This window comes from Sarcophilus harrisii, chromosome 2, assembly GCF_902635505.1.
Source record: "Sarcophilus harrisii chromosome 2, mSarHar1.11, whole genome shotgun sequence".
In the NCBI taxonomy this organism is placed as follows: Eukaryota; Metazoa; Chordata; class Mammalia; order Dasyuromorphia; family Dasyuridae; genus Sarcophilus; species Sarcophilus harrisii.
In genome coordinates, this window is record NC_045427.1 from 488,057,949 (window position 1) to 488,202,127 (window position 144,179).

Below are 144,179 nucleotides of genomic sequence, written 5' to 3' on the forward strand. Positions count from 1 at the left end.
CTCTCTCCATTCATAACTTATTTACTCTTAATAATCATCTATAGACAAGATTATCTCATAATAAAGGTATTTACTAGTATCAACAAACCACATCCCCCCATTAATCTCATACTCAACTACAAATACACACAACATTCACAGAAAGGATAAGTACATACTTGAATATACTGGTACTATCGCACACACATAGGGAACACATGTGTGAAAAGCAACTCACAAGTTCAGAACTGCAATTCCTCAAAGGCCTTTCTTTCTTAGTAGAGTCTTCACAACATCCCTTCCTTCTCCCTTTAGTTCAGTGTCTCTGCTCTGCTAATTGCTCAGCTGGGGCCCCCATTATCTGCTCCTCTTTGTAGTTCAATTCTCAATTGCTCAAACTAGCTCTTTGAGTCCACAGCATGTTCTCTTCTTTTTTACCAGAGGTCCCACTCCTTGAAGCTGCTTCTGGTCATGTTTGACTGACTTTCTGTATCTGTTTCCATCTGGAGTATACAGCTGACTTGAACTGACAATTTAATTTAACCTTGGGTGACTTAGCTGTGCTGCTGAATGTTATGGACAATGGATAGAGGGGAAGGAAGGGTGTGTGGGGACAGAGAGAGAAAGAGAGGGGGGGGAGGGAGAGAGGGAGGGAAAGGGAGAGAGAGGAAGAGAGGGAGGGAGACAGAGGGGGGGGGGGTTTCCAGACTTGAGTATCAGAACTATTGAAATTCAACTCTAGGGCTTAGCTCTTTAAAGATCTGCAAGATTGTGGTCAATTTTCAGCATAGCACAAGAAAAGTGGCCTCCATCTAACTCAACCAAAGGATCATAAATTTAGAACTAAAAGGGCCATTAAAGACCTATTGAGTCTGATTCTTTCATTTTACAGATGAGGAAACTGACACAGAGAGATGTTAATTGACTTTCTCAGTCAAAAATTAACAAGTTCTTGAGGCAAGAGATTTGAATCCACGTCTTTCTGATACCAAACCCAGGGTCCTTATCTATTATGCCCAAGAGAGATGGTCATACTTTTTTCAAAAATTATTTATTTGCTATATCATTTTCCCAATTACCTGTAAAAACAATTTTCAACATTCACTTTAAAATCTTTGAATTCCAAATTTTTTTCCCACTCCCCCCTCATTGAGAAGACAAGAAATTTGATAGAGGTTATACATTTGTATAGTCACGTGAAATATATTTCCATATATTAGTAATTAGTAAAAGAAAACCTAGATAAAAAGGAAAGTAAAAAAGGTATGTTTCAATCTGTATTCAGATTTCATCAGGTATTCATACTTCTAAAGAATATCAATGACTTCTTACCTTATCAGCAACTCTTTATCTATTGTAATCACATCAACTATGATGGGAGTCAGAAAAATCAAATCTTTTCTTCCCTAAACTTTCAAGATTTACTCAAGTGACCCTTTCTTCAAATGCCTTTCCTTATTCTTCCAGTTAGTTTGTTTTTATCCCTTCCTTCCCTCCCTCCAAATCACTTTAAAATCACAATCAAAGAAACATAGGTATAGAAATTTAGTAGACCTCAGCAATTATCTAGTCTAAACTCATTATACAGCTGAGGAACATGAAATGATTTGCCAAAGAGGTAGTAAGTAGCAATTGGAGAATTTGAACTCAGTTCCTACATTTGGACAGCAACTAAGTGGTACCAATCAGCAGAGTACTAAGCCTGAAGTCAAAAAGAATCATTTTCCTGAGTTCAAGTCTGACTTAGATGCAAATCACTTAACTTTGTTTGCCTCAGTTTCCTTATATGTAAAATGAGCTAGAGAAAGAAACTGCAAACTACTCCAGTATCTCTGTCATTTGCAAATTGGCAAAATGGCAAATTTCAAATGGGATCACACAGAGTTGGGACATGACTGAAAAATAGCAACCTCTTTATGGATATTCAGGGATTTTCCCACTGTATTATATTTCTCCTTATATATTCCATGCTTTCTTATTTGTCTACTGTTTTATTCTCTAGTAGACTACAAGGTCCTTTAAAGTTAGAGCTGTTTTACTTTGGATTTGTATTCTCCATCAGGTAGCAGAGTGCCTCACAAATAGTAGGTGCTTAATATATGTCAATTGATTGACTGATATGTGCCCATGGGGAAATCTAGTAACTAAAAGAGGAAATATGAGAGAGAACATATGGGTGTAGATCAATGGAGACAGAAACAGAAGTGATACTAAACTAAAATATACTACAGACCAATAGGACAAAAAGGGGAAAAAGAGTTCAGAAATGGATTAGAATCCTGGCACAGAAAGATGATAAAGTAGTTGTGGGAAAATGATCTCAATAATAAGGAAATCTGCTGAAGTTCTTAATCTGTAAAAAGCAAAGAAGCTAATAATTTCTTGGATTAATGGCAACTTAATTTTTTTTTTAAATTGGAAGAACTAGCATGAAGAATATTTACTTCAGATATGACTTTTCACCAACAAGAATGAATTACTTTTGTTGTTGTTCAGCCATGGAGTTGCTTATTTGGGTGGAAATGATTGAAAATTTTGGAAGGATAGGACCATTCCATTTAAACTTTCTGATAAAGAATGGGAAAATTGAGAAGCTGTTGACAGTCACTTAAATATTTTGGGAGAATGTATTTCAAAGAGTTCAGCAAAGAGATAGATATCCCATGGACCAAAATTTCACTAGGGAAGGGGTGGGAAACTCAGAAGAATGAAATCATGATAAAACACAATAAGAAACAATTCTAATGAGGAAAGAAAATTTTTTTTTAGAAATCCAAGTGTTTGGAAACACAATAAACTTCTTAACTGGCATTAATTTTAAAAATATGTAAAGAATATAGAAGCAAGGTGACCCAATAGAGGATAAATGCAAAAACATGGCATGGTCTAGTAAGAATTGTTTCAAGAAAGCTAAAATTCAGAATGAACTGAAGTTGACAAGACTCAAGACTCAAGACTCAAGACAAGAGAAAGTAGTATTTAGCTCTTTGGGAAGAAAGAAGAATACAAAATGATGTTGCTATTGTTCAGTGATATCTAGCTTTTTTGACCCCATTTATGGTTTTCTTGGCAAACATAATTGAATGATTTGCCATTTCCTTCTCTAACTCATTTTACAGATAATAAAGGGTTAAAGAATTTGCCCAGGGTAACACAGCTAGTAAGTGTCCAAAACCAGATTTGAACACAGTAAATTGAGTCTTTGTGACTCTTGGCCCAGCACTCCATCCACTGTTATCACTTTGCTATGTTGTCAACTAAAGTCTAATACTGACTTTCATTCTATGCATGGCATGAGGAGAGAAGGGAAAACTTTCTCACTCTTTTTTTTTGTTTTGTTTTCTTTTCTATAAAGAAGAAATTGAAAAGTGCTGGATTGGAAAAAACATAACAAACAGGATTAGTGGAAAGTTGATGCCCAATATAAGAAGACAGTAAGAGAACACTTATCTATCCTTGATGAGTTCAAGTCACCAAGTCCAGATGAACTGCATTCTCTATTCCTTTCCTTTTTGTCTTTCCCTTTCCTTCTAACTTTCCCTCCTTTCCTCCACCTTTTTTTCTTTCCTTTTTTCTTCCATCCCTCCTCTTTGTGTTTTCTTCCTTCCTTCTTTCATTCTTATTTTTAACATCCTGTTCAAAAAAGGATAGAAGGTAATATGGTACAAAAAAATTTGATTTCCTGGGCCTCAGTTTCTCATTTGTAAAATGAGAGAGTTGGACTACATGGACTCTAAATCTATGATCCCATAATGTAAATGGAATTTGAAAAGTATAGACTAATAAACTTGACTTAGATTCCTAGCAGAACTCTATAAAATATCAATAAAGGAAAAACTAGTAAGCATTCAGAAAATGAAGTACAACCCCACAGTCAGGATGCTTTCATTGAGAATGGCCCATGACAACTAACCTTATTTCCTTTTGGGGGGGGGGCAGGGTTACTAAACAAGCAGATAAGAGGAAAAAAACTTTTCCTACTCTATTTATAAAAAAAAAGAAGTTGGAGAAATTGTGGACTAGATGATAGTAAAATGAAATGGACTCAAATTAGTTGAATCACTAGACATAGTTCAAATTTAGAAAGCGAACTTTATTTGGAATATATGCTTGGCACCTTATGTTACTTAAACTTTTTATTAATGGCTGGCTTATTAAGTGGCATGCTCGTCCAATTTGCATATGGCACAAAACTAAGGACAATTTAACACTTTAAATAGCAAAGTCAAAATTCAAAAATATTTGGAAAGATTATAGCATTAGTTTAAATTGAGCAAAATGACATTAATATATAGTTTTACAACAAGGTTCAAAAAATCAACTTCATAAATACAAGATAAAGAAGACATGCCTATTTTTGATTTCCTTCTCAGGTTAATTTTACATTATTTCAAAGTCTGATTTTCTTGTGCAGCAAAATAACTGTATAGATATGTATACATATATTGTATTTAACATATACTTTAACATACTTAACATGTATTGGTCTACCTGCCATCTGAGGGAGGGGGTGGGGAAAGAAGGGGAAAAGTTGGAACAGAAGGTTTTACAAGGGTCAATGCTGAAAATTTACCCATGCATATATCTTGTAAATAAAAAGCTATAATAATAAAAAAAGAAGAAGACATGCCTAGAAAACAGTTTATCTTTTTTAAAAATTCTGAAGTATTTGGCAATAACATCCAAGAAAGTTAATGTGATCTTAGACTGATTAGAGATATTTAGAATCCAGGAATAAGAAGGCAATAATATTACTATAGTCTTCTAGGTTAACACCAAATCTTGAATACTGTATTTAGCTCTGGGTACCACATTTTAGGAATGACACCTATAAGTTCTACATAAAGCTTAGAAAAAGCCTAGAGATATATGATTGCTGACTTCAAATACTTGAAGAACTAAAATATAGTAACATATATAGTCTTTTTTTCCATTCAGTCCAGGTTCAGTCAAGATTAGTTGTCATGGACCATTCTTGATAAAACTATGCTGACTCTTTGGGATCTAAATTTTGGGATCTAAATGCCCACTACCTATTCCTTTAAAATTATTGAATACAGATAACAGAACTTCTAGAAATAGGTAAAAGTTGTAGATAGGCAAATTTAGACATGATATGAAAATCTTTGTATATTTAGAGCTCTCCAAAAGAAGAATGACCTGCTTTTGGAGGTGACAAATTCTAATTCACTTATGATCCAGCAAAGGCTGTTTTACTACTTTTGAGTTATGTTGTAGACAGGATTTTTTTTCAGATATAGGTTAGATTACTTGATCTTTGTGATTCCTTTCAATTCTGAAATTCTGGTTCTTTTCATTTAACTCTCTTTAATCCAAAACTATGAGCCCCTTGAGAAGAGGAATTATTCCAGTCACCTATGTATCCACTACAATACCTAGAAAAAGATCTTGCACATAATAGTTATCAGTACGTATTTGCTAAATTGAGTCAGACAATTTTTGTGAATCTATCCTGCTTTGGGTAGTATTCAGTTTCCAATGTCCCTAAAAATGTTATGAGTGGGACCGAGACAACTCTTGAAGGGGGTGAAGAAAGAGGTGGCATTCCTAATAAAGGGCAATTATGCTAATGGATGGAAGTAATGAATTACTAGATATTCAAAAAGGAGGTAAGAAACTCAGAACACTCCCTGGTCACTGGAGAGGACATATTTCAGCCCAGGCAAATGAATCCCAACTCAAGGAATAACTATATTTTATGTGTTTTATAGAATCCTCAAGGACCCCTGCTGAAAAATATTTCAAGGTCATTGTAAGTGAACTTGCAATTTTTTTTGAAACATTATCGAGTTGAGCCTGTGTTCTTAGCCACAGGTATAAATAACCTCCAATGTGCATTATCCTTAATGCAACATCTTTAGAGCTCACCTGCTACTCCTTAGAAAACAACTGCCCCAGTGGTTCCAGAGTTGTCTCTGAGCTCTGATTTTGTTGGAAGAAGAATTCAACTCTTGAGTTGGAAGCATCCCATTAAGTGCTCAGAGATGGGTAGGTATGGGGGTAAAGCTGGACCCACAAAGTCAAGTTCAATGAGTCATCCCTAGAGCTCTATATTCTGATATTTAATCCTTCACCAATCCATCAAATAATTATCATTATCAATCATCCATTGTGCATCACTAGATAGAACACTAGCATTGGATTCAGGAAGACTGAAGTTTAAAGCCTGCCCTGGACAATTACTAGCTGTGTAACCCCAGGAAAGACACTTAAATTCTTTCAGTGTCAGTTTTACATCTCTAATGGGGATGGAGAGGGGAATGAAAATACTCAGAACATTTGCCTTATAATTATTGTGAAGCTCAAATGAAAATATGGGAAAGATAGGTGACACAATGGATAGAGTATTGGACTTGGAGTCAGGAAGACCAAGTTCAAATCCAGTCTCAGATACTTACTTGCTATATGACCTTAGGCAAGTCATTTAACTAACTGTTTACCTCAATTTCCTTTTCTGTACCATTTCAGTTGTTATTGTTCAGCTGTGTCTGACTATGACTCCATTTGGGATTTTCTTGGTAACGATTCTGATGTGGCTTACCATTTCCTTCTTTACCTCATTTTATAGATGAGGAAACTAAGGCAAACTGGGTTAAATGATTTGTCCTGGGTCACACAGCTAATAAGTGTCTGAGCCTAGATTTGAACTGAAGACAGTCTTCCAATGGGCCACTTGTAGCTGCCCTTGGTGATTATAATAGCATCTACCTTGTGGATTGTTGTGAGGATCAAATGAGATGATATTTATAAAAAAGTACCTGGCATATAGCAGGTACTATGTAAAGATTAGATTTTACATGCACACAAAGTGCTTTGCAAACCTTAAAGTGCTATATAAATGCCAGTCATTTTTACTATCATTCACCAGACATTTAGGAAACTCCTGCTAGTATTTTGTGGTTAAAAGATCATTTACTGAACTGCGGAACAGGAAACCTGGGTGCTAGTCTCAATAACAAAAGTAATTTCTTGTGTGACTTTGGGCCGCCGCTTTCTTCTCCAGCTGTCAGACAGCTACCCTTTAGGTGGTTTTAAGATTAGAGATTACTTTATATATGTGATCTCGTTGGATCCCCTTAGAATTATTAGCTGATTGGACAAGATGTTCTCTCAGGTCTCCATCATCCTTTGTGATGTGACCTACTCTGTCCCAGTCACTTCTAAGAGTATCAATGGTAAGTCGCCTGGGGAAACCGAAGTCTTGCTCCCTAAGTCAGGCCATCTGCAGAGCTGCGGCCCCCACATCACTAAGTCCCCCTGCCTCCAGGGGCCTCTCCCTCGTCCCCAAGCTTCCTGATTTCAGGTAGTGGGAGCCTGACGCTATTTGCCCAGCCGAGTGTTGTCCCTTGTCGCCCTCGGAGTTTCCAGGTTTGGCCCGCAATATACCTGCTCCGACCCGCGGCGAAGACAATGAGGATGCTGGTTTTTCTCTTCCTTCAATGTCTTGCCTTGCTTCGCTGCCTGGATGAGTTGAGTTAAATTTCCCCCTCCTTTCTGATGTCACATCCTGTCTCAGCCTCCATCCCTTCCAGCGGCTACCTCCCGGGTGTGTATGTGTATGTGTGTGCGTGCGTGTGGTGTGGGGGGTGTGTGTGTGTGTTCGCGCGCGCGTGTGCGCGCGCGCTTTGTGTGTGCCCTCCCTGCGCCAGCCCGCCCCCTCCCCCCTTTTCCAAGCAAACTTTTGGCATAGCAGACAGAGCCCATCATTTCGTGCTCCGGTGCATCCCTCTTCGCAAATGCCTCGCGATCAGGGGAGCCATTAGGAGAGGGAAGCAGGGGGGGAAAAGCAGCCAGCCCTAGCTCAGGAGACTGGCGAGGGGAGAAACTGGGGGTATAATAAATATGCAAAGTGGAGGCTTTGCAAAGCAGATTCCCAGTTCTGCCTTCTCCGGGTACTGAAAGGCACAGTACGGGGACTGAGGGAGGAAGAGAGGGAAATCACAGAAAAGCCAGCAACGCCGAGAAGAGCTACTTCACGCAGCCGCCAAAGGACCGGGGATCCGTATGCCCGGAGGTTGGAGCTGGGAGCGAGAGATGCGACCGGCAAGCAAGCTTCTGAGTCTCTTCTTCCTCATCCTGATGGGCACTGAACTCACTCAAGTAGGTCTCTCCAACGCCATTTTCCTGATAGAGCCGCCCGGCCCCTCGGGAAGCCGGAGAAAGTCGGGGAGCAGGTGCCTGCGGGCTACCGATCCCCTGCGCCCCAGTCCATGTCCCCTCCCTTCCCCCTTCCCTGGATCCCGAGCCCGCTTTAGAGGTCAGCCAGCGTGCCGCTTCCTCCTCGAGCCCCAAGCAAGGAGCGAACAGCGGGCGGGGGCTGGGACCCAGGCATTTGAAGACTGAGGGCAGGTTGCCCAGGGCTGATGCCCTGCCCAGGTGGCTAACGGGATTCTCCATTATCCGCTGGGGAGAGCAGGGAGGGGATGCTCATAGCACCCACCTCCCCAATTAAAAGTTCTCATGCCAGGCATAAGGCAGGCAAAGCGAGGAAGAGGGCAGGGCTTTCGCCAGCCCTAGCCTTAGCATTTCCGGAGACACGGAGAACTAACCCTCATCCCCAGCACAAGCACACACACCGCGGCTACCATCCCTTCGCCAACACACTCTTATCCCCTATCTTTTGGCTATGGATTCCATTTCCCTTGTAGTGTATGAATGACTGGGAGGACAAAGGCTGTGGGAAATTGTCTCTGCTTATTAAAACACAAGACTAGAAAGGGCTGCGGATAATGAAGAGAAGGTCTGCTATTGGTACAATGTTCAGGGCTTTGTGTGGATGGGCACACATGCAATATTAAGTATGTGTATATGCTGTGTAATTATCAGTGTGTGTCATTCCAAGTCAACCATTACAATTACTTGAAGATATCTAAATGTATATATCTCTAGTAAATATACTGTGTGCTTTATCTGTTTTTATGTCTCCAATAGGTGCGTGTAATAGATGAGAAAGGGAGGAGTGTGTGTGTTTGTGGGTGTATGTGTGTGTGTGAATATATACCAAGCACGTGTGTGTAAATAAAAGAACCAAAGAACCTTTCATAGTTGTACTGATTTAGGGTGACATTTAAACGTCCTTTAATGCCTCCGTCTGTGCCATGCTGGGAGTAGAAGATTTTATGTCTTGGGCTGCCAAATAGCTCTATTTATGAGTCTGGGGTACAAGGTGAAATATGTTTAAGGAGTTAATATGAAACGTGCAAACACCAGGGGTTATTTTATTTCTACACCATGGACAACTGACTCTCTCTCTCTGTCTCTGTCTCTCTCTGTGTCTCTCTGTCTCTGTCTCTCTCTCTGTTTCTTCCTTTTTCATTTCCTCTCTCACCCTTTTTAACTCATACATAAACCCAGGTTACAAGCAGGGTCAGATTTACAAAGAACTGTCCTGAAAGGAAATGAAAGTGAGCATTAATTAAGTATTTTCACTCCCTGCAGTCACTGAGCAGAGTTGTGCTGCTTCCTCCTTTAGTTTCAGCTTGTTCTGCTCCCAGGTGATGATTGGCTGTGACTTAACCTGAGGAACTAGTTGAGGGGAAACTAGCAGGATAGAATGTGCTGGACTCACTGGGGCCATACTCTGTTATAATGACTTTCTTATCATCATTATCCTCTTCCTCAATGACACTTCTAAATTCTTTTCAAAGATGTTCTCTTTCCTAGGAAAAACTTTAGACTCAACCTTAATTAAGGGCAGTACCTCTGTGATAGCAAATGTGCTTTCTCACCTCTTGAGTCTCACTAAATTTATTAAGACCTCTCCAACCCCACCCCACCACATTTTTCTTTTCCTCACCCTGACCCCAAAATGATTTCTATTGGAATCTAAATTTGAGGTTGTTAGCTAGATGAACCGCTGGATAAGCTACTAAGAGTTCAGGACCATGGTCAGTTCCAAATCCAAAGAGTGGAGTAGTTTCCCTTTGCCCTGCAATTTCAAGTCTGGCACCCAGAACAGTGTTGCCATATACAACTGAATGCTTTACCTTCCTCCCTTCTTTCTAAATTTTACCAAGAAGCTCCCTGGTATCCCCAAACCCTAACCCACAGAAATAAAAAATTGTGTTTTAGGGATTGATATTTGGAAGAAGTATTAGATTTATGAATGGCCCAAGGGGCATAAATGGGGGTGAGGGGGAGAATCAGGTGAAAGTTATAGAAAGATAGGTTTTGGATGGATGTAATTTCATGGCAATGACACATATTGTTAAAGGAAATGGTCCTCATGTCTTTATAGTTTAGTTACAGAATGTTAACTCTGTCAGTCCCACAATCTCTCTATGCAGAAAAAAGTACTGATGGAGCAGTTGACTCTCTATCCTTAAATTCTCCAATTATCTCAGAAGCTTACTCCCTAGAGAAAGATAGACTCAGATATGCCTATCTCCAAGTTGGTTCAGGCGGGCTATATATCCTTGATTGCCACTCCTGAATCTTTCACCTGTTCTAGCTCATTTAGAAGACCTACCTTGAATATTCTCCTAGGGGAAGCTTTCCTTTCTTTTCTCACTCCCAGTATGAGCTTCCCTTATGGACCTCATGTTATATATATATATATATATAGAGAGAGAGAGAGAGAGAGAGAGAGAGAGAGAGAGAGAGAGAGAGAGAGAGAGAGAGAGAGAGGAGGGAGGAAAAAAAAGAAAGCTACTTGCTAGGATTTGGGAAGTGAAGACAAAGCACTACTAATGAATGAGTGAAGGTTTGTCCTTTTGTTTTCTATTCTGTTGTGCTCATTTTTTCCTTTTCCCTCTTCAAGGTAGATCTAAAATTGAGAGATAGCTTAGCATTATGTAGTAGAACTGACCTTGCAGTTAAAAAGACCTGTGTTAAAGATTCCTTTGACACATACTGGCATCATGGCCCTTTGCAGGACACTTGTCTTATTAATACCCCTAGGCATATTTCAAAAACTGTAAGGTATAGAAGAGTTGCTGATCTGTATCAATGAAGAGAATTTCCATAACAGAAGTTCCTACATTAATGGAATTTCAAATTCAGACCAAAAATTTTAATGTGCTTAACAGATAGTGGTTTATTTGCAAAAAAAAAAAAAAGCCATCATATTTAAGATTTTAACAAAGTACAAGATTTGATTATCATAAACTCCCCAAATTGAAAGATACTTCAGAGACCATCTAGTCCAATCTGCACCTGAACAGGAATGACCTCCACAATATCTCTTCAAAATGATCATCCAGCCTTTGTTTGAAGATTATACAATGATAAAGAATTCACTTCTTCCCAACTCAGTCTGTTCCATTTTAAAATACAAATAACTGTTAAGAAGCTTTTTCTTACATTGAACCAAAATGTAGCTTTCTGCAACTTTTACTCATTTGAATGAATTAATGAATAAAGCAAAGTATTGTGGTAAGCACCGAGGAGGCAAATGGAAAGGTAATAGCGTCCCTATCTTCAATGAACTCTCATGCTAATGAGGAGGCTAGACATGTGGAAGGTTTTAGCTGAAAATCAGATGCAAAAGTTCTGTGGTCCTTAAGGCACAGCAGCTAAGCAGATGTCAGTGCCTCTGTTTTAATTTAATATCCCCTCATCAAATTATCAGTTTCAGATGTTGACCCATTTGACTATGCCAAGGACTTTGATGATAAGAACTTTCATTTCTGGTTCTTCATTAGTTGTGGCTACCGCACCTGTGGAAGAAGTTTCGGGGCTGCATCTCCATAGGGATTTCTTTCCACTTTGATGGCTAATAATGCTGAAACCATTGCTATTTCTAAGAGTCTTGGGCTCAGGATTCTAGGCTATCTCCATCAAGATCTGAGGGGAAGTGGTGATCAAGATAATGGTGGTACTTTTATTTGCCTAGTCTATTCTGCCTTCCATCTTTCCCTCGGGATTCCTTGCTGCTTCAGCCAAGGTGGCTTACTTGCCCTGTGAACAGCAATTGTTTGGCAGTCTGGTAAGATTGCTGGCTTCTTCTCCACATGAATTGCCTGCCCATTTCTTCTATTTCTGCCTCCTGGAGCCAAGCAATACAAATTTAATCTCTTTTCCACAGGATAGTACTTCAGATATTTGAAGTAGTGGCCATTACTCCCACAACTCTTTGAACCCCTTGCACACAGGCACAAGTCTTCTTTTCTTTAGGGCATAAACTGCCTGGCCAATATAAAAACAATCCTTTGTTAACATACCAATTTTGTCTTTAATTAATAAATGCTTGCAGTATTCAAGCACTCTTATTGGCTTTATTATCTCTTCTTTGGACAGTGGAAGTTATTCTGAAGAAATCCATTAGTTACTAAGTATTACAAATTACCCACTTTGTGCAATGTCCTGCATATTCCTATAGCAGCAAAAATATTGACTTTGGAGTAAAAAAAATTCTGGGTTCAAATATTGCTCTGCTATTCAGAATAAGAAAACGAAGGATAAAATAATACTTTAAAAACCTGCTCCCTGAGAAGCCATGAGAAAGTCACTTCCTCTAGCAGATTCATGCCGTTCTCAATCATAAAATGGAAATAGTAATTCCACTACTTACCTCACAGAACTATTGTAAGGAGAGTGTTATAAAAATATGAGCCATTATTACCTTTTCCCCTTCTCTATTAAGTAGAACTAGACAACAGTATCCAGAAGAACAGGGACACTAATATTATACATTTTTGTGCTTCTTATAGGGGACCATAGGAAATGTTCATTTCTCCCTTTGCCAGTTTATCTTTCGCATAAAATAGTCTCCTGAACAAAGCAAAAACATGCAAACAAAAAGTATAATTATGATGACTAAGTTTGTCTTAGTTTGAGACAGGAAAAAGCCTTTCCTTTATTTCTTTGCTGAGCTGAGGGATTATCACATGCTGTCAGACTTGATTGATGGATTAGTTTTGTTGTTATACTCTATGCCTCTTTTGAAAACTTTTTTGTTATCCCCAAAAAAATGACTTAGAGAAAGGGAGAAGAAAAGGATAGATTTGGAAATGAAGGTGATTTTTTTTTAAATCCCAAAATTTGTACTGGAATATAGTATTCTCTTTAGCTTTTTGCATAAGAGTCTTCATAATCTGATTCCAATTTACATTTTTGACCTTATGTTAAATTACCACCTCTTTACCTTCCAATCAAATCTGCTGTTCTTCTAACTCAACATGCTATCCCATGTTTATGCCCATTTATATCTGCTGTCTTTCCAAACTTGAAATAGACTTTATTTTTATTTTTGCCCTTAGGAATCTATCTTCTTTAATTGAGGTTCAATTCAGATGCCACCTCCTCCATGAAGTCTTCCATGATTCTCCCAATTAAAAATATTCTTTCCTTCCTCAAAATTTTCTAGAGTTTTTGTTTTTAGATTTCTCTTTTTCCTCCATCATACTCCACCTGTTATGGATATATATTGTAGCTCTCTTTCCCAGTCCACCAAGTATAATGTAAACCCTTTGAATTTAGGATCTTCCACTTTTATCTTTATATCTTAACTTCTTAGCATGGTTCCTTGTACCCAATAGAGTCAGTCTCAGGAAGTATTTATTGAATTGAATTAAGTTGAATAAAATCAACTAAGCCAGAGAATTTCCTATGAACCATGCAGACCACAATCTAAGAGTGCTGCTGTGTGCAGTGAGTGCTCTGTAAATGTGATATCTGAAGCTCATGGTGAAATGAGATATAGTGAATATTTAGAACCAGATAACTCAGAGATCAATTTGAGGTGGGAGGATCTCCATAGCTTAGCCTTTAATATTCATTTTGGTGTCTTTGAACTTAAATAAGCTGTTAATTCTAAAGGTTTAAGGAAGTACTAGTGGCTGGACAGTACTAAGCAGCTGTAGATAGCCCTTAGTGCAAAGCTACAATGACAGTGGGGTATTAAATTGTAAATCTGCAGCATGAGGCAGCTGCTTCATCTCATAAAGCAATTTGTGTCTCATTCCACTAACTTCAGCCTTCACCAATAAAAAGAAAGGTAATTTTCTGCCTTGGGTTGTATTTATTGTTAAAGTTATCAGGCCTTGTAATCAGTATTAACATCACCGTGTAAAGTAATACAAAACTAATTACTAGCTAAACTGAATTAGATCCGTGGCAAATGTAAGCTGCCTTGACAGTCAGAGAAGCCAATTTTCAGCCCTGAATGATGTTCACAACTTTGAAACCACTAACCATGAGGTCATAACAACTGGTGGATTTATTTCCCAACATGAATGTGATTTGGATTGTAGTGGGGGGAAATGGGGATCTAAAAAGAGAGAAGAGAAGATAAAAAATGAAAATGTTCCTTTTTCTATCTGTTATTTTGCCTTTGAGGTATACAGCCTGTGTTTGAAATGCTGTGAAATGAGCAGAAGAGGTCAGAGATGGCAAAAAGGGAAGCAAACAACTTCAGCACACTTAGAAACCAGCCAAAATGAGGCAGCTGATATACACTGAATAAATCTAACCTTTTTAGAAATACTTTTGAGAGCTGTTTTCCTGGGATATCTTGCAGAATGTCCAAATCCTTTCCTTGTAATTGACCTTGAAACTTGATAATAACCCAGTAGCCTGTTATGGTAGAAAGAAAATTGAGGTGGGAATCAGGACACCTGGTTTCTTGCCTAACTCTACCACTTATTAGCTGGGTGACTCTGAAATCTTAGTCTCACAAATGGAGAAATAATGTCACTTCAAAACTGGAAGAGACTTTAAAGATATATACTAACCCTTCATCTCAATAGCAAATTCCTTGACCTTAAATATGAAGTTTATATCTATAGGCCCTTCAGTAGATTGGCCTCTTCTTAGGAGCTTGGGATTTTGGATAAAGCACAGTTTCCCATGACCCCAGGGTAAGAAGCAATGGTTTCTATAATTAAATAGAGCTTCTGTCTCTGTGGCTGCAAACTTTCTGAAATACTCATAATTCCAATTATCTCATTTACTGCATTTGGCATAACATTCAAAACATAACAGTGAAGATAATGAGTCCACTGTTAAAGAAAATTATTTGGCAATGGAATTGTTCTAATTGCCATTCTTAGTGCTTTGTAGTTGAAAGACTTACTTATTTAGTCTTGAAGAGTCATTTGAGGTATCAGAAAGAGGACTGAACTGGGAACCAGGAGAACTCAGTTCTATTCCGTTTTGACCTTAGGGAAGACAAGTTCCTCCCTGAGCCTTAATTGGATCTCATGTGCAAAATAGAAAACAATCCTTGTTTTAGGTTCAGTCACAGACTTGTTTTGAGGCTTTGATGAAAATATATTTTAGTTAGATAGATATAGATAGCTAGGTATACTGGGCTATGTAAATTATAAAATGATATTCAAATGTAAAGATTGTCAAGACCTAACCTAAGCAAGAATTTCTTACAGAATCTATTGTTTGCTTATTCTATGAACATATGAAAATGTCATGATGCATAGGCTCCTGATGCATACTTCGTAGTGACAGTGAGATTTTGTATCAATAGTGTCTCAAAGATAGCACTCCACCAATATGCTTATCTAACAAAAAATATTCACTTGTAACATACTGAAGTGAACATTTGAGCTGTATATTCACAATGGTCTTTTTTATCTTTGTACAAACTGGAAAGTAGGCTGAGAGATTAGAGATTTAAGGAGAGATGAGGGAGAATAGAAAATTCCTTATTGTTTCCAGGCTAAATGGGCTTTCTAGTTAAAAGTTCTGGGGAAAACTTGACCTTAGAGAATATCCTTTGGTACCTGTTCTGTTGGAACTGGATCTAAAAGCATGGTGTACAGGAAAGAATTGGATTCATAGTCCTTTTCCACCAAGTATAATCATAGAAGATTTATTCTGGAAGAGACTTTGTACTAGAAAATAGATTTTCCGAGCTAGAAGGGTCTTTGGAACAGAGAACATCAGAGTTAGAAGAATTTTTTGAACATAGAATGTAAGAGTCAAAAGGGAACTTTTGAAAAGTTGTCTGAGTTGGAACATGGAACCTTAGATAAGGAAGACACTTTAGAGTATGGAATATCAATTGGAGGCTGCCTTTGGAGATCATCTAAACCAACTCTTTCACTTTACAGAAGGAAAAATTGTGATATGAATATGTCATAGAGAAGCAAAAGAAAGAAATAGAACACCTAGAAATATCTTCTGGAAGCAATTCTGGTGCCTGTGATATTCTAGCATGTTTAGAGGATCTAGCATGACTCAGAGGACTCTCCTGGGCAAATGGTTTAGATTAAAGTATTCTGTTTCCAGGATTAGTATTCCTGGAACTGGCTTCTGAGTATTTGACTACACCTGCCCTCTGAAATATAAGATTTGGGTTTCTCTCTCAGAGAGTTGTGGACAAATCTGGCTGAATACTTGGGATGGAGGGGAATGATGAAATTACATCCTGGTGAAGCGCTGATCAACCAATCAACCAAGAAATAATGATTGAATGCCTACTAAAGCATTCTTAATGTTATAGGTGTAGTAAGAGATCTGAAGTTTGAATAGGATCCAATACCCTCCCTTACTCCCAGTTTAGCGTCATGAGGGAATGAAACACAAACACACAAAATATAAAAATAATGCATGGTGAGTAAATGGGGAGGTATAAAGTGTTCCCCTCCAATTCTTAGAATCTGTAGATGTTCAAGGAGCCTTTCCTTCTTCCAGGTCAATTGTTAGTTCCTCTCCCTCCTGAAATAATCACATATTAGTTTGTCTAATTTCTCTTTTGTATCCTGCAGTAGGATGGAAGCTCATGAAAGGGAAAGGCTGCTTTTTGGTTTTGTTTTGTTTTTTTCCTGTGTATCTCCAGCACCCAGCACAATGCTTTGTCCACAGTAGATGCTTAAAAAATATTTGTTCACTTGAATCCTCAACAGAGCAGATCATTAAAGGCTTCATGGAGGTGATATTTGAATTTGCCTCCAAACAGGGTATATTGGAGTTCTAAATAGGTTTGAGGGAAGTAGATTGTTAAATTTTCAGGATGAACATTTACACTTTGAAGATTAGAAATTGCTACAAATCGGGGCTTGATTTATTATCTTGTTGATTTCTAAACTAAATAAATGCTAACAATGCAGAACAAAGTGTATATGAATATATCTTGTAGGGAATTTGCCAGCACAACCCTGTATTTTTCTGTAAACAAAGCTTAAGCTCAACAAGAGTTCAGTAGAAGGTTCTGGGAATTAAATTTTCACCAGAATGGAGGCCTTGTGACCACAGGCTAATAATAACAACGATAACTTCCACTTAAGTAGCTTTAAGGTTTGTAAAGTGCTTTAAATTCATTATCTCATTTGAACCTCAAAACACCCCCCTCTAAAGTACAGGTATAGAACACATGGTCCACAGTGATTTTGAGTGGTATTTAAACCAAATTAATATGTAAATGGCAAATATTAAACAAAAAAAATTAAAATACAATAGAACATAAATAGTGTTAATATGTGATTTTCTAAGTCACTCTCCTCCCCACAGGGATCTTTATGCACAGTTTAGTGGCCCCTCTTTTTAAGTTTGACCCCCTTGCTCTAAAGAATGGGTAGGACTTCAACAGATGAATAGGGAAAGGTGGTCCAGACTTAGCTATCTGTGTGAGTCAAGGCAGGAACGCAGTTTGTTGCAGTTCTTCTTAAAGCAGCAGAACATCTGGGGAGAGAAGGCTGCTGTGGAAGCTTGTCTTTAAAATAGAAACTAATAGAATCTTAAAGCCACAAAGTCCTTTAAAACATTTTTTGGGAAATGTGTGTGCTGTTGTCTTTGTACTCACTCAAGGATCCCCAAAGTTCCTAAGAACACTTGTATTGCTATATTACTGTATATTTACAATATTGTACAATTTGTAATTTGGTTCTAATATGAATCAATTATTTAATTAACCATGCCCCCACACTACCTCTTTAGTGTTGATTTCGACATGCCTCTTTCCATTAATACTAATGTTTCCCCACACCCCTATCCCTCCTCCCTCATTAGCAAAAGACAAAAGGCAATCTGTGTAGCATCCACTAAAAATCAGCATGAGCTAATTCCTAAAAAAAGGAAAAGATTATGCTATTAATGCAGCTTAAGATAATATTAGTGTTCAAATGATGTACAGTTGGTCTTCCTAAATTCTGTGCCCTTCAGATCCCACCTGGAATATTATGTTCTCTTGTTAGAGGTATCATATTATAGGAAGGACACAGACTAGGGTTCAAAATCATGCCATGGGAAGATGAATTGAAGGAATTGCAGATGTTTAGCTTAGAAAAGAAAATATGAGGGACTGAAAAACCGTCATGGTAGGGATGAGGGAAGATATTTTGTCCATATGGCTCCAGACAAAAGTTATAAAGAGATAGATATCAAGTTAATATAAGGAAGATTCTTTAATAATCAGAGCTGTCAAATAGACATGTGTATGTATATATATATATATATATATATATATATATATATATATACACACACACATACATACATACATACATGGAATGAAATTTCAACCTAGAGTTAGAAAACCTAGCATTTTCAGTCTTTGTTCTGTAACTTAATGATCACATCATCTTTTACTCTAAAATCACAAGTTAATAATCACCTCTTACTTTAGAGGCTCAAAATGAAAACTATGCCCAGAGGGGCAATATGGTACAGAGGAAAGACCCCATCAAATCACTGGTTGCTCTGCCAGGCTTGATTTCTTCATCTGTAAAATAAGGGAAATCCTGCCCTATTTCTTCCATAGAGTTGTTATGAAGATTAAATGAATGTGTGAAAACTTGTAGAAAATTGTAAATTTCTATAAAATGTGATTTGTCACCATTTTTATCACTACTGACTCTTAATTACTGTTAATATAGGGAAAAGAAGTTCGAAAAAGGGTCCTTAGATTTCAAAAAGTTGAAGAGACTTGATCTTTCTTATACAGAATTTCCAGTGTATTGTGTATCCTTAGGTAAATAGCAGCTTTGTTTTTCTTACATCTCGATGTTCATTTTCATATCTCTGCCCATGCCTATCCCAAATAGTCAGTAACAGGTTTTTGAGATTTGTCTGGTTCACCAGGAAACTAAGTAATTTGCCTATGGTCACATGATAGTAATGTGTCAGAAACAGGATTTGAGTCCTAGTCTTTCTGACTCTAAGGTTGACCCTCTATAAAGCCATGAACTCCTTTTCTACCTGACCTCTTTTGGAGAGCTGGGTGCAAAGTTGCCAACAGTTTCCTTTTTGTCCTTTTGGTAGACAGAAGAGTAAGAATATTTCATGGTAAATTAACATGTCTCAATCTTATCTTAATTGAGTTAATGCCATGTTCGCTAACTCTATTGTCATAGTATACTTGTTTTTTTTTTTTTTTTCTAAAGAACTACTGAGCTTTTGGGGAGAAAAAAGATTTATAATGACTTGTAAATAGATCTCACGGAATGTTCTTGGAGCTAGAAAGAATTGCCTCCGTTTGCACATGAAATTACTAAAGTCTAAAAAGGGGAGGAATTCGGAAGAGATCTGATGGCAAAAAATCTTAAATTCTGAGTTCCCAAAGCCAAAACATTTACAAAACCCACCCCATCCCATTACTTTGTATTAACAAAAAAATAATTACATACCCAGAGGAGAGGGAACTCTCAATATTCCTTGGCTGCTCTGCAATGTTGGAGCTACTTGGACAATAATTATAACTGTTAATAAATCAAAGGACTATGGAACAAATGGTTCCTTGCTAAGTAAAGTAATCTTTTCCCAGGAAAAGCCTTGCTCTTCCCATTTCACCCTCACCATCTCTCTTTTCCTGACACTTTTCAGACTCTGGCTCCTCACCCTATCCCAAGGCTATTCATTGGGGGTTCTTTTGTTTGTTTGAGCTTTTCCTTCTTTCCTTTTGTTTTTGTTTCTTTTGTTTCTTTCTTTCTTTTTTGTTAATGATAGAATTGGCTTTCAGACTTTGGTTGTTAGTTAGGCTTACAGTGTTTTTGTGGTAGTAAGAGTATCTTAGAGCTAAAAAAACAGATGGACCTTGTTGAATGCAGGAAAACTTGAGATTTCTATTTAAATTTCCTTTTAGGTGTTCTGGATGGTGGCTGACACCCTATCTGGCCATAATCTGGCTCCTTTCATTTTGCTTAGAGCCCTCTTTTGCTTTTAAAGGTACTTTGTATCCTTCCAAAACGGATTGAATTTGCTTCTGGCTTCTCTGCTGACACTTGTAATTGCATTAAAGGGCATTAGTCTACCTTACCTTGAGGTGTTATGAATGATTATCTATTTGATTCTTTTTCATTATAATAATGAAACTATTAGCCTAGGCCTGGAGGTAATGAACCTTCTCTAGGCTGACTTCCTTTTTAAACCAAATGTCCCAAGGTGGTGCTTTTTGACATTCAATTTGTGTTCTAAACTGAGCTACTGGTGGTTTTCTGGTTGAAATTTCATTCTATGTATATATATACACACATGCATGTATATATGTATATGTTTGCATATACGGAGAGGAGAAAAGGGAAAAAAGAAAGGGAGAGAAGTAGAAATATATATATATATATGTATATATATACATAATACATACATATATATATATATATATATATATATATGAGAAGGAACACTTTTTAAATCAGAATTACAACAGTACTGAAAAACTCAGTGAAAAGCAAGGATGTTGATAAGCAGATCTCAACCATCTCAGGAAAACACCTTGGCATAGCTTGCCCTCTGCTAAGAAAAGAACAGCTAGCTTGGCAATCACCTCCTTCTATCCCACATAGGAATCCTGTTTGAAGCATCTCTTTCTTGCTTTACTTGGTTAGATGATATTATGTTGAATGCTTCTCAAAATTTGTGTACCACACTGAAAAGCATAGCTAAATAAGTTGACTCCTCTTCACTCAAGAATACCATTTGCAAATCCTTATGGGACATGACCTGTATAACAAAATCATAAACACTTTTATCAAAAATTTCTTAAGAGTCTTTTCCAGCTTTAAACCTATTATGCTATGATAAATTTTATATAACTAAATTAGAAATATTATTTCTTATACTTACATACATATGCCTCAGGTTTATGAGTGAAAACTAGGTGCTCAATTAATGTTTATTTTGCATTATTGGATTGATACTAACTGAGGAATACCTAAAACTGATACAAAGAATTAAAGCATCATTGTTCTGCATCAAGAGTGTGTAAAAATGTCCAAACTCTGCAGGGGAAATTTGAAAATAATCAGGGTGGTTACCAGAGGTTTCTGAAGCTACAGGTTAAAAGTGATTATCCAGACTTATATTCCCTTTTTATTTTTGTTTGAATGAAAGAAGATGAAAGAGTATCTCTGAGATTCAGTGAACTACCTGCCCTTAAAATCCCATAAAGTATTTCTTTAGCTGATGAAATGTTTGGTAACAATAAAGACTGCAATACCAACTTATACTAGAAGATGGCACCATTCCCCAACAAGTGGAGTTCAACTCTCAACCCCGAACATACTGTGCTTGCCAGGATCACATTCATAATTAAACAAGAAATTGCTTAGTTTTGTTTATCTGAGTGGATAGTCTCCAGCCCCCTACCCGCAAGCAGATACTGAGAATTGTGCCAATGTAATTTTAAAAATTTCATTAAAATCCCATTTGTGTCAGAGTTCTGTCATCCAATTGTGCTAGGCTTATTTGGCCGTACGTTTGGAAAGGGTAATAGAGACACCAAAGAGGATTATTCCTTTGCCTTGAATTCTTAAGAGCAGATGGAGCTACATGTTCCTAAGGGTCCACTGATTTCTCCAGAGCCAGACCATGGGATTTCTATATGTAGAGAGCATTAGCTACATTCAGCCACAAAATTAATCTTTAATCTCCTTTTGAGGCTTGGAGTATTTTAATGGTAACCCGAGTATAAAGGAAAGTAAACCAGAGAGTGTTATCAGGGTCTCTTCACTACCAACATGACTGGAAAACCTTGATCTAAGAGCTTAGAGAGATCAGTTTTCAGCTCAGATTAGAGGTCATTTGCAAATTTTACAATGCTATTAACATGGGGATTTCTGAAGGTATCAGTGCAGCTGGTTCTGAGGGTAAATGTCTGGTCCATAGAAAGCTCAAGACACTGCAGATTGCCAGAGAAGAGAAAGGAATACATGCACACACATCTATATCATCTATCTATCTATCTATCTAGTCATTTATCTATCTATCTATTTCAGAGATCAGGGAAAGAAAAGAACAGTTTTTACTGCTCAGGTGGCCCCTAAACCCTTTACAATACACCTTTCAAGGTGACTCTTATGAAAAACATACTCAATACCATGCACATACTTGAATGAATAAGCAGATTTTATTGGGATGATTGGGGACTTCTGGATCCCCAAGTTTCTTTCCCTTTTAGAATAACACATATTCCTTTTCTTACCTGGAGTTCCCTTACAATCCAAATAGCCAGACTACAGGGTGAAAGGAACTGAGAGGGCTGGCATTGAATCCCAGAATAGGAAGGGATCTTAGAAACCATAAATTCCAATGCCCTCATTTTCCAGATGTAGAAACTGAGGCCAGAGGGCAAAAGTGATTTTCCTAAATTCAAACGACAAATTGATGTCGGAGACAGGCTGAAATCCAGGTCTTGTGGGTCTGGCTGTCACAGACGATGCTTTTTTTATTCCATTTAGCTGGACTCAATTTGAGTGTGTGGTGGCGTTCGTGAGCTGGGATAGGAAAGAAGGAGGTGTTAATCCAAATCAAACTCTTGGATTTAGCAGGGTGTGGTGCTAGGGCACAGATTTTAAAGCAGCTTCTTGGCATTGGCTGACGAAGAACTTCTGCAGCAAGCTTCCCCGCACCCTGTCCCGTGCAGGACGTGTGGAGAACGAGAGGGGGGCCAGAGGCTAACCCTAGCCAAGGCATCAGGACAGATCCAATAGCTCTCAGAACATTTCTTGCTCGCTGTATCTCTAACCACCCCTTTCAAACAGCCACAAATGGAACTGATCCTGTCCTGAGCTCTTTCTGCCCTTGGAAAAAATGTATCAAAAAGAAGTTCGAATACCTGTTGGGGGGTGGGGGGGAGAGATTCTCGTGTTTGAGGAGCAGCTGGTGATTGGGCGGTATCAGCTGGGGGTAACCGCAGTCTGCCGCCCACAGTAAAAACAAGAGACGGGAACAGGAGCCAAGAATGACAAAGAAAAGAAAGAAAATAGAGAGGGAGGGAAGAACAGAGGGGAAGGAAAGACAAGAGGGAGGAAAAAAGAGAGAGAGTGAAGAAATAATTTTTGAAGCAAGACCGGGTAGTGACACTGGCCCAGATAAAACCTAGGTTGTAATTCCAAGCTTGTAGGTCTCCATCTCAACCACCAGAGGGAAGGGGGGAGCAAGAGCGAGAGGGAGAAAGGAGAGGAAAAATCCACCCATTTTGACATCAGATTGCGTTTTTCTACACCAATCCCCAGGTCCCCGCCTCTCTTTCCCTTCTTCTCCTCCCCTATTCAGCCCGCCCCTCAGTCAGTTTCAGGCATGCCAGTTCCCAGCACCTGGGAGACGTTTGGGTGGCTGAGAGCGGGATCTTGAAAAAGGGGGGGAAGAAATATTTCCAAGCCCCCTCCCTTCTTTGAATCCCTCCAACCCCCGTCCTTTCCCCAGTCCTCACTCCAGGCAGGCTAGGGCTTCTTCGGTCGGCTCCACAGCCGCACCCACCCTCCCTTCTCCTCCTCCCTCCCTCCCTCCCCGTTCACCGGCCCCAGTTAGTCACTGCCTCTTCCCGGTCGGTCTCCGCAGCCAGAGCGCCTCTCCCACCTCCCCTCCCCACCCCCACCCCCACCCCCCGCGCTGGTCAAAACGAGGAGACCTCACTCCACTTCTCTGCTCCCTGCGGCGCGGCGCGGTGCCCGATCGGAGAAGCTCTGGGCCAAAGCGGGGCCAAAGCGGGAGGGAAGGTGGGAGAGTGAGCCCGAAGGGCAGGAGCGGGGAGCCAAGGCAGCGCATCCTCTGAGCTGGGCACGATGTCCGAGGGGCGAGGGGCGTCGCTGGAGCGGAGGCAGGTAGAGGAGGCGCCGGAGCGCAGCGCGCTGCTCCAAGCCACTTCTTCAGAATGAAGGCTGGTTGGAGGAGGCGACTCGAGCCGCGATGTCGGTGCCGCTGCTCAAGATTGGGGTTGTGCTGAGCACCATGGCCATGATCACCAACTGGATGTCTCAGACACTGCCTTCGCTGGTGGGGCTCAACACCACCAAGTTGACCGCGGCCAGTGGGGGGACGCTGGATAGGAGCACCGGTGTAAGTGTTCCCCTTCGCCCCGACCCTCCGGGGGCCTCCTGGCTAAAGGAGCGAGCTGTCACGTTGCATGAGTTTTCCCTTCCCTGAGACTGTATTCCTAGGCGGTGGGAAGGGTGTGAGATTACAGAGGAGAGCTGGGGGCAGGGGTAGAAGCGGAGCAACGGTGAGGAAAGATTTTGGGGGTAATTCAAGCATCTGGGGGTGTGGTGACGTTCCGAGGGGCACTGCTCCTTCACTTTCCGAGGGACTCCGTTATTTCATTTTTCTTTGGACTCTCTGTGCTTCTGATGCTTCTAATGGGTTGGCGCCTTTTTCGTTCCGCAAAGCCTTAGCCTAGGGTCCTCAGTTGGAGTTGGGGAGTATAGGGTGAAATCCCTTCGACTTTGAGTTCTCATTAAAATAGGTTTCTTTTGTGCGTCGAGCTGCAGCTTTGCATTGCATAGAGGTCGGGCCTGGGCCGCCGAAACTGGAAGGACAAGAAGGGCAGGGGCTGGGGAGGGAAGGGGGTTTGAGGAGCTTGGGGGGGGGGGCGAGATAATAAAGGCCAGAGGATGGACATCCCATGGTCTGACTGCTCTTTGTCCCAGCTCTGCATTCGAGTCTAATTGATTCTTTCTCTCTCTCAGCTCCAGCTTGGGGGGGGGGGTCTTTTTTTTCCCTGTTGCATAACAACATATTCAACAGAAGTTGGAAAGCCGTTGTGATGGGGTCTTTCTAGGAGGCTGGGTGAGAAGGACTGGGGGGACAGGAGGACTCCTCAAAGCTTTCTTAGAGAGAAAGGAGCGGGGAAACAAATATCTCCCCCCATCACACACACACACACAAACCCTTGGCCCACCCCTGCTTCTGGGAGCAGATGGCAAAGATGGAAATCCTTAGTTCGTTTATTAAAAGCAGGGTATAGCTGTCCCTCTCTGAGGGACAATCCCTCAAATTCCCAGGAATCATGGCCAGAATGAAAGACCCAATTCCCGGTCTTTTGACCGTCTAAGCTCTTATGAATATTAAATCATAACATGAAGGTTTATTTTCCTCAGCTGAAAATATTTGCATGTAGAAAATGTCAGATCTAGAACGGATCTTTAGAGGTCTTTCAGGGCAGTTGTGGGGAGAAATAAGAAGGCTAATGGGGAAGTAAAACTGGAGGTAGATTTTTTTTTAAGTCTTGAACTACTTGAAAATGGGTCTGCCTTGGGTAGTCCTCTTTGTAAGGAAAGGACCCCCCATTCTTTGAAAGGAGAAGCTGAAGGGCACCCTTCTTCATTGCTTAGTGTTTCTATGTTGAAGAGTTAATAGCCTTGGCTTGGAGCTTAGTGCTTTTCCTCCTAAGAAAGATGCTACGTTTAAGTATCTTACTTGCTTCAAGAAGAACCACATTGTTCCCTTTAACGACTATCTTATCCCCTTAGTTTTATAGCTGCTTGAGTTAAGAATGACTAAAAGTACATGCATTGGTGGTACAGATTTCTGGGAGGAAAACTACAATTTAATCCCCAGATGACCTGAGATGTGGAAATCCATCCTTATACATGCTCCCATAATAGTAGAGTAAAATTCTGGGCAAGCTGTAATCACTTATCCTAAGAACTGCAAAGTGTGATCTGAGAGCTGCTTGGGGTTCTAGCTTAAACAGAATGACTTTCCTCCCTTACAGGAAAAACTGCCTGAGTCTGAAAGGTTGTCTCTATTTCCTGTGGGCTTCTAGGTTGCTAGCTGGCAGTCACACTGGCATGGTTTGGGATAGTACTATGAAAAATTCTGTCCAACTTGTTAAAAACCCACAAAACAATTTGCAAGTTAGAGGGGGAAGAAAAGAGAGGGAGAAAGGAAAGGGGGGAAAAAGTCAAATGCTAAGTGTTTTCTCCAAAGCAGTAATTACCTTGCTTCAGGACCTTGGAAGAGCACTAAGGTTCTCATTGATTACAGCTCAACTAATGGGATGCTGGGTACTCTGCTATTACTGCAATTGCACTCCATCCATTTAAGTGTCAAGAAAAAATGGTGCCAGTGTCCCTAATAGCCAGGTATCCCCTGCTAGCTTTTGCAATGGGAGGGGACACAAGTTTTGATTTCTGAATGCTGTGACTTCAATCACACATTACATTTTCTTTGCTCCCCATCTCTGTGCTATGATTCCCTCCTACCACAAATAAGACACACACACACACACACACATACACATTCTTACCCTCTTATCATAACAGATCAGGTAGAAAATTCTGCATTTTCTAAAACTCAGCTAAACTTGCATTTTGAAAAAAAATGAAATTTTGCTTTACTGTGTTTGCTAGGATTCAGTATAGATTTAAAATTTTGCATTCTTATCTCTTTGTTTCCATTCTATTGGAATAGCATCTGGGGTAATAGTAAAGAAAGGGGAGGGTTCTATTTATTTTCCTTTAGATTGAAGGGATACATTATTGTGGTAATTCACTAGATTTTTCTCTTCTTTTTTCTTCCTTTCTACCCATGTTCCATGTCCTGACCTGCTGGTGCTCAGGTGTTGCCTACCAACCCAGAGGAAAGCTGGCAAGTGTACAGCTCAGCCCAGGACAGTGAGGGACGTTGTATATGTACGGTGGTGGCCCCCCAGCAGACTATGTGCTCCCGTGATGCCAGGACAAAACAGCTGAGGCAGCTATTAGAAAAGGTAAGCTGGGGGAGGGAGCATGAGAGCTAAGCATGACTGTGTGCATCTTTATTGGAGTACAGAAAACTGGATCCAAAGCCCCTGGGGCATAATACTCATTCTCATTCTCATAGCTTTCTGTTGATTGATCTAATGAATGAATGAATGAACAAATGACATGATGTTACCTGATAAGATGAATTTTCATCAGACTTGTGTTGGTCAGTTTTAAGTGGGTAACCTTAAGAGAGATAATGGGCTTATTTTCTTCAAATTTGATCACTGTTAAGATGATGGAGTAAAATATCCCAGCCCAGCAGGGTGAGGAAGTAGGAATTTGTGGTTTTTCCCTTTCACACTGACATCCATTTGATTAGTTTTTCATAATATACAGTATAAAGGAGATCAAAAGATTCTCATTAAAATACAAACTGTGAGATCAAATGTAGGCACAGGAAAATCATTTCACTGAAGAAATCCTGTTTTCTCTGAATGTGCTGACATTCTGATTTAACCTAATTGGGATCTTTAGGGTATGTAATTTTCCTTGCTGTCGAAAGGCTCGGGCTGGGTGATGGACTAGGCTGGATGTTTACCACTGATTATGTCTTCCTGGTAAAGTGGTGTATTAAGTGATTCCAGAAAAACTCTGGGGCTTAGGAATCACTTAGTCTGTGGTTATTAATATATCACTCTGGAGGACTGAAATTGGACTCTTATCACCAGTATTCTAAGGAACAGCAGCATGACTTTACACAGTGACCCTGAAGTGACCATTTAAAGATCCTCAATCTTTTAACTGTGAGATGATTTGGTCTTACCACCATCACAACCACCACCACCACCACCCTATTGTCCCAAAGAAAAAGGGATATTTGATATAACAACTGCCAGGATCGTATGCTTCCTGCTTGAGCTGAATGTTTCTCTTCATCCTCTCAATGTGATATCAAGACACAAGAGAAGCATTCGACCTGTATAAGCCAATACATTTCAAAGATGGCTCAGGCCTTTTACTTGGAGATTTCCATTAGACCTCATCCTTTACATATGAAACATCTAAAATGGTTTAGAGATTTTTTCCAAGTCTGAAGGAGGTTACAGCTAGCAGAAAAAAAAAGGAGAAGTTTCTTATGTGATAAGTTTTAACAGGTATCAGAAAGTTCCCTTTCTTGCCCCCAAATATACTATTCTGACTTGTATATGTAATATAAATTACTTTAGATTAATGAACATTGGCTTTGAAATGGGTAAATGCACTGGGCAAGATTAAGGAATAATAGCTGCTTATAACTAAATGTTGGTAATTTTAATATAGCTGAGATCTGCTTGGAAAGAATAGGAATTTTGAGAAAGAAATATGGTAGCATGGGAGAAACAACTAAGATTGAGAGTAAAGAAAAAGAGTAGAAAAGTCTATGGGGTAAATTTCATCTGTAATTCCTGAGGAGCCTATGCATAGGAGCATAGAATGTCGAGCTGGCTTCCTTACAATTTACAGAAAAGGGACCTAAAGCCCAGAACAGTTAACACACTTGACCATGGTAACATAAGGCCAGAAGAGATTCACAACTAGTCCTTCTGACTCCAAATCTAATGTCCTTCCAACTGTAACATAGATGTTCATTTACTTTTGATAGAATCACATAATTTTTTGATCTAGAGAAATCTTAGAGATCATCTAGTCTTAACTTACTTATTTTAGGCAAATCCTCCCAGTGGATGAATAATGAAATTAGGCAAATAAGAATCAGTAGGACCGAAGTGTGAATTTTATTCCATCCTAGTTCATTCAGTTAAATTCCTTCAAGCATTTATTATATGCAAGACACTAGATAGTTGAGATATAAAAATTAAAATAAAGAAGACTCATCTTCTCCCAAGGAGCTGGGAGTTCTGAGTTAGCATTACTTGATAAATGTGAAATATTGAGAAAGGTTCAGCTAATGACTCTCTCATGACCTTTTTGGTCCTTAGTTTCTTTATCTGCAAAATGGAGGGAAGGAGAATTAGGTGATCTCTGAAATCCCTTCTAGTTCTAATAGACAAGGATTCTATTAATTATAGTAGCTGCCTCCCTTTCAAATGGGAAGAGTAAACTTTTCTCCCGAGTGATTAGAGAGTAACTGTTTGGGTTGATAGATGTTATACTTGGTGGGACAGTGGACAAAGTGCTGGACTTGGAGTTAGGAAGGTCTGAGTTCAAACCTTGATTCAATACTTATTAACTGTATTAAACTTACAAGCAACTTAACTCCTATTTGTCTTAGTTTCCTCATCTGTAAAATGGAGATAATAATAGCATCTACCTCCTAGGATAAGATGGAATAATAATTGTAAAGTGTTTAGCAAAATGTCTGGAACATAATAAGTATTATATAACTGTTAGATTAATATTATTATTTATTACTCGTTGATAAAAACAAGCTCTTTTTAAAATTTTAGAATAAAATAAAATGTATTTTGCATTAAATGGGACTGATTATCAGTGAAGTTTTTTTTTTCAGCTATTCAGAAGGGATGTCTGGACCTTGGGACATCATTTTGAATATGGCATGCTGTATTTCATGTGTAATTGCCAGTTAATAGAGTTTTGGTTTAGAGAATGTGGAATGAGATAATTCAAATACTTGGTACCTGCCAACTTTTAAATGAAGGAGGGAATCAAAATCTATTTGGTTTTCTCATTGGCAAAAAATGTCATTAAGAAGACCAAGGTCATGACTTCATCCCTAATTAATTTTGACTGTTGCAAAGTCAATTTCTGCATGCTAACCACTAACTACCTTATATCTTTTGTCACAAAGGATGCTAGGAGAAAGAGTGTGGATGACTTAATACAATTTATTCATCTTGCTATGTTGAAAACAAGTCCAATTCAATTCAACCTAACAAATCTTTATTAAGTGCCTCCCATGTGTAAAGCATTGTTTTAGAGAGAAAAAGACAACAATGAAATGGTTTCTAGCCTCAAGGAGCTTAAATTGCCTGGGAGAGGACAGGGGGATCAGCATGTATGTATGTGTATATATATATATATATATATATATATATATATACACACACACACACACACACACACACACACACACACAGGTAAAATCAGCACAGACTTTACCTATCAATGTCTGTACTAACAGCTTGGTATGCAGAGACTAACATGGTCTATTAAGAGAACCTGGTGAAAACAAGATATGGTCATGGAGTGGGATGAGGAGAAATGATATGAGGAAAAGAAACTCCTATACTGAGGTGTTTTGGAGAGTAGACAGAAGTGACATGAGATTTTTATTTGCAGAAGAAATTGAACCTTTCAAAAACCTCTTCTGTTTGTGCAAAACAATTCACAAGGCAACATCTTAGCCAGATCCATCATAGTTTCCTCAGACTTTAAGGTGCTTAAAAGGCATTTGGACCTGGATTACTGCCTAGCATCTGTTAGTTTGGTGTCTGCAAAGCAGTTTTTGTAAATCGACTGAAAGTTAAGTCCTTTCTCTCATTCCTTTCACTTTTATAGGCATTTTTATTCTGAAGAAATAATATTTTTTATTAAAATCATTGATAGCAAACTGATGAGCACATTTCTTGAGTACCTCCTCTATATGAGGCATTAGAGTGAAGAGGAATCATGTTAGGTTTAGAATCTAACTTGGTCATCAAGCAATGAATCAAGAAGTTTTTAAAAACACCTACAATGTGACAGGTGATACTAAGTAGGTGGGTAACAAAGAAAGAAAAATAAAATAGTTCCTGCCCTCAAGAGCTTAAATCGTATGGAGAGGCAGGAAAGATTCACTATGTATATCTTCAAGTACATTTAAAATAAACAGCAGTTGTGTCTAATATTATTTAAAATATAGTACACTATAAACATTTTAAATGTACTATGCTATTTAAAAAATACAAGATATTTTGGGGAAGGAGGGCACTAGCAGCTTGGGATGTCATGAAAGACTTCATTCATATAGAATGTGGGGCTTGACATGAATCTTGAAGAAGGTAAGTGACTTTACCATTTCTTTCCAGGCAAAGGGGATATTCAGTAGAAGGGCATGGAGGTGAGAGATGGTGTATCCAGTGAGGAATGGGAAGAAAGTTAATTTGGTTGAACTATATATAATGGAAGAAGAAGATTCATGTATAACAATGGGTGGGGGAGGGGGGATTAGGTATCAAGTTGTTAAAGGCTTTAAAAACCAGAAAATTTTCTGTTTTATTCAACAGGCAATAGGAAATCACTGGAGTCTGAGCAGGGGAATAGTATAGTCAGATCTGCCCTTTTAAGAAAAATCACTTTGAGAGCAGTGTGGAGAGTAGATTCGAGTCTGGAATAACTGGAAGCAAAGAGACCAATTAGGAGGCTATTGCAGTAGTCTAGGAAACAGGTGATAAGTACTTAAATTAAAATGGTGATTGTGTCACCAAAGAAAGGGGGGCATTTAAGAGAGAAGGACCTTACAGTTGAAGGTAAATCTCCTTTCCTCAATCATTTTCATTATATATATAAATATACAATGAGATAGCACCATAGAGTTTTTGTGAGGGCAAATGAGATCTGTATGTCAGTACTGTAGTAACTGGTAGGGGAACTATTAATTCCCGGGAGAGTTTAATTCTAGAGAGAAATGAGTAATGATTAAGGGAGAACTTTGCTTCCTCTTTCCATGTTTCTAGAGGAACGAGATTTCATATGATTGAAAGCTGGAACCCTAGAGATCATCTTACCCAACCTTTTACAATGGAGAACACAGCTGCCCATTCCTTCTTCCTCCAGCTGCTGGTGCCTTCTCTTCGAAAGTCACTTTAGAGCTTTCTCTCTCTCTGAATATACTTTGTTATATGTATTTCTGTATATATCATCTCTTTTCTTAGAATGTAAACTCCTTTAGGCTAGTCACTTTTTCTTCTTATCTGTAGTGTTTAGCACATAGGACGAGCTTAATAAATATGTGTGCTGATTGATTGTCCAGTGTTACCCAAATATCAACTAACAGAGCTGATATCTGAACTTAGGTCATCAGATTCCAAATTCAGTGTTCATTTTTCAGTAAGATAGTTAGAAACATCTGAAGATTGTAAATTCCCATGAGCTTGAGGCATGGGGATGAGCTTTGGATCTTGGGAAGATGTTGGAGGCTAGGTTTTAATGAGACTGATCAGAAGCTTGCAACTTGTAATACTCTTGCCTCCTAAACCTCCCCAGATCACTGGAACATAAATGTGGAGCTGGAAAAGATGCTAGAGGCTATTTAGTTCATCCTTCTTATTCTACAAAAGAGGAAATTGAGTGCTTGCTAAGGGTCATACAGATATAAATGTCTGAGGAAGAACACAGGTCTTCCTAATCTAGCACTCTAACCAGTATTCCATTTCCTCTTCCAAAAAAGAAAACCAGTTCCAACTTTTCCTCTAGTATACTATTTATTTTTAAGGGACATAACCTGTTTCTTTTGATTTTTGCTCTTTGAGATTTTTACTTTTTCAAAAGGAGTCTTTATTTTTTCTTGTGAGTATTTACAGTTAGCAAAAAGAAGCAAAATGCTTTATTTGGTCTCCTCTCTTTCTACCTGGTATTTTACTCATCTCTGCATTTTCTTCTTTCTGGAGAAAAAGCTACAAATGAATAGAGGGAATAGGTGGATGCTCTTTCTCAGCTGAGCTTGGTGCTCTCATTTGGGGGAGGGGAAGTATATACCCCTTCTGCCCTTGTCCTCCCTATCTTTAATTGGCTTCTGGAAATATAAAACACCAACAGTCAACCATACATTTCCTCAGTGCAGATTATCTAAGCATATGTTTAATCCAAGACCCTGATAATCTCTGTGACTCAGCTTTCTTCCCCTCCAACTAGCATGTAAACAAAATTTAATAATAAATAAAAAAGATGGGGGGGAAAGGAAAGTCTTAATGCAAAAACCCTATTTGACCTCCGAATGATGTAACATGCTACCACTCCCTAATTAACAATATTATCGAGATAGATTATTATAGTGGCAAAGTACTGGACCAAAGTCAGGAGGCCTTGGGTTTTCTGCCCATTAATGAGAGGTAAGTCCTTTAACTCTGAGTTTCTGTTTTCCCAGCTATAAAACAGATTCAATGATGATTACCTCACCCAGTTTTGGGGGGCATTGTGGGAATCGGGTGACACAATGGAGGATGAAAGAGCTTTGAAATTTTTATAGCATTATATAAACAGGAAGGATTATTTGTAAGCTTTTAGAAGGGCACAATAGGCTTGTTGTTACACATTTATGATTCTTCTACTAAGCCACCGGCATGGTGCTCAGTAATGTGGGAGAAAACAATATGAAAAACCATTCCTATGTCCCTGCCTTCATGGAGTTCACAGTGTAATTGGGTTTGATAAAGAAGTAACAATTGGCATTTGTAAAGGGTTTAAAGTATGCAAGATGCTTTATTATCTCATTTGCTTTTCTCAACATTCTCTTGGGTAGGACTGTTGTCAGCCAAAAACTAAGTCTGTGTGAGATTAAGTGGCTTGCCCAGGGCCCAGAAAGATAGTCCTCATCCAAAGCAGGATTTGAACTTATATATTCCTCACTATCAAGTTCATTGCTCTACCCACTCTGTTTCCAGTCAGTTTAGTTTAAATGGTTTGGATAATGACTGTGGTGGGAATTCCAAAAGGGTAGAAAAATTCCACTGTAATTTATAAAATATAATGTCCAATATAATATGTCATTATAATTTAAAATTTAATTTAAAAATTAGTGTGATGGAACAGACAGAGTGATTGGATCAAATCTCACCCGATTCTAGATATATTATGGGGGAGGGGGGCAAGTAATTTTCTAGGATCCACCCCCTAAGTCATAGATCAGTTGCTTTTTATATGTGTGGAGAGCTGCCATACTGGGAATTTCTCAAGCTGATGAGACATAGATCCTTCACATATATATGCTTATAAATATACTTCAAATTGGCTAAAAATAAAAAATCTTGAGGGTTTGGAGGACAGGAAAATTTCAGTGAAATTCTTATCCTGTCTTAATGCAATTGAGCTACTGGCAATTTTAAGAGACAAAGAATCACTTTTCATGAGAGTAAAATCCCATTTCTTCTTTGTAGTCTCCTGATAGAAATCTTAAATGATGAGGCAGATTTGCACTTTGATTTGCCCACAAGCTTTGCCTACAATTAGTCCACTCCCAAACCCAGGCTTTTAAGCCACTGTGCTTATATACCTGAGATGAAGGTTGCATTATCCAATGGGTAAATTTTGTTTTGATATGCCATTTTTATTTATTTTATTTATTTTCCCCAAAGTAGTCATTTGCTTTCATTCTAGGATTCCATTCATCTAACAAACACCTATTGTGTGCAAACTATTTCATGAAGCTCAGGATAAATACCATTCTGTTCCTCAAGGGATTTAATTTAATAGAGAGAAGACAGAAATGATTACAATATACTGTAGTTTGAGATGAGTGCTATATGAGGGACAAAACATTCTACATGAGCTCAAAACAATAAGTGATCCTTCCTAGTTGAGGGAAATCAGACAAAGCTTATAGGTAAGATGGCATTCAAATTGGGCCTTGAAGTATGTATTAGAGGTTCAAATGCTAGAGATTGAAGGGAATCTTAGAAATCATCTAGTTGAACTGCCTCATTTTACAGATAAATAAAGTGAAATTCAAAGAATATATCATTTGTTTACAATTAAATGTTAGTCAACAGAATAATAAGAACTTAAAGCTGTGTATTCTGATACAAAGTTTTTCCAACTATGCCACAATACCTCTAGGGCAATTTTTCTCAATGGAGATCCTGGAATAATTTATCATCCTTGAATAGATCAGTTTAAAAGGGGACTTGGAACTTATTGCTCACTCTCACTCTCTCCCCCCGTGTGCGTATAACTAGAAAACTGAAAGAAAACTGCTTTTGGGAGAAAAAAAAACAAAAAGAAATCTTCATCACCCCTCTGGTCATTCCAAAAGCAATATAAATAAAATTTGGCTAATAATACCCAAGTTTGCAAGACAGATTTCCTTGTCCAGAAAAGGCCATACATTTGCCATTGACCTAGTGATATTTGCTTGCTTGCTTTCAGTCAAGAGCATGTTTGTTTTTCATGTGATGAAGCAAAGAAGAGGAGATAGGGACAAGGAAACAATAAGCATTTGGCCATGTGTAAGAGACCTAAGGCAGAAAGAATTTTGGACCCTTTAAAAGGGTTGCATCTTTAAGCTCGGTGCAGATCATAAATGAGCATTTGGCAAATGGCTTGCCATTATTAAGGCATCTTTCTTAGTAATTGGATGAGATTTTGGCAGAATGACCCAACTGCTGGTTTAGCAATCCCAGACTTAATTCTGACTTCATACAGCCTGGAAGAGAATCTCACACATGTGCCAGTTTCCTGAAAATAAATGTGTTAGCAAGTGGCTGCAGGAAAACTGTTTTTCTTTTAAGCTCTCTGGAATCCTGTTTAATATTAAAGTTTCATCTTGAGGCTAGGCTAGATTTGGATCTACCTATAAAGTATAATATAGCAATTCCTCATTTGCCCGGGTGATGGATTCTTGGCTTTATGTTGCAAGCATGCCTGTTTGCAGAGTAGTCATGTGCCTATGATTCTGTGTTCCATGATGGATACTGAGCATGATGTGTGCATGGGTTGGGGGAAGGATAAAGGGGTGGTGGTGGTGAAGAATCCTAATACACAAACAGTGAAGACATCATCCTTTTCCGTGTTTCTTCATCTGCACTTAAGCAATCAATGTCTGCAGTGAAATACTCAGTGTACATTAAAAGATAAACAGGATTTGTACAGGAAGAAAACATACCCCATAATACTATTCATCTTTGTTAGATATTTATGTTTGCCAAACTGGATTCTCTTTTACAGAATAAATAAATAAATAAGCAAACACAAATGTATTGCATGCAGCAGACTAATCAAAGAGGAAATGGAGGCTTATGTATTTTATACTTGACTATTAAGTCTATTTGCATTCCTGATTGTCAGATTATTTTCCAAGCATGACAAACCAAAATGTTTACAAAACTAATTCATGGTGTTTTCAAGTTCCTGGTCATAATAATATCAGATCTGTATGATTAACTAGTAAATAATGCATGTGCTCCTTATACTCTTAGTTTGCTGACTGAGTGGAAAAGGTCATTGTCATATATTATAAAGCCAGTGATGCTTCCTGGCCACCATTACAGCTCTTTTTTTGGACCTTTTGCCTTTTTGACAGGTGCAAAACATGTCTCAATCAATAGAGGTATTGGACAGGCGAACCCAGAGAGATTTACAGTATGTGGAGAAGATGGAAAACCAGATGAAAGGGTTGGAGTCCAAATTCAAGCAAGTGGAGGAGAGTCACAAGCAACATCTGGCTAGGCAGTTTAAGGTGTGTGTTTCCAACTCTCTTTCCCAGAGCTCTGCTTGTTCTTTCTGTCTTGCTTTTTCTTCTTTCTTCTAGAAATAGGCAATGTTATGGGGAGGAAAGGATAAGAGAAAGTGACTCAGAAGGAGTTAAGGTAGAGAAGGTTCAGGTTTTGAACTTTTCCTCTTTGGTCCACATGGGGAAATAATGAAAAGGGTAATATTGAAGAGAAGTCCTTGATATATAGTCACTCCGATGATCACTTGAATAAAATCCAGTCTGAAACTGGCAAATTCCTTGTGACTGAGCTGTTCTACTCATGGGGGTATTGTAATGAAAGAACTTTATCTTTAGTTATCATTCCTCTTTAGATGACTTACTTTCATAAAGAGCTCCCCATAAAGAAGGGAGCTAAAGGGATTATTTTAATAGATGGTCCCACTCAGAAATGGCTATAATATAGTATGGATTTTGATGCCTGACCTAATTTAAGCTTGCCAGGGTATATTGTAGCCTTGTACAAAGCAGAGAGGAATTATTATTCCACAAGGCAATTGGGAAAGCTCCTATGTTCATAGGTAAGTGGTATCTTATCACCAGATAGCTCAGGATTGGGAGTTGTTTTCCAGCCCTTCCTAGCTATACAACTTTCAACATTATTTAAAATGGGAAATACATATATACCTCAAATAAGGTATATATGTACCTTAATTTAAATAAAAGAGTCCACATTTAGAAAGATAGCTTTCTTTTGGCTGTCATTCTTGATTGCATATTGCTTGTGTGTCCTCTCTGTTTCTGTCTTTCCCGGCCCCCTCCCAACATCTAGGTGTTGCTTTTCTTCTTGCACTTCTTTTTCTTAATGCAATCCCTGCATGAAGCAAGAAATATCTCTCTAGAAAGCTGCATGTTAAATAGATGGAATGATCAGATAATTAAATGATAAAACCCATGTAGCAATTAAACAATATTGAGCTTGATCCTTCTGAGAAATGAGTAAGTTCTTTTTGGAGGTGAATGAACTTTTTTGAGGTTGCTCACATGTTATTGATTTAGACTGGAAGAAAGATGGAACTCTATTGACCTGATTGACCAGTGAGAGTTTATGCACCTGCCAAAAGAGAAGAGTACTTTCTTCTGAAGCATAGGATCAGGCTCATTAAATGCATGTTTATTTATAGCAAATATGATCAGAGAAAACAATCTTCTACTTAACTGCTGTCTCAGAACATGATCTTTTTTTACTTTAAATTCTTGGGGCCACAAGGCTTTTGTGATGGTGGGTCATGGGGAAGAGAGATAACTGCCACTGCCTTTTTAGCATGCATAAATAGCTTTTAGCAATCTGAGCCTAAATGTTGTGAGGACATTCTAAATAACTGTGATAGCAGGCTGTTTCTGCTAACTTCAGCATTTAAATGTGAGTTTCTTCTGTTATTACTATAAGAATATTTGTTTATTAATGGCTATCTGTTTTTTTAAAAAGGCAGGCTAGTGGGCTAGTTCCTCAACAGTATTTCATTTTCTTGCTTACAGGGCTAACTTAAGAGTTTTTTCAATGCCGCAGTGACTGAAGAAGCAGTTCACTCCCATGTAACCATGAAAGAGAGCCAGAGAGCTTTTTGCACCATGCATTTTATTATTATTTTCAAATAATTAGCATCATATCATTAAGGAATCTTGAATCCAACTGAGATCTTCCTTTTGCATGTGACTGTAGATGCATTTCATGAATAGTTTGAACCCTTGTCAATGCATTTTTTTTGAAAAAGAAAAAAAAAGAACTTTGTGTATGTGATCTAAAGCATGTAACCCTAAGATGTTGCATTCAAAACTGACAATAAAGACCTTTCCCAAATATGTTGGTGTTCTGTAGACTGTTTTAATATGCTCTTTCTAATTCATCATTTGGACCAAAAATAAAATAAAATAAAATGGGGAATATTCACATTTGCACTCACATAGGGAGAAGCCAGGACAAGTCAGGGTGTTACAAATTTTTGCACGCATCGCACTGAACCAAGCTTATTTTGACCTTGCAGGCAATAAAAACGAAAATGGATGAACTTAGGCCTTTGATACCAGTGTTGGAAGAGTACAAAGCCGATGCCAAATTGGTATTGCAGTTTAAAGAGGAGGTCCAGAATCTGACGTCAGTGCTTAACGAGCTGCAAGAGGAGATTGGCGCCTATGACTACGATGAACTTCAGAGCAGAGTGTCAAATCTTGAAGAAAGGCTCCGTGCATGCATGCAAAAATTAGGTAGGCTCAGAACCCTGTGGTGGGACAGGCTCATCCCCACCCGTGCATAGCAAATTGCACAGGTAGAGGTAGTAGTGCTGAAATGGATAGCTCCCTTCTGGCTTTAGCCAAGCCATATTATATTTCTACCATTATGCAAACCGAGGTATCTCCCAAGGCCATCTTCCCCAGAGAGAGAAATATGGTAACCACTCATTGAGTTTCGGTTTCCAAATATTATGCTAAGTCTAGTGTACAGAATCTAATTTAGAATCTAGTTAGATTTCTTTTAGAAAGAAGTAAAAGGGAATCAATTACATGCTGCATGTTATTTGAGCATTCTATATATAAAGAAGATGGGCCTATAAAGTATAAAATTAACATAAAGGAAGTGAGGCACACCACTTACTGACTCGACTTTTGCCAACTGGAAAACCAATTTTTGTCATATTTCTCAAGGAGAATGAATTAAGCATCATTTGGTTATAAAGTGTGACAGGGAACATTCAATTTTACTTTAGAAAAATAAGAAGTTTATTTGCAGGAAGTGATAAACCATCTAAGAAACTTTAGATGTGACTAACAGCAGTATATGGGGGAAAAGATTTTCTATCCCTTTCTATTGTTTCCAAGAAGTATCCCCAAAATTAGTGCGCTGAATTTCATTCTTCTTCCAATTGAACACCCACATGCATTATTGACTTTCCAGTTGAGTGCTTTAATGCCATCTGACAAGTTAACTGCTGAAATCATCTTTAAGTAGCACATATAAAATTCCAATGGATTTCTTAGGGAAATCTTAGTAAATATTAGATATGTCCTACTTAAGAGATCATCTTGATAAGGTGCTAGTTCATTTTTCATGCCCTATGTGTGTGGAGGGTAGGGGTTCCCTTTGTAATGAAATTTCCTTCAGTATTTTAATTGCCTTCTTAATCTTCTAATACAGTCACTTACCCTATTCTCACCCAAATACCCCACTTAGTGGCTAAATATACCCAGAGGGAACATTTAATTTTAGTATATTTCTGGACACTTTTTTCATGGTACTAGTTAACTGGGAGAGAACTTAACATTCAATAGTGAAGAAAGAAAAGGTGAAAAAAATGTTGTTTCTTGAACAGGCACTTGTTTCTGTATCTCTTTAATTCATTTTTAAAAGCCCATATGCTAAAGGATGAAGATACTTTTGATGGAAAAGCCACAATATTTTCAGTTTGCTGGCATTGAACAGATCATAAGATATGCAGTTTTTCCCTTTAAAATTAGTTCTGATTTTAATCATCTATAAAGTATCATTTCATCTTTGAAAAAAAAATCAGTGCAAGAGTTGCAGCAAATGTCTTTGGTGTAGTGCAGAAAAAAAGCCCTGGCCTAGAAGTCAGGAAACTCGGATTCTATTTCCAGCTGTACTATTAAATAACTGGGTAACTTTGGACAAGTGATTCTCTAAACAGTACACTTTCCCTATCAGTAAAATAAAGGGGTTGGACTAAGTGACCTCAAAAATCAAGCCTAAGTTCCTATGATTCTATAGGTTCTTTCATCCCATTTTAAAAATAAGGAATTGTGGGTTATACCTGGGGTAAAATCTTTGGACTTCTTCTGGAGAAAGAGATTACTACTTTGAATTCATGTATCCATGTGAAATGCATGTTATTAACTTCCTTCAAGATAGTATTTACAGAAATCATTCTTTAGACCTACAATTCTGCCTTTTTCTTAGTCCTTGAGAATTAAGGATTTAGTTCCTTTTTTCCCCACAAGTGGTGATTTTATACTTTTTTGCCATCCTAACTATGGAGAAGGCAAATTTGGGGAACATAGAACCCTTGAATGACCTAGAAACACAATGACCAACACAAATAGAGAATAGCAGAATCAAAGTTACAGATGGTGAAAATGTAAGGACTTTTCCAAGTTGGGAAAATGTCCCTCTCAGGATGATGCATGCTTATTCCATCTGTGCGGGGACCTATTTTTAGACATTCGTGTGAATATATTTTGTAGTTTAAGATCTTGGGACTCCCACGTGCTTACCCTTGAATTGCTGAAAAGACTGCTTTTTTTTGGGGGGGGGGAAGAGATGAAATGGCCCCTATAGTGTTTTTTTTAACCCTTCAGGCTATAGAAATATGTGAAAATGTACATTTAACAATCCCAGGGAAAAATCTCTCTTAGAACTTCCTATGAATTAAACACTGCTTCTGACAATCATAGATTGCACAAACCTGTGACTTGGGCTGTTTCAGAAGATCTGATGAAACATGCAAGAAATAGGAGGAAGAGCAAAGAATTTGGAGGATGAGGACCTAGTTTCAAATCTTAGCTCTGCTATCATGGACAAGTTGAATGACTTCTCTATACCTCAGTTTGCTAATATTTAAAATGGGATAGTGGGATTAATGACCTTTGAGGTCCCTTCCAGCTCTAAAAATAGGATCCTGTTAATTTTTGAATGGCTAAATTGGGAAACAGCTTTAAAATAATAGCTTTTGAAATGATGGAAGAAGGGAGTAAATGCTGATGTCTTGTGATGACATAACAATGCTTCAATCTTCATACAACAGCACTTACTAGTATTTTCTTTGAAAGAAGGGACATCTGAGGCTAAAAGAGATGAAATAATCTACTCTATTTAAGGCCACACAATTGGCTAAACCCAGTGCTAGGAACCCAGACATTGTTTAGATATAACATCTGGAATTGAAATTTGATCAATAGCATCTCTGATGGTCATCCATTCTCTGGGGCTGGGAGGATTTCTTGTTTTTTTGTCCTCTTGCATCCTATTTTTATGGTTCATTAGGCTCAGAACTCAAATATCAAACAAATTACAAATGATAATAATATGGAATACTCATATTAGTTTTGCAAATAAGTTAGGAATCCCGGGAAGTGTACTAAGAGAGCATGACAAAGGAAATGAATGTTAAAAGTGACCCAGCATTATAGCCTGTGCTTAGTAAATAGGTTATTTGCAAAGCTATTTGCTGTCACCTTCTTTCCATTCTTGACTCATTCAAGTGCCTCCAGAATTAGCTGAGGTGATGTCTGACTGTACATTTCTTAATCTAGGAGCATTGTGCTCCCTTCCCTGATGTAACATAATCAAGAAAGAGATTCACTGCAGTGAGCCAACTTACTCATAACTAGGTCTCTTTTGGATTTCTTTTTTTTTTCAACTTCCCTTTAGATTGATTTTGCTGACACTTCTTGACCCTACTATATACACATATATGAAAAAAATCAATAGTAGCTAGTTGAATTTGTTTTTCTGTTTCTATTTTTTAAAATGACCCTCTATCCAGTGAGTTTTAGACTTCAGCTGATAAGCTAAAGCACAGACTCAAATTGGAAACTGTCATTTGCAATAGTTTTGGAAGAAGTCAGACTTAACATCTTAAATTTATTTTCTGAAAAGAATCTATTTCCTTATATTTACCCTGTTATTACTCTAACTTTTTAGCATGTTGAACAGAAAGGGAAACCATGCTTGTTCCAAGGATTCCACACCTCTGAACCTGGAGTATTAGCTGAAACATCTCTCCATAGACAGGGTCCATAGATAGCTCTCAAAGGCTAAAAAGAGAATCACATTTAGTCACAGAGGCTAAAATCAGAATGGAGTTGTTCTCTGAGATCCAGTGTCCTTGAAATGGTGAAAGGTGGATACCTATAAGGGATAGAAAAAAATTCATAGGATTTCAAGTCTTGTTATAAAGATTAGTAATGTATATCTTTATGTCAGCAATCAAATGTCCTAATCAAAAACTTCAGGTCTAAATTCAAGCGATTCTTTAATTACAAAATACTTGCTAATTTGAGAGCTGTATGGGTTTTTAAATTAATCATTCCTTCAATTTGATGAAAGTGGCATCTTTCCTAACCATATGATAGCAGCAAAGTATACTTTGCCTTAACATCATCCCCAGTATTCATTCTCAGGAGGAAGGGTCATCTGAAAATAGTTTTGTAGGTCTCTAAGTAGAAAGGTGAAAGAGGGCTGCAAAGGAAGTAAAGTTTACCTCTTGAGGAAGTAGAGTTTACCTCATGAGAGATGGGTACATAAATTGGTATATTTGATACTTTATTTGGATCATACATTTAGATCTGGGAAGGATTTCAGAGAGTATCAAAATAATAAGACATAAGAAAATTCAACAATAATAAATATCTTATATACTTACTAGCTGTGTGATCTTGGGCAGGTTACTTAATCTCTATTTACCTCAGTTTCCCCAATTTTAAAGTGGGGATCTAATAGCATCTACCTCTAAGGTTGGTATGAGAATTAAGTGCAATAATGTTTATAAAGGACTTACTACAGTGCCTGGCACATAGTGGGTGCTTAATAAATGTTTTATTCTTCATTTCTTTCCTTCCTTCTTTCCTAACATTATTTATCGAGAGTTTTAAGATTTGCTAATTATTGTATAGATTTTATCTCATTTGGTAAAGACCCAGGGAAACCTTGCCTCAGGTCACACAGGCAGTAAGTCACAGAGCGGGAGTACCTTGATTGCAGATCTAGAACTCTTAATATACTGCATTGCCCTCCAAGTAAACAAGAAGGAACTTTAGCTCTATTAAGGCTACTCAGTTAATAGTAAAAAGTCTTTGAGGAAGCCTTTGAGAACTCATCCAATTCATTTGGGCATGACTGGTTATCTACATAGGATAAAGAGAAAATCATGGTATATACTGATATAAAAATCCACCCCATGAATCTAAGCACTAACCTTGTGCTTAGTAGGGTGATAGTCACTCTTGACTTTATCAGGTTCCTTGTAAGCCATATTTCTGTCCATTTGTTCTGATTTTGCTATTGTTTTCATGGAATTTTTGTATAATAAGAGATCAGGATCTATAATCTTGTGGCCAGAGGATAGGATTTGGAATCAGAATGTAGAGATTTGCTTACTAATTATGAGATCTTGGAAGGTTGGTTTTTTCATCTAAAAAATGAGGGGAGGAATTGAACCAATTCACCTCTAAGGTCTTTCTTCAGCTCTATATCTTTTGATGATGATCTTAGGTCCTGAACATTTCTTACCTTACTGAAGACATAGAATCATAAAGGATCATGAGATTTAGTGCTAGAAGAAAATTTAAAGATCGTGAAGTCTCTGGATTTCAGATAACCTCTTCCTTAACCTTCCTACATGATACTATCCCTCAAACTCAAAAGGAATGCAAAAGACTGAATGGAAAGTCCAAAAGTAGCTATTGTTGATTTTTCTTAAGGAACTGTGGTCAAGATAACCCTATGATCTAGGTGAGCTAGGTGAGGGATATTGTCATCAGACCTCCTTTGGGGAAGTGAAGGTTGGTAGGTAGATCTATGATTCAGCCTATTGATTTAGACCTCAAGAATCTTCTTTCTAGTCTTTTATATCCAGACAATTCTATTCCATCATGACTACCTTCAATTCTTTTTCAAAAATATCTGGATTGTGGTTAAAATCAATTCCCAATATTCCTTGAAGGGCCACTATACAAAATTACTAATTTCAGTGTATTTGTTTTCCTCACTGATTTTCACCATTCCTATTGTGAATAGCTTTTGCAGCCATTGCTATGTGAAGATTATAATATTTTTGAATCTTCATTTTAGAATGTTAGAATCTGAGAAAAGACAGAAGCCTTGAGGATCATTTAGCTTAGCTTCACATCTAGTATAAGAATTTTCCATGTAGACCCCTGACAAATGATCACTCATCCTCTGCTCTGTAATAGACAGTTGAATGGTGATACCTTTTTAATGTGTGCATTGTAGCAGGAGAAAAATACACTACTAATAGTTTTGGATTTGAAGTCATGGGGCCTAGATTTGAGTCCTGCCTCTGCAACTTACTCCCTATATGCTTCTTAGGCAATTCATTTCAGTCTATTTGAGCGTCACTTCCCCTCTGTGTAAATGAGGAAATAAAATGATATCGCTAAGGTCTCTTATAGATTTAAATATGTTATCATAGTGAAACTATAATTCAAATATCTTTTTGTCTAGACTAGTGAAGACAAAAGGAGGAGACTTTATGATCCAAATATGCCAAGTTTATCTTTGCATCTCTGTTGTAGGACTTAAAAAACAACTTTGATAATTCTAGAAGACTTTGGCTAAAATACAGTTTGGATTGAAAGCCAAAAATAAATAGCCAACTCAGCACTGACAACTTTGTTCTTCTAGCTAAAAATGTAGATAGGATAGTGAAATTGAACATATGAGGTTCACCTTTATTTACTTATGAATTAGTAGTTTTCAAGAAAATACAAGTGGTTCAAGTGATCCAAGGAAGTGATCTAGTATAAGGCAAATGAAACACAATGAGCCTTGGGAAAAAATGGGGAATAGTGATGTTTTTCTTGAATTTCTCACCCTTCACTTACGTTGACTACCTTCTTTTTCATCTGTCTTCCCACACACGCACTCTTCAACTTCAAATGTTTTTCTACTACCATAGCCTCTCTGGAAAACTTATTTATACTGACATATTTATGATTTTATATGACCATTTCCAAGAAAAAAGGACAGTGAAGCCCAAATAGTGAAATCCAAAAGTCAATGTGCTTCAATGCAGGATATTCCAAGGTCCCTGGGTGACTATCTGCTCATTCTATATTCAGATCATCTCTATCTGAAGCCATTCAAAAAAACATGCTCAAGAAAAGCCATTTACAAAGATTTCCCGACCTTTGGCAACCAGGATGTTGTTAACTTCACTTCTGTTGCCCTGGGCTGCCTCTTTCTCCTCATCTATTAGAGTGAGTTCAGAATTGGGCAGGTAAGGAAAGTAGCAAAGGACAAAATATAATGATTGCAAGCAGCCCTCTTTCTGCTGGATTGGGCTTTTTTGTCTAAGATTGAAGTCTTATCTGTCCCTTCTTAAGACTGCCTCTAACCCTTCTTTAACCCTCTCATATTCCTTTCTCCTGCTTCAGTGCTATGATGTAAGTGCATCTCTCTCTCTCTCTCTCTCTCTCTCTCTCTCTCTCTCTCTCTCTCTTTCTTTTTCTCTTTCTCTCTTTTTCTTTCTTTCTTACACACATGCACACATGCATGTATATACACATACTTTGACATAATTCCTGGAATATATAAGGAGGTAAAAGAATTTTGAAAACATTGAAATTCTGTATTGCTGTTATGCTGACTTTTGTTTAAACTATAATACCTTTTCTTTTGTAGTGGGGGAAGATTTCCATTATTCAGCAAATATTTATTGAGCAGCTGTTATATTCAAGGTATTATGTTAGATGGTGTAGAAAAATATGGAAATAAATGCAAAATACAGTTTTGCCTTCAAAGAGCCTGACATCTTATGGCAAATGACATCTCCAAGAATATGCATATGATAAACACACAGGTCACTGTGTGATCATTGCCATGAGTCCTTGTGTTTAGTTGAAAAGATAACTTCTGGCTAAAAGGATTAACAAGATATTATGTAAGAGGTCTTATTTGAGCAAGACCTGAAGGATAGGTATGATTTCAACTGAAAGGCATATAGAACTGCATAAACAAAGGTATGAAGTCAAGAAAAAGGTTGTTCTGGATCAAATCTGCTTTTTCTTTGTCTTTCACTTTGGGGTAGGGTGGAATAGCAAAACACTAGTAGTGGCCTGACTCTTGACAATGCTATCAGGTGACACCAAGGACAGCTCCCCACATAGTATTGGGAAATACCTCTTTGAGTGTCTCCTTACTAATTAATGGTGTGTGTGTGTGTGTGTGTGTGTGTGTGTGTCCGTTTATGTGTGCATGGGAAAGAGAGAGACAGAGACAGAGACAGACAGATGAGAAACAGAGACAGAAACAGAGAAATAGAGAAAAATAGAGAATAGAAACAGAAAGACTGAAAAATGTGGGGAGAGAATGATTTTTCACTGATTGGCTCTATTTACTCTGGGGATTAAGGAAATTGAGATGGCTGGAAATTCAAGGACTTGTGTTTAGATGGGGAAAAGTATCAGGTAAGACTATACTAAAGAAACAGAATGTAGTTAAAAAAAAAAAGCAGGTTATTTTTTTTTTCCTGAGGATATCAAATCAGTGAACCCTTTGGAGATTCATGATTAGATTTATTTTCTCAGCAACATATAAGGAGAACATACATCTAGCCAATAAAAAAAGTTTCTTTGAAAGAGAAATAGTTAAGGATTTAACCATTTTTAGGTCAATGCTGACATCTCCCTGAATAGCCCCTCCCTAAGCAAACCTGATCCTTTGAGTGAAATTAAATCAATCTATAAGAACATAGTTTATAGCCCCTTATTCTTATGGTTCATATGAATTCCCTTTTTCCTGTTTTGTTTTTATTCAGCAGATGCTGGCTTGCCCATATGGCCTTGGGATCTTCCCAAGGTTAATAAGAATGAGAGGAAATGACTCACATAGACAGAATGTAGTGTTTGACTCCTGTGATTTCCAAAATATCTGTCCTCCTCCTTCTCTCTCAAAATACTAAATGTAGTTCTGTCACCTCAAAAGGCTCAGTGGAGAAAGAAATAATCTGAGATGGTCCCGAAACTAGACTCTCTCCTGAGATTCCCAGTCTTTTATTAGTTATGTCCAAATTCAAAGTATCACTTGCATTTATTTAGATAATCCTCCCTTTTTCACCTTTCCAAATACCTATCCCTTTTACAGATAGTCTACCATGAAAATGTGGAAGAAATTGTTCAGCTAAATTGATATGTGGTTGTGGACAGACATGAGTCTCAGAATCAAATGAGATCATAATTTCCTTCCTCAGCAGGATCGTTTACATCTTATCCAGAGCTATTGAAGAGATCAGTGATGGAACATCTGATTTGTTAACAGAATAATTTATATCTCTGTTCTTAACAATACTTAAACAATCATCCCTGATACTGATTAAAACTACAATGAAGTAGTTTAGGAAAGAGCCCGTTTTTTAAAGGATGTATTTATTTTTCAAAATGAAGATTAGGCATGGGGAGAAATATGTGAATCAATCATGGATCATAGGATCTCAAACTGGAAGGATGTGTGTGTGTGTGTGTGTGTACACACACACACACACACACTTTTCTCTTCCCTCTAGGTTGGACTAGGGAAAGATCAGTAATGCTCTAGTCCCCTGGATACACTATCAAGTGACCAGGCACCAAGGACAGTTCCCAAAATAGCACTTGTGACTATATCTTTGACAATTTCCCACCAGCTGTTGTGGGGGGAGAGGTGTGAGAGAGAAAGGGTGGGAGGAGGAGAAGTATGGAGAGAGATGCTATTTTACAGATGAGGAAGTCCAGAGAGTCTGAAATTTTGGTCTAATATCATCAAGAGAATAAGCAACAGAGCTAACATTTGAAACCAGGTCTTCTGGACCCAATGCAGTGTTCTTTCCATTACACCACATCATATGGCAATTTTATTTATTTCTTGACTCTTTAGCCATGAGACAACAGCTTAGAGAGATGACTCATTTAAAAAAAAAAAGGTGATTTGTGTTTGGGTTAAAGGGTTGATTCTGATTGTGCCCTGAATCGACTTCTTTCTAGATGCCACTTTATCAATAACTTTATGTTGGGGAAATCTGTCTCTATAACTTGAAATGCAAGAAGTAATTGTAATAAGTCTTGGTTTAGGGCCCTGAGCTTCAAACCCTTGCTAAGTTTCATAAGAGACTACTTAATAGAAATATCCTTTCTCTTTCTCATGAAGGCGGGAGGAAAGCTATACTAGAAATCTTGTTCTAAGCAATGTGAGAAATGAAGCGTGTTTTGTACCCTTTTTATTTGTCAGTGGATGTGGCTTAGCAGGTGGGAGAGGCTTTAAAAGAATTGTATAGACTAAATGGTAGATGGATGAACTGTAATTTACAATTCTCCCATAAATCTTTGATCTTCTTTGAACTCTATGTATTATATATACATACACTAATGAGAGCTTCTGTTAATAATGCAATGCTGACTTGGACCACTTGTATTCAGGGTCAGACTAAAGGTTAAAGCCAGAAAAATATCCTTGGTGGGGAGGTGTGGGGGGAGAAGGAAGAATGAATTTCCTCTAGTAGAAAGAATCCAATAGCGGGTCCCTTCCTATGGTCCTAGTCTCACTGAATTTGCCCAGTATGGTACTGTGGAAGGGGAGAATATTAACTTGGGCATTCTCAAAGGGCCCGGAGTTTAAATCCTGATCTATCTGGATCTGGCAAGTTATTTAACCTTTCTGGACTTCAGAGTTTTCTTATCTGTAAAATGAAGGGATGACCTTGGATAAGATTCTTGCTAAGATTTTTTCTAGGCCTGACTTCTGTATTGTATGATTGATTTACATTTTTCTTCCCCATCCCACCTTTCTTTTTTTTTAAGTATAATGCACTTTTTAAAAAGTTCAAAATAATCTTCTCATATACTTCAAAACCAGTTTTATCAGCTATTAGAATTTAAGAATTGGTATGAACAGACAGTTCTGAGTTAACCTATTAATCAAAATAAGATGTTTGTAAAATGTTGGAGGGGGACAGAATTAAACTAGAACTCATGTGATGTCTCCTCTAGTTCTAAATCTAATACCCTAGGACTTCAGAAAGTAGAGGGTACTGTCCAGAAGCAGCCTATTCAACCTATATCCCTTTGTCCTCCAGATGAGTTTGCATTTAAGAGCACATGATTGAAGAGACTTTTATTGCAGAATGGGGTCATGTGCCCTCCCCAACAAATCTGTGACCTAGTAAGAGAAAAAACAAAGTCTTGTTGAACAATATAAAATATTCATTCATTTATCTAACATATACTTATTGAGCACTTACAGAATACAGAGGCCTATCCTAAGCACTGGGGAGATGCAAAATCCAACTAAATCATTACAGTTGATATGTATATGGCACTTTAAAATCTGCAGAGTCTTTAACAGTGAAGTGGAATCTGCAATACTGAGCCTGGAATCTGGAAAATCTGAATTCAAATTCAACATTAGAAACTTGGGGATGGAATTTAGCCTTCTGTCTGCCTCAGTTTTCTCCACGGTTTTGAGATACCATTTGTAAAGCAGTACAGTAAAGCACATATTAAGTATTTTACAAATGCTTATTTCCTTTCATAATATCTTATTTGATCCTTACAAAAGCCCTGTAAGGTACATACGCCAGCTTTTATTATCCTTATTGTACACATAAGGAAGCCCAGGCTTACAGAAATAAAATCACTTGTCTCATATAGTGATAGGGGCAGGATTTGAATCCAGATATTTTCTGATTCTAAGCCTAGTATCCTTTCCTGAATTCAGCCTGATTCAAGCCTAGTATGTTTCCCTGCATGAAGTTCAGGGATACAGCACCAGCACAGATGTCATATGATATTTTACATTATACTTAAGTACATCAGAGGACACCCAACATGCTTTCTAGATGAGGTTGAAGGAGGAGAGGTCATTTCCAATAAGAAAGATTTCCATAGAATCTTCCCGTGGAAAAGCTCACATCTGAACAGAACTCTATAAGGTTTCCTACCTTAAATATAATTGTGTTAAATACAGAGGAAAATTTAAATACATAAATACCTAATGTACTATGTGATCTGGGAAAGTCATTTCATTCTTCTTAGTCTCCATTTCCCTATCTGTTAAATTATGGGATTAGATTAGGTGGTTTCTAAGGTGTTTTCCAGCTCTAAACTCTATCTTGACATTTCTACATTGTAATATCCCAGCAGTTCTGCCATTCTAATGTCCCTTCTGGCTCTGTAAATCAAGATGGGCTTTTGTTGTTACTGTTTAATTTTACCAAATGTGGAATTAAATTAATGGTTGGTTTTCAATTTGTGCTGGCAGTTCCAGCTGCCATTGTCCATTGCCATTGGTACCATGGTGGCAAGGACAAGGTAAGTATATTTTCTCTCTCTCTCTCTTACTTCCTTATACTAACTTGGGGCTATAAAAGCAGAACTTGCTAAGGTTTGTAGGTACAAATTTGTATGATTTATAATTTATTTTGTCTTTTGAAACTGACTGATGAATTTCTCTCCCCAAACCTAAGCTCCAAATTCTCATTACTTGAGTTTAGTTATTATGTCCACTTTGAAAGCAAGTTTAATGAGCTCCATGGACACCTTTGGGAACCAATGGCATCTTCATCCCATTATATTCCTAGCTAGGCTTTATGATCCCAGGAAAGCTATCTTATCTTCTCTGTTGGGGTTTAACTGGGGCAAAGCAGAGTTTGAGTGAGGTCCCACAGCACAGCCTGGAATAGACATAGCAGTTCTCCACACTCCAGTCTTGTATTCCAGGCAGTACTGTCTCTTTTTCCACCCCACCTCCTCCACTCAGTGCTAAGAATAGCATTTCTGGCATGTCCACGAATCCACATCCTTGTCTTACTTAATAAGTGATTTTAATCAATAAGGATATTTAAAAAGTAATGTGCCTTAACTTAATGAAACATTTGGTCTGTATATGTGTGTAAGGAAATTATTGTTCTTTGAGAGGAGGATGTGCTTCTTTATCCATTGTTTTAAATCTGAGTGGTGTTCAAATGGGCATCTCAACCCTCCCTCTTCTATGTAAAGCAGTTTGGCAGGGATACAGTAGGTTCCGGAAAATTGATATGTAGCTACCTTTTTTCTGTACCAAGCTGATTGTCCCAGAACATCATCTGGCTTCATTTACTATTCACTGGTAATGCAGCACTTCTGGTTTGAGGAGGATATGGTTTCTTTGAGCGACTATGATAAGGGATGTTGCCATTAAAAACAAGGGGATGAACAAATTTTCAGCAGCCATTCACAAATTAACGGCAGGAAATGAAAGCAGAGTTTCCCTCTCCTAACTGAGAGAAAGAAATGTTCTCTCTATCTCTTTCCACTCTTAACAGCATAAGCCTATTGTGGGAACATCCCAGTTTTATTTAAAATTGACTTTAAAATTTGAATGAGGTCATTTGCCCTCCCACTTGCTAATCCACCTTGTTGTTCCTCTGCATTATACTATTTTACAGCTTGTGGCAAATTAACAGGGATCAGCGACCCAGTGACCATAAAAACCTCTGGATCAAGGTTTGGATCCTGGATGACAGACCCACTAGCACCAGAAGGTGATAACAGGGTAAGTTTGTTATCTTTCCCCACCTCACTTCATTATCCCATCTTGGAGCTATGAAAACAGAACTGGCTAAGGTTTGTAGGTATGGTTTTGTACAATTTGTGATCTTTGAAACTGATGAAACTCTCCCTCAAGCTCCAAATTCCTAGCACTTGAGTCTAGTTATTATGTCTATTTTGAAAGCAAATTCACTTTAATGAGAATCCAATAAACAGCTCCATGGGGGCCTCGGAAAAGAGCAGTCTTGTATGGTCATGGAAAGGACACTTACTTTGACTAAAATGTTTTGGGGACACTTTAATGGGAATATTAGTCTTCCCTCCTGGTGACAGTCTCTAATGGTCAGCCAAAGAAAGCTGTTTGCCAAGATGGCTTGGGTAGGAATCAATTAAGGAGGACTGACATTTAGAACAACTGACTAGGTAAGAAAAAAGACTCAAGACCATGGGACTTAATAAAATTTGTAATTTCCTCCATTTTAAGAAAAAGGTATCCAGATCTAATAGCTTAAGCTAAGTATTGCCTAAAGGTGGAAGAAGGACTGGGTAAGCATTTCTTGTGCATTGTTGATAGAAAAATGCCAGTATAGTTGTACGAATGGGAACCATCTAGCTAGGGATGATTCCATAAGCAAACTATCAACATGGCTCCTTCTTTCTTCCTAGATACTTTTAGCTCCCCATAAACACTTTGTCCTCCCCCTCATCATTTCTTTCTCTATCCAACTGTCCCAGCTTTTTAGCTATTATGGATAGGATAGAATACTCATGTTCATTTCTAAGGTGAAGGAAACAGACATATGTTACTGTTATTCTTTTAGAAATCAAAAGTTTTTCTCAAATTTGAAGATTTTCTCAGAGTATGATGGTGGGAGGGAGTGAAAAGGTTATGAGGAAACATGAAGAGTGAATGGGTGAATCATGGAATGGGTATTAGGTAAGAGAATATGAATAATATTGAATTAAGAAATCTCTCAAAGTCTTGTCCATTCTAAAGATTTTAAATTTAATTGACCAGCTTGAGATCAAATTGGATAAACTAAAAAACATCTTTCAGGCTGCTCCCAATAACTTCTCAGAGATAATAGCTAGTTTGGACCCTTGGAGAAACTGAAGAAACTAGGTTCCTGTCTAGCAAAGAGGTGAACCTGTACATAAAAAGAGACATTCTACAAAGTCACTCTGGAATGGACTTATCTTCTTATAGCTTCCTTTTCCTGTTTTAGCAGTTTCACCTTTAAGGCTTTTCTATTCTAGGTCAAAATCTACCCCCTGCTAAGATTTTCATTCTATTTTTAACTTAGTAGGGGGAAAGATCCATTAGACTTCTCTGTTTTAATGACATCTCATTTGTCTTTCATTTGCTATTCCTCTCATGGTTCATAGAAACTCATGTCCTTTTTTATTTAGAAGAGATATTATTCTTTTCTGTACAGTTTTTTTCCCCTAGAGAAAAACTCAGAAAAGGGAGAAGAAATAAGTTCCATGTTTGTCTTGATTGGCTGGTCCCATGTTTATTTGTTTGGGGATCCTTTGGGAATTGATGAGATGAAGGACTGTTGACTAAATGAATGATGTAAGTAGAATATTTCACCAACTGTCCCATAGAATAAGGATGGTGGACATTTTGCAACATCTTTTTATAGTCTTTCCCTTGGCCCTTTCTCACCCTGCCTTTTACCTATCTATAGTTGTGTCTTTTATGATTTTTTAAAAGTGCCATTTGTCTGTTATCACCCTCTGGAATTCATGCACGGTCATTATCATTTAAAACAAAAACATCTTAGAGAACAAATTCAATGACTACAGTTCTGTGTGGATTTCACAAACTATTTGGGACATGAAACATGGTCTTATCTCTAACTATTATGTCCAATGGACTAATATGATAAGCACAAACAATTTACCAAAAAATCTGGTGAAATTCCTTAACTAGCCTAGCTTTTCTTTAAGAAGCTCATGAAGAAGTCATTATATCATTACTCTTAAATGAAGGAGATGCTTGCATTGATAGATAGACTAGACCCTCTCTGAAAGATTTCTTAATGGATACAAATGGCTCCTAGAACCCCATCTTACCATGTCCATGATATGCTACTGCTCTGTTTTATCTACTTCTGTTTAGCTCTCCATTCCTGGTTTTCACTATTTAGAGTTGTTGGCATAAGAAATTATGTGATAACAATTCTGGCAGTTTCTCCTTCATGGAAGAGGATGGATAAAAGAAGAGTAGTTACTATGTTTTCCTGGAAGTATGTCGCATTTCTCTTGATTTCATACTGTAAACAAAAAAGGGAACTATCCCATTTTGTCTAAATAAGTGATGTTCCTAAATGTTCATCACACTGTCACGAAATTTGAGTTCAAACATTTTAAAATCTTCTACTGTGGGTCAGGCATCGTACTAGGTTCTGGGAATACAGAGACAAAAATGAACATTCCCTGTCTTCCTGAAGTATACATCCTTCGTGGAAAACCATAACATTTGTTCTCTCCAGAAAGAAGCATTAGTATCCAGTTATTTTGGAGACATGATTAAATTGTCCCTCCCACTTTGTAGCCTTTACTTTTGAATTAATTTCATCTAAACATCTTATTTTGTAAAGTATTACTAATACATTTGGTCTCTTGCATGATACACTAGGAAAAGCAGTGAATTTGGAGTCAAAAGACCAAGATTCAAATGTAATGAGGAAGCTGCTAAAAGTCAGAGACCTTTTCTTAGAGCCAAAAACGTAAAGTCTTACAAAAGAAATCTGTCAAGATGATGGATTCATTTAAGCATTAGATATTGAACATCCACATAATAACTTCATAGCCATCACAGAGAAGAGAAGTTCTTGGATTTTAGAGGGATTTGGCTGAATGCCTTCACCTGGTTCTTAGAACCAAGTAAAAATCATGAGTAACCATTAATATTTGGTTTGAAATATTAGTGAATTAACCATTCCCTACTGCCTTACTTTTTGTTGAATAAAGGATAGTACTGGGTTTATGGTAATTATTCTTGATTTACCCAGCAGTCACATGAATATCTCATATTTTGTCATTTGACAAAACCAACAGTACCCCTCTATCGATCTGAAACAATCACCTACTGCCTAGAGAGATATGTTTGTTCCTGTTCTGTTTTGCTTTAATCTTTTCTGTTTTCCCCATCCAATTTTGATCATGAAGATGCAGGAGGCCAATAACTAGCTGAAAATCAATCTAGGTTCTGGGGTGTGATGGAACGAAACACAACTTTGGGCATTTGCTGAGACTTTGTCAGAAACAAATAGATGAAAGGGAGTGGGAGACTAACTAAGTGGAACCAGCTGATAATTTGCTAAGGCTTTTGTCCAAGGGGGAAAGGGAGCTGAGCAAAATGGTATGCATGCAGAGGCCTAATCTCCAGAGGAACTTGTTCATTTCTTACCTCTGACTTGGCCTTGTGGCAGAAAAGCTTGGAACTGGAAGTGTTTGAATCCTAAAAGCATTTGTAAGTATTCAACTATCTTCATAAGACTGCTATAGTCTTTAATCATTAAGACAAGTTGTTTTCATGCTAGAGTCCTTTGGAGACTAGATCATAGAAGCTTATAGTGGGAAGGAATTTTAGAGAACAGGTAGTCCAACTTCCTATCCCAGAACACAGATCCTAACCCACTGGAGCATTCTTGATAGTTTATCTTCTTGAATTCTTTCAGAAACAGGGAGCTCCTGACTTGCTAAAGTAAACTTGTTACATTTCAGAGCAGTTCTAATTTTGGGGAAATTCTTCCCCCTGTTAAAACTAAATCTGCCTTCTTACTGTATCTCTCCATTTTCCCTGTTCTTCATATTGTCTTTCTTATCTTTTCTGATTTGACTCTCTGCATTGCTGATAGGTTCCTGAGTACTCATAGGTTCCTGAGTACTCATCAGAGAGTCCCAAAAATTGTTTCAGTTTTTCCCACCACCAGACACTGTGGAGTTCAGAATTCTGATTACCTATAGAAAGTGATGAAACCAGGATGTTTATTTTTGAAGAGAGAGATGAAATTATTAACACCTTACAGTAAGTAAGGGACATAATATCTCATTTTAAAACTTTTAAAAGTGTTCCTTAGACTTATCTGAATTAACTGAACTTTTATAAGGACCGTGTAACAACCACATCTTTCTCTAATAGGTTATTCCTTTACAATCTCAATCTGTGATTAAAGCGATCTTCTTGTGCCATATTTTTCTTCACTTAACAAGCAGTGTAATGAGGCTATTTAACTGTTAAACTATTCCAACTTAACCTGTGGAGAAGACTGTGAGAATTTTGCTTTCCATCTCAGTTCAATTGAATGGTACCATGGAAGAAGTCCCAAATTTGAATTTTGAAGGACCTAAATTAAAATATCAATTTTTCCATTTACCAGTATAATCTTTGGTAAAGTACATAACCTCTCTGAGCCTGTTTCCTCACTTCCAAAATAAGTGGATTGGACAGAATGACCTTTAAGGTCATTTCCAGCTCTAAATCTATGATTCTGTTATGAAGACACTTTTCTCAAACAGCAGAGCTTCCTTGATCTTAACGATTAAACCCAAAGACAATGTATGACAAGTGTTTGCTTAAACAAAAATAAGCTCAAACCCTACGTGTTACTTAGCAAAGTCCCTAAAACAGCATCTTTCTCTGCATCTTGGGTGAACTTTATAAAATGTGGCTTTATCTGGTGATGTCAGAATCGAATGGCAACAGATGCCTATATCTTCTCTTTCTGACCTTATCTTTAAAATACACTCTTCCAATTGAAAAGCAGATGAAGATAATAGAGACAATTAAAAGGGGGGAAAACCATGTTCTCAGTCAGCCAGACCATATGGAACTTGAGTAAAATTTGAAATATATAAAGACTAGTTTCCTATATGGAGAGAAGATGCCCTTTGATTTTAATGGAGTCTTTATTGAGTCTTCATTTGAAATAATGAAATGAAAAAGAGGAAATTCTTATTTGAATGGAGAGAATAGGAGTATAGATTTCTTTCTCTTTGAGCTTCCTCTTTCAACATGAGTGACAGAATATATATGTCTATTCAAAAGAAAACATCATGGTTGTGAATAAATGTGTGAGTGAAAGACATTTATTAAGCTCTTGCTGTTGTACCAGGTAGTATGCTAAGCACTGGACCTCAATGAGTTTATTCTGGAAGGGGAAGACAACAGATTTAGGGAAGTGGGTCTTCACAGAGATCAAGGAAGTCATAAGGATGGTGAATATTGCCACAGAGCAACTGATTGACATGGAGCTAAATGAAATTATAATTAAATATGCTTGGATAATAATGCATATAGACGGATTGAGTCAGAAATAAGAAAGCAGTAGGGAGTAGAATTTTTGCTACTATGACACTCAAAGGATGTGTGAAAAAATCTTTTTTCTCGGGTTGATATATTTGGAGTTTTTGTTTTTGACTAAAACAGAAGGTAGCTCCATTGAGCTACTTGGCTAATGAACATCTTTTGTCTGTAAGGAGAAACAAGTACCCTATGCACCACTACTCTCAGACTGCCTGAGAACAATGACAAAAGTGCTGAAAATCCTTGGTTGTCCATGTGAATAACATGGATTTTTATGCTTGTGGTATGTCACAAGTGTGACAGTGAAAATGAGGATAAACTTTATATAGTGTGATGCACCTGAATGTCTGTGGGATAGTAAAAAGAACACCTAATGTAGAGGGGAAAGAACTAGCTGCTAGTGCTAAAGTCACCAGCTTGGGTAAGTCTTTTTAAGCACCTGTCAAATGGAAAGGTTGAATTAAATGACCATCAAGGTCCTTTTTGGTTCATATTCCATGAACCCTGTGTGATCTCTCTGCCTGAATTTTTGGGTGTGCTTTGCAAGGCTGTCACTGTCACAGATTTACCTACCTCTGCTCCATTGTCCTCATCAGTCTTATGATCTCACTTGGAAATCTGACAATTAATAATAAACACAATAATAAGAGTTAGTATTTATATAGCACTCTAAAGTTTTCAAGATGTTTTACTAATATTGTATTGTTTTATCCTCATAAAAACTGTCAGGAAAAAAATCTTTTCTCATTTTACATATGAGGAGATTGAGGTGGACAAAGTTTAAAGTGATTTACTCAGAATCACATAGCTAGAAAGTATCTGAAGCCATACTTCCTGACTCCATGTTCAACACTCCATCTACTATTTTCATGTATACTAGTAGTTAGCACTTTGAGATTTGTAAAACTCTTTACATATGAGATCTCACTGGATCCTTATAAGGACCCTGTAAAATAGGTGCTATTATTATCCCATTTTACAGATGAGGAAACTGAGACTAAGGTTAAATAACTTACCCAATGTCACACAACTAGTTAGTGCTGAAGCTGGATTCAGACTCAGATCTTTCTGACTCCAAGTCTGGCATCCTATCCACTATGTCATCCAGCTGCCATTCCCTAGGAATAATCATATGGCTTTTAAGGACACTTAGAATACTAAAGTAATTTATAGTTTTCATGTGAATGAAGCATATAAATAACCTTCTCCCATCTACCTTCCCATCCCTTCTAAACCAACTGATCTCAAGACCTTTCTCTACCCATTTGGATCATCCAAGCAAGGTTCTCCAGGCCTGAATGGCTATCCATAATAAATAGTTCATTATTTTGTTTGTTCCATTTACTGCAACTCAGCTTGACATTCAAACTATTAATTGTCCTCTTTCAAATATTTTTATACTCATTGTCCTTCTAACAGTTCTCCCGAGTTTAAGAAGGAACCATCCTGCCCAACTTAAGCAGGCATGCCTTTGTGAGAATTAGCACATTTCTGTATTTGGGCCAGCTTTTTGCATATTGCCTTGAACACAAAGATAATAGCTTTCCTTGGGATTTTTGGACCAGAGAAGGTCAAGCCTGCTCTTCTTTCCAAATCCTGGCTTTTCTTTAAAAAAAGAAACAAAATCCATCAGTGTTCTGTATAATGATGACTAATCCGAGGCTTGAGTCATTTTACTCATATTTGGTACAGATGTGTTCTGATGAATATGACTATGAATATACTATCCATATGCTTGATATTCTTGAACAAAATGCCTTGTTTACATTCCTTCTCCCCCCCAAAAAAAATTAGACTGCCTTCTGTGCCTTTTGAGAGTGTGAGTAAAAGGGGGATAATTGGTTGAAGGTATCTAACAAGTCCAGATATAGTACCTCCATCATCCAAGGTGCCATATAAGCCCATGAAGATATACATGGGTTTGCTATATTGTATTTAAAGGAGTTTTAGATCATTACAGGGTAAGTCTGAACAAGTGACATTCATTTCTTAATTAGATTCCACATATCTATCTGGTGGTAACTGAATGTCTACCCAAGAGTCTGGGAATGGAGGTCAGACCACTGGATTTAAGTCCTATTTTATCTGTTAACTGAGTGACCTTGGATAAATCACTTGATCTAGGACAAATTATTTTATTTCATTCCATTGAGAAAATGTGAAAATTAATGAGATCAATCTATATGGAAGAGATTGTGAGGCTCCAGGAGCATGATTATTCAGTGAATTTCAATCACCCAGCGGTGACTGAAAAGCATGTAAAACTGAAACCATTCTCTGAAACATGGTTATTCCCCTGAGCCGAGCACAAGAACACCAGCCTCCTGAATACTCTAATAACATCTTGTGTCATCTCAGTTGTATCTGTGCATTTGTCCTTTCTGGCCATGGTAAAAACCATACTATTCATGCCAGCCTAGATGTACTATGGAGCTGAGACTTGGCTTTCAGTCTTCAAGTTCCCACTAATGCACTAGATGACCTTGGGTAAGCCCCTTGCCTCTACAACCTTTAGTTCCTAAATATATAAAAAAGAGGAGGTTTTACAGACTCTTCCGGCTCCCCTTCCTAGAGCTCTTATATCCTGAACCATAAGTGTGCTTTACAAGAATATCGCTGTCACAGATCTACTACTGTATAAGAAGGGGGGAAAGGAATAAGCATCCATTAAACACCTACTATGTTCTAGAATACTGTTCTATGTGCTTTATAAATATTAACTTATTTTATCCTCATAATGCCCTGTAAGTGAGGTTCTACTATGATTTTCATTTTACAGTTAAGAAAACTAAAGGAGACACAGGTAAAATGACTCATCCAGAGTCATACAGTTTAGTAAGTGTCTGAGACTGGATCTGAAATCAAGACTTCCTAACTTCAGCTCTAATGTTCACAGTGCTACCCAGCCCATAGGGAAACTCAAAATGGGTTTATCAATATCTTAGTCTTATGGCCTATTCTGCAATCCTTCCTGCAGTTTAAGTAAATAATTTAAATAAAACAAATCAGTGTTTTAGTGGAACTTTCCATGTGCTCATTCTTCTATAAGGTCTAGGCAGAAAACAGAAATAGTTTCTTTGGTAAAGCTGTAAAGTCTTTATGAAAATTAAAAAAAAAAAACCAACATACCTTAAAACTGAAAACCTGAATAGCCACCTATTTTGGCAGACTCCTGCTGGAATGAATGACTTTTCTGATTTGGCTGGTGTTTTATACAGAGAAGGTGCCAGCAGAACCCAAGGTGTACAATATAACATGACAATGAACAATCCAAAGGAATCTATAATGTAATACCATAGTGTGTTTGTGATATTGATTGCATGTACTGTAGGAGATCAGAGCTCAATAAAGGCTGAAGGAATAAGCTCTTTGAAGGCAGGATCTTTTTTTCTAGATATCAGTATCCTCAAGGTCAGCAAAGCAGCTGCCATGCATAGGTCCTTAATAAATGATTGCTCATTGATTAATCAAAAGTTCCATGGAGAAAATAACCTTTGAGCTGAGCCTTGAAGGATGAACAGAATTTTTATATAGAGAGGAGATACAGTGTGCCTGGAGTGAAGACAGAGACCAGGATAAGCATATCTTTATAAATGAAACTGCCTTAAAGCCAGATTTGGGATATTTTAGTAACTAATCACTTTGGATGGAATCCAAGAAAATCTACTGTACTAAATCACGCTACACAGCAGATATTGTAGGGAGGGTTCTGACACACTCTATTTTCCTTGTATCATCATCAGAGCTTGCTTGGTAAAAGGTGGGCCAAATGGGTCTTAATGGAACCCAGAAACTAGCTTCATCCAGCATGGCTAGTGATCTAGGTAGATACCAGAAGTGGGTCCTAACAGTAAATCAGAGTAGTCTAATGGCAAGGATTAGAGGCAAACATTGAGTCCAGGATGGTACTTAAGTCTATAGGCATGGGTTAAATGGTATAAGCAAGAGAAATGCCAGGACTTAGAACCAAGCCATTTTCACATCTTGTCACATTTTGCAAGGTCACAGGGGACAAAAATGAAATTTGTACTTTGCAGATTTTGCTGGATACAATCTTCAGAGCATTACCCATTATTGCAAATGCTTAAGGGGCCTCAGATTGGTCTCTTGCTCTCCCTATTTTGCTGTTACAATGATGATCAAAGCAGTTGACTCAAACTTGGGAAAAATGTTTATTAAAAAAATTTTTTAAGCAAATCTATCTATGAGCACCTGAATGAATGTCCTTAGTACAAGGTTAAGAGTTGTTAAGGGTTTTTTTCTGTTTGTTTTTTAATAGTTAACATATATACAGTGTTGAACTTGAAAGCTGCTGCATTCCTAATCTCTCCTGCAGCTAACATAGTTCCTAATGGATAAAGCAGCTGTCTTATTGCTAGACAGATGCATACAGAATGCCATTAGCCTGGCAGATTTTTCTCCTCTAACTGCATTGCTTTGTAATTTGCTCCCATATTGGTTGAAAATGACTTAAGCATTTTGTGAAAAGTCTAGACATTTTCCCAGTCAACTTGTATTAAAGCCATAATCTGAACTCTCTTCCACAACAATCCAAATGATAGCAAGAATTTTACCATCCCAGTCAGTTCCCATCAGCTTGAAAGATTTTGAAGAAGCTTTAGTTTTCTACTGATGTGAACTTTCCCATAGCTTGGGTGTGACAATGAATGATTGCATTCATATAATACTAAATGCCAAATTAATGAAGTTCCACACAGCAGACGGTATAATTTAATAAAAGTGCTGTGATAGGGCTGGCAATAAGCAGAGGACACCACACAAAAAGCCTTGTTGGAATGGGCCGAATTGTCCTTCCCAATGACATTGATAACAGGTTACCACATAACTAGGCAGCTGCCAGGAGGTGATTAGCCTGAGCTTGAGCTGTGTTTTTAATTTTCTTCATTGTCAAATGGGTTTTAGGTTTCAAGTCCCAAATGTATTGGATCATTGCTTACTAGTGGTATATATGAATATGAACATATATTACAAATGCATGTATATATGTATACATACATATATATGAAATCTCACAAGTCTGCTTTTTTGAACTACTTTGAATTTCTTTTTAACTCTTTGCCTATGTGAATTACACAGATTGTCTATATAAAAATGCACCACAATCTTACTATTGTCCAGTGAACTATTAGCTAGACTTTCTGATTTTTCTAAGCCATAAGGTTCACTTTGAGTTAACTTAGAAAAATTGAGTTACACTTAATTATCCATTTTGGCCAAGACAAAGTGTTAAAGTCTGGGGATGTCAGAATGAAATAGTCCATGCCCTTGAGGAGCTAATATTCTACGGGGGTTAAGAGTGGGGAGATAGAACTTAAATGGAGAAAAATAAATACGAGGTTCATACTGAATTATAGATGGTAATATAAAGAAGAAAAGTACACTAACTGGGGTCAAGGGATCGAGAAAAGTATTGTGTAGAAGGTGTTACCAGAGCTGTTGTTTGAAGGAAACTAAGGGCCCTGGGTGGTGGGTTTAAAAAGGGAGTACATCCCAGACATGAAGAACCATCTTTAAAAAGGCAGAGAGACAAAAAATGGAATGTGAGAGATGGGGAATGGTGAGCAGACCAATTTTATTAGAACAGAGAGGATATGAAAGGGAATGACATGAAATAAATCCAGAAAGCTATTTGGGTACCACATCATGGAGGGCTTTGGGTTGTCACTCCTATTTCATCTGAGAAGATTGACATGAGATTGAAGGAAGTACAAGCAAGTCACTTAGTCCTAATTATATTCTCCCTGTCCTATTTCCTGGTAATATTTGGTTGTCTAATTTATAAATCAATTTCTCTGGCTCCTGCCTGGGGAGGAAATCTGTTCTCAGTGTTTGTGTTCATGTGTCCTCTTTGTCTCTTGTCATGCTAATGGTGTCTATTATTCACCCAGGTTTGGTACATGGATGGCTATCACAACAATCGGTTTGTCCGAGAGTACAAATCCATGATTGATTTTATGAATACAGACAATTTCACCTCCCATCGCCTCCCTCACCCTTGGTCAGGGACAGGGCAGGTGGTCTACAATGGGTCTATTTATTTCAATAAATTCCAAAGTCACATCATCATCAGGTTTGACCTGAAAACAGAATTAATCCTCAAGACCCGAAGCCTGGATTATGCCGGCTACAACAACATGTACCATTATGCCTGGGGAGGACATTCAGATATTGACCTCATGGTGGATGAGAATGGACTGTGGGCCGTCTACGCCACCAACCAGAACGCGGGGAACATAGTGATCAGCAAGTTGGACCCCAACACCCTGCAGATCCTGCAGACCTGGAACACCAGCTACCCCAAACGCAGCGCTGGCGAGGCCTTCATCATCTGTGGCACCCTCTATGTCACCAATGGCTACTCAGGGGGCACCAAGGTCCACTACGCCTACCAGACCAACGCCTCCACCTATGAGTACATTGACATCCCCTTCCAGAACAAATACTCCCACATTTCCATGTTGGATTACAACCCCAAAGACCGGGCCCTCTATGCCTGGAACAACGGGCATCAGACCCTTTACAACGTCACCCTCTTCCATGTCATCCGGTCTGATGAGTTATAGGGCCCTCAGATCATTAGTTTCAGGGCAAAGTCCTAACCCACAAGAAAACTCCTATCAAACAACTGCCAAAATAATTATAACTAATAAGTAATAATAATTTTAAAGAATCATCAGCAATGTGGATTAATATGACGTTAGAGCGGCGAACGTTACCTCTGTGTTTCTAGAATACGGGCCCGCCATAGACTTCAGAAGAAAACCACACATTTGCAGCTGGAACTGCGCTCAAAATGTTTCCCCGTCTCCCTTGTGCCCTTCTAGCCAACTCTTATACTGTTGGAAGGCAATGACTGTTGGATAATTCTCTTTAGAGAACAGTCCCTCTGTCTGGATTGCATGGACTTTTTCTTAGATCATGGTCAACTTTGATGGATGTGATTTTTGTGTCTAAGTGAGAGAGAACCCCAGGGGCCAAACTAGGTGTCTGGTGAGATTAACATGGGTTAGTTTTCCTTGCATTCCATTGCAGCTACTGTCTCTCGACTGTGTTTTTGTCTCTTAGATTAACTGTGCTGAGACCCAAGGTAGCTACTGGATCTTTGTCTTAGTACTTATTAAACCCAATGGTTGGAGTATGTATTCTGAACAGTTGTTGTACCCATATTGTTTGAAATTATGTATTCAGCAAATATATTGTATAATGTATGTCTGTTACTTACCAGAGGTGGCAACTTTGTCTGTTCAGTTTATGCAATGAATGTTGTAAATGCAATGCTGTAGTTTGGGTTAATAAATGATGGTTTTGTTTCTAAAAAGAAAAAAAAAATCAGTGTTTACCCTTATATACAATTAACTGAGTTCATGTTGCTAATAATTGAAAGAAATGATTCTCTCCTTGTTACAGTATCTAAAAAGCATAGCCAATGATAAGAGAGGCTTTCAGGAACCTGGAGTTTCTAGGAAGAAGTTTTGAGAGTGCAACATTGTGAAGGAAGCTACATTTTTTTTTCTAAAAGAGGAAAGCTTTGTACTACCCATAGTTAACTAAGAAACAATAAAATATTAGGAGATGTTCTGGTTTTCCTCGTTTTAATTACTGAGGGGAGGGATTCAAAAATAAGCCATCTTCCAGAATCTATATGAAGCTGGTTGCCACCATTTTCCTGTCAAAAAGGTTATGTGGGGCTTTGGAGAAAAGCTGACCCCAGTCTTAAGGAAGGAGGATAGACTAGTTATCCATCTACAGTAGATTGCAACATTGAATCCTGTCTTCTCAGGAAAGAGTACAAAGGCTCAGACCATTGTCTGAGCTTAAATCAGGAGCCTTAGGTTCGAATTTTGTTTGTCATTTGCTTGCTATGTTACCATGGGCAAATTATTTGGCCTCTCTGAGCCTAGGCTTGTTCATCTCACAAATGATAGCAATAATACTGGCACTGAACTACCCATCCCCCAGACATTGTTAGAAAAATGGTTTGTTAACCTTGAGGCAATATAAATGTGAGCTTTGATCATCACTATCATTGCTCTTCCCTGCCCCTTCTTAGGGAAAAATTTTTTTTGAATAATCCTCCATTCATTCAATCAATCAACAAGCATTTTTAAATTTTTTCCAGGCAACTGAGAAAAGATCATTTTGGGAACTTTTCCCTTGTCACTATTTAAGACACTTGAGGACCATTTAGAGCTTTTCAATGAGCCAAATGCATTTATGCCAGTTCTTACCAAATGTCATGGCTATATTATATGGACTACAGTAGGAATCCAGACTTGATGACATCACTCTCAGCTTCTATGATCTTAGGAAAGTCAATTGATCCTCTCTGTCTCTTCTTCCCCACCTTTAACTCCTCGTATCTGGGCTTACTGAAGCTGGGCTGTAAGTGGCTTTCTCCTTTTGTGATTCTGCCATGACTTTTAAAACATTTCTAAGTCCTTTTCTTTTTAAATATAATTACTGATCTGCTGGAAGGTAGTTTTGTCTATACTTCCCCTAATCAATCACTTAGAAAAGAATGGCTCAGCAGCTACAAGCATCAGAAGACTTGGCAGAAACTCCATACTGCTCAATGCCACCTGAATCCACCTGAAGTCTGTGCCAATAGATCGTGTTATGTCAGCCTGAGCAATTTATATTCCTCTTTCATCATCTGCAATCAGAGAATCTAGGGACTCTCCAAAATCACATAATCCAACCAAAAACACAAATCTTATTTAGAACATCTGGCAAAAGTGGTCCTCCTCCAGCTTCCAATGACGTTACTCTAAAGGTAGAGAACTTACTCTTTATGGACAGGTCTCATTTGGACAGGAAGTTTTTCTTTATATTTAGCTGAAATCCACTTTGCTTTAACTTTCACTAATTCCTAGTTTCTCTTCTCCTTTTCATCACCATGATCACCACTTCAGCTTCTTGCCTTTGCTCACCAGTATGTGTTATAACTGGATTCCCTGCCTCCAGTTTGCCATCTCTCTGACCCATCCTTAATATATATGGCATCAAATTCAAATAGAAATGGAGACCACAGCCATACATAAGGATCCCTGCAATCTACAAATAGTTTTAAAATGTAATATTATGTTTTGTTTTATTTTGTTAATTATTTCTCAATTATATTTTAATATAGTTTGAACCACACTTAGGAGAGTTGTGAACCACATGTGGCCCTTGTTTGATTCATTTACCTTAAACAATTGCCTGATTTCACTATTCCTAGTTCTGTCCTTAAGCACCAAAAAGAACTGTGCTAACCAATATCCAGGGATTTCTGTAGTTAGATTCACCACATGGTTATCTTTGTTTGACAGAGTTTTTTTAAAGTAACAAAAAGTCTGTAGCAAAAGAATTAGAGTCCAAATTCAAATAAACATTTATTAAGTATGTATGAAGACTGTGCTAAGTATTTCCGATAAAAACATAACTACACATAGACCTTTCTCTCAAAGAGCTTACAATTTAACTTGAACATATAGAGAGACATTCATAACACAAGACAAATGTTACAGCTAAGTAATATGAAAGAAAAAGTGAGGAAGATGAGAGGGAAGAAGAAGTCATAAAAGGTTTTATAGATGAATCCATCCAGGCATAAGAGAAAATGTGAGCAAAGACAATGAGACCAAAAGGGAAGGTCAAAATAAGGGAATGGAGTGTGTGGCGTGGGATAAGGCTTAAAAAGTAGATTGGAATTAAACAATAGGGTCCAATTTTTCAGGAAGTTTATATATTATTTCATAGACAGTAGGATGTCATTAAAGGTTTTGACTAAAATGATGAGATGAGGCAGTTGTGTAAAGTAGAAAGGTCAAACACAGACCACATGTGGCCCCACAACAGGCCTGAATGTGGCCCAAACCAGATTAAAATGCACTGGGAAGTAATTAATGAAATAAATTAAAATAAAATAAAACATAGATAATAATTCATTTTAAAATTAAGTCAATGTGCACCTTGTGGGGATCCTTATATCTGGTAGGGACCCCCATTTCTGTTTAAATTTGACACTAAAGGATAAGTTAGAGAATTGATAAATTGGAAGCTGTGAAGCCAGTTAACATGTACTGGTAAGCAGTGGCAAGAATTTAAGCTGAAGTGATAGTCATGGGAATGGGAGCAGAGAAGCTAGAGAGATCCATGCCAACTCCAGTTGATCCCACTTCAGTAAGATGAATTCTGAGGACACTTATTTAGCTCTGGCAGCATGAATTACTCCTGCTAAATATCCAAACCAATCAGGACTAGGAATCACTGGAAGCAGATGGATTGCCTCATCTGATTCCATGGCAGAGACTGTCATAATGTGTTTGAGAGCTTCTACAAAGAAAGGAGGCATTAGCTGCTCATCCTGTGGAAAATATGAAGAAAGGGTTAGAAACTAAAGAGAAACCTGTGAATTTCTGAAATGTTATTTGGACATAATGGCTGAGCAAGCCTTTCCCCTAAGGAAAAGAAAGGTTATTCACAGAGAGAAGCAGTTAGCCTTATTGCTGAGAACTACTTGGGATCGTTGAGAATAAGGACACTTTCATTTGTACCCCCATACACACATCCAGTGTAATAGAAATTTAGTAAAGTTTGCTGTTTAATTAATTGATTTGTGGCTATTCTATTCTCCTGAATAAGACTGGTGAAAATTACTCTTTTGGGAAAGAGACAGAAAATTTGAAAAAAAAAATAAAATTTAAAAACAAATAATTAACCTTCAAAAACACTCTTCCCTTGGAAATCCAGAAACTCTTACGCCACCATTTCTCCATATCCTGGACAATTTCCTCAACCTTACTGCCTGTCGAGACTTTTTTTTCTCTTTTATTAGTGTCTCAATCTTTGTCTCTTTTTTCTGGACCTCCTTTTCAAATTTCCTTTCTCCAATGCTTATTTCCATATCACTCTCTTGCTTTCACTTTTGTGTTTCTCTTGGTAGCACAAAATGGATGCCCATCCAAGCTCATTAGACAAAAGCATCAAAGATGCCTTGCACTTTCTCTCAATTCCTAGCCTGACCTACATTAATGCTTCCAACAGTGAACTCAGAGAGTCTAAAGCAGATGATATTAAGAGGAAGAGGGGGAGGAGGGGGAACCAAAAGGAAAAAGTCTCCTAACCCCTTAATTAGTGCCTCATTAGTGAAAAACTCCACATTAGAGAATAACAATGCTGCTGCACTGTGTGCTGAAGCTCCAATTAAAACTTTGGTGCTCCGTGCACATTTCTATGCATTTCTGTTTACAAATTATTCCAAAAGGAGACCAGCACATAAGTTTCCTTCACCGGAAAGCACTGCTGTGGACTCTGGTTATTAAAATCAAATCCTGAGTTTTAAGAAGTCATAAGGCATGTCTCTAAGGCCTCTCATTTGGAGCCCAGCATGATAGGGATCAGTCTAAGGAGACACCAGGAGGCAACCATTGTATGTGAATAATTATACGCCGATTCTGAAACAATTTTTTCCTTTACACAGTCAAAACCAATAAATAAATAACTGTTAAACCGAAAAGACTAAATAATGGTCTGATGAGTACAGGATGGAAATTTGTATAAGGATTTTTTAGGGGCAAAAAATCCCCTATGTTGTTGAGCACACACACACACACACACACACACACACACATTACAGAAATTACATGAAGAAATTTGCCTACTCCTATGTCTCCAAGACTTCAAGAGCCATAGACTGGCTAATAATAGAAAAGCTGAGTCAATTAATTGTCTTGTTTAAAAATTTGCCCCCAAATCAAAGTTCAACTGTTTTCTAGACTGTCTAAAGCCAGAATTTTAAGTTTAGAACACACAATGAAATCCTCCATTTGGATTTCAGAAATGTTTTTCCTCTCATTAGGATATGATCTCAGTGCATGCAAATATCTCCTAGTAAAAAAGGGTGCAGAAGACAACTTAGGACAGTTATCAAATTGGAAAGGCTCCAGAAGAAAGACAAATGCAAAGATGATCAAAGGACAGAGAAGTGTCTTCACAGTGCCTGATGTATAAGTGCTTAGTAAATGTTTGTTGATTGATTTCCATGTGAAGAGAAACCCAAATAAGGAGGACTCTAGTCTTAAAAGGCTAGCAAGATTTATGAAATCATCCAATATGTGATAAGATAAAAAGAAATTTATTCACAAAATCTTTGAGAATTTGAGCAATGAGGAAACTCATAAAAGACACTAAGTAACTTTTTATGCCTCCTCTTCTGCAAAATCAACATAGAACAAAAAAGATTTTGCCATAACAAGAACAAACCTTTTATCTAATGCATCATTTCTTTTTGACTCTGATGTATAAGGAATCCCAGTGAGGAAAATTCCTTCTCCCTAAGCAAATCAAGAAATGTTCTGCAATGTAGTCTTAGGGAATTGCTTGGGATACTGAGTGTTTAAATTCTGATCCATGATTGGATGACCCAATCAGTAGTACTGAGTTGCAACTACTCCTAAAGCTCTTTTTCTTTTTTCCTCCCTCTTTTCTCTTCTCTCTGTCTGTTTCTGTCTCTATTTTTCTCTATGTTTCTATCTTTTTGTCTCTGTCTTTCTGTTTCTTTTTCTGTCTCTTTCTCTCTGTGTTTATGTTTCTGTGTGTGTGTGTGTGTGTGTTTATCTTTCATTTTGCTGTGGAGAGTGCTGGACCTGCAGTCACAAGTTTAATTTCAGCTTCAGACACCATCAAGGTAGCCCTGACCAAATCATTAATCTGCTTGCCTCAGTTTCCTCATCTGTAAAATGGGATTGATAATAGTACTTATCTTCCAGGGTTCTTGGGAAGATAAAATAATATTTATAAAGTGCTTCACAAACTTTAAAGTGTTATGTAAATGTTAACCACTATTATTATTGCTTCTTATTTTTTACTAGATATCTATACTTAAAAAAAAAGAAAGAAACACATTTCTAGCCATCTTCTGCCTCCAACTCACAAATGAGGCCAAAGGGATGAAAGGTATTATGTAAAGTGACCTCTGCCTTTCCTGTTCTGTGAATTGTAAAGCTCTGGATTGAAGTGTGTCCTTTATATTTCTGTGTACAGACTAGTGAATCATCTGTCTTTTCTTTCCCAGATGAGCAAAGAGAACAGGGCCATTAGAATAGTATGTCAGAGCTGCTGGTGTCAAGAGCTGTTCTTCCAACAATAAGATACTGATGAGTCAGTGTTGCTGGGTCATACCTTGCTGGGTGGGAAATGTATCTCATTCTCAAGCAGAATCTTCTCATCATTGGGAAACCAAATAATAGCAAATAGATTATGAAACTAATACTGATTTAGTATACAATAATAACTCGCTTCTCTTTTTGCCCCACATTTTACAAAGCATTTCCCTCTAAAATAACTTTCATGTTACCTGTGAAGATATTGTTATACTCATTTCATAGATTTTAAGACTGAGCCTTAAAGAAGTTAAAAATTTTACCTATCTCACAGAAAGTATATGTTGAAGCTACTACTAACATTTAGCATTTATGTAGTCTTTCAAAATTTGCAAAACTTTTTACATATGTTACCTCATTTGAGCTCAGGTCACCTGTCTACATATTCTTATCAGGATAATATCCTTGCCTAAGATTGTCTTTAAACCTCTGGGAACAGAACAAGAAAAAGAGTCTGATGTGAAAAATTAATTCTGTAGTTTAAGGTAGGAAAAAAGGAACTAATAATTCCTTTTGATCCTTATATTTTGTTGTTGTTTAATTATTTTTTAAGTTGTGTCTAATTCTCTGTGACCCCATTTAGGGTTTTTTTGGCAGAGAAACTGAAATGATTTGCCATTTCCTTCTCCAGCTCATTTTACAGATGAGGAAACTGAGGCAAATAGGGTTAAATGACTTGTCCAAGCTCACATTATAAGTGTCTGAAGCCTCATTTGAATGTAGGTTCTCCTGACTCCAAAGCCAGCACTCTAACCATTATGTCACCTAGCTGCTTCAATCTCTACTCTGTGCTTACCCCTAAACCCAGTAAAAAATACCACCCCCAACTTTACAACAAATACCTGCAATCCCAATCCTACTAAACCGTAACCTTCTGAAGAAAAATACCTCACCTTAATGAAAATTCCCCAGTTCCACCCATTAATACTTTTCCTGACAACAGACTTCCCCAACCCAAACCACAACCTTTTCTACCTTGATAACCTTAACTGCTTAATTTTTGCATTTCATATATACCTTTTACATTCTCATCTGTGCATATATTTTGTCCTCTGTAGCCACTAGAAAGTAATTTCCTTGAGAAGAACTACTTTGTTTTTTGTCTTTATATTCTTAACACCTACAATATGTGGCACAGAGTAGGTATTTAATAAATGCTTGTTTAATTTAATTGGTCAAGAACTCCCAATCCTGATGGTAAACAGCTCCCAGTCCTGCCCAAGGACCCTTTGCAATCATGATCATAACCCTGACTACAGACATGCTAATTTTTATGAAGACCTTCTTCATTTCTGACCCTAAGACTCTCCCAATCCTGACCAAGACCCTTTTAATTGTGGCCTTAGGTTTGGCCACAAACCTAACACTTCCATTGCTAGCCACAATCTTGTATCTATGTGTCACTTTGATAAAAGAAGAGGCAGGCTGGTGAAATGGATGAACCCTGGATTTGGAGTCAGAGGAAGTGAGTTCATATCTTAGGTTTTCTAAATAACTACCCTTGTAATTTTTCCAGATCCCTATAGCCAGCATTCATGCAAGGGTTGACCTATGGCATCAGATGGATGCATATGGTACCTTACCTGGAATCCATGGTGCTCTGAAGCTTGATCCAATGAGCTAGATTTCCTCATATTCTGCTGCAGCTCACATTCCTTCCAAATATGTAAGGATGAGTGGCAGAGAACACAGCATCCCCACCGCCATTTTGCTTACTCTTTGGTCCTTTAGTTCACATTTCCATGATTGTTTAAATAATGTTTAAATAAGGATTAATGTTGCTTCTCTTGCTTTCAGATGGTTTTCCTTTGGATTCATGTTAGATACAAAAAGATTAATATATATTAAAAAGTTCTGTCCATGGAGAGCTGGGGTTTGTCTCCATGTGGAACTCCCATCATTATGTTCAGCTGCCTTCTCACAAACTGCTTTGAGGTTCTTTGGCATCAGCTGACTGCCTTGGTACTGTGCTCAAAGAGCCCTTGGATCATACTAGGTATTTCTTTGGTCTGAAACATCCCTTGAGATCCAGTAGACTTTACAAAATCTCATTCTGAGGTCTTGTCTACAAAGATCTCTCAAGTTGCCTCACTTGTTGTTCTGGCTGGTGGCATGAACCAATGCCATGATCAGATCCTTAGGTTTTCCTCAGATCCCAGTTCCCAAAAGGGCAGTTGTTATCTCTTGCAGCCTTAAAAATAATGCTTATTATTTAGGCTGAATTGGGTTGCTTTATGATACTAATTTGGGGAAGGCATATAATATGATATTCTTCTTTAGGAGCAGTAGAACAGATTCACCTGTTTATCTTCTTGAGTATTTTAAATTAAATCTTCCCTTTTGAAAAGAGAGTCAGTTTATGTTGAGTTGCTCAAACTATTATTCTTGCCAAGAAAACTCTGTAGCCCATGGGGTCAAAAAGAGTGAGACAGAAGAATTGAATGGCTAAATAACAACAAACCCCAAAGATACATGGATAAGAAAAATCTTTCACTATGGATCTGAAAGCTGTGGAATTAAAAACTATATGCATGTTGCAGAGAAGTTATTAAATAGATTTTATCCTGAGGTCCTAAGCATATTCTAAGAATTTTGCTGCAAATACCTTCAGGCTTTGTGAGGTAACAATATTCTTTAATGCAGGACCTAACTTAGGGTAGTGATTTAAAATACTATTATGCTGACCCAGAGAAGAAAGTGAGCATTTAAGTTTTTGAAATCTTATTTTTGCTGATTATGTATATTTATACATCACCCTCATTTCTAAACATATCCCTCACCTTCAACCAAAAATAAAATCCACTATAACAAGGACTAAAAAAAGAAGAAAAGCATTTCAGTAAACTCAATCAACTTTTAAACAGTCTATGTAGTATTTCACAGCTTTCTTTACAAAGAGAAAAGGGAAGTTGTGTTTTCCAATTTTTTTCTGTGGTCAGATTGAAGAAGAGACCCCAAAACTCTAGCCACTAATCTAGACCGCTCAAACAGCATCAATATTTAGTCATAATAATCACATGGTGTTAAATTTTTTTCTTTACAACGCCAATGTTATAGTCATTGCTTATATTATTCTTACTTTACCCAATATTATCTTATATGTCTTCCCATGCCTTTTCTGAATTTTTCATATTCATCATTTCTTACAGTTACTCCATTATCTTCACACTCCACAATTTGTTTGGTGATTCCTCAACTGATAAGCATCTGTTTTACTTCCAGTTCTTTGCTATAGCAGTTTAAAATGCTAGTATTATTTGTTTATATATAGTAGCTGTCTTTCTGTCTTTAACTTCCTTCCAATGTGTTCCTAGAAATGGAATCTCTTAGGTCACTTTCACCCAGAGACAGATATTTTTGTCCCTTTTTGAAGGCATAATTCCAAATTGAAAAAAGTTCATTTCATAATGTTCTTTTTTACATCTTATTCCATAATAATGATTCTATACTTCAATTATTCTATGATCTCATTGGTATAAATATTTCTTCCACTTCTTGCAGAAGACAAGCAATCTACCCATTCTTTCTCCTATACCACTGTTATCTATATCTTTTCCTAAGTATTCCATACAGAATCTATCCACTGTAGTAGAGGTTTTGCTCTGCATTTTTCATATTTTGTTAATACCAGTGCAAAACTCTATTGTTCATTTATTTTCATTCATTTTTGACTGGATCTCCCCTTTATCTGGTCATATATATATTTAATGAAGTCTTTTATGACACTTGCTGTACATGTCATTGCTGGTAAATTGCTTCAGTATGTTTATACCCACTCTACAGACATTTAATTGTTCTTTATGACATCTAAATTTTTATTCTTCTGAAATTGTGATGCTCCTTGATTTGTGACAAAATAGCACTACAGAAAGAGCACTTGTGTTGAGCTTTGGCAACAGGAAGCAACTTGGGATCACTGAGAACACTGCTGAATTTCCCCAAAACAATCCAGGTTGTCTCCACCTCCTATTCAATTCATTGTCTGCCATGCTTGTCCAAGAGAAGTGTAGTGATGGATTAATTCAACATTCTGCCAATACAGCTGCCTGTCACAGGCTAGACAATATTTATTTTTCATCGACTTGTTTGTTCCTGTGTAGATTACTAGGATGATATCTTCTTAATGACTATGGGTCTCACGAGAAGGTTCTATAGTGTTGTAGAGTCATCCTTGAAGTTCCATTTCCCTTTACCCTTTCATGTCCATTCAGCTACCAAGAATTTTGAAACTACCTTCACCCCCTTTTCTTCACTCATATGATCACCCCTCCCCTCTAAATTAGATTCTAATCTCCTTTTGCCTGGACAGTTTTAAAACCTTCCAACTAGACTTGTTAATTCTAGTTTCTCTCTCTTTTACTTTTTCTCCATCTTCCATATAGCCACCAAAGTAATTTTCCTAAAGCATGGATCTGACTGTAATTTTTCCCCTTATCACCACAGCTCCAGACAAATAGCTCCCTATTGCTTCTAGGATAAAATATACATTCTTCATCTTCAAAGCTCTTCATGATTGAACTTTAATCCCATATCTATTTCATATTATTTTGTATTCAAGCCAAATTGGCCTATTTGCTATTCAATGAATTCCTTACTTTATCTCTATCTTCTTTGCTTTAACACACTGTTCCTTATGCTTGAAATGTACTTCCTCCATGCCTTTACCTTTTAGTCTTCCTAGCTATCTTCAAGGCTCATTTCATATGCAACTCCCTCCATGAAGTCTTTCCTGACTCCATTGTTAGCACTTACTGCCTCCCCAATTTATCTTACCAAAAAAAATAAGAAGAAAGAAAAAACATGGTATAAAGGAAGTATAACCATGATTTGGTTATTCTTTCTTAACAGAGACAGGCATTTGATGGATAATATGTAAGATAGTAGAAAAAGAACTACATTGGAAATCAGAAAGAAAGGGTTCATATCTCAGTTCTTCCGTTGCTTACTTTATCCCCTATCACTGGAAAGACCCTCTTTGGGTACCAATTTTTTCCTCTCCAAAATAATGAGTTGGACTACCTGGTTTCCCTTCTAGGTTCCTTTCAACTACAAACTTTATGATTCTTTGAAGTTTGCTGTAAGGTATCTCAGCAACTTCTCTAAAGGTTTCCCTAAAGACAGAAGGCCTAAAGCTTCACCTCTCCTGGGTCTTATTCTTCCTTCCTGTGCCAAGCCCCAAAGGGGAGGTCCACAGCAACAGCTGCTAGTCACTGATGCTGTGAAAAGAAATAGCAATTTCCTTATTGATCGCTTTCCTCCTGCTAACGGCTTGAAAATAAGAATGATGTTGTGGCTGTATGTGGCTCAGTGCTCCAATTTTGTTCATTGAACTTACAGGTTATTCCTCCTCTCCTTTTGTTTCTATCTCTTTTTCTCCAGAGTCCCCTTACTTCAAGGACATTAGTGTTCAGTACCAAGATAGACTAAAAACAATTTTCTTTTGTTCTCTGCCCAAATCTGTGTTTGTAGACCTTATGACTACCCCCCAGACAAAAGAGACACTGCAAAAAGGGGGCTGTCTATGTGCCAATTTCTGAAATTTACCATTTACCAATTACCTTTTTACTTGGGCACTGTCTCCTTTAATTAAACGTTAAAGGCTTTCTTATCAGCATGGGAGCCCATTTCCCTCACTTAGAGCCATCTCCTTTTCCCCCTAAATTGGCTGTGGCATGCCATAATAAAAGAGAAAAACTACGGCTTCATCGGGTCATTCAGAGGAACTGACATTAACTCGGGAAGGTCCTCTCTGAAAGGAGGCATTCAATTAAACTTTATTGCAGCTCAGCAACTTGAGGCCATGCGTGTGAATCTCAATAGCTGGGCTGAGGTTTTAAAATTGCAGTGGAACTCATCATTTTTGCAGGGTTCTGACTCTGGAGAAGGGGTTCTATCTGTGCTTACGCTGGGAAGCCTGGTTTCCAAAAATACATTTGCTGGAGGATTCCAGATGAGGTTTTAAAAATATAAATTCAAGATGTCAGCATAGAATAATGAAAAGAGCACTATATGTATAGTCAGGGGAGCTGGATTCAAAGTCTGGTTCTCCTGTTTTAAAATGGGTGTGTCCTTGGGCAAATGATATATACTTTTTATGAGCATTCGTTTCCTTATCAGTAAAACAAATTAAACCAAAATTGGATCAAATCAACTATTTCTTCCAGTTTCACAACCTGTGAGACCTATGTGGTACCAAAATCAGGGAGTCAGGGCAAGGGCAGGAAAACTAAGTGTCTTGCTAATAGTCCTAAAGGATGTCTTTAGATCATCTCAGCCTATAGGAAACAAATAAAAGCAGGAAAAGTCTAGGCTTCTGGGTTGGTGTTTAGAATAACCCACTCTTTGACAATAGAATCAAAGCAATTCCTTGGGATTCTACTACTTAGGTCACATTGATTGGTAAGGGGATGAGAAGGAACAGATGGATCACTGTCCAAAGACCCAATTACCAGCTGCCTGATGCCTGGGATCATCTGGAAGATAAATTGCCCCTTTACCTAGATTCCACAGGGTGTAGAAAAATACATTATGTGTGCCGTGTCTATAGAGTCTCTGAGCACCCTAACCCTCCTGCTTCAGATAAAACATAAAGAGAAATCCCTGAAGGTCTTCCTCTCAGTGGAAACTCCTTTAACTATGAAAGTTTTCCCTCTTTCAGAGTAACTTCATTTTCTATCACTGGAGGACCCTAAAATACTCTTCCTTTTCAGAGTGGATCTTTTTGTGGTATCCCTGAAAGTCCCTCTCCAGGTAGAATAAGATCCAGAAGAGACTCTCTCCCCAGAGATGTGAAACCATTCTGTAATCTCTCTGGGTACAAAGTTGCCAAGTATACCATGCCCACTCATCTGAGAGTACCTACTACAGTACAATGCAAAAAACATTTATACTACCTGCCTCCTACATGCCAGGTACTATAATAGTAGGCACTGAAGATACAAAACCAAAATAGACTCTGCCCTTAAGTTACTTACATATTATTGGGGAAAACTTACATGGATACAAATGAGAAAATATAAAATACACTCGCAAGAAAAATAAACTGAGGAGAATGAGAAGGAGAAGCAATAAGGGGAATCAGGAGAAGCAGAAAAGGCCTACTTCTGTTTGAGGTAGTCCTTGAACCAATCTGTGAAGAGAGTTAGGAGTTCCACCATGCAGAATAACCCAATTTGGTCAGAGTGAGTAGGAAGCAATGGGAAATCAATCCAGAAACATTGATTGGAATCAGATTGTAAAGAACCTTAAGTACTGAACTGGGGCAGGAGGTGGAATTGGGGTTAGGTTGTATTTTATCTCAGATTCAACGTGGAGCTTCTGAAGTTTCTTAGAAAAGGGGACAATATGGTAACACCTGTTCCTTGGAAATATTACTTTTGAATCTTTGTGGAGGAGGAGTTGGTGAAGAGAGAGCCTGAACACAGGGGCCAATTAAGTGACTAGTGTAACTTTTTAGGTAAAGGCAATAAAGGCCCAAATTAAAGGGCAGCCATTTGAGTAGAGAGAAGGGATGGATGTGAGAGATGATTTAGAGGTATAATTGACAAAACTTGGCAACTGTTTGGGAAATGAGTGAAAATAAAAAGTCAAGAATAACTGAGGATACAAGTCTGAAGGATTGTAAAGATAGAGATTTCTGAGGATAAGGAGTGAGTTTAGGGGAAGGAAAGAAGGAAGGAAGGAAGGAAGTAGGAGGGAGGGAGGGAAGGAAGGAGGGAGGGAAGGAGAGAAGAAGGAAGGGAAGGAGAGAGGAAGGGAGGGAAGGAGACAGGGAAGAAAAGAGAGAGGGAGGGAGGGAAGGAGACATGGAAAGATAAATAGGAAGACAGATAAACCCATGCAAGCTGATAAAATCACTAAGAATGTAGAAAAGTAAGAGAAGAGAATCTAGGAATGAGGCCTAGTTGATATCCACAAATAGAAGTCGGTGAGAAACATGTTTGATAATTCTGCAAAGGAAACTAAGAAGGATCAATCCAATAGGTAGCAGAAGAACAAGTAGATAAAAATGTCATGAAAACCTGGGGAGAACAGAATATCCAAAAGCAAATGTCAAACACTCCAGAAAGATAGAAAAATATAAGGGCTCAGAAAAGATATTAAATTTAGTAACTAAGAGATAATTGGTAACCTTGAAGAAAGCCATTTCAGTCAAGTGACAGTCAGAAGCCAAATTTGCAAAGGGTTCAGAAGAGCAGTGAGGAAATAGAGGTACCATATGGAGAAAGTTTTGTGTTTGATTGGTTTGGCTGATTATTTCATGTGCACCTTATTCTCTAGTCTGACACTACCATTACTTTGGTGCAATCCCTCCCTCACACCTGGATTATTAAACTAGCCTAATGGTGAATCTTTCTGTCTCATCTCTTCCCTCTCCAGTCATTGGAGTCCAGTCCATTCAGACACCAAAGTGATCTTCCTAAAAGCACAAGTCAAACTATGTCATATCCATAATCATCAATTGCATTGGCTCCCTATCACCTCCAGAACTAAATCTAAAATCTTTTCAAATAATATTCTCAGATGTTTAATATGATTGTATATGTATAACCTATATCAGATTGCTTGCTATCTTGGGGAGGGCTAAGATGGGAAGAGAAAAGATGGAAAGCAAAATATTATAAAAGTAAATGTTGAAAACTATCTTAGCATGTAATTGGGGAAAAAATTAAGTGGAAAAAAAGAGATCAAAGAAAGAAGAAGAACATTAAAAAAAAAGAATGATATTCTCAGAATAATGTTTTAAAATGCATTGAGAATATATGTAGGACTCAAAAGAAACCAATTATATGGAAATAGAATTACCAAACTATTTTTTTAAAGTTCATGGACCCATGAACCTCTGATCTAAATAGACAAGCTGAACCTCAAATGAGAAGTGTTTATTTGGTGATAGCAACAGCAGAAAAATCTAGAAATCATAGTGGAGATCAAGTATTCCAACTCCTTCTCCTGGTCTAGTTTTTTGAAGGAGATTAGCAAAAGTAAAAACAGTAATGAAAAATGGGTTTCAGGAGGAAGTAAGAATTCTGTGAATAAAGAAGATGGGAGGCATATGAGAAGACATCTAGGTTGAAAGAATGTTAATAATGAAGGCAGGGGGCAGCTAGGTGGTGCAGTGGATTGAGCACCAGCCTTGAAATCAGGAGGACCTGAGTTCAAATCTGGTCTCAGACACTTAACACTTCCCAGCTGTGTGACCCTGGGCAAGTCACTTAACCCCAATTGCCTCAGCATAAAAAGAAAATAATAATAATAATAATAATGATGATGAAGGCAGGGTTCCATACAGCATAACAGAAAGGGTGGTTAAAAGAGGAAAGGGATTGGTATGGTGGAAGACTGGGTTGATAAGGACAGAGAGCAGGAAGAGGTAATGGGGGGAAGGTGAGGTTTTTCCTTTTTTGTATTTGTGTGTGGAAGGGGTGTGTGTATGTGTGTTTGCTTCAGGAGGCTATCTGCCTAACTTGTAGGGACTGGGGGAATTGGAAAAACAAATTTGTTTACTATGAAATTGTGGATGCATTAGTTGCTAGGGGCATTGAGGGGAGGATTGTTGTAGGTGCTCCATCTCAAAACTTCAGAGAGTTGATGGGAATTCAGACTGAAACATCAAGTCCCTAGTAACTCACAAATGATACCAGTTCTGTTGCTTCTGGGTTGTTAATCAGTCAATCAACAAACATGTATTAAGCTATTATTTTGTGACAAGTACTATGGTATGGATTGGGGATACAAAGAAAGGAGATACAAAAACAGTCCTTGTTCTTAATAAATTCACATTCGAATAGGGGAGACAACATGCAAATAATTACACATATATAATATATACAGCTTTTTTCTGTTTACTCTTTTTGGTCATATTCAACTCTTCGTGACAACATTCGGGATTTTCTTGGCAAAGATACCGAAGTGGTTTGCCATTTATTTCTCTATTTCAAGATGTCTGAATCTCTTATCTGGCTGCATTAGAGCTTTCTCTGAGGTCTTGGTTGCAATTATGAGCAATTTGGGTGGGATTAATTTTTAATCTTTTTATGCCCCTCCCCCCATAGCATTAATGAGTCCATGATTGACAGAGTCTTGCAATAGTTGATGCCAGACATTCAAATCTCAAGGCATTCCTGCTTAAGTTTGGGTTAGACTATATGTCCTCTGAAATTGCTTCTAATTCTAAGATTCCCTATATGTATGTGAATCAGTCCAGTATTAATTAAACTCCTACCATGCACTTTTGTTAGGTATACAACAGTCCTGCTCTCAAAGAGCTTTCATCTTAGTAAGGTAGACAATATGTCTATATATGCCAGAGATATATTTATGTGCATATAAAACATATATAAAGTAGACACAAGGTAATCTTGGAGGAGAAGGCACTATCAGCTGGGAGGACCAAGAAAGGACTCTTATGAAAGGAGGCCCTTAAGAATCATAAAAGAAAGCAGTAATTCTAAGAGGTGGGGATGAGGAAGAAAAAAAATAAGACATGGAGTCTGTGTGTATGTTTTGGGACCATGAGTTTCCAATGTGGTAGCAAAGGATTGGACATTCTCAGGTTCATTGATCACCCAAACTGAGTAATTTAGGAATAACTAAAGACAGAATTCACTTTGATTCTCTGCTTTGGTCATTAAATTGGTCCCTTGAGGACAGGAATAGTGTCTTATACATTTTCATTGTCTTAGTTGTAAATAGTGTCCTAGCAGGTAATAGAGAACTTGAGGTGGAGGATGGTGATGGCAGTGATGAAGAAAATTGTAACGTTAATGAACAATCCCCAAATTAATCAAATTCTCCCATTGATTTTGTGTTACTTAAACAAGACTTGATCAAAATACCATTTGCACAGATTCTGCCAAATCAGGACAAGGCTGAAAACAAAAGATTGTTTCTGCTTCCTTTCAATACTTCCATGTTTTTTACTGCCAATGCTAACTCCCCTGCTACTCTCTGGCTAAGTTTTTTTATTTTTTTTTTCTGATGGATTTAATCTCCACACATTTCTCTGCTCCCAATCCATATACATGGAGTGTCCCCCTGAGTCAATGTAAAAATCATCTCTTTGCTGCCAAAATTAAATAAAGCTAAATTAACAGGCCGTGTTTGGGGACTATCTGTCCAGGCTGAGGAACTGAAACGTGGCTCAGAGCTGAATGTATTATTAACAAAGAGGGCAAGAGGCTGTGTAGCTGCTGGGTGAAGGTCAGTGGTGACATCTATAGCTATGGTGATTGCTGGATCCAGAGTCCAAGCTCCGGGGAGCAGGGCTGCTGAAAGGAGACCATTATTTCTTATGCCTTTTAAATACTGGGTTCTTCATATTTGAGAATAACACTGATGTTCTCATATTGGCAATACACATTCTCCAGTTGAACAGTGGAAGAAAGCTTAACTCCTTGACTGAGAGTCAAAAACTTGTCCCTAATTTGTGAAATGGTGGACAAATCTCTGGGTTTCCTTCTTTCATCTGTAGAATGTGGGACTTCTTTCATTCCTTTCTAAGAGAAGCATTGATTAAGCATCTGCTGAGTGCAAGATGCTATTAGGATCAGCAATGGGTTAACTCACCTCCAAGTTGAATGTTTTACACATCTATGAAGTGAATATGGAAAGTCATTAGAGCTGGTGTTAGAAGCCTTGTGGTAGGTAGGATCTGGCAAACCCTGAGTGCTGGGGTCCAACGACACAAGCAGGTCCTGGGGAACAGGGTATGACTCAGAATGTGTTGTCAAGGATAAAACTATCTTTAATCACAGGTTGCTGTCACCATCATCCAATCCTTTGCTTAATGTGCTGGATAAATTCTAATTTTCCCTCTCATACACTGTACATATCAGCCAAACTATGTCTATACACTAAATTTTATTTTCTATTTCCACATTTTTGCATTGGCTGCCTTTCCTAGAAGGCTTCTCCACTTACTTTTATTTGATGGTTTTTAGGAATAAGGAAATGATAGTCCTCTGCACTTCTGGGCTGTGGTTACATTACATCTAGAGTATTTTCTTCAGTTCTGGGCACCAGAGTTTAAAAAAGGCATGGATAAGCTAGAAAAAAATAGCTGGAACAGAGAAGGATTTCATTTCCTTGTTGTCTGAGGAGCTTTGTATTTGGGAACTACCATTTGCATACTGTTGTCCTTTCAAATACTCTGGCTTCTCAGTTTACTAACCTCCTCCTCTCTCAGGATTTCTGCCCCTTCCCTCCACCTCAGTCACATACAGGGATATTCATGCCCTTGATCCCTTCATCTGTCTCCACAATCCACAACTCTGAAATCCTTCTATTTGGACTGAACCAGTTGATTCCATGTTGAACCCATGATTCCTTATCACCCCACCTCCACTCACTCTCTCCCTTGCTATTTTCCTAGGTCATGTGCCTGGCTCTGATCTCACTTTCTCCTCTTTTCAAACTTGACCCTTTAGTAAAGTTAAACTTTACACCATCCTGTACCCTTGTGGCCTTTGGCTCCCTATCTGTCCCTCACTCATCCCTTCCCATACCTCACTACCTGGATCATTACCACCAGCAATCTTTTCTGCTGTTGTTCTGAATACTACCATAGATTTTTGCTCTTTAGACTCAACTGAGCCTTCTCTCCTGCCCACCAATGCCCTCACCCTCGTAAGATTTTTTTCCTATGCCATATTTTCCACATTGTTCCAAATCGTCTCCTCCCCCTTCCCTCCCTCCATTTTCTTGACAGAAGATGTTACTTCATTATTTCACCAAAAACCCAGAGACCATGCCACCATGATGACCTTTCTTCCCTCAGTTTTACATTTCACATTACCTCAGCATCAATTCCCTTATCTTCACTTAGGATCATTGATTTAAAACTAGAAAAAATACTTAGAAGTCACTTAGAATCCACAATTAGAAGATTGGCACAAAAATACTAAGATGAAAGCTCTTTGAGAGCAGGACTGTTGTATACCTAACAAAAGTGCATGGTAGGATTTAATTAATACTGGACTGATTCACATACATATAGGGAATCTTAGAATTAGAAGAAGAAAAACAATTAGGTCTAATTTCTTCATTTTACAGATTAGGAAACTGAGGTTTAGAATTAGCAGTTGCCCTTCTGGAGCATTCAGAAATTTAAAATTACTTGCCCAATGTCATATAACTAGTGTCAGAGATGAAATGAATGAATGAAAAAAATATTTATTAAGTGCTTGCCATATATTAAGTGCTTGCCAAAATCCTTGGGGATAAAAATACAAGCAAGCAATATAGTTTCTTTTCAAATAGGGGAAGATAATATAAATAAGACAGTGATGTCTAAAGAAGAGTGTTTTAACTAGGAAATCAGAGGAATGGTGAATGGAGTTACAAGAAAACTACTAAAAAGTTCCTTTCCAAAACAAGAAGAGAGAGAGAGAGAGAGAGAGAGAGAGAGAGAGAGAGAGAGAGAAAAGAGAAGAGAAGAGAAGAAAAGAGAAGAGAAGAGAAGAGAAGAGAAGAGAAGAGAAGAGAAGAGAAGAGAAGAGAAGAGAAGAGAAGAGAAGAGAAGAGAAGAGAAGAGAAGAAAGAAAGTTCCTTTCTGGAAATGGAAGGGCGAATTTCATTACTGTTCTCTTACTATATTTGTAAGGGTTGGGAGAAGGGGTATTAAGGAGACAGGGAATGCATGTTTATTTAAAAAACTAAAATAGAAAAAAGAAAGACAGAAAAGGAAAATAAAGCAAAACAAAAGAGAACATTGTCATGTGCCCAGCAGAACATCAAGGAAGATTGAAAATATATAACAATAAATATCCAATTCAAGAAAGCATATATATATATATATATACACACACATATATATATATGATAAATTATATTCAGGAGTGTCCATTTTTGGTATATACATTTTTTACTTTATTCTTTTTTCTCCTTTCATTCCCCCATTCCTCTCCAAGCAAGCAATAGTTAAGCACAGATATATTTAATAGATATATACATACACCCTCACATATAAATGCACATGTATACATACATATATATTCACATCTATCCACATCCACATTTATCTTTATACACATATGCATAGAGAAACTTGCATACATCTCTATATATACTCAGATACACGCACATATTAGTATGATATATAATGTAGATTTCTCTCTTGATTGGATCTTTGATTTCATCTAAGATCAATGATTACTAACTGTACTTTTTTCCTAATAAATCTGGCTCCTGCTCCTTTCTATAGTGTATATATATCTTCTTGCCTTGCTATTACCTAACCTCCCCCCACCCATGGATCCCTCCCTTGTCTTTTTCCCTTCAACTCCTTCACCCATCCCTCCCCTTTGATTACTTTATATCTTTTGGAGAATATCCTTCATGATACCTATCTAATGTTGCCTATTTAACCCATTTTTGATGTGAGTAGGTTTTCAGATTTACGAGTTCTCCTCCCCCTTCTAATGCCTCGGTGTCTTTTCTTTTTCTGCATCTCATTTATATAAATCTTTTTTGGAGGGAGGGCTATCCAATATCAATGTTAAAAATATAGTATACACTTCCATGTAAAAAACATAAACAATTTGTCCATGTTAAGTTCCTTGAAATTAATCTTGGATGTTATCTCATATGTTAAATTTCTTTTGAGTTCAGGTTTGATTGAAAGAAAGTCCTGTCTATGTCCAAAGGGCTACCAAATTATGCATACCTTTTAATCCAGCATTATTTCTACTAAGTCTGTATCCCAAAGAAATCATAAAAAAAGGGAAAAGGACTACATATGCAAAAATGTTTTTAGCAGCTTTTTTTGGAGTGTCAAGGAACTGGAAACTAAGTGAATGCCCACTGGCTAGAGAATGGCTGAATAAATTGTGGCATATGAATGTTATGGCATATAATTGTTCTATAAGAAATGATCAGTAGGAAAGGCCTGGAGAGACTTACATGAACTCCTGCTAAGTGAAATGAGTTAGAACCAAGAGAATAATGTACACAGCAACAAAATTATGTGATGATGTGGCTCTTTACAACAATGAGGTGATTCAGGCCAATTTGAATAAATCTGTGATGGAAAGAACCATTTGCATCCAGAAAGAGGACTATATGGGGACAGAGTGTGAATCACAACATAGTCTTTTCACTTTTGTTGTTGTTTGCTTGCATTTTGTTTTCTTTCTCATTTTTTTCTCTTTTTGATCTGATTTTTCTTGTGCAGCATGATAAATATGAAAATATTTATAGAAAAATTATACATATTTAACATATATTGGAATACTTGCCATCTTGGGGAGAAGAAGTGAGGGAAGGGGAGGGAGAAAAAATTGAAACACAAGGTTTTGCAAGGGTAAATGCTGAAAACTATCTTTGCATGTATTTTGAAAATAAAAAGCTATTATTAAAAAAAAGAAGAAAATGCCAAATAAAATGCTAATAATTGAGATTTTTTTTTAAAAAAAAAAGAAAGTCCTGAAAATCTGCAAGTTTGTTGAATGTCAATTTTTTTTTCATTCAATATTATGGATATTTTTGCTGTAAATGATATTTTTGACCATAGGCCTAGTTCTTTTGATTGTAGGTATATTTGATTCCAGGACCTACAGTCTTTTCCTGTGGCTGCTGAGAAGTCCTGTACAATTCTAACTGTAGATCCAGCATATTTAAATTGTTATTTTTTCTTGTTTCCCACAAAATTTTCTCTTTGATCTAGGGGTTTCAAAATTTGACAAGGATCTCTTTGAGGTGGTCATGGGTAGATTTTTTTTTTATTTCTACTTTCTCCTCATGTTCTGTTGCTTCAGGGCAAATTTGTTGGATTATTTGTTGCATTATTGTGTCAAGGTACTTTTTTGGCCACAGCTTTCAGATAGTCCAATTATTCTTATATTTTCTTCTCTTGATCTGTTCTCCAGATCTGTTATAAGATGTTTCATATTCTCTTCTATTGTTTCATTCTTTATATTGTGTGTGTGTGTGTGTGTGTGTGTGTGTGTGTGTGTTTAATTTCCTGGTCTCATAGCTTCACTGGCTTCCTCCTTCCCAATTCTAATTTTCTTTCTTTTTTAAAAAAAATTTAATCAAAGCTTTTATTTTCAAAATATGTGCATAGATAGTTTCTAAAACTCATCCTTGCAAAACCTTGTGTTCCAAATTTTTCCCTTTCTTCCTCCATTTCCCTCCCCTAGACAGCAAGTAATCTAAAAGATGTTAAACATGTACAATTCTTCTATAAATATTTCCACAAATATCATGCTGTAAAAAAAAATCAGATCAAGAAGGAAAAAATGAGAAAGAAAACAAAATGCAAACAAACAACAATAACAAAAAATAAAAATACTATGTTGTAATCTACACTCAGTCACCACAGTCCTCTCTCTGGTTACAGATGGCTCTCTATCACAAGATCATTGGAACTGGCCTCAATCACCTCACTGTTGAAAAAAAACACATTCATCAGAATTGATCACCACATAATCTTTGTTGTTGCTGTGACAATGTTCTCTTGGTTCTATTCACTTCACTTGCATCAGTTCATGTAAGTCTCTCCAAGTCTTTCTGAAATCATCGTGCTATTCATTTCTTATAGAACAATACTATTCCATAACATTCATATACCATAACTTATTCAGCCATTCTCCAACTGATGGGTATCCATTCAGTTTCCAATTCCTTGCCACTACAAAAATGGCTGCTACAAATATTTTTGCACATGTGGATCGTTTTCCCTTTTTTACATCTTTTTAGGATACAGACCTAGTAGGGACAGTGCTGGACCAAAGGGTAAACACAATTTGATAACCCTTTGGGCATAGTTCCATATTGTTCTCCAAAATAGTTGGATCCATTCACAACTCCACCTACAATATATTAGTGTTCCACTTTTCCATATCCCTCTAACATTCATCATTATCTTTTCCTGTCATCTTAGTCAATCTGAGAGGTTTGTAGTGGTATTTCCAAGTTGTCTTAATTTGTATTTATCTAATCAATAATGATTTACAGCATTTTTCCATGTGACTACCAATGGTTTCATCTGAAAATTGTCTGTTCATATCCTCCGGCCATTTAACAATTGAAGAATGGCTAGTATTCTTATAAATACGAGTCAGTTTTCTATATATTTTAGAAATGAGGCCTTTAGCAGAATCTTTGGATGTAAATTTTTTTAATCCAGTTCTACTGCTTCCCTTCTAATCTTGTCTGCATTGGTTTTGTCTGTACAAAAACTTTTAAAATTAATATAATTGAAATGATCCATTTTGCATTATATAATATACTCTAGTTCTTCTTTTCACACAAATTCCTTCCTTCTCCACAGATCTGAGAGGTAGACTATCCTTTGTTCTTCTAATTTGCTTATAGTATCACTCTTTATGTCTAAGCCATGAACCCATTTTGACTTTATCTTGGTATATAGGGTGTTAAGTGTGGGTCATTACCTACTTTCTGCCATGCTAATTTCCAATGTTCCCAACAATTTTTGTCAAATACTGAGCTCTTATCCCAGAAGCTGGGGTCTTTGGGTTTATCAAACATTAGATTACTATAATCATTGACTATTGTGTCTTCTGAACATAACCTATTCTACCGATCATATACTCTGTTTCTTAGCCAATACCAAAAGATTTTGATGACCACTGCTTTATAATATAATATAATTTTAGGTCTGGTACAGCTAGGCCATCTTCATTTGCTTTTTTTTTCATTAATTCCCTTGAAATTCTTGATTTTTTCGTCTTCCAAATGAACTTTGTAATTATTTTTTCTAGCTCTATAAAATAACTTCTTGAGAATTTGATAAGTAGATTAATTTAGGTAGAATTGTCATTTTTATTATATTAGCTCGGCCTACTCATGACTACTTGATATTCTTCCAATTGATTAGTTCTTCTATAAATTCTCTCTGGGCAGGAAGCCATTGAATATTACTCTTTGGGATAGAAGAGGCTTTTTTTTTTTACGTTGGCATCCTCCCCTGAAGATGAATCCCTCTATTCTCATAGTAAATTTCTGTGATTGGATGATTTCTTTGTCAATTCATTTTTTTTTTTAAATAAGAAGGATTAGTGTAAGCTCCTCTAATAGTAGGGTGGGCTGATGGTGCCTCTAGCTTTACTTCAGTTCTCCCCAAACTGAAAGCTCCACCCTCCTTCAAGAGCCCAGCATACCTGCCCCACTACTTCTGCACTTCTGGTTCCTTCTCACCCAGAGTTGTATCTCAGCAGCATAGCTGGACGTGGGATTCCTAATTGTTCCCTCTGTCTTCCTGGACTCAGACCCATTCCCATCATTTTTCAAGTTGTCTAGGAGGTGAAAGTTTCTGTGATTTATGCTGAGGCACTGGCCAAACTCAGCTCACCTCAGGGGTCCCTATTTGGTGTTTCTGTGGAGCTAGCCCAGAGATGTTTATACTTCACACTGGTTAATTCCCCACTGGGATCTTTCTTCAGAACTTCTTGCTTTGTGCCAAGAGGACCCCTGTTCTGCTCCAAGACTTTTTGATTTTTTTTTAAACAGTCGATGTTCACCCTGAGGGGCAAATTTGTTCTGTTTGTGGGGGAAATCTGGAGAGCTTGAAATTTACTGACCTACTCTATCATCTTCCCAGAATCTTCCTTCTTTGCATACTTTTATTTCTACCACTTTGCATAGTGCCTGTTACATAAAAAGTACTTAATAAATGCTTATTGACTAAGTATTGATCACCTTCTCCTCCTTCTGAAAGCTTTTTACTACATTCTATTGTCCAGTCAAATTTTCCTTCTTTCTGTTTCTTACCCATAATGCCAGTTTTTCTATATTTTGAGTCTTTGCTCTAACTATTCCCTACTCTAAAATCTCCCTCATGCAAAATCTCTGCTCCCAAGCAGTAGGATTTTAACTGAGATTTTAAATAAGTCAGAGAAATCAGGAGACAGAGGTGAAAAGTGGAAGGGAAGATGAGTGTCCTGTGTGAGGAAGAACAAGGAGATCAATGTCACTGGATTTTAGAATACTTGGAAAAGAGTAGGGAGTAAGATGTAAGAAGACTGGAAAGGTGTTTAGGGATGGGAAAGAGTAGGTTATGAAGGGCTATAAAAGTCAAGCATAATGTTTCTGGTTTTGTGGGGGGGGGGGGTTGTTTGGTTTTTTGTTTTTTTAATAAGAAGCCACTGGAGTTTATTTTATAATGTAGTGACTTGGTTATTCCTGGAATTTAGAAAACTCCTTTTGATGTCTATAGAAGATGGACTGAAGTGAAGACTGCAGACTATCATAATGGTCAGGATATGAGATGTGTAGAACCTGCACCAAGGTGGTCAAAGTGTAAGAGGCAAGAAGAGGATATAGAAAAGAGTTGTTCTGAAGGTAGAAACAACAGGACTTGGAAATAGATTGAAAACACTCATTTTTCTGCCTATGTGATTTCATATAAGTCAAGGGAGCAATCATTAATTAAACATTTATTATATACCAGATATAAAACTAATTACTGGGAATATCTTCCTTAAAAAATGCAAAAACATAACCTCACTTACTTCCCCTATATCTCAAGTATACTCCCTCTTCACCTCCCCTGCTCAGAATCCTTTTCTTGCTACAATATTCAGCTAAGGTATCATCTCCTCCATGAGGAATTCCCTGATTCTTTCCATTGTCTGTGCTCTCTCCTGTCTCAGTTTACTTTGCATCATACTTTTTTGTACATGCTATGTTCACCTAGCAAAATTTAAGTTCTTTGAGGGAAAAAATGGCTCCTTTTGTCCTTCTGTCTTTAATGGCTACTACAATAATTTGCACATAATGTGGTATTAATATATGATGTTTGCTTCATTGATTTGAACTGAAGTAGGGCTTAAAGTGAATATTAAAAGCTGGTGAGATTTGGATAGGCAAAAGAACATGAACAGGACCAAGTGGGATGAGTGCAAAGGGTGTGTTTGAGTGAAAGTAAATACTAGAATAAATTAATATGGAGATCCAGGCAGATCCTCTATAGTTTAAAGACATGCATGATAATAACATGGTTAATAATTTACATTTCTAAATGACTGTAAATGTTTCCAGGTGCCTTTTCCATAACAACAGCTGGGTAGCAGAAGCATTATCATATCTATTTTACAAAGGAGGAAACTGAGGTTCAAAGAGCAGTGGCACTTACCCAAGTTTATAACATTCTTAAGTGTTCCACAACCACTGTCCCATACATAATCCAACAGAGAGTTTAACCCTATCTCCACCTCATTTCATGTGTAAGCTAAAACATTTGTGTCTGTGTCACTTCTTTCATGGTGGTATTTCAGTGATGATCAACAGTGAGACAAACTCTACCCCTGAGACACCGGCAATCCTCGCTTTCTCTTGATTATCTCCCCAGTGCCACAAGGAGAGGCAGTAAAGCCCATCTTTGGGACCATCTGTTTGTGCTCAGTCAACCATCCTTTATCAGCCCCTCAGCAAACTGATTGGAAATCTCTTCAGGCTGCTGGAGCACCCAGCCCCAAATTCCCCACTATAAAAACACACCTTCTGAAAAATGACATCCTGACTTCTTTTTTCAGTCAGCAAAATATGTTTTTTATTGATTGCAGGAGCCCGTGTTGTCAATTTCCTGTGGGGCAGAAATATGCATGCTCCTTCTCGCTCTTAAACAAGTCACAAAATGGATGGCAAATAGAAAACACTGGCTACTAGAGCTATTACAAAATTGGCAAACGTTTACAAAGAGGAGTGTGTAGGTTTCCGAGGAGAAATCATCCTCCTCCTTCAGAGTATAAATTGATCGCCTTCTAAATTCAGGCAGAAGACCGCCCACTGCACACACTGCAGACTAGTATGATTTAGGGAATTGGCTTTGTTTTTTGAGCTTGCAGGGCTGACCACCTTCAAGACACAAACAGGAGGGCTTGCTTGTGCCTAGGGTTTTAGCATTTACAAAACAATGATGATCCGAAGAGGCAGCATAGCTGTAGCGACTAGCAGGGAAAGGAAAATCTAAAAGATCTGGAATCAGGAACTACTCTGACATCCTGGATGTGTGACTCTGAGATAGTTGTTTGTCTACAAATTGCATAACAGTTGCTGATCTGGATTGGAGGAAAATGTAAATCCTCCAGGATTGATAACTCAGTTTTAGAGAGAGTGTATAAGAAAGAGACACAAAGAGGGGGAGAGACATAAAGAGAAACAGACACAAATACAGGAAGAAACAGAGATAGAGACAGAGAGGGAGGGAGGGAGCACATATTAGGAGAAAGCTTTTTTTGTTAAGTTAAAGGTATTTACTGATAAATTCATGGAGTGAAAAGGCTGAAAGGGAAGCTAGGAGTTGTATATTCCAGGGTTTCCCAACCCAGACAACATAGCAAAGTGAACATAAATTCTCTACCTTGGACCAATCTGCCCTCCCTAAATACAGTGTCATTCATGTTTCTGAATGTCTCAGGGAAGATAGTTGGAAAACCAACTATATTCAGGGATATGGAGAAGAAATAATCCATTTGTTTGAGTTTGTGGGTTTTAAGGAGAGATACAAGTAATAGAAATTTTGTGAACTGAAAAGAATTTGGCATAGATGTGTCTGCTGGTTTATGGACTGGATATTGGGAAACATGGATCTAGTGAAATTAATTTTATATATGAGGAAATGAAAAGAAGTAGAGAAAAGAGGATAAACTGAAAAAATCATATAGCTTTTATCTTATTTGCTATAATCCTTATAACTATAGTTTCTTCTTTTTATTGATGGACCCATGATTTCATCAATTTGTGTATTCTTTTCATCTAGGGGGATAACCCAGTCATATCTTCTCATTCTCTAAAAATAATGAGGATGATGATAATTATCATCCTCATTATAGCTAGTATTTATATAGTACTTTAATAGTTGCAAATCTCTTTATATGTGTTTTACCTCATTGAATCCTATATATTTCCTAGCAATAGACTTCCATAGATCCTACACAGAGGATCCATCCAATATAGTAGAAGCACTTATTCTGAGGGGTAATGTGGTTTAGTGATGAAAGAGCCAATTTTGGAGTCAGGAATATTTGAAATCAAGCCCTGTCTCTGACATTCATTAGCTCTGTAACCATGGGCAAGTCATTTAACCTCTCAGTGCCATAGGTAACTTGAGACTATAAATTATAGATGAGTTGCTCATCTTTAGCAGGGGGGGAAGTTTCCATAGAGATTTTTCCTCATGTGGTCTGGATTCCCTTCTTTCCCTCCCCACCAAAAATCTCTCATCATATTTTGGAAGATGGGTTATTACTGCATTATTTCTCCACATACCTGTAAAAACTAACAATTGACAAATATTTATTAGGCATCTACCACTTCCATGCCAGCATCCCTTCACTCCCAAAGCCTTGTTGAAGCCTCCCTAATGACAATTTTTAGATCCTATTCCTGTTCTTTAGGGGTATATCTTCTTAGCTGGCATGAATGACACCTGGGAGCCCTCATCCTGCTCATGGAGAGTGATCATACATTCTAGGGGAAAGATCTCTAGGATGAGAATCAGAGACCTGATTCTTCCAGCTACATGATTTTATTCAAGTCCCTTTCCTTCTCCATGCCTCATTTTCCCATATCTGTAAGATATTATGCAAGATGATGTTTCTTCCAGCTCCAAAAGTCTCAGGAAGGGCTACATAGAAAATCCAGGCTACATCCAACTTTTGTTTCTCTGGAAACTAAAATATCAAATAGCTAAGAAAGTAAAACTGGGGCAAAGAGATGGGAGTTAACTTGGGAGAAGGGGAGTGCAGAATTGTGGATGATTTCCTTCCATAGCAACAAATGTAGCATGTGGCAGGGAGGGGCAATCGACAGAGATAAGGACCTAAAAAAAGGTTTCTCTCAGAAATAAATACAGACGTATATCACACCCTTTCCACCCCCTTCCAGAAAGATATGTCCTGGAAGCAGATGTGGGAAAAATTAAGGAGAGAAGGGGGAGAGGCTCTGGGAGGGGGAAAGATTAGAGGTACTCTAATTAAGTGCTGAAATTAATCCTCTGTTTTTCTTTCACTGTCTAATATGTAGAGCCATTATGGTTCTGGTGTTGTCGGCTCTGAAGTCAGTAGTCTGTTTCAGAGCATCTGGCCATATTATTCAGCTGCTTAATGATAGCAGGAGAAACAGGGAGTAATCATCCATGTTAACATGTAATTTATTCTACATCCGTAATTATGTTTTGCAAGCTAGTAATGAGAGAGCTTCTGCCGATTCAATTGCAGCTTCAAGATGGTCTTACTTCACTTCTGGGGGGGGGGGGGGGCAGGGAGAGAAGAAATCAACTTTTTTTTTAAACCATAAACAGAAATCCAACCATAACCAGCTTTTATAGACATGTAAACAAATAAGAACATTTCATTAAAACCTAATAAATGCTTTGCTTTTAAAATAAACAGCTCCTCAAGGTGTGGGTGCCTTTTACTCAGTTTCCCCGTTCATACAATGAAGGGATTAGATTTAATAGTCCATAAGAACCCTTTCTAGTTCTGATAATCTATATTCTAAGTTCCCTTCTACTTGTGACATTGTAGATTCTGAAGTCTCCTCTAGTTCTAGTATTCTATGTTCTAATGCCTCTTCTATCTCTGACATTGTACATTCTAAGATCTCTTCCAACTCAGATGTTCAGATTTTAGAATTCTATTATTTTCATATTATGGTTTACAACTCTGTTGAATCTCACAACTCCCTCATGAAATTGCCTTTTCCAAAGGCATTAAAGATATAGGATCTTTCAGCTGCATTGAAGTCTTTATTCACCAGCCTTACATCTAAACCATTCTCCCATTGCACAATCACCTAGTAAGATATTTTTTGTAACCTAGAGACTAAACTCATTATTATAAATGATTGGGATGCCATTATTCAGTCTTATTAATGAGCAGTCTTTAAGTACCTTCTTATGCCAAGAATTGTGCTAAGCAGTGGGGATACAAAGGCAAAAGACATTCTTTTACCTTAAGGAACTCACAATCTAAAACAGCTTATAGGAAAGAACTGAGAGGGGACAGAAGGGAGAAGGAAGGTAAATGGTCTAGGAGCCTGGAACTAGCTGGGAAATTATGGGATATCTTCCTGGGTCCCCTCTTCAATCAGAGGGAGGAACTAGAGGCAGGAGATCTTTTGGGGTGGTGGGAAAGAATAAATTTCCATAATTTATAACAAAACTATTGCGTGTTATGATATAAGATAACTTTACAAGAATCTCAAAATTAACAGTTATATTTTGGTAATCTGGTAGCTGGTGGATATATCACTGGGCCTGGAGTCAGGAAGGCTTGAGTTAAAATCTGGCTTGAGATATTTGCTAGCTGTGTGACCCTAGGCAAGTCCCTTAAACTTTGTTTACCTAAGTTTCCTCAGCTACAAAATGGGAGGGGGTGGGGGAGGATAAAGATAGCATCTACCTCCTGGTGATGTGAGAACAAACCTATTTATAAAGAACTTTGTACAAGCACTTGGTGCATGGTGTGTCCTTAATAAATATTAGTGTTTTTTTTCCTTCCTTCCTTATTTCTTTTTTTTTTCCTTCTTTCAATTCTTCTTTTCTTTCTTCCTTCCTTTAGAACCAGAAGATATTTTAAAATCACATTATATACCATGCTCCCATGGAGAATTCTGTTGATTAGTGAGATCTATCTAATGGCCAATAAACATTTATTAAGTTTAGATTGTACCTCTGTAGGCACTATGGAGAAACAGAAATTATAAGAAACATATTCCCTGCCCTTAAGTAGCTTACTTAGGGAAGCAAGTCTACAAAACAATGATAAGTAATACACGACTAAGTGTAATTAAGTACTGGTTTGAGTGGGATAATTTTAAGTGCTATGGAAGCTCAGAAGACAAGGAAATCAATGAAGACTGGGGTAATCATAAAGGCTTCCTGGAATAAACAGTATTTAAACTCTGTGAGTAGAATTTCAGTAAGAAGAGAGAGTAGCATGAGGAAAAGCACAGAAGTACAAGTGAGAACAGCTTTTGAGGAGTACAGCTTATTTATGGCATGTTGACCCGGAAGATATATTTAAGAGTGGGTAGGTTTTATCACTCCTAGATAAGAGGCCTCGGGTGTTCAAGAAGTTCAATTGGAGGCAGAGCTAAGTTGATCCTAGTAGACCTGGACATGATCAAGGTAATCGTCCAGGCCTCCCTCAGGCTGATCCAATAGTTCAGGCTAAACGCTGGAAAAAAATGAAACATTCTTACACTGAATAACATTAAACCACATACACAAAAAAGAGTTTACTTAATAGCATGGAAAGGATGCAGCATTGAATTGGGCCCAGCTTCTCTGCTTCTTCACTTATCAGGGTGGTGGACTCTCAGTTAAATGGGTATCTCAAACCTGAGGACCCCCTCATTCTCTGTGGGATTGGCTTTTGTACTTATAAGATCAGGACGCTTCATTATTGGTTCAAAATTGAATAATTTAGACCAATTAAATATCAATGACAGGCTCACTGCTTTTAGAGGAAAAGTAAACCCCCTTTGGCTGTATGTTGCTCCTATCACAAAGAGGCTAGAAGCTCTGGTTCTTTGAGAGCGGTGCTAGTTATTATCCCTACCCTTTGTTAGGTAAAGAATATGAAAACATTCAGGAATTGATTACTGATTATTGGGGTTTAAGCCAAATTGGTTTAGAGAAAGAGAAGAGATTGAAGTGTGAGAAAAGAAGATAGCAGAAGTAATGATAAAAGGAGGTTGAGTTCCAGAGGGAGAGGAATTCACTATAAAAGTGTAATAAACTTAAAACTTAGTAAAGTCATAGATATAGATTTAGAAAAAAAAGGAATCATAGAAGTCTGGTCTAATGACCTCATTTTAATAATGATAATAACAATAATACTGAAAATAATGTTATTCATTTACGTCCAACTCTTCATGACCTCATTTGGATTTTTCTTGGCAAAGAAACCAGAGTGGTTAGCATTTGCCTTCTCCAGCTCATTTTATAAATGAAGAAACTGAGGCAAACAGGAATAAGTGACTTGTCCAGGGACATGCAGCTAGTAAGTATCTGAGACCTGATTTGAGCTCAAGGCTTTTCGACTCCAAGACTGACACTCTATATACACTGCATCACTCAGTCACCCTTCAACTACTCTAGATAATAATTACTATTGTGATATGACCAAAAGAGGAGCTGGGTTTGATTTCTGCTTCTGCCATTTAGCTGTGGATCCTTGAGTAAGGAACTTCCCCTCCCTGAGGCTCAGTTTCTCCAAGGAATCAATGAGATTGGACCAGATGAATTCCAAGGTCTGTGTACTTTCTTTTATTATTCTTCTGTACTGATTTCTTCCCCAGTTTCTGTGGCATCCATGGATTAGTTAATTGAAGCCCATAATTCATGAGTATAGCCAAAGATATAATTAGGTTGCAAAAGGACACCAAAATTTAGAAGGTGCTAACAGCATGTAAACTCCTTCAATAAAATAGAAGTATTTCTAGCACCTAAAATTTAGTACGTAGATAAAAAGAATAATTATTTAAAATAAGTGTCTTCTTCCTATACTCTCACAAACTAAGTTTGTTTTTAAAATCTATTTTACCCAGGTGTCAAAGTAGCTAGTTATAGCTCTGGGAATAACAGGTATAATGGTGATAATAAATAGACCAATTTTTTAAAGCTGACCTTAAATTGTGTTTTAAGGTTTGCAAAATGCTTACATACATTATCTCATTTAATCTTCACAATAGTTCTGTGAGGTAGGTGCTGTTAATATCCACATTTTACTGATGAGGAAAATGAGGGAAGTTAATTGATTTCTCCAGTCACCCAACAAGTCAGTAACTGAGAGAGCATTTGAATCCAGCTCCTCCCAACTCCAACTCTAGAAGTCAATCCAATGATCACATTTCTTAATTTGCTCCATGAGCCTGCCCACCTGTGTCTGCCTCAGTAGCCATGATGCTCTCAGTCATCTGACTGATAATTGGGCTCACAGGCTGCCAGACCCATAGACATGCTATCTAGTTGTAAATAGTGCTGTCCCTGGCTGAATGTTTCCTAGATAAACACCAGAAGATTTGCTTTCACTGCCATGGCTAAGCCGAGGCATATTTATCTGGGAGGCAGTGTGGTACAGTGGAAGCACTATGGAGTTTGGCAGCAAAGATTTTGAGTTTAAATCCAGGCTCTGCCATTTATTTAGTCACCTAATATTCCTAGACCTCAGTTTCTTTTCTTGGAAAATGAGGACTTTGAACTTGGTGACTTCTAGAATCTGTGATCCAGAGACCATTTAAGGCAATAAGAAGAACGGAATCAAATAGCCACAGAATCTTGTCTCTCACCCTAAATCCAAACTTTAGCTGCAACATGTGGCTACCTTGGAGGTTTGCTGAAGCAGCCCAGGTACAAGCAGATTGTGCTCTGTAGCCACCTGAGGAAAAATTTCCCCTTCCTCCCTTCCCCCCTCTCTCTGTTTATTAATCACAGAATCCCCTTCATCTGCTTTCCTGGGCTTTGGACTGACAGGTTGTAGCAACATAAGCCCTGATTGATCTATGGTGAAACCCTGGTGCGTGGAAAGGGAAACGCTGAATTGCCAGCTTCTGCTTGTCCCTTCCTCCCTCCTGCCTGCTTAAAAAACCTGACCAAATCTCCTTGAGGTCTTTCAATCCCTGCTCCAAGGCGATCAATAACATGACCGTGACCTTGTTTTTTAACAGCCGGCAGCAGGGGCATTAGGGAATGCCAGAGGGAGGGGAAAAAGGTGAAATAATATCAGACCATCTGTGTCTTTCACCCAGGAGAGAAGGGGGCCTGGCAGGGACCCAGGACTTCCTGTGTCCTTCTGGGAAGGTGGGGACAGCTAGGAGTCACTTTTTCTGATTCCTCTTCTAACCCCATAATCTAATTTCTCCAAGGACTAGGCACAAAGCCACCTGGGGGGCTTGTGATAAATTTAGGCCTTATAAGAAAGTTGCTGATTCACCCTTTGACTGCTCAGGAGAATGGAATTTAATTAAGTTATTATAGGGCATGAGGAGGCTAAGGGGTGGGCAGGGGGAAGAACTGCATGAGGACAGAAGGGTTGGGAAAAGCCAAGGCTGCACGGGGTAGCAATCTGTAAGAAGAGAATCAGCATGTGGTGTAGTGTGGAGAGTGCTGAGTCTGGAGTCAGGAGGCCTTGTATTCATATCCTGCCTAGAACATTTAATTGCTATGTGACCTTGCATCGTTCACGTCATTTGTACTGAGCCTCAGTTCCTTCACCTATAAAACAGGAAGGAGAATAATAGCAAACTCAAAGGATTGCAGTGAGACTCAAATGAGATTCTATAATTAAAGGGCTCTGTAAATTTTTAAAGTACTGAATAAATCAATCAATGTTATGAGATCAATGAAGGGATTAGACCAAATTATCACTAAGGTCCCTTCACTATTATCACTAAAGTCCCTTCACAAATCATCACTAATGTCCCTCTAACAGTCTGTGATTCTAGTCCAAATCCATCATTTTATAGACCAGTGAACTCAGGTGAAGAGTGAAAACTGGGATTATTCAAGGTCACAGAATAGGGATGGGGAGAGCAGCAGCCTTCCCTCAAAGACACAGAGCTGGCCCAAGAGTCATGAAGGCACCTCAGACCCATCCTGCCACTGGGATATTGGGCTGGTCATTCGCATCTTGGTGCCCCAGACAACTGGCAGATTATTGGAAGAGCAACTGATCGTCTTCATTGGTAGATAGTGTTTTCACCAGGAATTCCTCTACAGCCCCCATATCACAGGTCCTTAGAAAGAATAAAAAAGACATAAGTGGACAGCTGAGAATGGGCATCAGGAGTCAAGGTTTTTTTCTGCTCATTGCATCACTGGGTAATTCACAAATTGACTTGAGAGTGGTATTTCCCTTTTTCTATCAAATCTATTTTTAAGGATTTGGGGGGAAACAGAAATGTTCACCTTGGGATGCACTGGGTGGAGAAATCTGAGAAGCACCTCTCAGCTGATCTAAAGAAGTAAAAAATGGGCTGCATTTCCACAACTCGATGGCCTAGGGCAGGATGAACAGGCTGTGTTCCCAATTGCCATGACAACAGGTGGAGACCAAGCTTTATTCTATCCATGCAAAGAGTCTCCTTGGGGAGTCCTTTGACAAGGCGAACCTCCCCCCTGGTTTTGAAAGGGCCACCTTGGTTTGCGTCCCCCAGGCTTCCATGCACAAAATGACTTGGCTGTTCTATTTATTTGGGATAGTACAGGGTTTAATAGATCATCACCAAAGCCAGAAGCACTGGCTGTTTGTAGGGAAGTAGAAATGAAAGATTTCAAAATGTCATGCTCAGTTGAGCCAATGGCCCCACCCAAAGAGACCCAAATTGAAATCGACAGTTGGAAACATGGTACCCTCCAGGAAGCTGTTGGCTTCCCCAAATCCCAGGGCTGAATGGGCAGAGAGCTGGGGACGGTGGCCATGGGACAACTCAGCAGAACAGCACCAATGTCACAGCAATTCTTCTCCCATAAAAAATTCAGAAGCTGGTCTTGATATTGAATTCCCATTGGAATTGATACAGGAGCTAATTCAACCTCTGTCCCTGAAGAGCAGACCTTCTCCCAGGCCAGGCAGCACCGGGGAGCTGCTGGTTAGCAGAACAGAGAGAAGGCGCCACCTTCCAACAAACGTGGAGGAGAATGGGAAAATTGTGTCAGGCAGGCCCTCTCATCTCTGGGACTTGGGTGCCACTGAGGTGTGCCAGGGAACATTGCAGAGAAGGGAAATCAATAGCCAGCCTCTTGTGTGTTCCTTCAGAAGACTTGGGTTGGCATGTTTTCAATATTGCTGAGCTCTAAGGCAGCTGCTGTCTCCTCTGACTTTATTGATTTTTTTCTCCTTGGTCAAGTCACCCTATACAGGGATAATCATATATCCTAGTCCAACGTGTTCCCTGCTGCATAGCTGAGCGCAAGCAACTGGCAGGGGGGCGAGATTGAACGATTTCCCATAGCCCTCAAAACTCCTTCTAGGGGAGACCGCTGGACAACAGAAGCCTCAAGGGATGTAGAGACTTCTAGTGTTAGAAATGGAAGTATCTGTGTTCAAATCCCCCCTCAAATATTGACTTATTATTAAGCTCTGGGAAAATTTTTTAATCTTTCTTTGCTTCAGTTTATTCATCTGTAAAACAAGGATAATAACAGCACTTATATCACAGAATGTTGTGAGGAACAAATGGGATACTATACAATCACTTTTGCAAAAATCCTAAACTAAAGGCTTCCCCTACCCTCAGATTCAGGAGGTACCAAAGAGGAAGGGCAAGAAGAATCCATGGACCATTTATGGCTACAACAATCTCACACCATACTGCTCCATCGGAGGGGTTTCATACACCCTGCATGGTGATAGCCAGGGTGGCAGAGTAGAGAAGGGGCCCACCACCCTCACTCCACCCACTCCACTACCATCAGTCCTCAGTGGAGCTGCCAAGATAAAGCGGCAAGCCAGCCTAAGGAAAGCACAGGGCAAGGCATGTGCCAGGCACGGTAAACCTTCCCTATCACTTCTACCATCACCGCTCTTCAAACCCCAGGGAAGGTAGCTCAGGGCCAATGGTCCTGAGAAAGGCAGCATCCCACTGAACCCTGGCCCCACTTCCACCAGCCCAGCCCAGCTTTTATAAGCAGGGGTTTCCTTCAGCCCCAATCTCCTCAGCAGCCATAGCTCGTGAAGATCCAGGAAAGACAGTTCCCATCAACAAAATCCTTGTCACTGCCAAATGATTCAAAATCAGAAACAGATATGGTTTTATTAATGGAAAAGACATTAAAGATGATGTATTACCATTTGCTTAGCTATTGCACCCTAGGGCCAAGGAACCTAACCACTTGATTTGCAAATGAAAACACCTTTAAGTGTTGTATCCCCCATGGAAGGTGAAATCCTTAATATCAGGGACTGTCAAGCTTTTCTATTTGTATCCTTGGCATTTAAAGGCACAGTGCTTTGCACATAGGAAAAATTTAATAAATACTATCTCCATTCATCCATTCACTCATTTTTTCATAGTAGAGCTCAGGACTGGGAGTCAGGAGTCCTATATCCTAATCCTAAATATAAAAACTAACTGTGTGATCTTTGGCAAGCCATTTCCCTTAATATAGGCCTCAGTTTCCTCCTCTGTAAAATGAGAGGCTTGACCTAGATGATCTAAGGTACCTTCTAGTTGTGGGGTTTATAGAATTCTCTAATTCTAAATTCTCCACCAAACAAACCATTGACAGAACTCAGAAGATAGAAATTTAATGTCCAAAAGTGGCAAGGAAAAATACAGGAACCTCTTCCTTCAGGTTTGTATTTTATTACAGAAATATGCTGATCAGAAAGCTGAGAAAAGTTCACAGTTGCTACTTGAGCTCACTTGGACTAGATTCATCATAATTTTTTTCTTTGGGGAGTCAAATGTGTGACCCACTTTTGCCAGATGATGGATACCTAAGTTGAACAAGAATGCTCTGGCAACTTAATGTACAACAGTTTAATTACATAATCCCCATGGTATCTTCGTGCAAAGATAAATGGATAACGAACACTCTTACCTTTTCATAGGCATTAAAAAAATGCAGTTATGCTTGGAGGATGTCATTCTCATTTACTTCAATAATATCTGAAGGACCATCATGTGGAAGAGAGGTTAGATGATGTAACTCTAGAGGTTTTAACAAGGACTGATGGCTGGGAGTCCGTTTTTGCTCAGTATAAGGAACTATCTAATACTTGAAGCTGTCCAATAATTACTAATGACTTCTTAGGTCCTGAATTCCCATCAGTGGAGACATTTAAGTGCAGAATCAATGTGAAAGAAGGAGATTTGGATTCAGAAGAACTGGCTTTGAATCTGCTGCTCTCTTACCTGTGTGACCTTTTAAGTTCTCAGTCTCTTAATTTTCTCATCTATTTAAAAAAATGAGGAGTTAGAGGAGATGACTCTGAATGCCTATCTAGCTCCAAATCAATGACCTCATTTATATAAAGAATATCCCCCAAAATTTTGTTATTCTGTCCATGTCACTTGTATCCAACTCTTCAATATCCCATTTGGGATTTTCTTAACAAAATGATAGAATGGTTTGCCATTTCCTTCTCCAGATTATTTTTACAGATGAGAAAATTGAGGCAAACAGGACTAAAGTGACTTGCCCAGAGTTAGTCATCTGGTAAGTGTCTGAGCCTAGGTTTGAACTAAAGTTTTTGAGATTCCAAGCCTGATGCTGTAGCTGCTCCAAACAAGTAGATCTGCCCTGTCACCAATAGCCTCACTCTCATTCTATTATTGGGTTGCAGTAATTGTTAAGATGTTTTATTAGAGGCTGGATGATCATTCATCTCTACCACTTTAAAAGGCAATCCTAAATTGGGAGAGACATTGGATTAGACTCCCTCTGAGTTTCTTTCCAGCTCTGAAATTTGATGAAAAAAGCCAGAACTAGCATAAGATGAACAGTGCTCTATCCCAGGTGCTAGAATCCTTAACTAGGGACACGTTCATTTCCCTGGGGGGAGGCATTTCTTACCTCTCAGCACCAGCTGCCAGATTGCATGCATGGACTCTCTCTCAGCTGGCAAACTGTAAACACCTGCAGTCCTGAAGCTGTCATACCCTCTTTGTGTGTGCTTTCCAAGGAGGGTAAAGAAACTACACTATCTCCTTACCCCCAAACACACGTAGTAAACTGCCTGACCAATTCCACACCAAGAAGGATATCCAGGATATACATGAGTTCAGCAAAGTGTATCATATGTTTGCTATAAATGAATATCCCCCCCTCCCCTAACTAATCTCACTCTTAGCCCTTTGCTAGTCCCTTTTCCATGGTGCTCTCCAAGAACTTTCTTGTGCTTAGAAGAAATAAAAAGATCTCTTGTTTTAGAGTCCAAGATGAGTTCAACTCCTGACTCAGCAATTTGTAATCCATGTTACTTTAGGAACATCTCTTCCTTTCTCTACATTTCAATTTTCTTACCCATAGAATGAGGTTGTTGAATTCAATTGCCTCTAAAGTTCCTCCTATCTCCAAATCTGTGGTCCTATGATCTCAGCTCTTTTTCTCTTCTATTCCTTCTGTTTTGGGATGTTCCCTAAAACTTAGCTTTCTCCTGTAGAAACCACATCTCAAAGTGGTAGAGATGAATGGTCATCCGAGCCTCTAATAAAACATCTTAACAATTATTGCAACCCAATAATAGAATGAGAGTGAGGCTATTGGTGACAGGGCAGATCTACTTGTTTGGAGCAGCTACAGCATCAGGTTTGGAATCTCAAAAACCTCTCCAAGGTATCTTCCTGTTTTCACATCCTTGCACACACAGGGTCAGAAGGAAGAGTCGGCACATTTCTTATTCCTCACTGGCACTGTAAGACTTGAACATTCTACTTTCATCATCCAGTCACTATGTCTCCTTTAAAATTTGCTCAGACTGTCCAGGTCCTTCTCATTATCATCTATAGGCCTCTGGAGCAATTTCCCTCCTCCTAATAAGTGCTGGACACTGGAGGAAGCAGGAGAGACAGGGGGAACAAGGTCTAGTCCCTTTGTTATCAGTTGGGTTGGCAAAGTTTGTGAAAGCCTAGCAAGTTTCTCTTAGTTGCCTGAGTGATTAATGTTCATCTACCACTGGAGACAAATCAGGACCTTTTATTTGGGAGATTTAAGGCAGCTAGATGGCACAAAAGCATCACACTTGCTGTTGGCAGGAACTGAATTCAAATTCAGTCTTAGACACTTACTAGTTGCATTAACCTGGGCAAGTGATTTAACCCTATTTGCCTCAGTTTCCCTACATGTAAAAAGATGAGAAGAAGAAAATAGTAAACCACTTCACTATCTTTGCCAAGAAAAACTCAAATTGCCACAAAGAGATAAGAGTGAACAACAGCAACATTGGGAGATAGGGTCATGGATCCTAAGTTATGGATTAAGAGCTGAAAGAACAGCAAAAGCTTTCTAGTCTAATTTTAGTTTATAGCTGAGGAAAGATGAGGATTTCACATTCAGGAAGAGTGAGTTTTGTCGAAGGTCATAGAGGTGTTAAACATCAGAAGTAGGATTTGAGCCCAGGGCCCCTGACTTCCCTTATGCTGCATTAGAACACAGAATCATCCATCTCAAGTTGGAAGGGACCTCAGAAGCCACCTAGCAAATTAGGAAACTTAGGTTTAAGTGAGTGAAGTGACTTTCCCAGGGTCACAAAAGCATTAAGTATCTAAGATGGGATTTGAATGTGGTTCACAAGTCCACAGCTTCACTGACCTCAGGCTAGAAAGGTCATGTAGTCCAATCCCCTTCATTTTATAACTGAGGAAACAGGCTCAAAGAGGTTGGTACTTATCCAAAAAATCTCATAGTGAATCTCAGAGGTAGGAAATCATGCATGTGAGCCTAAGAGGCCAATAATGGTCAGAAATTCGCTTCTCTCATTCAAATGCTAGGTTCTTAGAATGGGCTGCCCAGGAAATCTACCTTCCTCTACTCCAGAGTCTGGCCTTTAGGAATCCAGTACTGGCCAGAGCCTACCTCTGCCTGGGAGCCAGAGTTCAAGAGTTCTTGGAATTTCTTAAAACAAAACAAAACAAAAAACAACCTTGTTCCCTCACTCCATATATACTACATGACTGGGAAGTGATTACTTTTTCAAGGCTGAGGCCAGGGACTTGGAGTCCAGGAATCCTCCTGCTAAAGTGAATAGGAGAAAGTATGTATGTCTTAACCTTAGACCCAAGGCAACCATTGTGAATTCCTTCTACCACATCTCTAGGTCCAGATTCTCTTTATTGCTGCTTTTCTCTCAGGATCTCATTGATAATATGAAAAGAATGAAAAAGGGGCCCACAGGTCTTTTATTTTCCTTTAATAGGCCATTATAAAAAGGTATCTCATCCCACAAGAGTCTGAGCCAATCAGTTCACAGAATTACAGAATCCATTCTCCATCAGTGAAATACCTACTCCAGGAGGTGCTGAGAAATATGTCCTTACCCTCCATGGGAAGATAAAATCAAAATTCCAAACAAAAGCTTACCACCCTATGAACTCATCAAGTTGCTCAGGGAATTTTTCAATAACTATAATAGAAAATAGAACATAAGGGCATAAAAGAGATGCAAAGAACTTGGAAAACCAGGTGAGACTAAGTGCTGAGTCCCCTTTTTTTCTGCCACAGGTTGCAGAAGGAAATATGCTTTAAGTAATGTCAAGAAAGCGTTGAAGGTAATTACCAGCACTGGTTTCAGGGCAGCTTGTGTGTAAAGAAGAGATGGATTGCAGCAGGTGAGCAAGAAGGGCTCAGTTCCCAGTTGGCACATTAATAGGGAATGCAAGAGCAGCACTTTCTTACTTGGTATGGTCTTTTGAGGGCAGAGATATGTGCATTTATTAAAGAAAAAGAATCTGAGTAGTTTCTCCTCAGAGTCAGGAGAAATCCTTGGCTGAAGGAAATGCCACGGCCTAATGGATTGGATCTTGGACAGGGAATCAAGAGATAGGTTCTAATGCCAATTGTTTCACTGTAGTCAAGCCATGTTCCCTGTGGGCCTCAGTTTCCCCACTTATAAAGTGAGGATGCTGGACTCAAAAGTCTGTAAGATATCTTACAGCTTCATGATTCTGATTACTTATCTGAGACTTGTTTCATTTAAATGTCACTCCTGGCTCCTTCTAACCTAGTACCAATTTTCATCCTTTTCCCCATCCTCCAACCTTCATCTCAGCCACTCTGTGAAAAGATTTGGCATCTGCCATAATCAGAAGGAGAGGTGATAGAGAAGGAGTTTTCTGATTTGCTAAAGCCACAGCAGGGTAGGAAGCTAACCTTTGTCGACCACCTGGACTCTCTACAGGATTCTTCACGATTCCTGAGTATTCTCAAGAAACACTGCTGGAACAAAGGTGGGGAGCTAATAAAGCTTAGCTGAGGTTCCTGTTTCAGCATTTTATTCTATTTTACCCAAGAATTACAAACATCAGGGATGTTTAGAAGTAGCATATTCTAAATGTTATTCCCTGTGATTTAATTCAAAACTGGAACCCAAAATATAATTTAGAGCTCTAATAGGGTCTTTCTACCTTAACCCTGGTGACTGTTTTCTGGAGCAGTCAAAAGTTGTGAAAGTCCCCTCTATTAAGGACACAAAAATGTTATGTGAGGCTTTTTTCTCCACTCTCAACAGGGTTCCAATTTGATCTTGTACTTCAAGGGGATGCTATTGGTAATCACAAACATGCTATTAGGACAAATCATGAAAGCAAGTTACTGTGACCATTCCAATGAATCTTCTATCAAAGGAGAATGAAGATTGGCACAGAGCACATGATACTTCATTTAAATGATTTCTAATCTAATTATTCTGATATATCATGAATTTTAAATTCACTTGAAGGCACCAAGAGAAATAATAATAAAAGCACAGAAAGAGGTAGACCATGGAAAGAAGATGTTAATTTTGGAGTTAAACCCAAAGGATTTGTGTTTTAAATCTGAGCTCTGCCCCACCAAGGAATCTGAAATAAATCACTTTGCAAAACACATCTCTGGCCTTAGTTTTTTCATTAGAAAAATGAAGAGAGGGATGGGACTAGATGACATCTAAGGTCTTTTAAAGCTCTAAATTTACAACTTGATGATACATGCATTTCCATTTTAGCCACAATTTTGGACATGACTGGTAACTGCAGGGGAGGAAGACAATTTCCCTGATAGAGAGCTGTCAGGTGCAGATTATGACCATCAATCAAAGAACAAATGTTATTAAGTGATTATTATGGGCCAAGAGCTATTTTGGCACTGTGGATACAGAAACCAAAAATATGAAATTATGCCTGCCCTCAAGAGCCTACATTCTACATGAATGGAAAACTCAGATTTTGTCTGGATGTACTAAGCAAGTTTGTAAACTTGGGCTAGTGACTTAACTAATGTCTGAATGTCTGAATCAGGGATCTTGCCAATCTGAACCCTTACACCTGAAACCAGAGGTGATTAAGGGGGGGAAGGCTGTCAGCATCTTTATTTTTAGCGTTTCTTAAATGGCTCTATGATCTAGGTGATGTTGGTACTGAACCCTCCTTGGCTTCTCATTTCATGTGTCTGTAAATCATAGAATCAGAATACTGAGAACTGGAAGGAGATTTAGAGATCGTTTAGTCCAGTCCTTCTCAATCCCTCCTCCCCTTTTTTCTTTAAAAATGAGGAAACTGAGGCCCAGAGAAGCTAAATGATTTGCTCAATGTTTTAATATGGCAAGTGGTAAAGTCCTTTCACTTGGAGTCCAGGATTTTATTCACATCCTCCATAGGGAATCAGTCCAAAGTGCTGGGAGTTTGATTTATTCAAATCAAATTGTTTTTTTAAAAGACCTAAAAAGGCTTTGAATGAAGATCTGTCCTCAGGGTACAGTGGGGAAAAAAAACACTAGTATTGAAGTGGGAGGAACTAGATTAAAATCCCTTGCTCTGCTATTTGCTAGTTGTGTGATCTTGAGAAAGGCAGTGTATCTCAGTGGAAAGATCTTGAAGTCTTAGAATCTGAGTTTGAACCCCGACTAGACATTTATTATCTGTGTGAGCTTCATTAAATCACATAACCTAGCCAGGGTGTTAGCACAGGGTACCTGGCCTGAATCAAGAAGACCTGAGTTCAGATCTATAAAATTGGCAAAACCAAAAAGGAAGGGAAACCACCTGTGCTATGTCACCTGCCCAGGAGGTGTCTAAGTGTCACATTCTATATTCTCCTGCCTTTACCCTGTTGCTTTCCTTAATAGAGAGACAGAGAAAGATGGTCCTCTGGGGCTATCAGTCAAATTTTACAGAAAATAGAAAGAGGAAAAAAAAGGCAGAGATTAATTGGTTAATTAATTGGTATTAAATCCAATCCAGATCTATATCTCCTGAACTGAGGTTCAGAACTGCTCAATTGTTTGGCAGGTACACCAAAGGTCAGCCATATACTAAAGTTGATCTTTCAAGTGAATCATTCTTCTCTAGTCTTTCCAGGTAATCTGGTCATCCTCAGGAAGGTTATTTGATGAGGCAGAAAATCTGGAGATTTGCTAGGTGTGTGTGAGGGGAATGAAAATGTAACTGGGGAAATTGTAATGCTAATTATCATTGCTTCAGCAACTTGCCACCAGGTGTTTTTGGATCCAGAAAAGAAAATGGTAGGTTATGCTGAGAGCAAGGAGTTGAATTTTGGCTCATGGGAATAGGGAGGAGAAGGGACATCTAATTCACTGATGCCTGAAAAAGGCAGATTCTTCTTGACTTAAGTTAGGTAGAGTTTAGGAGAACTTCTTACTGACTCCAAGGAAGAAGGAGATTAGACTTCTCCCGGCGAAGAGAAAAGGGGTAATGAGGAATTTTGGGCTTGATACTGGTGCTAATGCTCACCCTGCTCATATCTGTCCTATTCTCTAAGTCTCCGTTTACATCTATAAAAGGAAAAAGTTGGAACAGATGATTTCTCCAGCCTCTTCTCATTCTAAATTATAGTCGATTTAAAGTGAACTAACATAGACAAACACCCTTTGCAAGCTTAGGGGAAAAGTCTTGTCTCTGGAGTCAGAGGGAGAAAGAGGGGGCCTCTAGTATCATTACTATAAGGAACCCCCCTCTAAGGAAACTTCTCTCAAAGTAGGTCAGCACCTTCTCCACAGTTAAGAGCTTTGACAGCTACAATGAGCTTTGGATCTTTAAGTATCAAAAGTCAGGGTGTACCAGATCTGTTCTGATTCTAAGATAAATTTCTATCTACTATGTTGTGCTTGCTTGTCATTCAAATCCTGCCTCTGGGGTTCAACATCTATGAGATTTTTGGATAAGTATCAACCTCTCTGAATGTGTTTCCTCAGTTATAAAAAAGACTTCTCAATCCATAAATTTTAGATCCATCACCTTTACTCCCAAATGTTTTTCAGTCATCTCTGATTCTTTGTGATCCCATTTGGGGTTTTCTTGGCAAAGGTACTGGCTAGGTTCACCATTTCCTTCTCCAGGCCATTTTATAGATGAAGAAACTGAGGCAAACAAGGTTAAGTGACTTATCCAGGGTCATATAACTACTAAAGTGCCTGGAGGTGGATTTGAATTCAAATCTTCCCAGCTCTAAGTGTAGCGCTTCAGAGGTGCTTTATCCACTGTGACTTCTAGTTGCTCTAAATCTCCCAAATAAAAGGTCCTTATTTATCTCCAGTGGTAGATGAGCATTAATCACTCAGGCAATTAACAGAAATTCACCTGGCACTAATAAACTTTGCCAACACAGATGATAATAAAGGGACCAGCCCCACTCACTGCAGTGTCCCTCTTTAAAGACAGGAGAAATAAAAAACTACATTAATTGGGCCTCTGCCCCCTCACACACACAGTCCACTAAAAAAGATATCAAATTAAGTTGCTTCCTTAGTTATTTACTAAGCCAGAGGCTGCAATTATTTTAACCCTTACTAAATAGAGTGAACTTGGGAGGTTATATCTTATTTAGATCAATAGACAGCCAGGAAATCAGAGCTGTAGTGGAATTTTTCAGACACAATTGACCCTCTCTTCTCTCTCCAATGTTTGGAGAGGAGCTTAAAAATAGTGACTGGGAAAATGCAAATTTCAGTCCCTTGTCCCTTTTGAGTAGCTGAGTTTTTCCCGGTGGGATTCAAGATGAGGTCTGGTGCACAGCCTGCACCAGAGCTTTGAGTAAACATTCATTGATCCACAATCTTTGATTTTATCTGCTCTCCCAAATACAAACAGCCAAAAAAGAAACTGACTTCACTTTAGGACTTTGCCTTGCATCACCCTGACCTAGAGATATACCAGAAACATGGTCATTCTGGTAGATTTTATAAGGCAGAAAATCTGTGAGTGGGGAATTCATAGGGTGACAGAAACTTCTACAATGTCCAAGAGACCATTGGGATCTTAGCAGACTAACAGGGCAATTGGGCTGTGGAATAAGAGACCCATCACCTTCTTTAGTGAAGCCATAGAAATATTGGTAGGGCCTGTGATCTCAGAGACATAGGCAACTACTAGATGAGGAAACCCTTTTACCAGGGCAGGTTTGGACCTTCTCTGCAACTTAGAGTCTTAAGTGCTCAGCACCCTGAGGGGTTAAGTAATTTGCCTAAGGTGGTTTTGAATAGGCTGGTCTGGCTCTAAGACCAAACTCTCTACTAAGGCATGCTACCTTAACTTATCCAAATGAAAGATTCTATCAGCAATTCATAAGAAAAAATCGGGATAATTCATAAGAAAAAATAGGGATAATTCAATGTGGTCACAATTGTCCAATGACAACAGTGGTTAGATGTTCAGAAGAAAATACTCAGGAATTGGAATATAGTCCTCAGGTGGGATAAATGAATGAAATCTGACTTGTGAAGGACCTGACTTCAAATTGCTTCCAGCTTGTCACCATTTTATTCATTGGATCATAGATACAGAGCTGGAAAGAACCAATCCCTCATTTCACAGTGGAGAAAATTAAGGCTCTGATAGGTGACGTGACTTGCTTAAAACAGCAAGCATCAAAGGTGATTTTGAACCCAGAGCCAGGATTTCTTCTCCTATCTTACACTGCCTCCCTATACTTATATGGAAATTCTGGAGAAGTAATGGAAGCTATTCTATTCCCTTTTGGCTTCTGGTTCTTTTCTCCTAGCTACGGCTCAGCGGGAATATTTCCACTATGGCTGTGTGGTTCCCTGCTCTTCTCCCCAAGACTTCTTTGTAGATTTTCAGATTTAACTGTTTTCTACTCATCATGTCATTTATTTTTGCATAAGCCTCACTTTTACCCTTAACTACTACAAAGTGACCTGGTTAAGGGGGGAAAATGTGCTGATTAAAACCAATAGTAATAGAAATTTAATTTTAGCACGAACCTTAGAGAGCTGGAAATATGAGGAAGAAGGGAACTGACCTGAGCTTGCTCCTTTCTCCTCAGAGCCCAAGTGCTTTCAGACACTTGACTAGCAAAACCTCATGCAACTCTAGTAAAAACATAATCCTTAAGCATAGATTAATTTGGTTTCAGCAGGAAATCTCTTGCTCCCTGCCCAGAGTAATCTTATTGAATACTTTACCTATTCAAAGTCTCCTCTAGACTTTCAATTTCCTCCGTGGGGATTAGTGGCCTTGAGAAAGAAAAGTGATGGAGGAGCTTGCTCATGATTTCCTTACCTTTGATTTAATAGATTTTATGTCCCTTAATGCTGTGCCCAGATACATGGAGGAGTCTCTATTGAGTCAGTGAGTGGCCCAAGGACCTGAAAAGGTCGAATTATAATCATCTGATCTCACTGCACTTTACCCTACCTATTATAGCCTTGTCCTCTGATAATTTGCTTTTTATTTATTCAGTGACTATGTCTTTCTCCTTTTGACTGTAAGTTTCTTGAGGGCAAAGGTTTGTCTTATTCATCTGTTTCTCTTCCTCCACTGAAGACTAGCATAGACAATGAATGGATAGTATGGATGGTTGGATGAATGGGTGAAATTAACTTATGAGGAAAACCCAAATTTAACTTCATGTCAGGCAAAAAGATTTGTAGGTTCATTGTTTCTTAGTTGTGGCCTTTGAGCTTGCTGCATTAGCATACAAGGGGCAGCTTTTATTATGGCACCTAGCCCAGGTTTACCAAGTAGAATCCTCTTCTAACCTGTCTGGAATTTATTAAGCATTTATCATATGCAAGTCACTGTTTTGGACTCTGGAAAGACAAAAATGAACAATAATCCCTGTTCTTGCCTAGTTTACATTCTTCCAAGAGGACACAATTTCCATACATAATGAAATATGATTTGATTATACTTCTTTTTTGCATTATTTAGTATTTATACTAAATACTAAATTTTGTAATATTGAGCATTTATATTCTCAGTGCTTATGAAGTATTTGTTAAATGTTTACTGATTGAAATAATTTGAATTAAAAGAGAAAACTAAAAAAATGGGAGTATGAGGAAAGGCTTTGAATAGGAGGTAGTACCTGAAATGAGACACTGTAGTGAAGAGGAAGGGCATTCCAAGAATAGGATTCAGCCGGTGCAAAGGCATGGAGATGCTCCATGAGCTGAACACTCAGAATAGCTAGAAGACCAGTTTAATTAGAACATAGAAAATGAAAAAATATAGCTAATATGAAGTAAATCTAGTAAGATAGTGGGAGGATTTTAGTTTTTGTCCTTGACAAAGGCAATAGGGAGCTGCTGAAGATTTTTGAGCAGAGAAAGAGCTGTAACTTTGTTTTTCTTTTGGAGCAAATAGGATTTTGGAATGACTTCTCTGGATAAGGAAGTACACTGTAGAATGCTATGTGCTGGTACGTAAATTGATAAAGTGCTGACCATTGCTAAATAAGTAGTGTTAGAAGCAAGTCAGAGAAGGGAAGGAGAGACAGAGGTGAAGAGCCAGAAAAAGTACGCCCCAGAATGAGAACACTGCACCACATGGAAAAGCCAAGAAAGTAGGAACTCAACTACAGCACAATTAGGATTGGGTTGGGGGAGGTAAGAAGGAAGGAAGGAAGGAAGGAAGGAAGGAAGGAAGGAAGGAAGGAAGGAAGGAAGGAAGGAAGGAAGGAAGGAAGGAAGGAAGGAAGGAAGGAAACCCCAGAACAGGGATGTCAGGGCCCTGTAAGTGAAGCCCACAAGGGCCATTGTCCCAGACAGCATCACTGTGTTTTAAGTTATGACTCTGCTGGCAAGGGGCAAAGTCAGACTTCCCTCTCAGGGATATTAATTGTCATGTATTGAGTGTGCCAAGGGTGATTCCCTCCAGATAGCAGATATTCCTTCTGTGATTGCTCTAAAATGGGCAGCACTTTTCACTTGAGAAAAGGGAAGAAGATTTGTGGTTTTAAATTCTTCTTCAAAGTGCCTTTAGAGAGTATCTTCAGGTCACCTTGTGAAGGAATAGGAAAGGAAGAGAGAGGGGGCAGGGATTTTACAGGACTTGGTTAGTTACAAAATATTGTCAGGCTACATCTAGCATGGCCATTTATCGATTCTTTAATGAATGTGTGGGAAAAGCTGAGGAGTAAAGCCTAACTCTGGCTTCAGGCCAGGCAAAGGTATTTATTGATTCTCCTTTTTTGAATTGAATTAAGTTCCTACCCAGTCATCCCCTCTGCTAGAATGTTGAAACCCTACTCAGGGTGAAACACTTGTATATATTGTTGGACTTAGCTGACATGTTGATTAGTTTTGCTGAATTGCTTTTTTTGGTTTTTCTGTTTTATTCTTTGACATAAGGGAAGGCTTTCTGGGTGGGGGAGGGAGAGGGATAGAATGAAAATAAAGATGATGCAAAAATAAAAGATATCAACAAAAATGAAAAACTGAAACCCATCATCCATACCACACCTTATCACTATGGATGAAAGAAAGTCTATGTCCTCGATCCTCTTTTCTTCCTTCTTGGCAATTTCACCAAATCCCATGAGGTGAATTATTATCTCTATACAGATGACCCACAGATCTCTATATCTAGCACCACTATCTCCTTTGAGACATCTCAAACTCAACATGTACCAAACTGAATTTATCGTTCACAAAAACCCTCCTTTCTTCTAAACTTCACTACTTCTGACAACAATAAGAGCACCCTTCTAATATCCCAAGTTTAAAACCTTCACACTATCCTTAACTATCCTCTTCAACTTCCTTTATCCCACACATCTAACCACTTGCCAAAACTTGCCACTTCTTCCTTCACACCATCTTTCCCACCTACCTCCTTCTCTTTATTCACACAATTACTGCCTGAGTTTGCTCTTGTCACCTCTCACTCAGACTATTATTACAAATCTCCTAACTGAGCTCTCTACCTCAAGCCTCTTCCACTCCAGTCCTCCTGCATACTTTTGCCAAAGTGATTTTCCTTAAGCATGGGCCCAACTGCATCATTTCTCTACTCAATCAACTCAAAGGCTCCCTGTTGACTCTAGGATAAAACATCAACTCTTTTGCTGAATTTTTCAAGTCCTTTACAATCTTGATCCCAAGCCATCTTTCCAACTTCAATGACATTGCTCCCTTTGGTGATCCAGTCATGACAGCCTTTTTTCTCTCTTCACAAATAACAATCCTTCTCCTAACCCTGTATTTTTACACTTGCCATCTTTCACAACTAGAATGTATTCCCTCCTCATTTCCACCTGTGTTCAAGATGTATCTCAAGCACACATTCAACAAAGGGCAGTCACTTGGTTCTCCAAGGGCTACTGCCTGCTCTTCCCAATTACTTTGTGTTTAATTACTCTGTGCTTATTCTTTATACACTTGTGCATTTGCGTTTTGTCTTCTTCATTAGAATATACGTTCCTTGGAGCAGCCAAGTGATGCAGCACCAGCCCTGGAGCCAGGAAAGCCTGAGCCATTTCCTTCTCCAGGTCTTTTTACAAATGGGGAAACTGAGGCAATAAGATTAAATTATTTTCCAGGGTCACATGGGTAGTAAGTATCTGAGGCAGATTTAAACTCAGGAAGATGATTTTTTCTAACTCTAGTTCCAGGCCTCTGAGTCACCTAGCTGCTTCAGATTCGCACATAGTAAGTGTTTAATGAATGCTTGTTGATTGATTGTCTGAGGTCACACAAACAGTAAAAATTAGGGGAGGATTTGAACCTAGGTCCAACACTTAATATGTTAGAAAACTCAACAGTGGCCACTATTTTGGAAAAAAACAGTCTATAACCTAAAGAAGGGCAATGCTAAAGAATGTTCAGATTACTAATCAATTGCACTCATTTCACATGCCAGTAAGATTGTGCTTAACATACAATACTAGCTTGATATACAAATTGGGCTTCAGCCCAATTACAAGATTACCAGAAAAGCAGATTGGTTTTTGCAGAGACAGAGGAACCAGAGACTAAATTGTTAACATTTTCTGGATTATGGAGAAAACAAGAGAGTTCCAGAAAAACATGTGCTTCTGTTTCATTGATTACACTAAAGCCTTTGTGTGGATCACAGTAAAATGTGACAAATCCTCAAAGATGTGGGAGTACCAGCTCATCTTACTTTTCTCCTCAGGAACCTTTATGTGGGCCAAGAAGCATCAGTTAGAATCGAACATGGGTCAACTGATCAGTTTACGATTGGAAAAAGGAGTGTGACAGGGCTGTTGTATATTATCATCTTACTTGTTTTACTTATATGTATCATCATAAGAAATGCCAGATAGGATGAATCAAAAGCCAGTATTTAAAAAAAAAACAACAACCAGAATTACTGGAAGAAATGTCAACAATTTCAGAAATGCAAACAATACTATTCTAATGGTGGAAAATAAAGAAGAATTTAGAAGCTTCTTGATGAGGGTAAAAGAGAGATATGAAAGTTGCCTTGAAGTTTAACATCAAAAAAAAAAACTGGTCCTATCTCTTCCTGGTAAGTATAGGGGAAAGAAATGGAAACTATGCCAGATTTTATATTATTTGGTTCAAAGATCACTGAAGATGGTGACTGTTGCCATGAGATTAAAAAATACTTGTTCTTTGGAGGGACATCTATGGCAAATCTGGACAGCATACTAAAAAGTGGAGATACCACTCTGCCAACAAAGGTCCATATATTCAAAGCACTGGTTTTTCCAAAAATAATGTATGGCTATGAGCACTGGAATATAGGGAAAGCTGATTGTTGCAGAAGATACTTGTGAATTGTGGTGCTGGGAAAAAAAAAACTTTTGAGGGTCCCTTGAACAACAAGAAGATCAAATCAGTCAATGCTTAAAAAAATTAATTCAGGATATTCATTGGAAGGTTAAATACTGAAGGTAAAGTTTAAATATTTTGGCCACATTAGGAGAAGACAGGACTCATTGGAAAAAACTAATGATGGAAAAGATTGAAGGCAAAAGGATAAGGAAACAGCAGAGAATGAGCTGGATAGAAAGTGTCATGGAAGCAACAAACATGAGCTTGGACAAATTTTGAGAGATTGTGAAGGATAAAAGGGCCTGGCATGCTATAGTCTGTGAAATCAGGTACTAGACTGATTGAGCAACAACAACCTTTGACTCCAGAGTAATGCTGTTTTTACTATATAATGTTGTCTAGAATGAAATGCTCCAAAAAGTTCTGAATGTCACATTGTAGTGTGGTGTCCCCCGGTTTTCAAAGTCTAGGCACAAGTTTTATGATCTTGACTAGCCTTGACTGCAGTCTTAGTGACATAATAAGTCTGTTGTCCAAGTACCAATCTAGCTAAGGATGGAGATCATTTCCAGGATACTAACTAACTACTAGATTATGAATTTTTTGATCATGGCAACCCATGCAATAAATAAAAATGGGAAGTGGCTCCTAATGTCACATTTCCCCTTTTCTTTCTATAGTGTCAGTAGAAGGAAAGAAAGGCAGAAGACACTAATGATCACAAATTTTTAGACTGCCTAAAGCTTAACTTAACTTTACAGTATTTACATACTCTTAAATGTGTGATCTTTGTCTAATAGCTAATGAATTGAGTTATAACCAAAGGTGCTCAACCACATCAATAATTATATTCTCAAATAAACTAATCCAAAAAGCAAAAAGAAATTGCAGTTAAATCAAAGAATTTTTCACAGTTTCTCTCAGGAGACAAAGATAATGGAGTTGGTAGAGTTAGTATCATTATATTTTCAAAGGCAACAAGAAACATCATTTCATGAGATAGTCTCACCTTTAGTGCTCATGCTGAGCATAAGCAAAAAGATTACCATGTACGTAATTGTAGTTTATGTACCACATGTGTTGCAGAAGAGAAGAGACAGAGAAATTAATAACAATAGCTAACATTTATACAATACTTTACAAAGACTCTCATTATATCCTTATATCAAGCTGAAAGGCAGGTACTATAATTATTCTCATTTTACAGATGAAAAAGTGAAACTAGTCCTATCGAAAACTTGACAATATCTACTAAATCAAATCTTTGACTACTTTGATTTCAATGACTGATGCAAAGATGAATATAAGTTGCACAGTGAGAACTATGTTGGAAAATATAGCTCAATTATGAGAAATAGAAGATGCCCAATTTCTCATCCTTATGAAAAACTGTGAATAAGAAGCCACTGAGCCATTAGATGAATGCTCCAATGGGAAAAGTGATAGACTTTGAACAAAAGAACCTGAGTTCAAATCCTGGTTGTGACATTCATGACCTGTGGGATTTGAAATAAGTCACTTAACTTCTCTGGATCTCAGTTTATTCATCTGGAAAGTGATATGGTTGAATTAGATGTCTTCTAAGATGTCTTATACTTCTACCAAAATTATATAATTCGTGTAGTCTAAATATCTCCAACCTGACCTATTCAAATGAGGCAACAAGGCTGAAAAATTGGAAACAGGAAAAATAAAGATACTAATCTTTATTGACACAATTTCTTATAAAATTTAATTAGTACAAAACAGTCACCACAACTAAGAGACCAAAGGGACCCAGAAACTATCTAACTAGTAAAAGCTTGATTTCCTTGCCAAGTGGAGGGGGATAGCAGCCAAAGGCAACACCAACTTAGATTCAGACTCATTTGTAAAATATTACAGATAATAGTGGCAGAAATTACAAGTATAGGGTCATATTATTTTAAAAAAGTGAAAATCAATGGAAACCAAAACAAGTCAATAGAAATCATGATGAGATACAAAGACAAGCCCTATTATCTATCCCAAAAGAATTCATTAATAAATTTTGCAGGGAAACAAGAAACAAAGAGATAACACAAATTTGTCAGTATTTCTATAGTATTTGAATATCAACATTGTTAACAGAGAAAATAGTAAATTTGGACGCTAACAAATGTTAATTACAATGCTAATGTGCTACATAGAGAAGTAAGAGTAGCACTTAAAAAGATGAAGTCAAGAAGAGCAACTTGACTAGACCAAGAATACACTAAGGAAATCCATTCTAGAGATATAATAAATTACAAGTTGAGGGCATTCATAATACACACAGAGATAAAATGAGCTCATTTGCAGATGATGCATGTAGAGAATATACATTGTTATTGACTCCTTAGAATGTAATCTCCTTGAAGATAGGGACTATTTCATGTTTTTTTTGCTTTATATCTCTAGCACCTAAGACAGTGTTTGGCTTTTAGTAAATGTTTGTTGATGGAATAATTTATTAATAATGTTCAATAGGATGGCCTCTGAAACATTTTTGATGGGACCTCTAGATGTTCCTGTTTGTAGATGACAGTTTGCCCTGAAAAAATGGAATTTCCTATATGCAATCAATAATAATTCTCATTTAGCTCATTTGAGCTAACGAATTAAATGGGGGGAAAGTAGATAAAAAATGCCTAGTGTCCTGATTATAATATGAAATTAGATGGACAATATCAATATAGGTGTCTAGGTAGCATAGTGGAAAGAGCATGAGATCTAATATTAGTTAAAACTTATCTTCCTGAATTCAAATCTGACTTCAGATTGTGACACTGGGCAAATTCCTTAATCTTGTTTGTCTCAGTTTCTCATGAGTAAAGTGAGTTGGAGAAGGAAATGGCAAACCACTTCCTTTATCAAGAAAACTCCAAATAGAGTCATGAAGAGTCAGACATGACTAAAATGACCAAATAACAACAACAATTATATTTACAATGAAATTTTCAGTGATAAAATTCTCACAGCGAGAATTTCAGTGATCTTAAAATTCTCCCTGAATAAAAGGATATATATTTATTTACACACACACATATACATATATATATTTAACATCATTGTTCTAGTGGTTCTGTATATTACAAGTTATGGAATACTACAGTACTATATAGTTTCTGAGGAATTAAAATTGAGGGTCAAGCAGTATACAATGTAGAGGTATGGGGTAGAGTTAAGCAGACAACTATAGAATACTACTAAAGAATTTCATGGGAGAAGTAGATTAGACTATGTCATTATAAAGTTGTATTATCAGAAATGGATGCAAAGCTGTTTTATAACTAGGAATCTATATATACTATTGCTATACCTGGACTATCAAGACATGTAGAAGAAAGATGAGTATTTATGGAAGACATGGATGAGAATTATGGGAATTCTTGGTTATACAGGATGAAAAGTTGTGGCTACAATGCAATTTGCCCCAACTGAAGGAGAACTCACATCCAATAAAAATGAAGTATCAAAGTCAATATAATTTTAGAACTGATGCTTATAAGTACACTTGCTAGCTTAATCTTCTTGTCTATGTTAAGTATCAAAGAGATTTTTTTCCATCAATAAACAAAAGAAATCCATGATCAAGGCAAACAACTTTTAAGAACATTTGGAGATTGCTTCATGAGATTATCTCAAAGAGGGAAGATACCAAAAGAATACAAAAATTTATACATGGCATTATACCTCAAAAGAAGATATATCTACTTTTTAAAAAACCTTTTATAAGGATGTGTTTTGTGTAGATGAAGTATTATTGGTGAAAATAAGAGGAGGAACAGGGAGGTTTTTAAAAATAGTCCTTGATAGCAAACCACAGACACACAACTGATGGAAAGGTACAGAAAATACAAGGTCCTGCTGTGTTTATTATTTGCTAATTACAGAATAACATTTGACTCAATAAAAGAAGACCATGTCCTCAAATGCTCTAGTCTATCTAGTAGTTTTTCATGCCTATATTAAGATCCCTTAACAAATGCAACCACAGAGATGACTCTTTTATTATTAAGATCATAAGGTATAAAACAGAGAGATGCTCACTAGAAGTATTGTTCATGTTGTTGAGAATATCTTGTGTAAGATCTAAATGGAAGAGGAATTCCCTGTAGATTGTTGGTGTTATTATTTATATTATTTTCTTGGCCCTGACTATTTTTCTTTATGTCCATTTCTCTTTACTTATTATATTTATCATTTCTTACATTGCAATAACATTCTCTTATCATAATTTACCATATCTCCTCTTGCCATTCCCCAATTGATGGGTAGGTACTTTATTTCCAATTCTTTACTACTTACAAAATAAGTTGTTATACATATTATGATGTATGTGGGACATTTCTTTTGATCATTTACCTTCTTGAGGTATATACTTAGAAGTTGGATTTCTGGGTCAAAAGTTATGAATATTTTAGTTACTTTCTGTGCATACCTCTAAAATGCTTTCTCAGAATGTTTAGGCTAGTGTGCAACTCCACCAATAATGTATGTGTATGCCCATTTTCCCACAACCACTCTAACATTAATTGTTCCCTTCTCTTGTCATCTTAGACAGTTTGCTAATATGAGGTAACACCTCAGAGGTTTGTTTTTTTTTTTTTTTGTAGAGGATCTTTTTTTAAGGAAGCATCATTGGTTCAGTGGGGAAAAGCACTAACTGTAGAATCAGAGTTCAAATTTGGGTTCATATACCAGTTTTGATGCTTACTATGTCTATGATGTAGGGTCCAGCCTCTTAAGTTGTGACTTGTGACCCTCTATGAAGTCTTGTAACTGAATGTAAGGGCCATGAAATTATGATTATCAGTAATTTTTTATTTGTATACCTAGTTTCTATTCCTACATACCTGCAGTTACATAAAAGTTTCTTGGGCTAAAAAGGGTTGCAAGTGAAAAACGTTTAAGAAGTCCTGATTTAGGGCAAGCCATTTCAAGTCTCTGTTTCAGGCTTCCTCTTCTATAAAATGAAGTTGTTGTATTAGATGACCCTGAGCTGGGACTTGTCTTCTCATTTTAATATGTGTGAGGTGAACAGCCCCAAGCCTTATTAGGGCATATACATCATTCTTAGGCTGCTCAATTTCTGATCTTCAGGTACTTTTTGCCAGGTTTCTGAAAGACTTTTTTCACTGTGCCAAGGAGGGGAAAATGAGAGATGCAAATCTATTCCCAAATAAATTCAGACAAGTCTTCCTTTGTCAACAGATCCATCTTGTCCCTTTTCCCTCTAGAAACCCCATATGGTTTTCCACTTTCTTTCCTCTTCCTACCACTTGGGAAGAAAGATATACTTCATTATTTCCTCAGCAAGCATTGTAATACTCCAGGCTTCCCTGCATTATTGCATGTGGATACATAGATTAGATTCAGGGAAACCAAGCTGCTGCAAGCCCCCATTTATCAGAAGAACATCTGGGGTTCTGGGTGGTGATTTTCTGCCCATCTCTGCTGTTACATTTATAAAATGGAAGCAGTCACACAAATAGATGTGCAAGTTGCTGCCCTAAATTAAGCCCAGAAGGGGATTGATTTGAGAGACCAGGAGCTCTCTGTATTGTTGCTAATGCATTCCCATCCTAGAGGGGATGTTGCTGCAGCCAAATACAGATCTCAGTAGCAATGGAGATAGATTTGGGCATTTCGATAGAGACAGATGTGAGCGTCTAGATCTGTGCATACAGACACTGCTCTGAGGGAGACAAATATCCTACAGACAAGAGAAAGGCAGGCAGTTTATCTGGGGACAGAGACAGAGGGAGTAACGTGTGTGGCGCACTGAGCATCATGTGGGAATGAATCTGCCCTGCTAACTATAGCTATGTTACCTTTTTTCACCAAGGATCAATCACTCTCCCTTAGGTCAAGTAATAATCAATGGGTGGGAGGGACTCAAGGAGAAAGGGCCTCAACAGAAAGAATGAATTAGATCTCTGTTACTTTGATACAGTGGAATAGATAGATAACTGGCTTCTTGTTCCAACTTTGCCACTGGCTTGCTGTATGACAATCATTTTCCTTTTCTAGACCTCAGTTTCCTCATATGAAAATAGGGATATTATTTGCAGATAGGAAATTTCCTGAGCAGAACCAAGGAGGGCAGGGAGAAATAATTTTGAAAGTTTCTTATTTACTGGAAATCTTTGGATCTGTAAGTCTTTTTGATATGAGATTTGGGTAGCAGATGGAAATCTACCAGGTCATAATTTAAATTGAATCTATAAATCCTAATCTGCTCTTTGGCTCTCTGCTGCTTGTAATGTCTTCAGCTGGACTTAGGGCAAAGATGTATATCATTATTCCATGCTGTCTGTCCTTACTAGTGAATGCACAATAAGAGCAGATGTCCCCCTGACCCCAACTCCTATCATTATAAGATTGAAAATCATGACCAAAGAGGCTGATGGGAAAAATTGGAATGTTTAGCATAGAGAGGAGAAAGCTTGGGTGAGGGGATGGGCTGTCATCAAATATTTGAAGAGTTGTATGGAAATTTGAAATTTATTTTGATTATCCCAGAAGGCAAGACTAGAACCAACTGATAAGGAAAAACATCCAAACAGTTGGAGTTGTCCAATACAAAGGACCTGGCTCAAGGAGCAGAAGTGTTTAAGTCAATACTACATCATTATTTGTTAGGAAGAACTTCTATGTTTTGGATAGGACTTAGACTAGATGATCTCTGACATCCCTTCCAATACTTTGATCCAACTATCATTATTCTTGTGACTTTGGGCAAGTCACTTAACTGCTCTAAGCCTCAGTTTTTCCATCTCAAAAACTGGACTCTTTGGATGACCCTTAAGGTCCTGTCTATTCTTAGTGTGAGATCCGATAAGCCCGTGGATATGATATAAATACATAACAGTGTTCGTTGTTTCCAGTGGCCAAGAACAATTCTAATATATCGTACCCAATTTCAGTCAAAAATAGAAATCATTCATCCTAGTGATGGTTTGAAGATGGTAACCCAATATCTGTGGGGACACTGACTCAGATTGGCTCCTTTAATGGACTTGTCTGGCTGGGGCATGCATCTTGTCTTGGTTCAGATTTATACATCACCATCATGGGTGTGTTATCTTGCTAAAAGTGAGATAAATTGCTCAAATTGTTACATCTTTTCCCCCCAGTGGAACCTAATTGGATTTGCAAAGCAAGTAGTCTCTGTAGCCTGGCCTGGACCGTGAATTACACTCTACACAGCATGAGTTAGAGCCAGCACCAGGTGAAGAAAGAACAAAATTGTGCAGGACTGGCTTTAACCTAAGTGGTATCAAATAGCCGAACACAATGAAGGAGGCAGCTTGGTGAGGATATTGGTTAGAGTACTTGGATTTGGAGGTAAGTCCCTGAGTCAAATCTTACCTCAGAGACTTACTACTATAATTTAGGAGACCCTGAGTAAGGTCCTCAAACCCTGTCAGTCTCATTTTTCTCATCTTCAAGATGGGAATAAACATAGCACCTATATCAGAGGGTTGACAAAAATAAAAATGATATAAGGTATAAATAAAGCACTTTGCAGATCTTAAAATGCTGTGTTATTAGTGCTATTATTATTAGCTTTGTCATCATTAGTCACATTTAGACAGAAATAAAAAGAATCCCTCAAACTTGTAAGCAGCACCCACTTACAAAGTGCTTTATAAATCTTATTTCATTCCATCCTCACAACACCTGTGAGGTCAACATGGAAAATATTAATATTTTCACTAGACTTAAAAGGAAACAGATTCAGTGAAATGAGGGGACTTGTCCAAAGCCCTCCCTGTAATAGGTGGCAATGCTGTTATCTAAAAGCAGGCCTTCTGATGCTGAAAAAAAGGCTAGTTCTACTTTGCAGAATCTCGGAGTTGAGACAGATCTCAGAGGTCATCAAGTCTAAAAGTGGTCATGTAAGCAACAGCTAGGAGACCTCCAGTGAGGAGAGAACCCACTATCAACTGTGTGTGTGTGTGTGTTTCAAATCTGGCCTCACTAGGCTGTGTGACCCTGGAAAAATTATTTAACCCTAGTTGGCTCAATTTCCTCATTTATCAAATGAGCTGGAGAAGAAAATGATAAACGGCTCCAGTATCTTTGCCAAGAAAACCCCAATGGATCACAAACTTGGACACAACTGAACATAACTACTATAGATGTAGATATTAATATCTATTTTTCTCTGTGTGTATATGTGTGTATATATACATATATATCCCTTCACTTTCCACTTATCTTTCCTAATTTTTTTTTTAGTAGGAGGAAAGTTACCATTGTCCCTGTTACTCTTCTCTTCTCTAGACAAAAGATTCCTGGTGCTTTCACTTGCCTAAATTGCATGGTCTCCAGTCCTTTTATCCTGTACTCTGCTCTAAATGTTCTCCATCCTTCATCCTAAAATGTTACCACAAATCAATATAATATACCAGATTTGGTCTTCTTAGAACAAAATAATAAAAAAATTATTATTTTGCATTTTTATGGGACTTTAAAGTTTTCAAAGCACCTTACAAATATCTCATTTTATCTTCATAATTCTGAGAGATAAGTCCTATTATTAATATTTCTATGATTAATTCCCACTTTACAGATGGGGAAACTGAGGGAGACAAGTTAAGTGACTTGTCTAAGATAGGTCTCACACACACACGCACACACACACACACACACACACACACATCCCTAGTGATGAGCTGGAGTGGCCAGGTAGAAGGACTAGATATCATGTTATATAGAGATCACTTGAAGGCACTAGGGGTATTTGACCTACAGAAGAAAAGGCTTAGGGAGATTGTGGTAGCTATATTCCATTTTTTCTTTGAAAGACTGTGATGGAGAAGCACAAACAGTACATGAGCTTAGAACTCCGGTCTTTCTGACTTTGGGTCAAGCACCCTAACCACTGTATAACCTAAATGTCTTATTGAATCACTTTACCTCTGTGTAGCTAGGACAACTCCCTAGGACTTACCTAGTACTAATAAGTAGGTTGCACTCTGTTATTATTTAGTACTTGGAAGGCAGTGTCATATGCAAAGAATTATACACCTGGGATCAGGCAGCTAGTTATCAATTCTGGCTTGCTACTTATGATTTGTGTAATTTCGGGGCAAATCACTTAACTAGACCAACCTCAATGGTTGGAGTCAATGGTCCCTTCCAGTTCTAAATCTATGATCCTAGGGAGTTCCCACATAGGATTTTCAATTATAGATGAAACTATTTTACGTGTCACACTTGTTTTACACACTTTTTCTTATTAATATTAATTGAGATCCTATTAGCTTTTGAGGGTGCTGTAGCACATTGCTGACTCAAGCTTGCAGCTTACTAAAATGGCTAAATCTTTTTTCTTGTTTAGCCATATCATCCCATTCCTTACTTGTTTTTTTTTAACCCAAATATAGAATTTCATTGTCATCACTATTAACTTTCATCTTCTTAGATCCAGCCCATTGTCCTAGCCAGTCAAGTTGTGTTTGGATCCCATCCCTTATATCTAACATGAGAGATGCACCCCTTTAGCTTACATGTCATCCTGATATTTGAAAAACATACCATTGGGTTTTCATCTAAATCACTGCTAAAAATGCTAAGGTATGAGATCAAAATCAGATTCTGAGGCACAATGTAAGTGACCTCCATCCAAGTGAAGATCAAATCATTAGTTTTTACTCTTTAGGTTCAATCATCCAATTAGTCGTGAATTCACCCAATTATCAATAAGTAGGTCAGCATTTATTCAGCACCAACTAAGTGCCAGGTACTGTGCTAAATGCTGAGGATATAAAAAAAAAGACAAAAAAATAGATCCTTCTTTCTAGGAGCTCATAGTCTAATGGAAAGAAAATATATAAACAGCTATGTACAGAGATGATACATACAGGATAAATTGGAGATAATTAACAGAGAGAAGACACTGGCATTAAGAGATACGGGGAAAGCCTTCCTGTAAATGATAGAATTTTAGCAGAAAACTAAAGGAAGCCAGGGAGGTAAGAAGACAGATGAGGAGAGATTTTTTGGCATGGGGGATGGGCAGTGGAAATGCTCTCCTCTATTCCACATCTCTCTGTGCTACATAGATATCACAAAATATCTCATATTTTTTCTGTTATCTGGATATCCTAAATAATAAGTTAATATGCTGACATTTTAGAAACTTAGTCTATATTTTTTCACAGTCTATGCCATGAGTCTGGTATAACCTGTTCTTGACAAAACTATGTTGACTCTTAGTGATTATCTCCTTTTCTAAATACTTATAAATTTTCCTTTCATGGAAACTTTTCTTTCCTTCAAGAGATGGCCATGGCTGAGTGTATAGCTTACTGGACTTGAAATTAGGAATGTTGTTGTTGTCATTCAATAACTTTGCTATTGATTTCTTTGTGACCTATTTAAGATTTTCTTGACAATCACTTTCTAGAGTAGTTTGCCATTTCCTTCTCCAGCTGATTTTGCAGATAAGGAAATTGAGGCAAGCAGAATTAAGTCATTTGTCCAGGGTCACCCAGCTAATAAGTGGCTGAGGTCAAATTTGAACTTAAGTTCTTCCTAACTCCAGACTCAGCATTCTTTCCACTGTACCATTTGCCAAATTAGGAATTCTTGAGTTCAATTTCACTTCTGAAGCTTACTAGATATGTAACTATGGGCAATTATTGTAACCTCTCTGAGTCTCAATTTCTTCATCTGTATAATTAGAATGATAAAACTAGTAGTAGTTATTTTATAAGAGTGATTGTGAAGCTTAAATAAGATAAGGCATGGAAAGGATTGTGAAGGCTTTAAAGCAATATATTATGGCTATTAATTTTGCCAGATATAGAAGTAAGTTTTTAACTACTTTTGACTTACCTCCTTTGAAAACTAAAACATTAGTTCTTCCTCCAGTCCTTTAAAACCACTTCCATTCTCTACCATTCTTCAAGGATCACTTATAGCCACATAGCAATCAAATTTATTCATTTTTTCACAACTCATGACTATAACTGGTGATGACTTGAACTCATTAAGGAAAAATTGGTGTTTTTAAAATTTTTTTAATGAGCTTCTCCCTTATCTTGGATTTCAATATCTTCTTTAATTCTGTTTTTCCCAGTCCAAAGATCATTCTCTTTGACAGGGAAAAACAAAATGCACTTAATAGTATTGCCTCCTATCCTTATCTCTATCATCTGTTATCATCATCCCATTCACTCTTTGCAGCAATCCTATCTTGTCCTTTTTGACTCTTCCTCCTACTTTCAACAATGTCATATTTTTTATTTTCCTTTGAATTCATAGCCAAATTCAGTTCCTTCTGAGCTTTAGTGATGCTGACACTATTCTTGTAGGATGATGCCACTTTTTGTACTCATCCACAATTACTTTGACTCGCTTTCATCTTTTATACATGTCTTTTTAAAAGCTAAGTGGTTGATGAGTCCCCTGCATATAAACATCAGTCTCTTTAGACAGCTCTCCTTTTTCTTTCCTATCAAACTCATTTCTGGTTTTTTCTTCAGTACTTCACTTTCAGTTTCCTATTCTTTTTGAGTCAACTTACCTTATAGAATTTTGAGTCATAGTAGCCTATCTATCCTTTTTCTGAATTTTTGAAATTTACTCTCCAAAAATTTAGGGTGTTCATTGAAACCTGTCCAACTGTCCTTACTTTATCACAACTATGAGATGGAATGATTCATTTGTCTAAAAGGTTCCCATCATTTTAAGTACTTTTTGCACCTTGTTTGCATCAAGTCCAAAAGAGCAGTTTCCCTTATTACCTCTTCACCTTTTTAAGAATTAAATTATCATTAAAAAATGATAACTGTAATAGATCTACTGTTTTTTCCAGAATGAAAGCTCCAGCAGTTGATTGAATGATTAAAATCCCTATCCCTATATCACACATTAATGCCATGTCCCAAATATGTTTCTGGAAATCATTATCCATTTTCCCTTCCATCCGGGTATTCCCATGATAAAATTGCTATTACTTATTGTTTCCTGACCTTATTTACTACTGATCCTAGTCTAAAATATTCACTGTTTCCCTTCTCCCAACCCAAATCTTAAATTTTCCCAAAGGAGTATATCATCTATAAATGATTTTTTACTATTACTTTTAATTAGTCTGCTACTTTAGAATCATGCATACTCTTTCACACCCATATTCCAGTCACTAGCTGAATCCTACCAACAAGTTTGAGTTTACTTCCATGTCTTATGATTTCCAAATTCACTTTGTTCACCACACTCTTATGTATTTACATAATCTATATCTATGGCCATAAGTTTTCCTGAGAAATCTCTTCTTGGATATTGTTTTCTATAAATTGCTTATGTTTTCTATAGCAATTCTTCCTAGCTTTTACTTGTTATTCAAACTGATGCCTCGATTGACAGATATATGCTGGCAATTCCTTTTCCTTCCCTTTTCATTTATTTTTTTTCCTCCATGCTAGGCAGGTTTTACTTTCCTCTCCTTTTTAAAGAGGATGTATGCTAATAATTTTCATTTAATTTCTTTTAATTGACTTGACAGAAAGGGTGAAGTTAAGAAAAAGAAATGGATTTACAGTGACAGATTTCTTTAAAATAAATTTGTAATTTAATCAGCCTAGAGAGTGCTTGGTGAGGAATTTCTTCTGCCATTGATATGTGACATGTTCTTGGCAATTTATAATCTTAGAGAGTTTCTTGGGTCACTGAAAATTAAAATAATTTACTCACAGTCACATAGACAATAGACAACAGGGAAAGATTGCAATCCATGTCTTTGTAACTCAGCAGTGAGATACCTGTTCTAGGCAAAAATGTCAAGCAGACAATTATAGATATAGGGCAGCAGTTCAAGATAAGAGACAAGGGCTTGCTATGTAAATTTGGGAACCACATGGATAAATGTGAGTTAAATCCATAGAGAGAGAAAGTATAGTGAGAAAAAAGAACCAGACCCAGAGGAGAGCACTGTGATACATACCTACTCTCAAGAAGACAACAAAACATTGTGTTTACTTCAAGGCAAAATTCACCATGCCCCCAATACTTATTGGAAACAATAACCTCAGTTCTCTATTTTTCTTGTTGGTAGCTCTCATGTCTAGTTCTTGAAGTGAACTGAAGGGCAAGGGAGAAGGGAGAAAGGAGATGTGTTTATGCTCATTGTCTAAGAACTCCTATCCCCATTTTAGCTTTTTTATTATGATCTTCTTTTTCTCTGAAATGTAAGATAACTGTTTAGTTACCTTTAATTTGCTATGACTGGATTCTTGCCAAGCCCTAATGCAAACAGAAGCTTCCCCCAGCAGTCCTTTCTGAAGGATATAAAGCAGAAATGCAATTACCAATAAGACTTTATCTAATTAAATCTAATTAACTACCTTTTCTCTCCTTTTCCTACTGATAGACTTTAGATGTCACTCTGACCTTTCCTGGTCTTAATACTCTCTATCCCACTGAGGGAGGATTAGGCTAAATTTATTGATCAAGTGCCCAATTTTTCCTAGGACATGGCATTAGCTCCCTCTGCTGCCTTTGATTGGTAAGTCACAAATTTAGTGCCATGCTTTAATGAAAACAGAATCCACACTCAGTCAGCTATCTTCTGCACTATAGCAACAGTCCTAGGCAGAAATACAATTGTCAAGAAGGCTTTATCTAATTAAATCTAATTGACTGCTTTTGCTGTCTTCTTCCTGCTATTAGACTTCATATTCCACTTTGTATTTTCCAGATTAAAACCATCTCCTTTTTGGGGTAAAGACACTTGTGTGTTTAAAATAAAATTTTTTTATTGAAGTATTTTTTTTTATTTTCAAAGCATATGTAAGGATAATTTTTTTCAACATTGACCCTTGAAAAACCTTGTGTTCCAATTCCCCCCCCCCTTTCCCTCTACCTCCTCACCTAGATGGCATGTAATCCATTCTATGTTAAACATGGTAAAACTGTAGAATATAGAATCTAAGAACACAACAGGATATATAAAGGTATCTCATGCAATTTATTCATGAATCACTTCTACAAAATCCTTGACAGGTGGTCATCCATCTAGGTTAGCAAGGTTGACTCTGGGCCTTTACTTATGTGAATCTGGCATCCTTCTTATATGAAGATGACTTGCCAACACTGCATTCTTAGTCGTGTCTAGAATTGTGCAATCACAATAAACTGGATTGAGCCATCCATACTCTTCCACATGACTTCCCACAAAACCTGGGGCATTATCTTAGAAGACAGCTGTTTGAGTTTAAGTATGGTAGTGTGACCATAAGACCTAACAAAGCTAAATGTCCTATCCCTGAAATTCAGGATCTTGGTCTCATTAGCCTTATGCTCTCTGCAACTGGGATTGGAGGCTACAGGTAAAGTTTGGTCAGGTGCTACAATGCCATGAAGGTTACTAAGACTTCTCTCTTAGCTTTATCAATAGTTTTGTTGCTGATTTCATTCTTGGAAATTGTTTACTATAAAATGCTTGGCCTTTACACCGTTATTCTTTCTCTGCTATTCAGTGACATCTGGCCTAAAAGATATATGTGGTCATTTTTTCTTATCTTCTCCTTTCTTTTCAGTTTAAAAGTGTTTTCTTTGATCAGCGCGAATATATAAATATATGTTCATCCCTAGCTAAGAGTCTGTCTGTCATTTATTCAATCAACCAATCAGTTAATATTTATTAGCCACTTTCTATGTGTTAAATGCTGAGGATACCAAAAGAGGCAAAAAAATTAGTCTTTGTCTGCAAAGTTTACCATCTTTACTATATACTAAGTTATTGTCCAGAAACCCAAATCCCATTGCCAGACATCATCTTCTTAACAAGATGTTTTATTTTCCTAATCCTGTTTGTTTTCTTCAGAAAACCTTGTAATCAATTGGAAGCAGTGATTAATTCAATTCAGTTCAATTTAGCAAGCATTTCTTAGGTGCCTACTGTGTGCCAGCTATGTATACTGGGTCTTAGAGATACAAAAATAAAAATATGATAGTCCCTGACCTGAAAGAGTTTGCATTCTACTGAAGGGACATGCATAGCATGTAGAGAAGTAAATAAATATGTTAGATATAAAAATAAATTCAAACTAATTTTGGTTGTGCCCAATAACTGGGGGAATCAGGAAGTACCTGTTGGAGAAGGTGGTGCTTGACCTAAGACTTGCAGGGGGTTAAAGATTCCAAGTGACAAGGATGAGGAGGGAACATTTCAGACAAAGAGGACAGACTGTTCAAAGCCGTGTCTATCTGGATAATGTTGTGTACAAGTAAGCATATGCTGGTAAATATTTAACAACCAGTTCTTTCCAGTAATCAAAATGTCACAACATTTTTAAGTTTAATTTGCATTATTAACATTTTCCCCACTACTTTTTTTTATTAAGTTTGGACAATCAATACAACAGCAACAAAAAAAAAACTGTCTTAATTGTTTGTGTTTCTTGATTTTTTTAAGTGTAAATAATCATACTGAAAATTTAACAATCAGGTCTCCAGGATTGGATTCTAGAACAATCCTGTAAGGAACAATAAGTAGGCCTGTTTATCTTGAATATAGAATGCAAGGTGGGGGTAGTTTGGAATTCATTTAGAAAAACAGGAAGAAGTCAGGTTATAGAGGGCTTTAAATATCAAATAGATGAGTTCTATTGTTCTAACGGCAGTAAGAAGGCTTTCTGAGACAGGGTGCAGAATAGTCAGATCTGTACTTTAGGAATATCACTCTGAAGCCTTTGTGAACGATACATTAGAGAAGGAAGAGGCTGGAGGCAGTGAGATCAATTAGGAAGCTATTGTTATTGTCTAAGTAAGAGGTGATATGGACCTGAACTGGGGAATGTAATATCTGTGGAAAGAAGGGGATGGATTTGAGATTTGTGGAGGTAAAATCAATAAAACTTGCCAACTAGCAGATGTGAATGGTGGGAGGGACTCACTGGCAAGCTGAGGTGCCTGGAAGGATGGCAATGCCCTCTGCAGAAATAGGGAATCCTCCCCTCCACCTCAGACAGATTTTGCTCCCCTCCCTTTAAAGGATATCATATATACTCATGATTTGTTGTTGTTCATCTCCACTTTCATTGCCCTGGATTTTAGCAGTTAGAAGGAGGAGGAGAAATTTCTCTTTTTACTTTTGTTTTACTGGATGATGATTTTCAGTAGGAACAAATGAGGAACTTACCCTATTGTTCTGAGAAGACTGTATGTTTCTCTTTGTTCTTACACTATCTTTTCCATCTTGCTGCTGTCAATCATTCATATTTTACTTATTTTTACTTTTGTTCTTGGCGGCTCTTGTTTGTGACAAGCTGTAATAAGAGAATTGATACAGCATGACAAAATAAAGTCTTTTGAATGTGTGCGTTAGGCAGTTAGGTGGCTCAGTGGACAGTAGTAAAGCCTGAGTTTCTTCAGAAAACCTTATTGAAACTGGAAACAATGATTGATTCAACTCAGTTCGATTTATCAAGCATTTCTTAGGTGCCTACTGTGTGGCAGCTGCATATACCGGGTCTTAGAGATACCAGCCACTTCATTAGCTATGTGACTCTGGGCAAGCGAATTAACCTCTGTTTGCCTCAATCCAGTGAAAGAGTAAGTGGCGAATCACCGCAGAGTTTTTGCTAAGAAAACGCCACAGACAGTATGTTCCACAGGGTCACAAAGTCAGACACTGTTGTGAGCAGTCACAACAGTGCGCTAGTTGGTGTTTTGTGTGACCTTCAGCTGTCTGTGACCAGACTCGAGGAATAGACTATGACAAAGATGAAGGGAACAAGCATTTATTAAACACACACAATGTCCTGGTGGTAAGAGCTTTACAAAGATTATCCCATTTCATCTTCATAACAGTTCTAGGTGGGTTGTCAGGCATAGGTTGTTGCTTCCAAGATACTATGGATACTGGATACTATGATCCCCATTTTACGACTGAGGAAGTACAGTCAGATAAAGGATGGCTTGCTCAGGGTCACATAGGAAGTGTCTAAGAGTGGGTTTGAACTCAGGCGACTTTCTGGCCCAGTGCCCCACCTGGATGTCTCTAGTTTAATAAAATGAAATTTGTCAATGATGATGATGATGATAATGATGATGACAGTAATAATACTTTGAATTTGTGGTGTGCTTTACTATCTGCAAAAATCTTTTATGTAAAAAAATGTTGGATAAGATAAGCTTTAAAGTTACTTCCAGGTGTGAAATTCGTTATCTGCTGATTGAGTTCATGTCTCTGAGTCTCAGTTTACCTTTATATATAAGAAATAAATTTGATGAACTTAAGCAATATGCATTTATTAAACACAACATATACTAGGTACTGTGCTAGGTCCTAGTGATGCTAAAACAAGAATAAAACATACCCTGCCCTCAAGGAGTTTCTGTTCTGTCAAGAAATACAATATGTGCCTATATAGGAACAAAACAAATATGATGTAAAAGATAATCTCTATAGCCTTCCATGCTCCAGTATGATATGGCAATATCTCATAAGAGACTTAAGTGGTAAGCAGGATTGGTATTGTAGAGATAAAGAAACAGAGATGAAAATAATATGTTTCTGTGATATCTCAACCAAAGTATATAAGCTCTGAGGCTCAATAAAGCCTGGATCTGAACTCTTCAACTACATATGAGCCTTTATAGCCTTCAATGTTGTTTACTTTAAAATGGATTCTTTGTGCCCTTAAAAGCCAGCCCATGCAGATCTTTCTTGAGGTCAGGGTTATCCTCCTTTGACAAATAAGGAAGCTAAGGCTCAAAGATGCCATTAACCAGACCTGGAATCACATAATCAGTGAGTGTCAGTGGCAAGGGCTAGACCTTCCTCAGATTTCCTCGCTGCCAATCCGCCGTTCCTGTGGGCCATTCCCAGAGCAGACAGCGCGCTTCTTAGCAAAGAAATGAGTAAAGAGTCACCTTTACTAATAGGATGGGCCATGGGCTTCTGCATAGCAAGTCTCCAGGCAGAGTAGGATTGTCAGTCAAACTGAAGGCCACGCAAGGCTTTGTGGGACTGTCACATCTAATTCTAATTCTAGATATACCAATTGGACACATTTTTTCATTCTCAGGTCTGCTGAAATGTCTGAATTGGCATTGGGAAATACAGAGTGATATTAAAAAGGGTGTTAAGAGAGGTGCTTTAGTAATGTCAGGACATGGTAATGGATTTGTAGGAGAAAGTGCTTTTAAAAAAAAAAAAAGATGGTGAAATTGCAGTTTTAAATGGAGTTTCCTTCTTAAGAAAAGGTAGCATGAGAATGGAATGAAATGATGTCTGTCATTGAGAAGGTTGATCAAATTACAAGACTTCTCAAACCTCAGGCAAAGTTCTTTAGGAAAACACAGGGGCAAAGTCTAAATCCTACAGGAGATCTGGTCAGATGAAAAAGGAAACCACCTGAGAAGAATTGAAGAATTTTGATTTTCCCTAATGCTTTGAAACTTGCTAATAATGCAATAAAAATATTAACTTTGCACATTACACCCCACTAAGCTGCAAGTGGGAGAAATGATGCATTTATGCTTAGCAAATAATTTTAGTCATAAATGGGGCTGTTGGTAAACTCAGGAATGTTGGTTCAACATGAAGGCAGAAAAAAAAGAGGAAAGAAAAGAAATCAATGAGCTAACACCCTGGTCACCTTGGACACCAAAGAAAGAATCTGGCTGAGGTGGGGGGAGGGGGGAGGTGAGAATAACATGGAGACTTTATGTGGGTTTGAAAGAAGTAGTTTTGTTTGGTGTGGGGGAGAAAAATCATCTGGAGCCTTTTAGCTTCCAGAAAAACAAATTGCTTGATAATAGAAGTAACTGGGCGGCTAATTTCCCACTTAGTAAAAGTAATTAGTCTTTTCAGCTATGTGCTCAAAACCACATAAGGAATATGGAATAAAAGGGACAGGTGAGGACCAAAATGGGATTTGGGAACTGGATTACATGACTCAGTGGAAAGGAGCTATTAGAGACAGGGTTAAGATTGCAGAAAGCTCTCTCTGATCCCCCTAAACTCAAGGGAGTGAAAGGCAAGTGGAAATCTGGGATTAAAGCATTGCTGATTTGATGATGTTGGGGGCTTAGTGATGGGGGGAGAATGAAACTATTTAATGGGTTGAGGGAGGGGAGAACATACATGACTGGGAAAGTAGATAGATCCCTCCCTTTTGATGATAGTGGAAGCAATGAAACTGGACCTCTGTGAGAAAATGTGGCAGCAAAAATGCACAAGAATGATCTCGGGAGAATGGCACCAATATTCAGCAAGTATGAAAGGCAATGGGGTATAATAGAAAGAGTTATGGGCTTAATACTGCGCTGTGGATGAAGTAGACTAGAGGAGACATTCATTGGGGTATATACATACTCCCTGCCTAGTTCCAGTCAAATAAGGAGAAAATTGAAGGGCCCTGATTCTAGCCATGTCCATTGCCAGTACAGCATCCCCACAAAGTTTCTTCTGTGGATAGGACCCAGGCAGAAAACATTTGCCCTTGCTCCACTGAGTGATATCTCTGGGCCAGTTCATCCACATTATAGCAAGACATCTGGGTCCAAGCCCCAACTCTTCTACTTGCTCTCTTTATATACGGGCATCTTGGGGTAAACCATTTCACTTCAATTTCCTCATATATAAAATGGGGTTAATTTTACCAGCTAGGGTTGTTGTGAGGACGAAATGAAATGAGTTTAAATAAGTAAGGCATTACTGCTACGTTAAGGATGCCAGGGCAGCTGAGACATAAAGTCAATAAGTAGGAAGAGGAGCTAATAACTCTGAAGAGGTCACCAGTGTCCTCCCTCTCTCTCTCTCTCCCTCCCTTCTTCTTTTCCTCCCTCCCTCCCTCTTTCCCTTCCTTCCTCCCTCCCTCCCTCTCTGACTACCTCCAAGTCTTTCTGACTGTTCCATTACACTCCAAAATAGAGAACAGACTGTCTGAATTGGAAGAGACAGAGAGACCCAGGGATAGGAGAAGAGAAGAAAGGAAAGGAGAGGAGATGAAAAGAAAGAAGAGGAAAGGAGAGGGGAGGAGAAGAAAAGAAAGGAGAGGAAAAGAGAGGAGAGGAAAGGAGAGGAGAGGGAGAGAGAGATTAAGAGAGAGAAGGAAAAGAGAGAGAAGATTGGGAAAGATAAGGAGAAAAGAGTGAAAGAGTGGGAGGGAGAGAGACAGACAGGGAGAGAGAAGGATAAAGAGAGAGAGAAAGACAAAGCCAGAGACAGAGAAGGGAGGGGGAGAGAGAGAGAGAGAGAGAGAGAGAGAGAGAGAGAGAGAGAGAAAGGGGGGAAAGGGGAGGGAGAAAAGGAGCAGGAAAGAGAGATGGAGAGGGGAAAAAAAGTGGGGCATGGGAATGTGGAGTTCTGTGGATACTTTCCTATGTCCTTGTGTTTTTGTTCCTAAGTGTTAGATGAAAAATAGACAAAAGATAAAATGTTGGACTCTTCAGAAAAACTTATACTTGAATCCTGCCTTAAACACTAAGAATTATAGAATTAGATAGCTCAGAAACTTTCTAATCCAGCTACCCCTCCTCTTATGGTTGAGCAAACTCAGCCCTATGGAATTCATATGATTAGCTAGGGTCACACAGTTAGCTGCATGAGATAAGGATAGAGATCAGATCTTTGATGTCACTGATATCGAGAACTACCAGGTGAGAAAAATCTACTTATCAATGTAGAACTGTACCTTCTCTGCAACTAATATTCTTAAAGTTGCCTCTTCTTAGAGGATTGAGAGGTTAAGTAACTTGTCCAATGTCACACTGTATGTATCAGAGATAGGATTTGAATTCAGATCTTTGCTTTCAAGGGGAACTCTCTATCCACAATGCCATGATTCTTGACCTTGAGAAAATCATTTAGCTTCTCCCTGTCTCAGTTTTCTCATATGAATGGGGTATCTATTTAAATAGGGTTTCATAGGGTTCTTTTGGTGATCACATAAGATAACATGTAAAGCACTTTGTGAACCTCAAAGTGCTTTGTGAAGATAGATTGTGATGATGATGATGATGATGATGATGATGATTCCCATCTGCCCTGGGTTCTTTTTCTGCTAGGTCAAGGTGCCTAAGGCCTCATCTGCCTATCTGTCCAAGTTCTCAAGCATAGAGTACTTAATTTAGGTGAGGTTGACACTATGTCACACAAAATCAGAGATAATCATATTTGTAATACTACCTTCAAAACTCTTCTAGGGCCATCTCTTGTGCATGCCTTTGTCAAAGATCATGAAATCCAGCAGTGAGAAGCCACGGCACCCTTACAAGTCTTGTACCTGTAAAGCACTATATATACATAGGGGGCAATCAGGTGGTACAGTAGATAGAGCATTGAACCTGGAATCAGGACAGTTTATCTTCCATGAGTTCAAATCTGGCCTTATTCACTTACTAGCTGTGTGATTGATCCTGGGCAAGCCATTTAATCCTGTTTGCCTTAGTTTCCTCATCTGTAAAATGAGCTGGAGAAGGAAATAGCTAACTGCTTCTATATCTCTTCTAAGAAAACCTCAAATATTCCAGAATGAGGTCGCAAAGAGTCAGACAGGACTGAAATAACCGAACAATAATAACAACATACATATAAGCTATAATTATTATTATTTTTGTTACCTGTAAAAGAAATCCTTCTCCAAAGCCTCATGCTGCTATTCTTTCTTGAAGATTATATCAGCAGAAAACAATTGATGGCAGATTTTGCTAAATTAAGCTCCTAGGAATTCATTGCTAGATTGGCTACTGGATGATGATGATGATGTTTTTTTTTTGGTTGTAGCAACTTTCAAAGATCATGTGAGATGCAATGTGGTCACATTCTGCCTTGGTGGAATGAGTACCCATTCTGACAAAATCAAGGATCATTAAAATAATTGGACTCTTGAAGAATGTCCCTGGTAAGCAACAGTCAATTTTCTTTCTAAGGATCCATTTTTCAAACTAGTGTTTTTTTTAAATTGCAGAGAATTTCAAAAACACTTTGATAAGGAGGAGGAAAATACCATTCTGAGTTCAATTTGCAACTGGTGAAATTTTTTAAAAATTATCTCAAACATATGTCAAATATATCTCATATAAAAGAGATATGTTACATATGGATTGCTTTTTAACTTAGACTAAAAACCCATCAGATCACAGGCCTAGAGCCAGAAGGAAACTTAAAGGCTAAGTCAAGCCCTCATTTTACAGAGAAGAAAACTGAGGCCCATTAAAGTTAAGTGACTTTTCCAAGATCACATAAGTAGTGAGTAGAACCCAGAGTGAGTAGAACAAGGTAGAGCCCAGGTCTCTGTCTTCAAAGTCAGAATTCTTTCCAGTGAGCTAGGATGAACAGAGAAGGCAAAGTTCCTGAGTGATTCCAAACACACACACACACACACACACACATACACACACACATATCCCTTCCCACTTCTTGAGCTGTTCATCACTTTAACAACCTTAAACAGCTTTTCCTTTATTTGGACAGGCATTTGTTCCAGGCACAGATGGTGATTATAAAAAGCCACATGCTGTCGTGAATAACTCCAGGTGGGAGGTCCATGTCTTTTGGACTCTCAATTTTCCATTCCAGAAGCAAGGCTATTCAACCAGTCTAGTGCTCTCTCCTTTCTGATACCTACAGACATCAAGGTGAGATGCAGCTGGACAATGAGAGAGAGTTTCTGATCTTCTCAAGGGACTGATGATGTTTGAAGATGGTTTTGGTTATGCAGGCCCTTGCTGAAAGGAAGAGATAAACACTTGTGTTTCATCTAAGACTTTGTAGTCATTCTCCAGCTTCTGGTATATCATGTTCTGTTTATTGACGATTGTCTCTTTAGAGATGTGGAAGGGGGTTTGAGTATGGGGATAGGTGGGGATATTCCCATCTCTGAGGCAGACACTGGATTTAATTAGGAGCTGGAGTAAGAAGAAAAGTCTCTTAAGTTAGGTTAGATAATAATTTTTGGAATGGCCTATGTATTAACTATTGAGAAATTCTCCTGCCTCAAACAACTTATACTTAAGAAATCAATGCATCTTGATTTTCTTAGTGAAGATTCTCTCTCTCTGTAACCTGTCTCTCTGTCTCTGTCTCTCTCTTTTTCTATGTGTATCTCTATCTCTGTCTGTCTCTGTTTTTCTGACTTTGTCTCTGTCTCTCTGTCTTTCTGTCTGTCTCTGTCTGTCTCTCTCCTTTCTCTCTCTTTCTATGTGTGTATCTCTATCTTAGTCTGTCTCTGTCTTTCTGACTCTGTCTCTCTTTCACATACACACACACATGCACATGCGTGCACTTCTTATTTTGTGAGATACTCATGTATTATTCTGCATAAATTTTATGAGATAGATCCACTCTTTAAACTAAAAATGATGTCTAAGCTTGCTAGTTATCGCTGTTGTTGATTTTGGTGGATAGCCTTCAGGTCATAAGGAAGATACTACAAATGTTAGTATCCCATTTCTCAATGAGAAAATTGAGACCTAGAGAGACAAATAACTTGCCTACAATCTCATAGCTAACATGGGTCAAAATTAGAGTTCAAATCTATGTCTTCCCCATTCTTCCATATCTGTTACCTTTCTACATAAAAAAATTCATTTCCATGAAAACCTAAAATGTGTCATACAAATATTTTTACATGTTTGTGGAAATTCAGGTTGAGAATCAATCTGGCATTGTGGACAGAAAACCAGCCTTGAAGTTTGGGTTGGATCTTCTCTGCTGAAACATCCTGACTGTGAACCTCAGCCAATGACTCAGTGTCCCAGTGCTCTAACTGGTGCTCTTTTCTCTCAGTGAAAAAGTTGCCAAGAAGGTACCAGCCTTCTTGATTTCTTATATTTTTATTTTTTATTATTATGATGATTTATTTTTAGGTCAATGAAGCCACAGATTCAGGCCCAACCCCTATTTTGTATATACTTATCTGTTTACATACTGTTTCCCCCCATAGAATAGACACTCCTCCAAAGCAAGGCTTTGTCTTTGTCTTAGCACAGGCTTTAGAACACAATAGGCATTTAATAAATGATTATTCCAATAAACTGAATAAATCTCTTATTGAGAATAAATCTGCTTCCTGAGGGTCAACACATCAGATGTTACAGAAGCATATTCCTGTAAGTAAATACAAAATTGGTAGAGTGGATTATGATTAAGTATTAAAACCAGAGATTATTTAGTTAAAAATCATAGGAGTGAGAAACAAAAATGATTTTGTCACTGAAGCATACTGTGGACCACCTGGATCAAAAAGACGAAATAGATAAGAGTCTTAGAAATTGATTGCAAGCCTAATACAGGGACATAATATGGTGATGGGAAACTTCAATTATTTATGCATTTGTTGGGGTTATCCTACTACTTTAACTGGGGTTAAAAGCAAATAACATTTTTAAAAGTTTATTTTCATATGGAGCTAATAACTTCCTGACATGCTTTAGTGATAATTTCATCCCTTAAAAAAGTGGAGGATTAAGATTGCTTGCTGTCTTAGAAAGGAAGAAGATAAGAGATGGGAGAGGGAGAAAAATTTGGTATTCAAAAATCTTACAAAAATTAATGTTGTAAACTATCTTTACATATAATTGTAAAGTTAAAATGCAATTGAGAAAAAAAGTGGAGGAACCAATAAGAGGAATTCTGTTCTACATCCTATTTCTCTAGATTTTGGGAAAATGATTTCCAAAGGTTTCAGAGAACAAATAGGTAGGATCTCATGGAGTAAAAAGTTTGAAGAGAAATCCGTTCAGGAGGTGTGGGAAATGCTCAAGAATGAAATTATGAAGACCCAAAATGAATTAGTTCTAAGAAGAAGAAATAATTGTGGTTTTTATTTTCTAAAGACTAATGTGGATGCACAAAGTACTAAGCAACCAATTTACATTTTCAAAAACAAATATTCAGAAGAAGACAGCAATATAGGTAACACATGAATATAAGAGTGTTGTAGTCCTAAAATATTAATGACAAGAATGTTAAAGTTCAGAATGAGCTCAAAATGGCAAGATAAAGTAAGTACAACAAAAGAGGTAATTTTTGCCCTATCAGGAGTAAAAGAAAGATCAAAGATTAGAGAATCACCCTTTGCTTGGGGTGGATGGAGCAATGATAACCAACAACAGAGAGCAGGAAGAGCTGCTTAATTCCCATTTTGTTTCTGTCTTCTCTGCCAAGGAGAATGACCTTCACAATGGAAAATGGCAGAACACAAATGATTAGAAGGAGCTAGATGCCCAGGATATGTATGAATTTAGTAAGAAAATACCTAAGATGCCCTTGATGAGTTTATACCACCTGGGCCAGATGAACTATATCCTCAGTTCCTAAAAAACATCAGATGGGATTGCTGAGTCACTTTCAGTGATACCTAAAAGATAGAAAACATAAGATTACAGAAGGGAAAATAATGTCCTCCTTTTCAAAGAGGGGAAGATAATAGAGTCTGAAAACTATAGACCTGTGATTGGATTTTGATTCTTCAGCAAATTCTAGAACAGATTATTAAAGAGATGATTGGTAAATATCTAAAAAGGAATGTGGTGATTACAAAGAGCCAGCACGACTTCATCAGAAATAAATCTTGACAGTTTAACCTCATTTGCTTTTTGGGCAGGATTTCTAAACTAATAAACATTAGGCACTCTATTGGCTATGGTTTATCCACATATCAACAAGCATTCAAGAGAAAACGGAGAGATAGAGATTAGATGATAATAGACAAATTCATAACTGGTTGGATGACCAGACTCAAATTGTAGTCATGAATTGTTTGGAGTCAATGTGCACTACACTCAGGATCTGTTCTTGGCCTTGGACTATTTAATGTCTTTATCAATCACTTGGATGAAGGCATAGATTGTGTGCTCATCAAATTTGCAGATGACACAAAGCTGAGGGGGGTAACTGACACAGTGGATTACAGGTATCAGGAACCAAAAGGATCTTGACAGGCTAGAGCTGAACTGGATTGAATCTAATAAAATGAAATTCAATACCAATAAATGTAAAGTCTTGTACTTGGTTACAAATTTTTTTAAACTAATACAAGATGGGAGAAACATGGTTCTGAAAAAGATTTTAAGAATTTTAATGACTTGCAAACTCAATATCAGTTGGCAATATGGTGCAGTATTCTGAACAAGGTAATGTGATATTGAGCTGCATGAAGAGGGATATAGCTTCCAGATATGGGGAGGTGATAGTTCCATGGTATTCTGCCTTCCTAAGGATTCATCTAAGTATTGTGATTCAAGCAGGATCTTGGTGAGTTGGAAAGTGTCCAGAGGAGGTCAACCAAGCTGGTGAAGGTACACGAATTCATTGCAGAAAATGATTAATTGGAGGAAGTGGTAATGTCTAACCCAGCAAAGAGGAGACTCAGTATTTGAAAGGCCGTCACCTGGAGGAGGCATTAGACTCATTCGATTTGCCCTCAGAGGGTATAAATTGCAAAGGGAAAAATTTAGCCTATCAGAAAAAGCTTCTTAACAATTAGAGTCTAAAAAGAGAATAGACTGTCTCAAGAAGTGGTGGATTCCCCTTTCCTGGAGGCCTCCAAGCAGAGAGTGGATGATGATTTGTCTGGTATGTCATCCTGGAGGTCCTTTCATATATGAATTTAAACATATGGCCACTGAATTCCTTTCCAACTCTCAATGACTCTGGGTCTACATCTTCTGTCTTTAGCTGCAGTTTGTTGCTGTTTTCTAGTCATTATTCTCAGTCATGTCCAGCTCCTTGTGACTCCATTTGGAGTTTTCTTGGCAAAGAGACTGGAGTTGGTTTGTTATTTCCTTCTCCACCTCACTTTACAGGTGAGGGAACCGGGGCAAACAGGGTTAAGTGACTTGCCCAGGGTCACACAGCTACTAAGTGACTCCAGACCTGGCACTCTATCTACTGCATGACCTATTGTCCTGGACATATAGTAAGAACTCAATAAAAAATAAGGACTGGTGTCAGACAACACCAACTCTTATCCCAGTCATTATAGTCAGGCAGACTTGTCTACCTACTGTCTTTAAAAAGTCACTTAATTTTTCTGGGTGTTCATTTCCTCATCTGCAAAATAATGGTGAGACCAAGAGTACAATGTGATTCAAGGGCATGAGGCCAGAAAATTATAGTTTAAATACAGAAGCCTAATTTCTAGAACTTTTTTCCATAAGAATTCTTCAGTTGTTGGAAATTTACCAGATTCCTGAAGCTACTAATGACTTTTAATATTAGAGAAGTTTTTCACTTTTTACTGATTTAATTTTTTTGGCTATTAAAGGTAGCCTGAAGAAACACCATCTGTTGAGTAGATGATAGATTGTGAAGAGAATTTTAGTAGGAAGACTGTAAATTTTGGATTGATCAGGGATGCTGGTATCTCAAGACAGTTGCAGTAGGTATTGAAATGCTCTGTAGAGAGAATTCTTCAATCAGAGGCCATTCTCACATAGCACTTAAAATTTAATCAATCCTTTTTTGACATTTTCTATTCAAAAAAGGACTGTGGATCTCAATAGAAAATCTATCAGGACATAGAGGATTTAAGATACTTTTTCCCCCGAAAAAATCACATACTCTAGAGATCATAAGAGAAACTAAATCTAAGTCGTTCCTGCAGTAATTAGGTCTGTTTTTGATAAATCTGCTTTTGTACTCTATGGTGTCTGTAATTTTCCATAGTTTCAAGCAGGTGCAGGTTAACTGCATTGTGAGTTTTGAGGAGCACTGGATGGCTTCCTTCTCTAAAAATATTCCTCCAACCAATCTGTCACTGGATTTGAAATTATTGTCAGTCAATCAACAATCAGTAAACATTTATTAAGTGCTTACTATGTTCTAGACACTGTGGTAAGCACTGGGACTATCAAGCAGAAAGAGAGACAGTCCTTGTTCTCAAAGAGGTTACATTCAAATGAGGAAATATAATACCTGAAAAGGAGTTGCAAAGGATGGTAGGGAGAAAAGAAGGAGTGAAGGTACCTCGTTTGGGGACAGATGGACTTTCTGTCAGCAGGGCAGCCTGGTCAGGAATGAGGGTAGAGTTGGTCTGGGTCTCCTCCTTAGGTTCAGGGAAGACCCAGACAATCAGAGGCCATTTTGTGTAGGGAAAGATGAAAGAAACTTTGAAAAGGAAATGAGACAGTTCCAAGACATACTTTGTCTTTACAATTATGCAAAGTACTAAATCAGCCCTCGATGGGTAGATGTGGGGTAGCAAGGCCTATTTGCTTTTTATCTGTTTGTCTCTAATATTTTGCAGCGCCTCACACATGGTAAGGCTGAATAAATTTTTTTGAATGTTCCCTGTTTAATGAAGAGGCAAAAGTGCTTAATAAAGAGGTACAGGAGAAAGAATTTTGAATTTGGAATGGGAGGGTTATTGTTTAGTCTTTTCAGTTGCATCCCATTCATAATCCCATTTGAGATTTTCTTAGCAAAGATACTTGAATGATTAGCCATTTCCTTCTCCAGCTCATTTTACAGATGAAGAAACTGAGACAATTAAGTGACTTGGCCAGGGTCACACAACTAGTAAGTGTCTGAAGCCTCATTTGAACTCAGATCTTCTTGACTCCAAATCCAGTACTCTATTTACTCCATCACCTAGGATCGAGGGGCAAATAATACTCTGTCACTTG

At 37.9% G+C, this 144,179-nt stretch overlaps 1 protein-coding gene and 1 long non-coding RNA gene across 4 annotated transcripts; one reads left to right on the forward strand and one right to left on the reverse strand.

Annotated features, from left to right (window-relative positions):
- The first annotated feature begins 7,648 nt into the window (after positions 1-7,648).
- OLFM1 (olfactomedin 1) lies at positions 7,649-64,383 on the forward strand. 3 transcript variants are annotated; one of them, XM_003757460.4, is made up of 6 exons: positions 7,649-8,100; positions 26,669-26,818; positions 36,031-36,186; positions 38,205-38,424; positions 51,366-51,472; positions 62,695-64,383. In XM_003757460.4, exons 1-6 carry the CDS (start codon positions 8,005-8,007, stop codon positions 63,367-63,369), a joined length of 1,404 nt encoding a protein of 467 aa, XP_003757508.1. In that variant the 5' UTR covers positions 7,649-8,004; the 3' UTR covers positions 63,370-64,383. The 3 variants fall into 3 exon arrangements, with proteins under 3 accessions (XP_003757508.1, XP_003757507.1, XP_031810788.1); XM_003757459.4 differs by lacking the exon at positions 7,649-8,100 and adding an exon at positions 23,133-24,168; XM_031954928.1 differs by lacking the exon at positions 7,649-8,100 and adding an exon at positions 26,355-26,377.
- Positions 46,502-57,622, reverse strand: LOC116421795. The gene is made up of 2 exons (XR_004232332.1): positions 57,359-57,622; positions 46,502-49,099 (listed from the first exon to the last, which is right to left on the reverse strand). It is a non-coding gene; the product is annotated as an uncharacterized LOC116421795 (long non-coding RNA).
- Positions 64,384-144,179: the final 79,796 nt, after the last annotated feature.

Coding starts and splice junctions, on each gene's coding strand:
- OLFM1 (XM_003757459.4), top strand. CDS start 24,019: ATGTCGGTGCCGCTGCTCAAGATTGGGGTTGTGCTGAGCACCATGGCC. Junction 26,819..36,030: donor TGAGGCAGCTATTAGAAAAG/GTAAGCTGGGGG, acceptor CCTTTTTGACAG/GTGCAAAACATGTCTCAATC. Junction 38,425..51,365: donor TGCATGCATGCAAAAATTAG/GTAGGCTCAGAA, acceptor ACTATTTTACAG/CTTGTGGCAAATTAACAGGG.